The sequence below is a fragment of the Acanthopagrus latus genome, chromosome 6 (assembly GCF_904848185.1).
Source record: "Acanthopagrus latus isolate v.2019 chromosome 6, fAcaLat1.1, whole genome shotgun sequence".
Taxonomy (NCBI): domain Eukaryota; kingdom Metazoa; phylum Chordata; class Actinopteri; order Spariformes; family Sparidae; genus Acanthopagrus; species Acanthopagrus latus.
In genome coordinates, this window is record NC_051044.1 from 17,735,362 (window position 1) to 17,849,991 (window position 114,630).

The 114,630-nt window shown below is 42.0% G+C and overlaps 1 protein-coding gene across 6 annotated transcripts; it reads left to right on the forward strand.

Annotated features, from left to right (window-relative positions):
- The first annotated feature begins 30,625 nt into the window (after positions 1-30,625).
- Positions 30,626-99,481, forward strand: col7a1 (collagen, type VII, alpha 1). Of its 6 annotated transcripts, none has more exons than XM_037101596.1 (120): positions 30,626-31,054; positions 31,823-32,377; positions 40,167-40,239; positions 40,332-40,512; positions 40,619-40,775; positions 40,874-40,967; positions 41,627-41,785; positions 41,894-42,051; positions 43,179-43,308; positions 43,430-43,549; positions 45,503-45,658; positions 46,348-46,467; positions 46,577-46,726; positions 50,263-50,379; positions 50,626-50,772; positions 50,905-51,030; positions 51,123-51,269; positions 51,794-51,916; positions 52,297-52,563; positions 53,091-53,234; positions 53,341-53,472; positions 53,663-53,809; positions 54,099-54,236; positions 54,335-54,484; positions 54,568-54,704; positions 55,490-55,616; positions 55,767-55,910; positions 56,088-56,257; positions 56,528-56,560; positions 56,712-56,738; positions 56,835-56,879; positions 57,004-57,123; positions 57,207-57,278; positions 57,368-57,403; positions 57,502-57,555; positions 57,649-57,723; positions 57,897-58,010; positions 60,171-60,197; positions 60,296-60,349; positions 60,512-60,583; positions 60,660-60,719; positions 61,416-61,451; positions 61,534-61,578; positions 62,394-62,429; positions 62,539-62,583; positions 62,718-62,753; positions 62,895-62,930; positions 63,058-63,090; positions 63,175-63,246; positions 63,352-63,411; positions 63,605-63,640; positions 63,727-63,807; positions 65,265-65,300; positions 65,425-65,469; positions 65,556-65,627; positions 65,755-65,799; positions 65,892-65,927; positions 66,430-66,471; positions 66,607-66,687; positions 66,852-66,887; positions 67,000-67,035; positions 67,254-67,334; positions 67,438-67,473; positions 68,227-68,298; positions 68,421-68,465; positions 68,813-68,848; positions 69,185-69,220; positions 69,776-69,880; positions 70,405-70,470; positions 70,892-70,927; positions 71,018-71,053; positions 71,145-71,192; positions 71,305-71,340; positions 73,398-73,523; positions 73,682-73,891; positions 73,987-74,022; positions 74,121-74,165; positions 74,271-74,387; positions 74,494-74,565; positions 75,806-75,850; positions 76,706-76,741; positions 77,823-77,858; positions 78,535-78,579; positions 78,690-78,722; positions 78,811-78,873; positions 78,998-79,033; positions 80,036-80,116; positions 80,215-80,283; positions 83,585-83,620; positions 83,832-83,891; positions 83,989-84,033; positions 84,121-84,156; positions 85,547-85,582; positions 85,666-85,725; positions 85,806-85,931; positions 86,017-86,088; positions 87,715-87,750; positions 87,841-87,900; positions 88,014-88,058; positions 88,226-88,261; positions 88,397-88,432; positions 88,727-88,783; positions 88,905-88,976; positions 90,660-90,731; positions 90,856-90,891; positions 90,992-91,072; positions 92,212-92,265; positions 92,529-92,582; positions 92,692-92,754; positions 92,831-92,893; positions 92,989-93,105; positions 93,816-93,893; positions 94,350-94,403; positions 94,543-94,591; positions 94,803-94,811; positions 96,154-96,237; positions 96,542-96,667; positions 98,198-98,374; positions 98,741-98,923; positions 99,380-99,481. In XM_037101596.1, the coding sequence occupies exons 3-120, from the start codon at positions 40,176-40,178 to the stop codon at positions 99,406-99,408; spliced, it is 9,264 nt and encodes a 3,087-aa protein (XP_036957491.1). In that variant the 5' UTR covers positions 30,626-31,054; positions 31,823-32,377; positions 40,167-40,175; the 3' UTR covers positions 99,409-99,481. The 6 variants fall into 6 exon arrangements, with proteins under 6 accessions (XP_036957491.1, XP_036957489.1, XP_036957488.1 ...); XM_037101594.1 differs by lacking the exon at positions 31,823-32,377 and having other exon boundaries at positions 30,626-30,880; positions 30,980-31,054; XM_037101593.1 differs by lacking the exon at positions 31,823-32,377.
- Positions 99,482-114,630: the final 15,149 nt, after the last annotated feature.

Here is a 114,630-nt window from a genome sequence, read left to right on the forward strand (position 1 = left end):
CAGAGGTGTTGATTGAGAATTATCCTCTAACGAGGAGTTCAACTTGGGAATTGTCGTCAGTGTTAAGTCAGCAAAATTGTACCTCATCTGACACGTCTCTTTGAAAGAAGGCTTCATTCCCTGAGTAAGTCCATATTTTCTTGTTTGTCCATTTAAATACCACGAACAAAGAGTCAAAGGCCCTTTTCCACAGCCTTTTCAAGATGGGAACATTGTGCTGTTATTCTGGGGAGCATGCAGTGGAGGAGGCTGCCACTTTTGGACTTTTGCAGCTCAGGGACCCCTAGTCTTCTCGTAAATGTGCCACCTACCTCAACGGATTACCAACTTAAGCAAGATTTATTCAGGTTTAAACAATGTTGGAAACAAATCAGGTGATAAATTAATACAAATTAATTAAAAAGTCACCTGAAGTGTGAGTAATGTTAGCTCATCATTACAAGTGATCGTTTGTTAGCTTGGATAGCTTGCTGCATATAAGTATTTGTATAAATGTTCAGTGTTAATGAAACTGAAAACAACTTTCTTTGGGCAGAAACAGTGAATGTCTGCCTGTTGGGGAGACGATGAGGTCCAGGAGCTAACCCTCTACGCTCCAGGCAGAGGACAAAACCAACAAGAACAGGGACTGTAGGTGTTCGTTTCCACGTTATGCACTGATCGATGTGTATCTAAAATCTCACACTAGACGCAGACGGTGTGGTGTAATCTTTTGTTTGAAGGATGCTGGCGCGCTATCCAAAATAGCACGCCGTTGTTTACTGCAGTCCAATAAAACAATGGTGGCATATATTAGGCTCCTTGTCGCGGCGCCATTGCATGAACTGTTAAATGTGCTAAAAAGGTCATCAATGGTGCCGCTGAGTGTTGACTGTGCTGCCACATTTCCTCCATTAGGCAAATGAGAGACCACGCTCTCATCACAAGTGTAGACGCACATCACCTGCACTGGGAGCAGTCTGACCCGCTGCCTTTGATTAGATAATGTCGTTACCACACTGGTATTTGGAACGCCCTTCTATTAGACCAGAGGAGTGAACACTGGTGCTTCTTTGTGTACAGCTGTTTTTCTCCACATGCACTCTCCTATTAGGGTTGATGTGATCACATTAGCTCCCCCCTCCCCCGACTCTTCAGCCACTTCCTGCCCCCCGTAGCCCAGCAGGCAGCAGCGAGGTGGTGATCCTCCACTCCTGACTCCGGGCTGACACATAGCTTTCGTGTCACATCATCAGACTCGGCTCGCTCTTTCTCACGTTCTCTGTGCGCCACTATTTCTGTCTCTCAGTTTCTTTATCTTTCTCGGTCTCTTTGCTCTAACCTCAGGGGGACTCAAGCTCACCCACAACAAGCCAAGAGCTGCCCCACAGAACGTCACAGAACCCCCAGAATAACTCTCAAATGAGCTGCTTATAGTGGATTCTGACAGCTAAATTATGGGTGAAGTGCATGTCCCTTGTCTTTAGGCTGCTGGGGGTGGAATGGGGACGTTACCTTCTCAAAGTTTAAGGTCTTTTTAGGTCTGAGAAAATATGGTTTTGTCAAATATAGTTGAGATATAGTTGGCTTGAACTTATTAATTCTGCAGAATGGCTCAAGAATTTGCACAAATTATCTTTCACATTACCTATCCGTTTATACAGTATGCACAAGTCTTCTAACGGAGGATGTGGTTGTTCAAATTAAAACCAGGACTGTCTTATGCCTGGACAGATCCTTTCATTTGCTGGAGTGCTTTATGTCGGCCTGTACCCTCCTCAGCGTTATTCATGTGCCCATCAGTCTTTCATTCACTCTGTATATTTCAGTGACAGAGTGCACCGAGGACTTTGTCAGGTGAAACATCTGGTTTGGGGTGACGCTCTTTGGTCTTTAACGGCCTCTGCGAGAGGCCACATCAATGGCAGGGATGATAAATCTGAACAATGAGAGAGCCAGTAAAGCAGCCAGCAGGGGTTCGACGGTGCAGGAAGTGTGGCTCCTCTTGCCCCCTGAACCCTGAGGTGATGCCCTGCAGTCTGCTCCCCGTGCTCAGATATCAGACACCCATGTGCTATACAGTACAGATACCCTGCCAGAGATCTGAGGATTTAAACGGGTGATTTTTAAGTGTTAGGTTTTGGATAGATTGGGTTGATATGAACTATTTTCTTGACTAAAGGCTTTTTTTTCATATTTGAATTACAAAAAATCCTACAATTACTACATTGATGGTAAGCCAGCCCTACTGTATTCTCCAGTCACCTTAAACACCACCAGGCTATCCATCAAGGCATTGTCACCGGTCTTTATGATAATTAGAGTTACTTAGGGGAAAAAACCCTATCCGCACTCTTGCAAAGAGCTGGATGAAAAGACTGATATACTCTTACATTCTAGATAAATATGCGGCTGGATAGAGCCAGCAGACCATTTGCTTAGCTTAGCTTAGCATAAAGACTGCAAACAGGGGAAAACAGCTAGCCTAGCATGGTTGAAATGTGACAAGATTTGCCATTCATTACCTCTAAGGGCTCTAACACACAAGGCGTATTGGTCTGGGGCCGTTATTGAGCGCCTGTGGCTGTAGTTTTTGCATTGCGTTATTTCCTCAAACTCAGCTACAAAACGTTCTAGCTAGTTTGCCATTAGACTGTCATCCTGCCGCGGTGTGTTCAAGTGCAGCTCGTTGGCCGTGAGATTATGAAAGCCGCGGCATCTCTGGTGCCAGCTTTATGTGTCTGGACCCTAAAGCTCACCATCTGCCATGTCATATATTGTTTGTTTAATCTGTTGAAATAACAACATAGCAAGATATAAAGCTAAACATCTGCCGGCTCCAGCTTCATAGCTCATGGGCGCGAATGAGAGTGGTATCGATTATTCTCGAGTATTTTGGTCAGAAAGTCAAATGAATTTGGTCATTCCCTGAGAAAAGTTACTTCCATGTTAGCGCATGAATCTTAAAGTGGAAAAGAAATATTACTTATCATCTGGGCTATTATACTTTGTCCTCAGTGCCTGTCAGTAAACAACACAGGCTTGTTAACGCCATAGAGAGAATTTGTTTTACAACAGTCTGGCTCTGTAGTAGCTGACAGTTGTACACATGGAACTTCTCTCAATTAGTGCAGAGCAGATGTCACGGTAGTTGGGTGAAGATCAATAGGGTCAGTTGTGTGACAGACTGGTCCTTAGTGCGACCGCGCATTTTTACAACACTGGACCGCTGGGACAAGAGAAGGAAGTGTGGCACTATTAAGAGCAGAAGAACAGAGGGACCCTCGCAAAGACAAAAGGGTCCAGTAGAGCTAAGTTAAGGCGCCTGCAGCCTGTGACCTCCTGCGCCCTGAGAGCTGCCCTCTCAGAGGGGCTCACTGTCCGCTGCTCTGGAGGAAATGAGATGCTGCAGCCAAACAAACCGGTGATCTCAGTCTATATATGGAGATGGCTGCAGAAGCACTGAGTTTAAACAGAGTAGTTAAAATCTGCTAGTCCTCCCCATGGGCAGACGTTTACAGCAACTTGTCCAAACAATAGCAAAGGGGAGGTGGATGTGGAGAGGAAAGGTTTCACTTTATGTATCCAGTGCCATATTTGGAGGAAAGTGACAGCTGTGGCTTATCATGCCACTCAATGGTAGCGTATAACTGGGCACCATTAGCATGTCCCTGGGAGATTTTGAAGCACATATTTTATATATATACATAGAGAATCCACAAGAGTACAAGCACCATTTTAAAAAGCTGTTGTGTTCAGCTGCTCTAAGTGTATAAGAACATCACTAAACACTTGGCCTTGTGCTGCAGGAAGAAAATCCTCCTTGATTCCAGGTATTATTGAGTGGTTAACTCTGCTGCCTCTGGAACCACTTGTGTGCTCGCACTGGCCCAAAATTAAATTTGGCCTGAACTCAATCTTCTGCTTGTCCGCATCTATTCTTCAAGATGAATGGGCTGCCGCGCCAAGGAAGGAACACATTCCACATATTTGTTTTTACTGCAAACCTCTCTGTAAAACTTACTTTGGTACAAGCATCAGGGAAACACGAGGTTTTTTTGAAAATGGTGCTCCATTTTTGAAGGAATCCGATTTCAATTTGTCCAGCTGCGACGTTCCACTAGACTCCAATTTTGTTGAGTGAATCACAGCTGGACTACACCAATGTCAAACTCCCACTACCCATCTCTTATTTCAGGTTTTTCATGTTGTCCCACACCTGATGGTGTGTGGCTTCGGAGCTGGGCAGTAATCAACCCTTCGCATGCCCTGTCCAATCAGGATAATTGGCACCAGACTGCGAACTACAAAGGAAGGGCTGAGCTTTGTGTTGAGGTTTTTTCTTTCTTGTGTTTATTAGTGGCTATCCCGCTCAAAGAGAATGTACAAGAATCCATTAAATCGATTCTCTGCTTTCCCACAACTGTTACTTCTGTAGCAGTGTTTCTATCTTTGTACAGGGTCAGACATTTTAGAAGTTGATGAAGGCAAAAGAGGGAAGTTACCATAAACTGAGTTGAAACTGATTCAATATTAGTTTTGCTTCAAAGAATGTAAAGGTAATTTAAATATCAAAGTGTCAGCAGCATGCAAATCTGGCCTGAAATTGACCCACAAAGGCATTAAAGACATTAAACATCCGACACTTTATGCTGCTACATGCTTTGTCTTCCACCACATTTCCTTTATTTCGCACCATGCAGTGCACGTTTTTGATATCAATCAAGCGAGCCACTTTAAAAGCATCCTATAATAAAATGTGTCAACGTTTGGGTATATATATATATGTGTATTTGCACAGAGTTAAGTGAAAAGATCGGTTCCATTCCTATATTTATATATATTATATATTATATCTATGATAGCCTTGGCCCTTTATTCCATCAGTGGTGAGCTTTATATGTGCCGGTAGATGTTTCAGTAAGCTCGCAGCTGATGGCTGCCCGACTTTAGCTTCATGTTCAGTGTACAAATATATAAAAGTCTGCCATGCTGCACCACCATGTTTCTACAATATGGCAGTACGGGCAAACCAAACACTGGCCCAAGAGAGGTCATTTTGCACATTTTACGCTTTTAGCAGCCATCGCTGGGTGAGATGAGGGTGTTCAGTTGGTTGCAGTCTGCAGCCCCACCAACAGATCCCAGTAAATCCTACACTGTGGACATTTAAGAAAGCAAATGAGCTTATTCCTCAAAATGTCTTACCTGTCATGTTTAATGTTTGCTTCGGTGATATGAAATAAAATATAACATGAAATTCAGATGTGTCATTTTTCAGTCCAGAGTTTTTTTCTAAAGCCAGCATGGCGAGCAGTTAATTATAGCTGTTAATAGGAGTGCCGCACGGGGCTGTGCAGCAGCTGTCCCTCCCAATGGCACCCAGGTGTGAAAAGCTTTTGAATGTGGTGTGGAACTGGGCCACTCTCCCTGGAGCCAGGCCCACAAAATCACAACCATATGCACTTTCAGATTCGCACGGGGATGACGGGCCCTCGACGAGATAAGGGGTGATAGCAAGTTGGGAGTACGAGATAGAAAATATGGGGAATGAAAACAGGAAGTGCAGTATAAACAGAGCAGGAGACATCTGCTTCTGCTGCTCGGCTTTTGCTTAAAATCACTCCGCTGAACTGAATTGTTTTGCTTACATTTGCATTGCTATTTCAAGCAGATGTATGTTATTTACAGAGGGCCCCCTTATCTTATACAAATGCATCGGCGTCCTCCATATTGTCCTCGATAAAGAACAATGAAATGTGTGTTTTATCATGACAAAACAAATGCAGCACGAAATGTTTATCAAAAAATGATTTACGCAGAGCAGCCTGTAAGATAATAGCTCTCATCTAGCTGTGACCACTGAGCACTTTGGGGATTCTGGCTCGTGGGGAGGGATCCTAAGCTGCTCAGCTGCTCTCCTCTCTCCCAGCGTTTAATCACCAGACCACGCCAAAGAAAACCTCCCAGTCTGAACTCAGAGCAAAGCATCTGGTCAACCGCAGAGGACATTCGCATGTTCAAATATAGACGAGAGCAGAGGCACAAAATGACCCGGAGAGCACATTCTTTCCCAGCAGAAAGTTGCGGCACACACCCTGAAGCCTCATCCGAAAAATCAACATGTTGTTTGGCAGCGTGGCGGCCCTGCGAATAAAATATGATGGAAGGGAAGCCTCTCTCCCACTAACCCCTGTTTGGGGCTCCTCGACTACATGCTTAGGGCTTTGTGAACACACTCGCCCTCTCCCACAAGTTGGAGGAGCCTTTCCTTTCAGCAGATGCAACCTCTCTCCTGCGGTTCGCTCCTGCCCTCAGTGGGTTTAAGTGTGTGTGTGTGAGCATGGCTGCACGGGGTTGCGCTATAATTAAAGTGTGAGTGCAGGTTTGGCTCGGTGGGAAAGCGAGATCCAACAGGAGTGTTGTTGTGAGTGATTTGGGCATGGAGGGTGTATTGTGCACCCACATCTGCCTCAGTGCTCCTATACCTACGGCTCATTTAGAACACCTGGAGGGTAAGATGATGCCTGGCCCACCAGCACGACGGGACAAAAGATGTGAAGTCAGCCGAACCGGCACACAGCAGCAGAGAAGAGGACCGAAGTGACAGGAGAAGATCCCCACTGACATGTGGATTAGCGATAGAGAAATACAACACCAATAGGAAAAGGTGGGAAATCTACAGCCGCAACGTAACAACCCCAAACTGAGGGTTCACTGAACTCCTCACAGCAAGTGTCTCATCATAGGGTAGCGTAAGTAAATAGGCGCAGCTAGCAGGCCTGTCAAGCTTTCGAACAGTGCAAAGGTGAAGTTAAGATGGTGGCATTTTACTTGCAGGTCACGTGTTGCTTAAATGGCCAGAATTCATAGGTAGCTCCAAAAATATACATAGGGTGCAGTGTAACCGCCAGCTGCTGCTCACTATACCCTCTGCTGTAGTTATTTGGCTGTGGCTCGCTGCCGTTAGCTGATTGTGGAGCTAATGGCCCGGGGACTGCAACCATGGGGGATCTCTATGTGGAAAATGGGACTCAGCTCAACCCGACTCAGCAGCCTCCCAGTGAACACATCCAATTTCCATCCTCTGAGGCCTGACAGAGGTCTGTCTGAAGACGAGAGATGCAAAGTGTAGAGCCGAAACATTATCATGTCTTACGTAGATCTCTTTACATCATGTCAACGCTGTGTTCTCTTCAGCCATAATGTTATTTTATAATATAGCTCAACTACATCCTGCTTACATCCTGGATTAAAAAAAAATATCAATTCCTTGTCACCAAGGAAATTAACCATCATGATGAGAAATGATAATGAAATTCTACTATGGTCTGAAATAAAAAAAACAAACAAACTGTAATTCAAATAGTGGAAATCACCTATAGATTATGCAGACGATATACACTGGATTTCAGTTTGTCAAAAAGAAATAATCACCAAAACTGAACTGTGTAAGAAACCTCCCACATTGTAAAACACTGACTTACTGCAATCAGATAAAAGTTTAGAAGTTTTTCAGCAGAGATAGCTGCACTGTAAACATGATCCTTTGGACGAATGTTCCCCCGTACTTTCCTCCCCAGAGCGCCTGTGACAGCAGAAATTATTGCCGACTTCTTGTACCCGTTTGTGCTCCACTTGATCCATTAGGCCACTTTAAGATGACATGAGGTAAACAATGGTCTCCTGAGAGGTAACAGTGTGGCCCCCGGGGACCCTGCCTGCAGTGTGGGGGGTCCTGCCCCTGGCACACTTCCCTTGACCTCAGGGTTATCACCATGGTAATCCCGGCTACGGCACCCATGAGGAATGACGGCGGCTACTGGGTGATACCTGGACACACTGAAGCAGCTGTACTGGTGTGGTGAGGAGTCATTTGCTGCAAAACATTATGTGTCATTCTCACATCAGGGTGTCGGTAATCGTGTCTCATCCTCACCATAAAAGCAGACGATAACTACTATAACTTCATAATTACAGAATTGTTTTTAAGCAATCAAATGTTCTCCTTTATTTCCAAACACATTGTAATCCCTAAAGGTTTATTTCAATGCTCTGTATACGTCTTCCACATGTGCATAATCCCCACATGTGTGTCTCCACATGCAGCGTTGAGCAGAGAGACTGTTTGGGTTGAGTCCAGGGTCAGTTGGTTTCTCCTGACAGTTTTATATACCCAGTAGATGACTGGCTGCTTGCGCTTGCGACGCTCAGATGTTTACTTCCCCTGGCTGAGGGTTTAAAAGCGTGCTGTGATGGTGTGTCGCATGCCGTATTTATGTTTGGGCCCCGGCTGTTACAGTCTGATCGGGCACTCTGCGTGGACCCTCACTGTGCCGCTGAGGCTCGGGGTAACTCCTCCGCCCAGGCGGGCTCCCGTGTGTTGACATTTGAAAAAATCAAATAGCACTCAGCAGTGAAACATGAGCGCTGCACGAGGAGGAGAAGAGGGCAGCAGGTTGGTGAGGAGGGTGAAAGAAGGAGAGAGAGAGAGAGAGAAAATATGTAGTCGTAAAAAAAAAAGAAAAAGTAAGAAAAATAATGAAGGAAATACCCCACACCCTGCAAGATGAGGGAGATGAGTTTCAAAGCTGCTCTCTCCCTCCCTCCCTCTCTCTCCCTCCCTCCTTTTCTGTGTGCTGGCCGGAGCAGCTGAGGCTGCTTTCAGCCGGGCTTTGGCTCGAATCAACTGTCAGAGAAAATCTGTTTCTAATATGAGCGTTTCCTGTGAACGCAGGAAACGGCCCTCCACACAAAGCCCAGCTTGTGAGGAGTCACCGTGGAGCTACTGCACTCCTCTCGCTCCTTTTTCCGCTCTGCAGCCTGCAGTACCACTCGAACCCAAAAGAACAGGAGTGAACTCTGAAGAGATGGGTAATGGAAAGTTATGCTTTGAATCCCGCACTGGGAAAATCTGAAGTTGTGTGTGTTTGAGACGTCCAAATGATTTCCATCTTCTTGGCTTTTCATTTTTCTTTTATCTCCAGCCACAATCAGCTGTGAAAACTTAAAGAGTTCTATAGCCCTCTCATTCTTTACATACTGCAAACCAATGTAAATGAACTCAAGACCAAAGGCCTAGGGGCCTGGGATCTAGAAAACTCTTTGTCCTTCTGGACGGCTGACATCCAGCCTCCAGGAGCACGCTTGAAGTGTTAACTTATTTGGAGAATCACAGCCCTGATCACCAATTAATTCATCACAAATCTGTCCATTGAACATACTTTACTCCCCACACGGTCATGACATGGTGCTGTCTTGTGGTCCACCTCTTATAGAAAGAAGCCTCATTCTTATCTACTGCATAAAGGTCATAGATGTACACATACACACATAAAAAATATTTGTTTTTGCTATTTGATGCCGGCTACCTTATGCTTGCTTTTTGATCCTATGTTGACTTGTGCTTATCTATATTGTATATCACAGGACTTTTCCTTGCTTGTAACACACTATGAGGTGAGATTCCTGTTATAAGCCTCCAGGAGTTTTCTGAATCTCACCCACAAAATCTGCTTCTTTTTTTCAGGCCAAGTGTTTCTGCTTTGTTTTATTGTGCAAATGAAGAATTACAAAAAAATAAAGAAGAGGCAAAACCGTCACAGGTCCACAGCCTAGAGAGAACTGGGCAGAGGCGTCTGTGGATATTCATATCAAAGGTAATATGCCAGACAAGTCAGAAAACGTCACTGTGAAGCGATGTTCAGATGGATGTAATTGTAGCCTCCTGTCACGCCGTAATGGGATTAAGTTTCTTTGTTTTGTTTTATTTCCATTCTTTTTATTACCGTGGATGTGTTGTGACTCTCTTTTCTTTTTCTTGGTATTTCCTCCTCCATTTGCATGATATAACGTTCAAAGGAACCGATGTGGGAACAGAGCTACATCAATTTAAGCTCTCTGGTGGCCAAGTAACATTAATCAGTATTTTATTTGGATGTTTACTTTTCAATCTCCTCCAAATTATCTGGGCCTAAAGTTTTTATTACATGCCACCAGAGACTCACTGCTTTTCTTTTTTTCCTTCTCTTCTCTTTTCTAAACGGCCCAGATCTCCCAGATGTTTTCACTGTGTGCTTTAATGTGTTATGTCAAAGCTAATAAAAAGTCGCTCACAAAAAAAAAAAAAATGAATGTAAAAACAGGCCCACTTGAAGGATGTGAATATATGGAGGGATTACAGTATTTTGTCTTCTCAGTTTCCGCACATGTTGACAAGGATTATCATCCCAATGTGACATCAAAACTCCTCTTTAAAAACGCTGATCCAAAAATCCCTGCACCAGAGTATCCTGACTATCCTGAATCCTACTTTTCATCTCAAAACCAGCAGCGTAACATAATATTTCCCAGGGGACGCGCCGTCATCGCACCCACCGCATACCACAACAGGGCTTCAAGGCCTCCGGCTCAACCCGGAGGATGTGACCGGAATCAAAGAGGCTTTCCCTGGTTTTTAAATCAGCAGCTCCAGTACTGACTTACTTACTTACTTGTCCAGACACTTGCACTTGAAACCTGCTTTACTAGCTGGGATTGGCCTTCAGAAGTCAAGGTCGGATGACCTGAGTGTTTTTACAGATAAAGTAGGACTCCCCCGCGAGCTACTGCAACTAATGTAAAGACTGCTGTTCAGAATTAAATCCAAATAGATGATTATAATTTTTGGACAGTTTAGTTGTAATGTTTACAGTTTTGTAGAGACTTAATGTGTGTTTTAATTCATATTGGCATCAGTTCACTATAGAGAAAATAGTGTTAAATTGAAAGGGGCTCTGTGGAACTTCTGTTTCCAGAAGTCCAGCAGCATTAAACAAATTGTCCTCCGGCTTGTCACATCATTTTAAAATCTGCTCAAGTATGGCCAATATAAAAGTGATTGATACATGTTAATCGCTGCATCTGAATGTCGCTTTTCAGCCTTCAAGCACATGACAAGATACGCCACACGAGGCCACAGCTGGACAGTGTCGCTGTCATTGCGCTGCTTGACAGCTGCATCTACTGAGGCCCCATCCTGTTCCAGATTCGACACAATGCAACAGGGAAGGAAGGATCTCTGCCTGAGAGACACATATCATCACCAGAGCAGTCCTGCCTAACAAGGAGCACTCCTCATTAATGACCCTTTTCTCTCACGTTTGGCTTTACGACTTACAGCACTTTGCCGAGTAGTTAACCCCGAGGTCAGGCCCCCTGAGGGCCAGCATGACCCGGCTCCGTCCAGCCACATATTCGTTTCGGTTCAGAGTGTTTGGTTGCTGTTCGCACGGATCACTTGTATCCTCTCGGTCACTGAAACTATGTCCCAACAGTCTCTGAGGTGATTTAAAGTACTCCAGGTTTAGGAAAGGTTATACAATACTCTGCTTTGACTAACAGTGTATGTCTGAAAAAATTTCAATTACTCTGTTATGATTCTTAGAATTTCACGTAATCCTTCTCTCTCATCAAAAAACATCCAGAATCTGCAAATGTTTTTCATTTCAAAGTTTAACTGCTGCACACAAGATGTGTCCTGAAGGCTTCCCGTTCCTACATCACATGTGCTCCACATGTGTAAGCTGCATAATGGACCGTGATTGACTTCCACACTAATGGTGATGTCACAACATCATGCTCGAACATACGTGTTTAGCTCAGATTCAAAGTGAGTATACAGAAACTTCATCTGCAGTGTGAATGTGACAACAGGCTTCTTACTTTCCATCATCCTGCACACTACAGTAGCATCCATGTGAAGTAACAACAAGCAAAATCGATTTTAAGTAGAAGAGTCCTTTAAATAGTAGTCCGATTTACGTGTTAAGGAGCTTTGCACAGATATGATTCAGTCTTCCTTATTACATGTGAGTAATGAGGGAGCGCAAGCTGACGAATTCTCTTTGACGCTAGGTGAGCAGTAAGTGACCCTGTGAGTCTGGGCACAGGATCAGATACAGACAGTGAACATGAACACAGTGTGTGTCTTCCATTTAGTGCCGCGGGTCCATCCATCCAAATATCTGGTGGTGGTGGTGGTATTGACTAGATGAAGAGACTGGTTGAGATCTGGATGGATGTGGAGGAAGTGGGGGCTTGGGGATCTGGAGGTAAATGAGATGGAGGAGGGTTTAGTTACAATTGCTGCTGAAACGGCAGCTGACAACATCAGACCGGGGAAGGCGATATGATTGGCTTAAGAAGACCATAGTATTTAATTTCAATGGCTCCTTTTATTTCCCAAATTGTATACATTAAAGTGTTTTTACAGGTCTTGGGGAGTACTGCTGCATATGTGAAAAAGTGGTATGAAGCCTTATGCGGCTCCAGAGGAAGCTGGATGTAACCCGATAAATTGCCCCCAGTGATGTCACTCAGTGGCCAAGGTCCAGAGTGGGTGATGTAAACACCAGGTTTTCAAAAGGACTCCACTGGTCAAACGTTGCTGCTGTCCTCCTATATCACTGTTGGACTCATTATGAGCATCTAAGAACAAATGATCAAAATGGTTACAACCAGAGATAACACCTTCTTTATTCCACACATTTCTCCTTCTCTTCAAAACCTCGCGCCTTCATTACCCACAATGCAACTGAGCCACCGAGTGACATCCCTGTAGGCACTTTATCAGGTTACATGCAGTTTCCTCCGGAGCCGCAAAAGGATCTTTCTTACTTGTTCACATATGCAGTAGAACTCCTCAATACCTGTAAACACACTTAAATGCGAAAAAAAAGTGAAGTTGCCCTTTAAACTTAAAGAGTTTGGACTGACTTTAGAGGGGGAAAAAAAAGGAGGACAAGCGTGATGTTGAATGAGTTTGGGATGAATGATTTTAAGACAGGTCACACTGCCCGGGTGTAAACTGAGAGTGCTGTTGGAGTGTAATGGTCCTGTGAAGAACTGCTGCTTTTTCCTCTCGGATCATTAAGCTCGTGGACGTCAGCCAGGCCAGACCTTGAGCTGGGCGAGCAATCGCTGTGTGGAATAACTTTACATAGAGAAGTCAGAGTGAGAGTGTGCCTCTGGACATGCTCTATCAGCCGGTGTACGGCCTCGTTTACATCAGTCTGATATCACATTCGTCCATACTCCCATAAAACATGCTGCGCACGGACGGATTTCACAAACACTTTCCTGCATGGAAAAATAAGAGCCACTGGGACCTCTCACTCAGTCCTTTTTTTCCAGTGGATTCGTGCGTATACACGTGTGCATGTGTGTGTGTTTTAGGGGATCCTCATGACCATCCCTATTCATACGTGTCATGCCTCCATCTGGATCCTGCTCTCTGACCACATGTCAGGTAAGTCAGTGCCGAGTAACAGAATACAGGCACAGATGATGAGCTTTTACAACGAGCTAACCTGTCATTTATCTGATGCTCCACGCCAGGTCAACGCAGTGAAACCGCGGGGTCATGCAAACACAGGCTTCCTGTTGAAGCTCATAGAGGAATAAACAGACTGTCACGCGTATTAAGTTGCATGTGACACGCGGAGATCCTTGACATTTCCAAAAAAAATAGAGGAACAAAACCCACCTGACATCGCACCTTTCAGTCCTACTCCGCATGAGACGCAATGACGTCTGCTGATGTGAGAAGTGTTTTGATTGATAACTAATGGAAACCAGGTGAGTCTCAGTCAGGCACTCTGGTCCCGACACAAGGTCACCAGAGGTTGCAGAGAGGGGTCAGTCTACCTCAGGGGGCTGACGGGGGGGCAGAACAGGCTGAAACTGCAGGGGTCGGTTTTCAATTAAGTCACAGCTCAAAGTGTCACAAGGATATATGAACAGCCCGCTGGCTTTCCCTTAAGATGAGGCTCCCAATCCATCTTTCCCTTTAGAGCTCAAAGGAATCAAAGAAAGCTGATGTCTTTATCGAACATGACCATCACTCTTCCATCTTTGCCCGTTCCCTTATCTGTCACGCTTTATCACCGTGAGACGTGTGTGCACTCCCTGTGTGTCTTCGTCTCTGATCACAAACAGGATCTTTGCTTTGCCTCCGAAGTCTCTCATAAAAGCAGAATGCCAGTATTCAGCCTCAGTCAATAAAGAAAGTAATGCAGTGTGTGAAGAATGTGTTGTTTCTCTGGTTTGCATTATTGCTCTTTGTTAACCCCAGGAAATGAACCCTCCCCCTAAATATCTGTGCTACGTCAAATGTGCTTTTTTTGTTCCGTCTTTATCCGCCTTTGCATGTACCAACGACGGAGAAGGAGCACTGAGTGATCATGAAATACGGGATAGAAAGAGCAAAAACGTCGGGAGAAATCTATCTCACTGATGGATGACTCCATCTTGGGAACTCAAACATGTGAACCAGATGGTGGACAGGAAGGGAAACAGGGCTCTGCTGATGAATAGGATGACAGTGAGTTTCACATTTACACCAGAACGCTCCTTTTTATTCCATTAGTTGATGAATCGTTGCAAGGTTTTTGAGTGTTTTTGATTTGTTATGAGCAAGTGATAACTGTTTGAATAGTAAAGCGATCTTATGAGTACAACTTTTAGTTTGAAACATTCAAAATCAACAGAATGTGAAGAAATCACGCTGTTGACATCATCTCATCAAGACATCTATGTATTGTGTTTAGCATCAGAGGAGCCAGAATCCTGGTATGAGTCTGTGTAAATCAGAGATGTGGACTACAGTCAGTGTGACTTGGAATCGAGTCGACTCAAGTCACTGTTTTGCTGATTTGCAACTTGGCTTGACAGAAAAGAGATGACTTCGACTTGAAAGTTACTGCGACTTATGAGCTGACTTGAGACAACATTACTCAAATGACTTGTCTGTTCGTGTCATGTTTTCAGGATAGTTTTGTCTGGCTGTCCGTATTTGACTCTTTAAAATGAAGGGGTGGGATTGATTAAGAAAAAAACATTTACAAAGAAAGCATTTACAAAGTGTTTTGTTTGATTATAATTATTTCACTGAATCTCAATAAACTAAATTCTACGTATTACCTCTTGAAAGGTTAATTCAATTGGCCAATAATTTCATTTTTTGCCACACACTAATACTCAATCTCCTCTCTTCAAAATGGCCAGACACTGACACTTACTGAACATAAGACTGCAGTTTCTTTGGTAGGGAAAAAGTGACTTGACATGGAACTTGACTTAACCAAGAAAAAATAGTACTTGGGACTTACTTAAGACTGTAACTACTAATTGACTTGAGTCACGTGTCTGCTGTAAATCACCTTGGTTGGGGTCCAATGTTTGGTTCCGCTTTGGCTGTGTTCAGGGGGGGTGGGCCCAACTGCTGAGCCCAGTTCTGTTTCCCGCTTGTCCAGCTCACTCACTGCCAGCATTCACCAACAATCCAACGGTGCTCCGACCTCCCAGTCAGGTTGGAGTCAGGAAAGGACCCCTGGCTGCGTTGCCAACAGAGCTTAGAATCTGACAGCAGCTACAGTTACCATTAGTTAGCAGTTACTCTTATGCTACGCTGCCCCTTATTTGTTTGCAGCATGAATTCAACAGGTTGTCAGTTCTCACATATCACATCTTTAATATCACAGACATTACTGTTAACTTTCCTAATGCTTTGGCCATTTCAGAGGCTCCCCTGCGTCACAACATTCCTCTGCAAGGGGCAAAATAATGCTGCAGAAAGACTCAGAATATTCAATTAAATCAGTTGAACAATTAGCTGAAGAAACCCTATGACAATCAGTCGACATCCAGTCTCTTTCATGGAGGACATGCTCTGATGTGCATGCTCCATCTCAGAGGTCACTCACTGGTCACTAGACTAACCAGTGTCACTTCGGTGTAGTTTCATACATATCATTATTGGTTATCATAGTGTTTGAATTTGCAAGGTAAATAGAGTGGTCTCAGGGTCTAAACTCGCAGTGCTTACTGACACAGAAAGTAGAGTGTGGACACCACTGCTGACAAGTACCGAGCGACGGGAAGAAATACAGAACGAGAGTGTTTACACTGTTGTTTTATTGAAGGTAATAGTCAAGACCCTAAGAAACAATCTGAAAACCAAAAAAATACTTTAATCCTGGTTTGATGAAGAGTTATTTTTAAATGCCGTGGGCTTTTGGCACCAGAGCGAAACAGATATTGCAGAGTGGGAGAGTCCGGCTCCAGAGCAGCAGAGCTAAACGTGACATTGATTAATCAGCGGTAAACAGATAGGGTCTTCATTATCCAGTCTCTAAGGACTAAATGATGGCCTGAGATTTGGAGGCGTAGGAGGGCAGACAAGAGAGAGACTCATTCTCAGGGTATTTCTATGACTGACTCTTTCTTGGTTCTTTCTGTTAACCCTGACTAATCTTTCAGGGCAGTGTGACTTAGCAGTGGAGCCTTAAGACCGCAGCGGTAACTCCAAAATGATTAGAGACGATTAATACCTTGCTATTGCGTGTTGGGGCAGTTTAAAAAAATACTCTTATTGTCTGCATAGCATCATGACTGACTCGTCCTTCTGCGTAATTCAAATAAATGGTTCCGGGTGTATCCCAGCATGGAAATATCAGTGTGATGTTCCCAGATGTTGTGTTAAGCCCAGGAGAGAGAAAGTTCATGAGAGAACCTGGGGGCACAAGAGGAAGTTTAGTTTCCAGCTGAAGAGACTTTGACACCCAAAATAGAAAAGACACGTCTTAATAACAACTGCAAAGTAATTTATGGTTTCACATCTAATCCCCGTTTAACTTAACTGTTGCATGAACACTGCAAGGTATAACGTATATTTCTTACCATAAAAATGCATGGATACTGAATTCATGCAGATTTTACAAAATGAGTGGTGAACTCTGTCCTGACTTCTGCCCTCTCAAAAACAGACTCTGTTCCAGGGCCTGCGGTAGAGTCTGGAGTGGGGGGATGTGGAGGATGTGGGGTGAGGGGGGTCGGACGGTGAAGACTGTACACGCTGCAGAGAAATTAGACAGGCTGTCAGCTGAGTGTGCAGCAGGGCTTTGGCGGCTCGCCCTCCTCTGGGAGTCCAGGATGGAGGAGTGTGCGAGCCGTGCACAAGGGGTTGAGACACGGTTTCCTGTGTGTATTTCCTGTGTGTTTAATGTGGAGCTCAGGGCCAGGGCCTGTTTCCTGTGTGTGATGGGTGCCAGGCCCGAGACCCCGACACAAAGACAACACAAGGGCCCACCAATGTCAGTAGCAGGCCAGGCAGCCGGTATACACATCAGGCTTCTCAGACTTCTGTACACAGACTCAGATCTTCAAAGTTTACGAAGTGTATCTCTTTGGAGACAGAGCTCTCTTTTCTCATTCTGTCTTCCTGTTTTTATTATTAACTCTGACAGGCAGAGACCCCAAGACCTGTGCCCGGAGGGCTCCATACAGCGAGGTGTGCCACTTGACATGAATACTGTGATGGAATTAGAAGTATGACGCAAAAAGCTGAAAGATTCATGTTTCTCATTCTCAACAAATACCATCAAAACCAATAATGAGCCCGTCCTTCTCTTGATACTTTCTGACTTCCTGTTTGTGACACTCAGCACCAGGACAGGGTTAAAAAAAAGTTTTGGTTTGGGGGGCATGTTAAAGCTGCTACTGTACAAGAAACTTTGATATTTTGCTGATTTTGGAGGTTTGCTGTAGACAAAAGTTGGACTGTTTCCAAGGACAAAACCACAAAATATAATGTTAAGAATAAAATGACCTCAAGAAAAATCTCCTTCTGCTTCTTTTAAACTGGTTTAATCACTCCTCACTGTAACTTTGCCTGGGAAAACACCAGTTCTCTCGGTCTGTCTAATCTTTACTCTTCTTTCAGCCCCATTCTACCCTCCGCCAAACTCATAAGTGAAAATATTGTTTGATTGAGTGCTAAACTGTGCTCACCAGCTAGTGGTCGAATTTGCCTGTGAGCTGTTTGGTGCCAGCGGGTCATATTCTGTGGACTTTTAGAGCTCTGTCACCGAAAACAGCTGCCTGCTGTGGGCACTCTCAATGCTGATGAAAGCGATGTGAGTGGACCAAAACAGGAGGGTTGGACGGGTTAACACTGAGCTGAAAGATTCTTAAAAGTTCCTTAGAGGAGATGAGAACTGAAGACTCTGGTGGGTTCATCACTACAGGCAACTTCTTTCCCAACGAATAGGTCATGTGATCCACTGTTGCTGTATAAATATTGATTATAGCTGCTTTATAGTGTTTCAGCTTGTTTAAAATGTGTGTTTGTACATGTGCCGGCGTGTGTGTGAATGGGTCAGGCCAGGAGCTCTGACAAAGTGACAAAACCTCACTCAAGAAAACGGAGCATGTTTGCTCAGTAAGAGAAACCTAAAACACACAAGCCACACAAACAAAGACCCTGGACATATGGGAGGATGGAAAGAAGAGAGGACAGAGAAACCAGAGAGACAGAGGCAGAGAGAGAGGGAGGGAGGGAGGGAGGTGGGGATGAAGTGAACATGACAGAAGCTGTTAATTCACCTCAGACAAGCTCAGACACATACGGTGAAACTGTGACGCATTAAATCACTCCTTCCTGGAATCCTCAACTTTATGTGTCTGAGTGTGTGTTAAGGGTGATCTGCACATCTGCACATCCATCTGTGACGTATTACTGTTGTGACTGTGTAATTACCGATTTGTTGATTGCCCAACAACAAAGCCTCGGGATGGATTCATAATGCAAAACGCAAACACACATGAACAGTGACACAACAGGTGATACACAAACACACAGTGCAATGCAAACTCAGGCAGGCAGTCATTTATGGGTGTATACGGTGGTCAGCCAAGAGCCGGGGTTATGTGAGTCTATCAGACACACACTGATAGGTTAGCCGGACCGCCCCCAGAGGGAAGGCCTCTGAGGGAAAGAGGCTGCCAGTCCTCTGTCATCGCATGTCGGTGCAGTGCAGTCTGGCATAAACTCAGGCAGAACTGAGACACTTCAGCTGTACTGTAAAATATGAGTAGAAAAGTAAGAGGCAGTTGTTTAAACACGAAGGCAGAGTCGGCCAGGGAACGAAGGCCAGCTGAACTCAACACAAGCTCTGCAAATATACACCATCATGTTTATTTTTCCTCCTAAAGTTTTCCCTTGCACATTTCACTTCACCTGCATCATTGCAAACTTATATAATATTATATCATGTCTCATTATTACACCATGAGAAACAATTTAAAAGCCAATCACTGATAGTGGGAGATTTTCGGATATTTTTAATCAGTGGTTTCCAATCAGAGGCGCTTGAGAAATGGAACTAATCACTTGGTGAGAAAAGAAAACAATAACACACGAACCAGATGAAAAGTTGGTGTGAGGCTGAACTTTATTGACTGTGACAAAAGGCTGATTGTACAGAACACACTGCCAAATAACATGAGTCAGTTGTTACATGATGTCACAATGTGATGAAATTAAGACTGCACTGAAAACCATTTGGCAAGTGATGAGAAAAGTCGAAAAGGGAAGAAAACCATTTGATAAATTCATTAAACTTCCAGCTTCTACAACACCAAATGACAGTAGTGACAAATGTAAAACTGTCTGATACAAAGACATCAAGCCAAAGCAAGGCAATGTCAGGATCTCTTTGGTTTGTATTAAAAAAACTTTCAACCCAATCATCAGAATAAATGTTGGTATGTTTCTGCAAAACCAAAGATATGTTGAAACGTCTCTGTGGTCACAACACTGTGTTTGTGCTCTGGTTAGGTGTAGGCACAACAAAAACTTGGTTAGGGTTAGAAAAAAACATCATCATTTGGCTTAAAATGCCTGTTTCTGTCAACACAATCATGCATGGAGATGGCCATTGTTCCTGTCAAAACTACTCTATTTTGTTGCAACAAAAACGGCTGAAAAATGTCCAGAGGGGTCCTAAAAACATCTAGTAGTGTCATGTCAGCAAATATTAAAACGATGTAGTCCAGCATCAAAAATATGTGGTGGTGTCGCACTTACAAATGTTGAAACACCAAGTCTGCAAAGCCACGTAATAAACATGTAATTTTAATCTAATATGTGTGTAAATATCAATAAGGTGCGTACCCTGTGACACATCAAAGTGGTGTCATCTGATAAGGGCGTACATCAGACACAAATGGTTGGAAATCAGTGTTTTAAATGACAATCAGTACCTTACAATGTTATAATTACGCTTCTCAAATTTGAAACAAAAAAGACCCAGAAATGATGTGGATATTAAAAGGCATACATACTAACCCTCAGGACCCCCCGTCACATCTATGAATCACCAACCTGAGCAGGTATCTAAGCCTCAGACATAAACCTCATCACAGACCTCTCACCACAGCTATAAGTCCCCCGTCACTCAGCTCTCAACTCTTTTATGGACGTTTGTCCAGCCTGCAGTTCACCGGGGGGGAGGAAAGCTGCCATTCACTGAAATGTCTATTGCACCAGTGTGTGTGTGTGTGTGTGTGTGTGTGTGTGTGTGTGTGTGTGTGTGTGTGTGTGTGTGTGTCCAACATCGCTGAAAGGATAGTAGTTGGACGTCTATGTGATTAAGTACGAACAAAAAAAGACCAGGCTGGAGTCTATTCAAAAGGCTCTTGAGGATAGAAAAGACTGCTCACCCATTACGAGGAGACCCGAAAGCCTTTTTCCTTTTTTCCTCTTGCATCGTTGTGTTCTATTTACTACAGAAGTCATTTATCAAAAGAATGAAAGAAGTGTGTGTGTGTGTGTGTGTGTGTGTGTGTGTGTGTGTGTGTGTGTGTGTGTGTGTGTGTATTATTAATCCGTGTAAGAAAAATGAATTTCTATTCATCGCTCTCACAACATGTATGACTGATAAAAGCGCAGCGGTGCCTCAGTTACCAGCTGCATACTGTAAACATGCAGCATAATGAGGCATCAAGAACTCATTAAAAGCCAGACTCAAACTACACTGGGATGGGCAGGGACGTATTGCCCATTATTGCTTCACTTTTTGCAGTGTCACGAAACGGCAGGTCTGAACACGAAGGTGGCAAATCTGGTCAGAGGCCAGGAGGGCGGCAAAACAAATGACACTGAAAACTTTGCATACGTTTAACAGTAGAAAAACGTCACACATTTACAATAACACACATATACTTCATTTAGATGCTTAATTATTAGAGCTGCATCTAAATTCTGTGAACACTGTTACAGCAACGGCACACTTTGACCAGAGTCAAAGTGTGCCGTCGGTGTAATAATGAAACAACAACACACTCATCCTCAGCTGATTGGGCTCAGTACTGAGTCTGTTGGTCTTAAACAAAAGGTCAGGGTGTCTCAGCTTTACTGACGCCTTGTTGTACAATAAAAGGCTTGTCATTCTGCTTCAAATCCTCTGAGCACTTTGGCATTTCCAGTCTGACTTTTTCCTCTGGACACTCTGCTCGGCTACTTATTGTTACTTGACTTGTTATTATGTCATATAATACTGTTCAAGATGAAATGAGCTGCTGCAAAAGCTTGATTCTGTGCATTCAGATGGCTTGGAGGACTATTCTTTACTTTTGAATGCTTATAAGCTTAAAAAAAAGCCATGTTTTCCACACCTATGGTTCAACTGGACTTACAGGGCATTAAGAGACAGAGACGCCTCTGAGCAAAACTTGAAGGGTAACAAAACCTATAGACAGTTTTAAAACAAATGATCAAATCAACAGAGCAGATCTTGAGATAACATCATTTTTATTCCACTGCATTCTTCCTCCTTTTCTAAACCTGGTGCTTACATTACCCACAATGCAACATGAGTGACATTACTTGGGGCAATTTATCAGACTTTATACAGTTTAATCTGGAGGCTTTAAACTACCTTTTACACATGTGCAGTAGTGCTCCCCAAGACTGTTAAATACACTTTCATATGTACAATTAGTGGAGTAATGAATACAAATATAAGAAATCAGCAGTCATTAGTGAAAGAAACTTGAAGCTTAGCAGCATCATCTGTGTAGATTTAAATAGGAGCAAGTTCCTGTTTCAGTGTCAAGATGGAATCAACAGGCATGTTGCTTCCCTGAAATATTTAGAGCCCATCAGGGAGCACTGTTGTGGTTCAACAATATTGCAGGGTCACTTACACTTTTCTGGACTGGAAAACAAAAATCAAAGCATATTTGGGGAGTAAAGGGGAGTTACAACATTAATCTCCCCTGTCAAGCAACACCGCAGGAACTTGGACCATCATTTAACTATTCTGTTTTTGGGGGTCAAAACCTTTTAACTAATTCATTTGGCATCTGAATTAATATGTTCTGTCCAAGTAAAAACATCCATACACCAAGTGATTCCAGACTTTTGAACAGTTGTGTATATGTGACCATTTTTCATTTGTGCCAACAAATTGTTTGGTACAAGACTTATGGGAAAAAGAAACTCATGGTTTGGCCTCAAAGGCACTCAAAGTCTCTGGGTGAATCTCTGCTGCTCTCTGTGGGCAATGTAGTTCAATGACACCTTTAAAAAGAGCTCGCTAGAGCTTCTCACATTCAAGCACAGTTCAGTTTGATATCAAGTCTTCAGAATATTCCCCAAACCAGTCGATTTAAGGCTCTTTTCAGGGATGCTCAAGCACACATATATTTTATCTCAGCACACCTCAAGTGTAAAAAATAATTAGCCTATTATCAATTCCCTGTATTATATTCTTTGCCCTGAAAGACACAGAATATCTTTCTATTGTGGCACTAGTTTCTCTCCTCTTCTGCGCTATTTTCCAGGTTCAGGTGAACATAAGGTTTGATATTAACATGTACATTTCTTCTAATCCACTACTCGAACATGTAAATACTGTTCTTTTTACTCCATTGACTGCTTTAATAACTTGTTACTTTACAACTGCCCAGTTAGGATGATGGTATGATTTCCACTTGTATCATTCCATAAAGACAAATACAACATCCTCATAATGTCCTGAAGTACACAGTTTTTTGGTCACACTGCCCGCGTGGAAATGAAACATACTGTTGTTGTCCTGTGGTTCCCCCTAGTGGTGGTGCAGTAGATTTCACAACAGGCTAAACCGAGGCAAGAATGTGGTATAAAAACAGCATTGTAAAAAAAAAAAGACTCTGACTTCATCAGCTTCTATTAGCTTTCCATCATATATCTTACATGCTATTGCTCACATTTACAACATAACTTAACCTGACCTGCAAATAAGTGTTGTCTATTCTGTGTCCTGTTGTAACACTCTTATCTATGATTATAAATAACAAGATGCCTTCAGATTGTATATGATTATGTAAAGCACACATTGCATGTACTTACTTTCTATTTAAAACTATATATGTAGCCTGCACATGTATGCTGCGCTGCCTCTCTTATACTCACACTTTTTGCTTCATGCATTAATGTAAAATACCTCCATGCTCTGTCCTCTGCCTCGCCTTCATTTATCTTGTTATCAGTTCTGGTAATAAAAGTTAAATGATTGCAAGTGGACACTGGGGAGGTGAGTTTATATTAACCAGCCCTGCCTGCAGGAATTTCTGATGCTAATCTACTACACTACACTGTAATAACGCAAATTAATTTGTACCTCTACCCTGAAACACTAGAGGACCTCAGAGACTTGTTGTGTTTGCCCTTTGGCTTTAACCCAGTTACACTGAAATGAGACAGATGGGTTTGTTAGAAAGCCCCAAAATGTCTGTTTGAGACACAACAGAAGGAGGATTTTCTTAGTCATCTGTCTGAAACATCAAAGAAGGGACTATACAGTCGGCACACACACCCACTTAAACTAGACCTCAGCATTGCCAACCTGTGACTGTGTCTACGTTAATTTCCTTTCATGTGTCAAAAATTGATTTACGGAGCACTAGTGAGAGTTCAGACAGGAAGAGCACACTCTCTCTCTCTCTCATGCTCAGTACTTTCTCTTCACTCCTCCCACACGTGCTCACTCATAATTGCCTGTCATTATCTGGAGCTGTCAACTGATATCAGCTGCTCACATCAGCCGGGCACATCTATCCATTAGCACATCGACAAACCTTCAATGTTAACCTATCATCTCGTTGATGTCCTTTTAAATACGAGGCTCTCTCTGCCTTTAGTTCATTTATGCTGCTGTTTTGTGTGCGCCCTCCATCTCCCTGTCACTGTCCAGTCTTTATAGATTTTCCAGCGTCGCTGTTTCATCAGCCATATCTGTCTCAGAGGAGTCGTCAGCTGCCTCCACCATCGTTTGGACTCCATTGGGGGGAATTCTTCTTGCTGCTGAAAATTTGATTCTAGGTGATGATGAGCTAGTGGGCCATACTCATTTGATACCACAGCAGACTTTGGTTGTCGTAAATCAAACCCCCAAAAAGCAAACATTCACAGTTAAACAACTCCTTCATTTTAGTACAGGCTTGAAACAGTGAAGCCGCGTCTCTGAATGCACACAGGATGTCTACCGGACAGCTACACAATTAAAATTGCACACACTTAAAGATGGGGAGGAAACGTCCCTCCTGTATTGTGTTCATTGCCAGAGAAGAGAGCTATGGTAGTTACAACTCAGAGACTAATGTGACTTGGGAACATGAAGAGATGAAGCGCTGCAGCAGTTATAACTAAAACAAAGCCCTTTAAAGTCTGCAAGCATGTACTATACACTGACAATGTTACAGAAGTCAGACGTCAGATGTCTGTTTTCCTGGAGTCAAGCAGGATCCCTGTGAATGGTTCTGAGGTTCAGTATGTGTCCCTCTCCCGTTTAGGTCGGCCTATCATAGCAGAAATGTTTCAAGCGGGTCCAAGCGTTGGAAAAGATTCCTGACGAAAAGAAGAAGGTTTGACCTAGATTGATGTTTTCCTTCAGGCTGCATTTAAACCTGTCTAATGGGTGGATCCTCTTCTTGTAGATGCTGAAGAGATTAAAGTTTGGCAGAACAAAGACTAAAATTCTGGTCTCTCTTCCTCGCAGACAAAAGAAGAATGCCATGTATCATCATCTGTCATTGATTTGGGCCTTACAAGGATGACCGCTATAACTTCCCCCGCAGGAGACTCTCTCTGCCAGTCAGAGGACTTTTACAGCTGAGATAAGGAACTGACCCAATACCCCAACAGTGTGGGAGAGTCTGTTTCTGCCAAGCAACAAACCAATGAGTGACAAGTGTAAACAAGGGGAAGTCTGAATAAACTCTGTTGCAACCTCTCTCATGTGAGACCTAAAGTGACAGTTCATCCCACAATCAGACATGCATATTTTACCTCTTAACTGTCGACTTATGTATCTTTTAATAATCATCTATTATTGTTTAGGTGTGAGTTGGTGACCCTAACCCTAACCCACAGAGTGCAACACCACTGTTGTAAATACAAATCCCAGGTCTGCAAAAATTTGGCAGATGTAATGTAGGTGCTAACTACAAACAATCTCTTTACATCATAACAGTGTTATATGTTGAAAACTTGTATGTTGAAGTAAACATGTATGTAACGTTGCGATCCAACCTTCTCACTGAAGTTACATAGTGCAGAAACATGTAATGTGGGGGCAGCGTGGCTGAGATAGAGACACCATTGACCACATGACATGACACTGTACCATCAAAATTATTTTGTAGGTAAAAAAGTTACATAATGTTGCTTTAAAAAGAAGCAATATTGTGTCTTAGTTACAGTTTGAATTTTTTTGAGGCCCCAAAATAATTGTTTGAGATAAAACGGTGTGAGGATTTTCTTAGTCATCCACCCGAAAATCAAAAAAGAGATTATACAGTCGGTGGACACACCCCTCACAAGCTAAACCTCAACATTTCCAACCTGTGTCTATTCATTTCGATTTCCAGTCATGTTTCCTTTTCAAGTGTCAAACATTAGTTAACTGCTTTTTTGCTCGTGTTTCCCACATTTCCCACAACTTCTGAACACCACAATAAGTTTGTTTCTGTTTGTTCATGAAACTCTGGTTGAAACAAGCTGCAAGAGGTTGAATAAAACCTCATGCTCTGTGTCGAATGCATACATTGACAGCAGCTCATAAGGAGTAGGTGCTTCACACTGATCAGTTTGTTACATGATCAGTTCATCTTTCATCTGAATGACAGAGCCTCTCAAAGAGGGAATGAAGTGTAAGTGCAGACACAAACACGCCAAAAACTCTTGTGAGAAGGGCAGCACAGCACTCACAATACTCGCTGTCACTCATTGTCAGTCACTGTGGTATTTGCAAGTCAGCACTGACATTAAAGCCACTGAACCCTGTTGTCATAGAGAGTTATGGGATGGGTTTAAAGGTAAAGAGGTATTTTATTTTAAATAGCTAAAAAGCTTCAGTAAAAAAAAGGTCTGCATCCTATCCTGAATCCTAAATGTTCGTCTATTTGGAAAAGAGAAATATAACTACTCCCATGAGTTAGATGAGAAGATCGATAGCGCTCACAAATCTTTCTGCTCAGCATGAAGCAGCTAGCTCAGCTCAGCGTAAAACCAGAACTGGGGAAACAGCGAGCCTGGATCCTGTCAGGTGGTCTTAGAAAACCCAAACAGCACTTTCACATAATTATGAGAGAAAACTTTCATGTGACACACACTGTAATTGTGACTCTGAACAGTTTATCATTTAAACACCAACATGGACGACCCAGAGTACACAACATTTGCAAGTAATGTTGTTAGAATTTTTTACCACCTACATTGGAGACACACAGATAAAGAGATTCCAGAGAAAAGTGGTGCCAAACCCACTGTGCTATTTATGTTTTGCTTTTCTTTTATCAAATATGTAAATTAGACTTTTACATGTGTTCAAGGTTTTCTGGCCTTTAAACTTTTGAAATCATGTCAGATCTTCCGGCCAAGAACAACAATGCCCACCAGTGCAATTACCGAGGAAATGAACAACAGAGCCAAACTGGTGAATCATCAAAGACAGTGCCATTGTCTGCACCAGTTTGTTCAGACATGTTACCACTCTGTTATTAGAAACCCAGTCTTAACATCAGCTGCAGCGTTCTGTCTGACTCGCTCAATGTTTCCGCTGCAGGTCAGTGGGAACTCACAAACAGAGTTGTGAAAGTCAGTTGTTACGGTAAGTAAGCCAATCAACATTTCATTATGTACCAAGACAATCAGAATCTTGAATGCCATGTAGCAATAAAAAAGCTTTGAAAGCACAATGTGTTCTACACAAAATTGAGACTGTTGTGAATTTGGTTGAGTTATAGTCATTTGATTACTTGTGAAATGTTTGCAGATGACCATAAAATCCTTGTATACCTTGTGCAAGAATAGTTTTCTTATAGGACACAGTGTTACTGCACAAGTTTTATTGGTGTTACTGAAATTGAACTCTTGCATCGATTTGTGCTCCTCGAGCTGGCATGCCAAGACGTTCTTACAGAGAATTTTGCAAAGCCAATTAGGCGTGTGTGGGACTGTGAGGTTAAGCATGGAAAGGCAAGTTGGTATGATAACACAACAGGATTTGATTTGAACCTGTGTGTACACAGGCCATACGCCAGGGATGTTCATTAACTTTACAGCGCCCCACCTGTGTGTGAATCTGCATTCAGATCCCGATGTGAAGTTCTATTTATTTTTTTTAATCCTAAATGAATAGAATTATTATCTCGTTTTAACATGAAACTTTTCTTTTATTACAGATGGATAAAAAGATAAACATAAAAAGGTGGAGCCCTTTTAACCTATTTAGGTCACATCCTCAGACACGTTGTGCACCTATTGGACATTATATTCCAGAAAATGAATTTTGGGGGCTGATTTCACTGATTTCTGGACACACATAAATATAATTTTGTTCATATTTTATGACAACAGTGTTTTTCTGGTTTTCCTTCTGATGTCCTCCAGCTGCTCTGCCTTAGCCCACTGTTGCTCACAGAGCTTTGATGAACAGATGATGAACCGACAGCTTTACTTGTTGCGGAAATAACTGCTTACAGTGGCTAACCGTACCGGGCTTCAAGTGAACAAGGCCAACATTGGGACTGAACACAAACGCTGAGTCACTGAGCCAGTTTGATGACAGCGAAGTCAGTACAGGGGTGGTTTACCGGTGGTGGTTTAGCTGCTGTTGAACTGTTAACGCTTGCTTATGTAGTCATCCAGACCAGCCCCAAGGCATATATGGATATGGATACATATGGATACATATTTTGAGCATCGCAACCCTACCAAATTACCTTTTTGCCTAATTTGAGCCATCTGGACCAAAACAATTTTCAAAAGTCTAGAAGATCTATAGGGGTAATTTTTTTTTTTATCCCTCATCAAGTTAGCCAGATTTTCACCGTACTGTAATTTCTGTTGCTAAGTCTGTAAAATTGTAGTTAATTGTACTTAATCATCAGTCTCCGAAACCCAGGTAACTGTGCCATTTGTCACCTGGACAGTTGGTATTTGGAGAGAAAGCTGCAGGCTATTGAGGAACAAGAGAGTTGAGCTGTTCATCCACCACTCTCCTGTACAACCGTACCTGAGAGAATGAAGTGAGAGCTGTGAATTCCTGCCTCGTGGTGAGGTAAGCCATCCCTCCTTCAGGTCCCTGAAGGGGTCAGAACCTATTTGTTTTTCAGGGTAAACACACTTTCTGAGGTTTGGTTCTGTCTTAAACAACATGAACAGAAGCGGATTTGTCTCATGTCACCACGCTGCACTCAGACAAAACAACAAAATCCACTCACACAATGGTATATTCATAAAGCTGAAAGGGAAAATGACTCACTACAGGACATAAACACCACACTCTTCTGTAATCTCTCCTGTCACCCACGCCGTCACACATCTTTAAATCCAGTTAAATCAGTTAAACATATAGAGCTATCGGTGGCGGAGAACGGGGAGATCAGTGTCAATCACATAAGAAAGGACAGAAGACAGACACCACATGTCATCATTCAGTCCTTTTGCATTCCTCTCTCCATCTGGAAATAAAAACAGATCTCTGTAACAGCAAGTTAAATGTGGTAAGTTCATCTTACAACACCTTCTCTCAATTAATGTCCGATTTCATTTTCAGAAGGAAAAATTAAGCAATAATCAACAAATAAACACACTCATCATATTACCTTTTCATTTCAAAAGAAAGGCTTGTCTAAAGGAAGGACTTTTATTTTGAAATTAAAGATACTGTCAAAGAGATTATTGCAGGAAACCCGTCACCCCCAGTGATAATGAGGCTGCACCAAAGATACAGAGTAACTTATAACTGCATTACTGGGTCTGGGTGAAATTATGATTTATTGCCCTTTAAGCATCCAGCTCCAACCAACTGCCTCATAAAAGACAAGTTCACTCCTGTTGATTGACAGCACCTTGCGAGAAGTTCATTTTTGCATATAACAACAAGCTACACTTCCAACTACTTCACTCCTCTTAAAAAAAAATAAATAAATAAAAAAAAAATCTTGTTTGTTACTGCCTGCCCCTCTAGTCTGACATGAGAAGTTATAGCGTTGGCAGACAATTACAAATATTGCTCACAGTTGGCCAAAGACTTTGCTGGAGATGTTATGATAACTTTTCACTGACATCTTCTCCTGGCCACACATCTATGTAATGAAGTGTAACTGAGATTTTTTTCAATGTTTCATCCACTATTTCTAAGTGCGTTTGAATGCAAAACCCTGTTCTACATCCACCTCGTCAAATCCTTGTAGCATCAGGGAAATGATCACTTTAACTACAGCAGCTGGCTACTGAACAAATCCATCAAAACAGCTGGGGGTATAGGGTAAGTGTCTTGCTCAAAGGCACATCAGTGGTACAGCCCTGTCCAGAGGTCTCCGGCAGGTCTTGGAATCCAAATAAGATTGTGTTCCATTGCAAGCTCACCTTCCCAACCTTAAGGCTGTTTATTGCTAAGGCCTGGTTATGATAATGACAGAAGGACAGACGCCACAAGACAGTATGCGAAGGAGATTCCTGCATGGTGGGAAATTGTGTGCAAAGGACAAATTGAAGCAGTTCAAACCCCAAGCCATCTTGTCTCTATTGTCCCTAACCAACACAGACTTAAAAAAGCGTTGTCAGGAGAACACATTGAGTGGTGGAATGTGTTTTTATTAGTGCAGCATGGTTACAGTTTCAGCCCCGTTTGGCGGGTTCGAAAGATCCAGAGCCGCACACAACACATCTGCCTCGCACAGATTTCTGTAGACCTCAGACTGCCGGCCTGCATGTTTACACCAGCCTCCGCCTCCACTCTTTTTTAAAAAGTACAAAAAGAAGAGGCTGAACTTCGATTCAGTTGCTTAGAAGCAATGAATGGAAAAAAAATACACCATCTATCTGGACAGCGGGCGTGTTTTAAAGGAATTTCTATCCCAAAAATGGGCAGATGACGCATGCATGAAGCGCTCACACATAGAACATGAAAATATCATTAAAGGGTAGGAATTTGCATTGACTTTAAATTGTCTGATTTACAAAAGTCTCGTGCCAATAACTTCATGAGAAAGTTGTGACACAGAAACTTCACCTCTAACGATAAATGAGCCTGAATGAGCTCCATAAACACTCTATCCGTAGCTCCATCAAAACATAACTACTTGAACAAAACAACCTTGGAACACACACAACGGGACCTCACACACAACAAAGCCCACAAAGACTGATAAGTCTGGTGAAATGCAATAATTCACACAATATAAAGTACAACGCACTGAAGACTGGAACACCACAGTCTGCTGCTCTGTACATTCAGGCGCTGTCTGATGAGTAGCAGTGGTTCACCTGAATGCATTGTATACAATAAGGATAATCGCTGTGATGGTACCATTATTGTGTGTAGAGTAAGGTTGTTGCTATGGTAACAGTAAACGGCACACTAATTAGAGGGAACAGTGGGAGGCTCTTCTGTAAAGAATGGCAAGGGGTTTAATTTGTGTTGATGTGAATTATACAGGCTGGGCTTGGAGAGGATGGCAGGGTGGAAGAATTTGGCAGGAAGACCGACTCAAGGAGTGTCTGTTGACTGACTCTATTCCACTATAGGTTGGTGGACGATAGTTGATGTTACCATGTCTGCTGAGACACAAGGCCTTCTGACCAAATCAACATTATCCTCAGTAATTTCTGACTTGTCCCCTTTAGTAAGTGATCAGAAAGCTAGCTGATGGTACAATGAAAGCTCTGAAGCTCTGCTGTGGTTCAGTCCGTCTACGACAGGTATGTCACAATTTTGACAAATATGTAAAACTGTTTAGGAGAATTGAGTTAATTGATCCAAAACTGAAATAAAAACAAATTCTCTCAAACAGTTTTGAGCTAAATTTCAGTGTAGTGCAGGTTAGCAGTTGGCCGCACACAGCGTCTCAGCGTTAGCTAGCTAAGCTAGCGTGACATGATGCAACAAAGGGTGCTAGCTGGCTCACTTGTCTTGGTTAAATGTAGTTGGCCTGCCATTAAAGTTTGTTTGTAAGTTGGCCCAATGACAAGAAAGTTTAAATATCTAAATTTATATTCACTGGAGCCCGACAATATTGGTTTGTTCATTTAGTTTCTGCTATTGACATTAGCTTGTTTGCAGGTTCAGTCAGATCATCAGGCTAGCATAGCAAACATAAATTATATGTCTGTCAGTCCTGCACCACAATTGCTTGTAGGATAGTTTAAGTGCTGCAAAGCCTTTATGGACAATTTCTCCTAAAAACAGCAAAGCACTAAATGAAAAAAATAAGCATGAAATTATGGAAAGATAGTAACTTACTTCCACTGTTGAGCTGAGCTGGCAGCACTTATTGTAGAGTAATGTTGGGGGTGTATCACAGCAAAATGCATTAAATCTAATGCACATATGGTAGACAATACAATTGTAGCTTGCATAAAACCGATTTAGATCTGAACTTGAAACACAAAAAGAACGAATACATGTGTGTTAAAAAATGCACATAACCCTTTTTTTTTTTATTGTAAACCTGAATGTTCTTGCTTCAGATGTGTGCAGTTCACGTGGGACAACATAAAAAAGGGAAGCCTGCGTGATCAGGTGTGACCCCGGGTGCCCTGTCTTATCTGGTAAAGTAGCGGAATTATTAGGCTAATGTTTCAGCTCCACATGGTTACACGGGTACCCTGCAGGCAGGAGCATGGGAGGGACGAGAAGCGACGAGAATGAGGTTGGAAGGAGGAGGAAAAAAAAAAAGGGAGAGCTCAGGCAGGGCTCCCCTTCAGGCATCCGAACAAGTCTGGACTGTTCTGCTGCTGCTTGTGCTCAGCCTGACACTGAACCAAGCAGCCTCGGGAGCCACAAACTTCTGACAGGGTCCTGCAGGGATGCACCGACAGGAGTTCACTTGTTGAGCTGCGGCTGCGGGTGATCGTGGAAGTTTCGCGATTTTGAAAGCTGTGACACTGGACTTCGGTGACATCGGGGGGAGTTCTGCTGTGGGTCCGGACGCTTCACGGAGAGCCAGGGCTTCTGGATATGCCACAGGTGGAAAGGTGGGGAGCAGCAGCCTGTGGCCGGGTGCACGGAGCAGAGATCCCCCGGTAAGAAGAGGCAAAGCCGGGGAGAAAGGGTACTGTGGTGGGTCCTTGCGATGAAGGTGCATTCAGGGGCATGCTGGGGCTGCACAGCTGTGCACAGTTTGCAAGCTTGTGCAATATCATACAGTATCAGCACTGAATTACTCTTCAGGTTCATGCTAGTATGCTTTAACTCCTCTCCTCCAGATACTGTATAGATCACTTATCTGAACTGTAGCCAGTGCACCACCCCTCTGCCTAATTCTTTCCCTGCAGCAAAACCTTGACTTTGAACAAGACCAAGCAGGGCATTCAACCCCTCATCTTCACCCTCTCTGAAATGTAGTGGTGATCAAAAAGATAAGGTTTGCAGCATCAGGATCATGCAGGTGATTTATTTGTGTGATTAGATTAAAAATAACACAATATTTCAGTGCATATTTAAATTTAAATCATGTACAACTCTGACAAACACTGTGATTATATGTATTGTTCCATTAGAAACAGTCTGCCTGCATTAGTTTTTATGACAGGGGCTAAGTGGAGCTCACTGCTGCGTTGACCTCAGCTGAACTCATTTAGTGAAAGGGCACTGCTACAGTCCATGATTCTGCTCAGAGGAAGAGCTTCTCACTCCTCCGCTTCCTCCTCTGCCTTTGTATCTTGATCGGTTTCGATGATCTGTTCCACTCAGGAGGGCATCCGTGTCTTTGCTGTGGTTTGGCTCACGCGGCAGCAAATAATCCCTCATTAAACATGGACTTTGAATAATGCCTGGACCGATTAGACTCTTCCTCTCTGCCTCATCTTCGCCCACTCATGCTTTCATTCCCTGCATTGTTTGCAGTCTACTTGGCTACATTGTTGGCTCGCCAAACTGGTACTGGATTGCTGTGGACTCATCCCAAGTGTGTCATCTGGGACTGGTGCTGGTTACTGTTTGTGTTTGATGTATGTTGGTTAGGAAACCCTGTCTGTTGTTCTAAGTTGAGGTTTAGGACAGGAACATTTCATTCTAGGACTGGTACTTTAAACGTTTTTATGAACAAAGGGGCATTTTTGCAAAATGCCTACTTTTGTTCATTGTGAATATGTATGTGTTTTGATAATTAACAGCTTTAATGGCTCTTGACTGTGTTTATGTTGGATTAACCTAGCTATTAACCAGAAGTATCGACCCTTTGTGTCCACTCATTCATGTCTTTTAATAAGAAGGCCGATCCATTGATGAATGCAGTCATTTCCCCGATGTAGTCCATCTGGCTTTTGTTACTAGCAATTCGAAGCTTGTGAAATACCAAGGGAGGATAATATCAGTGATTCTTTTGAGACTTGTTCCAACAAGGGGTCACACAAGATTTTTCAAAAGCTGCGGTTTTTAGTGATTCTGTTTAGTTTGGATGTAGAAACAGACTGATATGGTAATCCATTAATGGTGGAAGTGAGAGATGCTGTACTTGACCTGAGGCTAGATGTCAAAGGTGATCCGTCTCCCCACAGCCTCAGAGGAGGGCTCTCCTGTTCTTGCTACCAGCTGCTTGTGACTACCAAGGACACAAAATCCTGGTGTGCAAGCAAATTTGCAGGAGACTTTGGTAATTTACTGTGACACCCCGCCCTCGTGTGACCCCTCCATCCCCTTGTCCACTCGTGTCACTCTCTGTCCCTGGACTGATGTTGTGCTGAGGGGGCTTACACAATCCTGTACTCTGTCACATTGCAGTGGCCGGTGGCCTGCCGCCCCCCCTGGGAGAATGGCATCTTTACTAAACCACAACCCTGTGATCCTGCCTGAGCTGAGCTTTCAGAGAGCGCAGCCCAGCCTCTGTACAGCTCCCACCAGCAGCTCTTGGACGATCCCTAATCTCCTTTTCTTTCTTGTCCATGAAAAGTCCTTTTCTTCATCTGTCAGTGCTGTGGCACACAGGTTGTTTTTTTAACACATAATCCTCACTTAATTCCTTTTGAGCATGGCTCTTTGCAGCACTTTGCTACTGTGTCATTGACCTTTTAGCCCATATGTTTTGTTTAATTCCCAGGTGGCCTTAAGTGGGTGTGGCCAAACCCATAAGTTACTTCATCCTTTTAAAATTCCAGGTGTTGAGGCCACCCGAGGAATGTACTTAATAAAGACTTGATGAGTATCTTTCATGTAGCCTGTTATAAGGAAAGGAGTTTATCAGAGGAAGTGGGCTACTCCCACAGCTGGCATGTGATCCATCCAGTGAGTTATTTCAATAATTATTTGAAAATATATACCAGCAGGGCTGTATGTACACACAGATCAGGATAGGACCTGAAAATAGAGCAGGGTGTGCTGTGGGAGTGGCAGGAAGAGGAGGAAAGAACAAGAAACCTGTTTTTTTTTTTTTTTGTTTGGTGCCGTTTCTTTTAGTCGTCAGCTGGTGTTTTTAATGGCCCTCGAAACATTAATGCCTTTCAATTATGATCTGTTAACTTAGCCAACATGTAGCTGCTCAGAATAGGCTGTGCATATGGACTGTGGTCTCAACACCTGGCTTACAGAATGAGACCAGAAATAAACATTATTCCATTAAATTTCATTCGGGAAATAGAGAAATAACATGAAAGAGGGGGGAAGCTGATGTTGCTTGTCAGGAGCTAATTGTACATAATTTCACTTTATAGGTGTAAAACTCTTAAAATAAGAGCTTTGAGTCTTGAAAAGGGAAAGGGGCAATAGACTTTGAACATATTAAGCTTTGCATGTGCTGCATGTTTGTGACAAACCCTCTGAAACTGGTGGGTTTTGTGGGCTCTCCATCTTACAGAGGGAACAAACATTTATGGGTAATTATGAGCTTCTGGCTTTAGGCAGTGTCTGAGAGTTTTCTTTCTTGAACCAATTAAAAAAGGATAAGGCCAACGGCTTCATGTGTCTAATCAGTATTGCTGCTCTTTGTGTACGTTATACTCCTAAAACATATGAAAGAACTCAGTAATTATTACTATTAATCAACTTTGAGTAATATAATTAGGGTTGGACAATCTGATGATTTTGCATCCACAGTCTACTTTTCAGGAAATCGTAGAGACTGCGGTATTTAAAGTTTAACAATTAGATTATAACGGTCTAAACTTGAGAATAAATTCAGGAAGATGCCAATTTTTACATATTTACATACCTTTTATTTACTCTTACCACTGTTTCCAGACTTTGTATAACCTCACCGACCAGCAGATCATCGTTAAAAATTAATAAGATGATGGAGTCAACTAGGTGGTTATGCTAATTGGATGAATTGCTTAATGTGGCTCATCAATGAGTGATGTATTGTAAATAACAGTTGTGAGTTAGAGCCATAGCAACATGGCAGATGATGAGTTTTGTGTCAAATAAAAACATACGATTCGTTATACAAAGTGTAATGATGCGAACGAGAAAAATGTATAAGCTAATTCAAGTCTATTTATAGTCTACAGGGCAACACAGTATTTAGTGTTAGAATAGAATGTTGTTTCTTTAGTCAGAAGAGCTAAGTGTTACGTTTAGTTTAGCTTGGCTCTGTCCAAAGCTAACAGAACCTCTAAAGCTCACATGTCTTGTCTTGTTCTTATAATCCATACAAACATCAGAGTGTAAAATGACAAGTTGTGGATTATGTGCCAAAAGGATTCTTGGCTGGGAGCAGTCACACTGTAGTTTCTGTCCGAAATCAACAAATGGGAAGTATAGAGAGCTTTAATTACTGAACTTTAGTGCTGCTGCTAGGCAGATTATGTTACCATAACACAGAATCTGTCAGAAACTGAACTGTTTCTGTTTGTTTCCAGTTTTTATGCAAAGCTAAGATAACAGATTGGTGGCTGTTGCCTTAATTTTACTAGACACATATCAGAGTGGTGCCAATGCTCTCATCCAACTCTTGCAAAGAAGGAGAGCGAGTGTCTCCAAACATGTCAACAAGACATCCTGATTATTTTGAGGATGGCTATTAATTGTTGACGATGCATTAGCAATTGTAATTGACATTATATGTGCACTACATTTTGTAAACTGGGAACCACAATAAAGTGGATGCCCTCTAGTGTAGTGTTCTGTCTGCTGTGGATGTTATCAAGCCTGTCAGCATGTATCAACTACATCTGTCTTTCATGTGGTCCAGTTCTGATAGTCAGTCTGGTTTGGGTTAGTGTTCCACCAAAATTCCTTGCAATGAAAAGGTCCAAAATCCAGATGATGCTGATGTTCTGTGCATTCTTACACAGGCTGAGAAAATCACTTCTGTCTGCTGTTGTCCCCACTGCTCTCCCGTATACATTTGATTCAATCAGCTTAACTGGTTTCTCATGGGTTTTTGCCCGCTGACAATGTTTACTTTAGCTATCATTGCTCTCCAGAGTAGATCAGAGGTTTCTGTTCCCTGGCTCAACATCTGCCAGCTATTTGCAGTAGCCACCGTGTCGTGCATCACCTCTGTAACAAAGGTGCATGTGAATAGATGTTGTCAGGAAGAGATGGGTTTCTTTCACCAGATGTAGGCTGTCACTGGAGTTTGAAGCTGAAAGTGATGGTTTTGTTTATAACTTGAGAGCAGTAGCCAGTGATATGTAAAGGTGACACAGGCTAAAAATCGATCTATACTTATGAAGTCCTGCATTCTCTGTCCCAAAGATTTGCAGTATGTTTCAAAATGTTACAAACTGTATCATCCATTAGGTCCTGGTAGATGCATTCCAGACACATAATAACCAAAGAGAGACACAAATTGTGAGTTAGAGTTGATTACGGTAAAGAAATGTTTTATGGGGCATCCTGCGTATGATCGTCTTCCCTATTGAAAAGAGACATATCTGAATGAACGTGACCTTAATTTATCCGCTTTAATGAGGACAGAGAGCATTGTGTCATGGTTTGTGTCTCTGTATATATTTTTTTATGTCTCTTAGAGTACTGTATATCTGTTTTCTCTAAATTGTCATGATAATAATAATAGGATGGACGGTTGTAGTCATGAAGAAATAGAAAAAGTTGCAAGAATTAGTTGATAAATGAATTGGAAGAAAATGGTCAATCGGAAGAAAATGAATCGCTAACTATTTTGAAAATCGAGTGATCATCAGTCCTTTGCCAAGCAGATGTTGCTGCTTTTCTTTGAAATTTATGTTTACATGAAGAGTCTTCAGGAGTCTGTTACTAGAGGCTAATTGTAGACTTGACTGAAAGCATTTTTCACTGTTACTATTTTACATTTGATAGACTAAATAATTAATCAATTCATTGTGAAAGTAATCAGCAGATTATAAACACAAACAGAGTCTTGGAATGTTATGAAGTTATTTTCTAAGCAGTTTGTATGTGTGTGACTGTAGATTTAGTGCCTTCAAAAATTGTGACCCATGTTACCAGTTTAGTCTGAAATGAAAATACATCTTTTCGCGTTTTCAATTCAGAAACTGTCATTTTAGAAATGTAACAGTTACACTAATGGAATGTTATCTTCCAACACACGCAGCCCTTCATATTGTAGATGTCACGTCAGTCATGGATGAAATTGCATCTGGCTCCTTTTCAGCATCAGTTTAAGACATGTCAGGACTGCTATTTGCAGATTATAGTATCTGGTAATTTCAGTTTTGTCAGATCATAGTGGAGGTCATTATATTCTTCTCGCTCCATTCACCTATTCTACAGTTATTTCCTGGTTTTGCCACAGCTTGCAGTAATGTCACAGAGAAAGGCTTCAATCTTTGGTTTAACACCTGGACCACAGTTATTGAGAGCTAATGTTAGACATTTCACTAATTTAAAGTGCAAAAGATTATACTTAAGTGTTCAGTGAAAGACTGAAGTGTAAACTGAAGTCTTAAGTATAAACCACAAGGAAGCTGTATTTGATTTTCATTGTAATTCCCCTTAATTCTAGTCCAAACAGGATGTTCTGATGGGACATGTGGGGAAAGACATTTTTAACTTACTAAGTTCAGAACTGCTTTGCGCATAAATCTTGAGATGTTACAAATTCAGGGGTTTTTTTTCAGAGGGCAGCCCAATCACAACATAGCTACATCAGAGCTACTGTCAGATGTTGTGTTGTTTGTGGATGTCTGAAATCCTGCTCACTACTCATATAGGTAATTGTTGTAAAGTAAAGAGAGCCAGAGAGCACAAAAGGATTCATCCAGGATAGACATTGTGGACTTGTTTTAAATCCACAATGATCATATAACCTTGTTAGGTTATTTTATAGTTTTTTTTTTTTTTTATAAACTGAATTTCAGGGTTGCAGGTCAGTGGAAATGGCTTGTTGCACAGACATCTGGCAATATGTTAGTACTGATACATAGTTTTCATGATACAAGTTCATATTTAATCTATATTTTAATTTAAGATTATCAGCCATGGTAATATTAAATGACCCATATTAGGCTAATTAGATTCATACTTTTATTTTTGGTGTCGACTAGAATAGGTTTTAAAGCTTTGATACTGTCCATTGCTACAGAACCTCTATCCACCCTCTGTTGAATGCTCCATTTTAGTGCCTGTCTCTTTAAGGCCCCTTGCTCAAAAGCCCAGTCTGCTCTGATTGGTCAGCTATTACAGGCCTGAGCATGCATCGATTTCCACTGATGATGATGTTTTTGCAACCACGGCCACGCTGACTTTAATTCTGACGGTGGTGACTGTATGATTGTGACATCAGAAACTCTCAGAAGTCCTGACAGTTTATTTAAAAGCACAATATCTGAATGGGCTTTGTACATTGAATCACTGATAAAGCAAATTGATACATTTACAGTATTTATAGGTCACCTAAATCTGCTTGTCAATCAAAAAAGATATGGAAATCTAACTTTCTAGAATATGGGACCTTTAAGGTGTCTTCATTACATTATAACTTTTAATTTTCAAATCACATCTCATTTTGGGAAATGGGACTAGAGTAAGATGTGCGTGAGGGGATAACACTGTCAGTGTTATCTGTCCGTATCTGACAGCATAGTTGATTACAAACTTTTAAGATTAAATGGTGTGGCAGAGAATCTTGGAAATATCAACAGGGTAGGCACGACAGCAATATATGACACTGAAGAACAGACTGATGTAGTGGGTCGTGCCATGCAGTGGCCCGTACATGGCAGCACCAGCATATCAGTATAGCACTGGCAGTAGCAATCTGTCTTGTTGTAGTGTGTACACCTGTGTAGATGGCACTTATATTCATATTCCTGCTTTGCACTTGCACTATGGGCTCTGTCAGTCATTCTGAAAATTGTAACATGCATGCAGTACTTAGACCTTAGGCAGTCTGGTAAAATGAAAGAGACTTCACCTGATAGTCAGACAGACAGAAGAAGAAAATGTGTTCAAAGGCTCGAGGCTGGCAGGCAGGATATCAGAGATTCTAGGTGGGTCGGAACAGGTACAGGCAGGAACAATGGCTACAAGTCTAAGACAATCTGACAAATAACAGGGCTGTAGTACCATCAACATATGCTGAGGAACAAATGACTAATGGGACACAGCTGAACAGGAAAGTGACAAGATCAGGCACAAACAGGAAATTCGATGGGTATGAATAGAAAGTAGCTAAAGGACGGCAGCAAGTTCCCTGACAGGATGGTTACAACTCAGAGACTAATATGACCAGGGGACATGAGGAAATGAGGAGGAGCCGGAGTAGTTAGAACAAAAACAAGGCAATTTAAACTCTGCTTGCATGTATACTGAACATGTTTTTAAGTACCAGTAAATGCAAATATTCTTCTATTAATTGGACATTTTAAAGCACTCCAAACCAAATTTTCAGATGTCATGAAAAGTTGTATTTGTCCTCTGTGTGCCCAGGTTGTGAAGATGTGGAGCTGGGTTTTTACTGTGGCTGTCCTCCTGTCCTCCATGAAACAGGCTGAAGCTCAGGGTATAAGTAACTCACAGTTCTCCTCATGTGTCAGTTTGTATACAGAGAGTTTTTATGCGCTCACTTGTGTTCTCCATCACTTGTATTTGCAGGCAGGTGTAACAATGTGCAAGCAGCAGATATTGTTTTTCTGGTCGACGGGTCCTCCAGTATTGGCCGAGCTAACTTCCTGCAGGTGAAGGGCTTCATGGCTGGAATCATCAAGCCGTTTGCCAGCTCTGTCAGCGAATCAGGGATACGGTTTGGTGCCATACAGTACAGTGACACTTCCAGGTGACTGACAGGAGTAATATTTACCTCATTACCTGTGCAGGCAATAACAAAGGTTATTTAACTGCAGGTGCGGAATTATGTATTAATGCTCATTCTCTCCTTCCAGAGTTGAATTTACATTTCCTACCTACCTGAATGGCACTGAGCTGGTCAACGCAGTACAGAATCTCAACTATAAGGGTGGAAACACACGCACTGGTGCTGGTCTCAAGTTTGTCGCCGATAACTTCTTCAACCCTTCATCTAGTCGGGATGTCCCAAAGGTCTGAGGAGCAACTTTTCCGTTATATTTTATCATCATAAAACTGCATAATTAAGACAGAACTTCTTGTTTTTCTAATTCATCCTCCTTAACTGTCAGATCACCATCCTAATCACAGACGGGAAGTCACAGGACAGTGTGCAGGACCCAGCACAGAAGCTGCGCAGTCAAGGAGTGCATATTTTTGCAGTTGGTAGGAGTCTCACCCGGCATTTGTTTTTCTGTTACTCAGAATGGTTTGATGTTATCAGGGCTGTACTGAACAGTTTAAAGCTTTGAAGTCTCATTCACTAACACTGACATTTAAATGTAGCGCAGCTTTTTTTGGCATGTCTGTTTATCTTGTTTAAACCTTTTGATCTAACGAAATGTTCTGCTTCAGAACATATTTGTTGGCATTTAGAGTTTCAAACAAACATTTTTACTGTGGTAAAAACGTTTTGCTCCGGCATGACACACATTAAGGGAGGCACACACCTGTATTAATGGGGGCGGTCTAGCAGCGACCTAATAGCATCATTGTGATTATTACCATAACCATACCATAATATTTAACCAAAACACTATTATTGCACATGATAAGACAAAGAGAAAGAAATCTTGTTTGGTTCAGTAATATTCATTAAAGAAAGCTAATTTGAAAAGAAAGTCTAACTCATTTAATCCGATTAATTGCTTTCTCCAAATTGATAATGTTGGTGGCAGATTTTTGGGGGGTTAATAAAATATGATGTCAGCCATCTTAATTTAAAAACCTTGATAAAAGCTTTGAATATAAAACAGTAAGATTATGGGCACAGTCCAAGTTTTTTTTTGACATGATTATGAGCTTAAATCTTTTCTGTTTGTCAGGTGTAAAGAGTGCAGACAGAAATGAATTGGCTCAGATATCCTCACAGCCCAGCAGCGACTTCACCTCCTTCGTTGGGGACTTCAAACTGTTGAACACACTTCTTCCTCTTGTGAGCCCCCGAGTGTGTTCAAAGGCAGGAGGAGTTTATGCGAGTGATGGTATGTGGGAGTATCTTCAGTGTACTGAAATACACACAGATATTATAACTTCTCAGACTGCAAAACCTGCATTTAATTTCATCCATGTTCCCCCCATTCCCTCCTCAGAGGCATTCTCTGGTCCGACCAACATTCAGTTCACGGGCCAGACGTCTGATTCGCTCAGGTTTCGCTGGAGTCAAGCAGGGGGCCCTGTGAGTGGTTACGTGGTCCAATATGTGCCACTCTCCGGCCTGGGTCAGCCTATCACAGCAGAACTGCGTCAGGTGAGTCCAGGTGTTGGAGAATGTTTCTGATGAGTAACCTGTTACATTACAAAATTCTGACTTTAAAAAACTTGAAGGCCACTAGAACATGGGTATTCTTGAGAACAAGGTTTTGAAAACGATCTCCATCCAGGCGAATTTTTTAGCCACTGTTTCTAGAAAAAAAAAACAAAAAAAAACATACAAACACACCTGAAACACATATCACATGAGCATTCACATGTAATGGGTATGCATTTGCTAGTTTAAACAGGAAGCAGATTGTATATTGTGGTTGGTTGCTTATTTTAAGTCATTTCAGTGTGATATTTTTACTTTTGCTTTATCTTCACTTACTTAGTTCACCTCTTAGTTTATACCTGGTACCTTGGCTGGTACATAGGTAACTGGTAATTTTTCCAGGAAAACAGAACAAAAATGATGAGACAGGGAAGCATGACTGCTCTTCACAGGATCCTCCTGGATAATGATATTTTTATTTAAACATCAGCAGCTAATGTAATTATGTAATTATGGTGTGAACGTAGGTGTCTGCACCATCATTTCTAAAAATCTCTAGATTCTGAATATCTTCACCCAGGAAGGAGACATGGAATCGTCTGGCCTACAAGTCATCATGTTTCATGAAACATGATCCTCATGATTAATGGTCGGCAAGCAATTAATGGCTAAATAAAGAACAGAGAAATATAGTTATAGTTTTAAAGTACCAGACTGTATACTTAAAAATCTAACAAAATAACTGGTTTCTTGATTTGGAAAACTAATGTGTTATGTCACGTGTTACAAAAGTAATCTGAGTACTCTAATAAACACATTACCCCAGCACTGTTTCTGACACGTGAAGGTGAGCACTGGCGTAACCTGGGTTGAAGTAGCAAATCGAGTTTAAGGAGCCAAAGTCAATGGTGCGTAGCAAGAGAAACATGTGCCCACAGGCTGTGTATAAACCTGTCTAATGAGTGAATCTTCTTCATGTAGATGCTGTAGAGATTAAAGTTTGGCAGAGCAAAGTCTAAAATTCCCTTCTCTGTACCTAAGAGACATGGTGAAGTTGAAAGAATGCATTCACTTTGCAAAAACTTGTCTTCGGCTTTACAAAGATGACCTCTGTGACTTCCCTCCAGGAAACTGTTTCTGCAAGTCAGAGGACCTTTACAGCACGAGAGTTGAGATCAGGAACTGACTACCTGGTGACTGTCATTGCCCAATACCCCAACAGTGTGGGAGACTCTGTTTCTGCCAAGCAACGGACCAGTGAGTGAAAAAGTGATGGACGCTGATGTCAGCTGAGAGAAATCTGCCAAAATGTCAGGCAGCCTCTCTCACATAAGACATTTGTCAGCAGTGTTTACAATGCTGTGTTCTCCTCATACAGGGTCATTGCCAGGGGTCTCCAGTCTACGTTTGATCCAGGCAGGCTTCTTCTCTCTCTCTGTGGGCTGGGATCAGCCTTCCTCTCCTGTCCAGGGTTACAAAATCACTTACGGACCCCGAGGTCAGGCATACACACTGACCTTTGTTTATATTTCCTTTTTGTCTCTGTCTGACTTTGTCTTTCTCCCTGTCTGACTTTCAGTTTATACCCGACCCCTCCTCTTTTAAACATTTATTTAAAGCAGCAACATTTCAGAATTTTAGTTTTAGACATATTAATAGCCTGTGAAGAAATACCAATTAAGTCAAGGACATTTTTGTACTGTGTTGCTCACATGTGTATTGAAGCCAGTATGCTAACCAGCTAGGCCCAGACATGAAAGCAGTCCAAAGCTACTGTGCTAGCAGTATAAACAACACTCCCCTGGTACTTTGACTTGCTGCAAGGCTAACTGAGCTATTAGATGAACAGTGGCTGCAAACGATGTAGTGGGATGGATGGATGTAGCAGTTTCTCTGGCGAGATGCTGCCCCTATTTGTTTGGAGTATGAATTAGATGAGAGGCCAATTTTACGTATTGCACCTTTTAATCCTCATTTAATCAGGAGGTCTCATTTAGATTATGATCCCGTTTTTTACAGGAATACAATTAGCAAGCAAAAAACAACAAGAAGTAATTCATCGAATCATTGACAAGAATCTTCACATAATAAAGCTTTAAAATCTCAAAGGGGAATGTCAGCATCTAATATGCAGTCTAAATAACTTGTGGAAATAAATGCTTACTTGGTATATGAGGGATGACTAAGGTTAGGAAATTACTGGATTCTGTACTGTAGCTGCTAGATTTAAATGACATTATTGGTGTGGTACTTCGGAAGCTACAACTGGGAACAGAATTGAGCAGGAAATGTATCATTTATGACAATGTGCAATGCACTCGCAGCAGGACAATTGAGTATATTTTCATAGACATGAATGTTCACTGCACAATAGTTTTACAGAACTCTCATCTGTTTAATGTACGCAAGAAGCCCTGTTTGTTTTTTTCTAAGCCAGATGTTGAAAATGAGTCTGAATGAAAATTCTGCTGTCAAGACAAATCCCAAAGTATTTGTGTGACTCAGCCTGAGTAATATGGGTGCAATTTAGGTCTAAGGGCAGGATAGTCCGTGACTAGTGGAGGAAGAGAGTGCCATGTACTTGGTCTTTGTTGTCAGCTGCGACTGAATAATCTAATTACCAAAACTAATCTTGGCAGGTTGAAGAATTACAGAGAAATAAGGGAGTAAAAGAAGCTACAGTTGTCAAAAAACAGTTAACTTGTCTGGGGTAGCAAGCTGGATACATGCCGAGTATGTACAGCTGTCAAGGCTCAGTGTTAGGAACTGAGCTTCTCTAGCACCTTACCTCCCTCAGGCACTGGCTGTCAGTAAGGACTTTTATTGCTCAATCATTACCTAAATATCAAATACATTTTATCATCACCAGTCTTGAAATTTAACAGACATTGAGAACCTTTACTTATGTCATGGATCTGCAGTAATTCTGTACTTGCATTTATAGAGACAGGGTGTGGCATGGATCATAACAGTGTCAAGATGTCTGGGTGCTTATAACATGATTCAGGAGAGTGGCCCCTGAGGGCTGATACAAACAGTTTCTCCCTCCAAACATGTGGCAGGAGTGCCAGTCTCACATGGAGCTCCTCTTCTCACTAGTTAGGCTGGCATGTATTTGTGAAATGAGGTCAGCGTGTATCCTATAATGAGAGGTGTGATGTTTCTACCTGTTCTTGCTGCTGCCGGTTCTGGCAAGTGTGCATGCCAGCCTATACAGGATGTACACACAACACCGACATTTTGCACCGACTCCAAACAATATTTCTCTTCAACGGGCTTGCTGCCATATTTAAGCTGCGTACTCTGAGGTGAGAATGAGGTCAACTTAATGAAGCGAGAACACATATTTGTATAGCTTGTAGTCAGCTAATTCGTCTGATAATGATGGTGCAGTAGTGCAATAATTTGACTCCTATTCCGTTTCCTGTCTGTTCTGTGTTTGAATGAGCAGGTCAGCCAGCTGCTCAGCTGTTGGAACAGTCTCTGTCCGCCGACTCCACGTCCGTCAGCCTGGAGTCTCTTCAGCCCGACACAGAGTATGTCATCAGCCTCTACCCCCTGTTCCCCCGAAACTCTGCGTCCCCATCCATCCTCAACGCAAGAACATGTGAGTCCACCCTGTGGCCATTTAATAATGATGTACTTTTATGTTGTATTAAATGTTAGATACATTTTATGAACAGTAATACAGAACAATTATACTATCTCTTTAAAGGTTTTCATAATACCAAAAATGTATACTAAACAAATAGGGTACAATTTTTCTTTATTATTATTATTATTTTTTTTTATTAAAGAGTAACTCCACCAGTTATACATATAAAAATGTGTTTACCAGTTGTGGGAATTACTACTGCAAATGTGAAAAAAGGAGTATGGGTTGGGGAGCTGCATGTAATCTGATAGAATACCTTTAGTCATGTCACTCAAGGGAGAAGAATGAGTGGAATTAACAAAGGTAAATCTCTGGTTATGCTGTATTGATTATTATTTCAAAATTTAGGTTAACAGTGTTAAGCTCAGTGGACTCAAAACCTGGCGCCTACATTTCTCACAATCCTTAGCAATGTAGCCACTGAGTGACATCACTGGAGGCAGTTTGTCAGCTTACATGCAGCTTCCTCTGGAGACACAAAAGGCTTTATACTACTTTTTTCCCATATGAAATAGTAGTGCCCAAGACCTGTGAACACACCTTATAGTGTAGGCACCTATTGAATGTATAACTTTGCGCGATCGTAGCAGTTTAAACATATGGTGTTTGTGTGTCTGTGTTCATATTTTTGCATGTGTCAGTGCGCCTTGAGGCGGTGCAGCAGTTAGCAGTGGAGACGGTGTCAGAGGGCAGCGTGCGTGTGCGGTGGAGAGGCGTCAGCGGTGCTCGGGCCTACCGTCTGGTGTGGGGACCATTTACAGGTCAGGGCAAAGCCAACATCAAACAGCATCTTGCATACCTACCAGTGAGGTTATTTTGCAAAGGAATTTGCATACACATAAATATTTTTTGTTTTTTCTGTTCTCAAAGGTCGAAACGTTGAGACTGTGGAGGTTGCCGGTGACAGCGAGTTTCACACTTTGTCCAGCCTGCTGTCCGACACCGAGTACATCGTCACTATCATCCCGCTGTATGAGGGCAACACTGAGGGCCCTGTAGCAACAGCCAGGTTCAAAATAGGTAGGTGTGGTTACACAGTTCATCGGAATATCACTGTGTCACTCTGTGGATGCTTTTCTCACAGTTATACACACAGGCACCACAACATTGTTTGCCACAATACACTTAATTACATTCTGTTTTTGTGTCCCTTGTCTCACAAATTTTTAATTGTGGTACACACTAGCTTTATGAATAAGTTGTTGCCTTCGTGGACAGGAAGCAGCGACAGAGAAGACAGCCAATAATCCGGCCCCTTGTTTGTCTCTGTTCTGTAAACCTACACATGTTACTGTTTAGTTCTGTTTGAGGAACATTTCTCGCACACCTACACACTCATTATACACACACACCATCTGTCTCTCGTGAGAAATGCCCATATGGTGTCGCTTCAGTCGGACCACTGTTATTTGAATGAAGGCTGAGTCACTGCAACGAGCAGAGAGCTGGCACAGAGAACTGGAGAACTGAAAACCGCTGTGTGGCCTCTTTCTGCTATCAAAGAAAAGATATATTTAGAGTCGTCTACGTCCTGTACACCACAGTACCTTAAACTTCAACTCAGCTTGTTTGTTCCTGTTTAAAGTGGTAGAGAAACAACTGTTTGTTGTGTCTGTGGTTGTCATGAGTTGACTGTTCCCTCTCATCGACTGTTTGGGGCTTTTAGTGAGAACAACATCGAATGAAGACATCATATTAATTTACAGATATGTGTATAATATTCATCGATACCATTAAGCTGAGTAAGATGTAGGAAGCCAGAAAGTTATGAACAATGTATCAAAGACTGCATGACATGTAATGTTACATTGTATGTATGTTACGTTTTTTTAAATCGATTTTGGTTCATCTTCTTCCTCATTGCCGACCACTATAATAGCTTTGCATGGCATTAAATCATGCAATATAATGCAATCTGGTGTAAATGTTCAGTTAGTCTGTGTATAGTCTGACTGTCAGGCGTAACAGGGGCACCAGTTGGTGTTTAAAACTCACTGGTTTTTAGACTTGTGTGCTCTGCATTGACACTTTCTTGTGAGTTTATGTTCACCACCATTGAGACCTGTGGGCATAGACAGTAGTATAATGTAGAGAAAGTGTTTATACATGAGACTGACCTGTGAGCTAAATTTTTGCCACAGAGGGAGATTTTCCTGGTGGCCTGGCACACTGATTGGCCTGGAGTGTCAGGCCTGTTGTAGTACTCGAGATTGATGTCCGTTTGGCAAGTGTGCACCCAACTTGACCCTCAAAGTGCAACCTCCTTAAACGACACATGAGATAACAGACGCCACTTTAAAATGTATCGAAAAATTCTATTCCTAGCCTATTGAGGTCTACAAACTCATCCTGCAACCTCCACATGGGTGCTCTCATAGTTGTGTGACATCAGACAGACAACTGCTCCACACTTCCAGTGTTGAACTATTGTACTTTTACTAGTAGGAGGGTGGAAGTTTATGTGTTCTGAGTTGTCTGGAACGCAGCATTAATGTTTGTATTTAACAAAGGGAAATCCCCACAAAAAATCCCTACGCAATACCTGGTGATTATTTTATTAAGACATTTTTCAAGGTACACCTACACATACACACACACACACACATATATATATATGCACATGTGCTCATTTGTATGTGCATGTGATTGATTTCAACATTCACTCAGTTTATGGTTTGTGCATTGACAAGCAAGAAAAAAAAAGTGGAATATGACAGCAGCTGGACTTGCTTAAGTTTCTTTCACCTCTCATCCAAGAGGCTTCCTCAGTTCTGACTGACTGGTATTTCGTGTCAAATCAGAAAGTCTATAACTGTGATATATTTAGCTGTCAGTGGTGGAATATTGGTTCATCCTTGAAACAGTGGCTTTTGCATCACTTCACAAAATGCTCCTGAACCCTTCAAATAAGAACACCAGCTGCTGCAGCTTATGGAAGAGAATGTGTGAATAAACTGCATATGGCTGTTGAATCGTCTCTCTTGAAGGGTTTCAAAATACTGCATATTGATGGTATAAGTTGTTAGTTATATATGTATATATTTAGTATTTGCATGTGTCTCTCACTGCGTCTCACAGCCTCTTTCTCTTTATTATTGTTGTCTGTGAGCTTCTGTAAAGCCATCTACATCTCATCATAAAAATTCTCAGCGTTAAACAGTGATTTACCTTGATCCGTGTCTCAAACTATGCCGTTTTGGCTCCATGAATTTGAGGGAATTGGCCCTTGAAAGTCCTTGAAGCTTTTGAACTGGCTGTTTAAGAGGGTGTGGGAATGGTGTTGATCTCTCTTGTATTGTACCAGGGCCTCTGAGATACACACACTCTCAGGTGCTTAAACCTCAATTGTCATTTTTGCTTCTCGACACACCTCATACTCTCTGTACTGCGCGCTACATAATGGCCCTCAGAGCACTTATTTACTCAGTAGCATTTTCTGAGTGTTAAATGAAATTTAAATGCTACTATAGAAGATGTTTTCTGTGTTCAGTCTGTGTATGAATACGGTGATTAAGTTAAGTGTGGACTATGTAGGCTGAAGCTAAAGAAGTTGGAAAAACTCCAACATTGACTTATCATTTAGTCTATGAAATATAAAAGATATAAAAAATTCACATCTTTTACCAGATCTCAAAGTGACAATTTAAGATAGCTAATTAATAACCACCACTCCAAAACCCAAAGACTCTTCATTAAGTGACAACATAAGGCACCAAATCCTTGAATTTAAGAAGCTGGAACCAGCAAATGTTCCAGCTATGTGTCTTGAAAAATTACTGAAACTATTAATCGATTATCAAAATAGTTGGTTGTCATTTTTCTTTTAGTCCACTAATTGATTGATTGAAATAAATCTGTTCCATGGATGCACCGTTATTCAGTCTTATTTGAGAGTACATACTCACATTTCAGCCATATTAGTTGCAATCAAAGTATCAGCGATTTGTATCCAAAGGATAGTTTAATGTTTTTCAAGTCTATCCTAATTCAGTATTTATTTGTATGTATTGAAAGTTATTGAGTTAATGGTCATTGCAGTCATTTCTTTGATTATTTGTTGCTGCTGATTTTGTCACGGGTGTTTCTGTATCTACAGACTGGTTTTTCTTGTTTCAGCAGGTTGAATTGGTCATTTAATGTCAGTATCTTTCAAAGTCATGAGCTTCTTTCTGTTATCATACCTCTTCCAGGGAGCGCAAAGAGGTAATTCTATGCTAAAAGACTTAAACTTTGAAATATACACATTTGGTTTGACTAATTAAGCCTCATATCAGGCTCAGCTGAACTTTTTGCCAAGTTTATTTAATATAGCACTTTGCATTTGACAGGTGTAGGCTTAATGTGCTTAAATAGAATAGGAGCTGTGGATTTTGTGTCCATCACCGTTCACAGCAACCGGTAAACCATTCACTGTGAAAATTGGCACTCCAGTTTTGTTTTCATGACAAACTTGAAGAAATGTGAACCAACCCGCCATTATTTTTCATTGATAGATTGATGGGCATAGAGCTTAACCTATAACAAATGACATGTTTTGTAATGCGTGTTTCCCTCAGAGCGTCAGGAGCAGCAGGTCCTCAGAGCAGCTACCACAGGCCCCTCCTCTATTCGCCTCACCTGGAGAATCATTCAGTCCTCTCGAGGATACCGCCTGCAGTGGAGTGAGGGGGAAGGTCAGATTTGAATGTCACATGCATGCTCAAAAATTCACTTATCAGTTTTGTTCTCTTTTTGTCTGCAATTTTAAACATTCTGCAGTTTTTAGGAAGAAGATGGACAAGTTCATATTATGCCATCATAATTATTACACATAATTTACCTGACATGTTGCCTCCTCTTTCAAGTTGTAGGAAGTAAATACTTAAACTGAGGGTAAAGTACATATAGTAGGTACAGATACACTGATCTTGGGTCTCCAGGTGGCCGTGTCCAGAGCCTGTCCTTTCCCAGAAGCACTAGCAGCCACGAGCTTACTGGCCTTCAGCCCAACACAGAATACATCATCACCCTGTTCACCCTGTACGACGGTCGTGAGGAGGCTACACCTGTCTCCACAGCATCCAGAGGTCAGTAAGGGGACACTGAGTTGATATATGGCTCATAAAAGTGCTTGGGTTAAAATCCAATTTCTGAATATGTATGTAGAAATATATGCTTGACAGTTTCTTTGTGCTTTGACACATTTTTCATGAGTGCAGAGGAACAGCCAGTGGGGAGTGTATCCAACCTGAGAGTGGTGGAGTCTCTGGGCAGCACTGTCAGACTCGGCTGGACGGGTGTAGCCGGGGCTACGCAGTACCGCATCATAATCCTGAACACAGAAGGTACACTTATGCATTTCATTTGTTACTATAGTGCCCAATTATTAATGAAAACTTATGAAAACAGTGCGTCTGTGTGTTTTATGTCATGTCAGCGGGAACAGAGGAAATCCGGAGTATCCCTGGCAACCAGACGACCCTTGACCTCAGAGACCTGACAGTGGGAGTGTCTTATGTTGTCACTGTCACAGCACTGGTGGGGACAAATGAAGGAGACCCAGTTACTGTCTCCATCAAACCAGGTGGGCAGAGCAGTGACTATGTATTCCATCATCATGTCTTCATCATGATAATGAAACCAGAAATCCCCATCTTATTTCTAATATAATTAATTTTTGACTCCTGCTTGTGTTTAAGTGTTTCCATGTTCAATCTGTTGGGTCTTTTTTATCTTGTGATTCAGAGTTTCTCCTTTGTCATCTGTCATATCAGCACCACTGGATCTTTTTAAACACTGAAGATTCTCACAGGCACAAATTATTGTGAATTTTAAATTCCTGTGAATTTTAAATTCTTGTGAATTTTAGGGAAGACATCAAGGCTTTGACAGTTGTTGAAAATAGACATAAATAGACGAGAGTAGAAATCAAAATGCTATAGATATATTTTTATTTAACATTAGGAAATAGTTCTTCTGTCTTCTTCTATGTTTCTAAATTGTCTTCTGTCTTCACTGTAACAACACTCTGTTCACATATTTAACCCTCCGTCTCTTTTTGATTCTTGTTGCTCTTCAAGTGAAATATAGATTTATACATTATTTCAGAGCAAGGTGCTGGCAGAGTGACTAACCTCCGAGTGACAAACGCAAACAGTCGGAGGATTCGAATTGCATGGACGGGTGTGAGTGGAGCAACAGGGTACAGGGTGACCTGGAGACAAGGCAGCAGTAAGGGTTATGTTTTTGAGTTTTCCTTTCGTATCACGCATTAATGCATTCATCTCTGACATGCAGTAATTGGGCCTCAAGGGGGCAGATAATATATCTTGTTTGATTCCTGCTGTTTTGTTAATGGAATGTGTATGAGTATAGTATGTCTTACTGCAGTTGTTTTTGAAATCATACAATGACATGTGCAAAATAAACCAAATATGAATATGAAAAAAAAACATAAAATTGAAGACAGATTAAGATCATACCTCATGGTCATTTAAAAAACGGTGGCACCAGACTTTGAAGTTTCGTATCCTCACTCCTCTCTGTGTTTTGGCTTGTAGTCAGTTTTTTTATGTGCATGACTTAACATTTTCTCATGTTCTGCTTCGCAGGTGCGGAACAGTCCCGTCTTCTCGGAGCCGAGGCCACAGCCTATACCATAGACAGCCTGCGACCAGATGAGGCGCTGGTAATTGGTGTTGCAGCTGTGGTTGATCAGCGTGTTGGAGAGGTGGTCACGCTGTCTTCTCGTACAAATCCCCACGGTGGATCAGTGTCTGGCCTTCGCATCGTTGACGTCACATCTCAGAGGATACGCATTACGTGGTCGCCGTCCACCAGGGCAACTGGCTATAAGATCACTTGGCGTCGTGATGATGGTAAGCAGTGATTAGAATCAAAGTTATTGTAGTCAATTTAAGTGAAAATGAAAATTAAGTGTGATAAAACATTTAAAGTTCACTGAAATAAAACTAAACTAAGAGAAAAAATGTTCTAACAAAAATAGCAAAAGTAGAATGAATAAAAGTAGGAAATGTCTTTAGTTTTGATCTTTGTCAGTCTGCACAGCAAGCTTGAGTCATGGTCCGTATATTTATTGAGACTGTGAGTTTGTATTGTAATATGTATTTTGAACTTTTTATGTCTTATTCCTGAAAGAATTCTCACTATATTTTAATCAAAACTTATACTGAAACCAATAACAGCCCATCAACAATAAAACTAAACTGAAACAAGCAAATCCAATCTGGAACAATGTACTAAATCGACTCTGATTAGAATTAACACTCATTATTTTACGTACATAAGATATATCCAGACGTGGTGCCTTCTATCTTTTTGTATCTACAGTTTAAAAAAGAAACTGATGTCTATGACTTTTCATTCATTATTTTTCTTGGTGCAGGAGTTGAATCAACTCGTAACGTGCCTGCTGAAGTCTCTTCCTTCACCATTGATGGACTGCAGTCAGATTCAGCTTACACTCTGTTAGTTTCCTCACTGACTGGCTCTCGAGAGGGAAGTCCTGCCACCCTGGTAATCAGAACAGGTAACAAACTGAATTTGTCAAATACACATTGTCATCATTGTACAAACTGTCTATAGGGAGAAACCTGGCTGTGTGTGACATGATTGTTTCCTATCTTGACCTTCAGAGTCAGATAGAACTGTGATTGGGACTGTGACGTCACTGCAAGTCCAGGAGACCCGTGGAGAGGTTGTCCGAGTCACCTGGGTTGGTGTGCAGGGAGCAACGGCTTATCGTGTGTCTTGGAGGAGAACAGATGGTAGATTTTCGGTCCATTTGTACTTTCACTCACCGCACATAATCAAAGTTTCTTTAAAAGTACTAAGTTGCCTTTAAATATGCATTCATATTTAAGTTAGACTTTAATTAGAAATACTTGTTTTTTTCTTTGATGGATGTTGTATGGCAGCCGGTCTGTTAATCATTGTTGCTACTCTGTGCTGCTGTAGGCGGTGAGGAAAGGAGTCAGGTGGTCGGGGGAGATGTGACAGCAGTGGATTTAGACCAGTTGGACCCTGGAGCCCAGTACGAGGTGCAGGTCATGGCTTTAGTTCAGAACAGAGAGGGAACCCCCGTGTCTGTCAGAGTCACTACACGTGAGTCTAGTCTTGTTTAAATAAACCTCCAAAGTGAGATTTGCTTGTGTAAATTCTCAATAAAATGTTGTTCTCATATGCTAAGTGGAGTGAAATATAAGAAACCACATTGTAGATCTCAGTTATATCATGTCTCATGTCACATGCCATTATTTGGTCACTATTTAAAAGTAACTGAAACGTTGATGTGTAAGTTACCGTCTATGTTGTGTGCAATAATTTAATTTTGCACTGTATACAAAATATCATATTTTGACAAATGTATTGGATGAAATGTCTCTGTATACAGCTGGGGTCTTCACCCCAGCTCCGACAGTACTTGCCACAACTTTACAAGTGGCGGAGATTACCCAGAGTTCTGTGCGGCTTGGCTGGAATCCACTACCAGGTGCCACAGGATATATTCTGCGCTGGAGAGACGAGACAGGTGAAGCATAATATTGTACATGATTTAATTTATATTTCTTTGAGACTTTTCTATGCCTGCTCTATAGTCCAACCATTTTCCCTTTTCACATTTCTCAGATGTTGGTCGAGGCTTGTCTGTCACGCTCCCTGCTGCCTCCAGCTCTTACCAGGTGACTGGACTGCGTTTGGGCCGTCGATATCGCTTCACCGTGCAGCCCACCTTCACAAGTGGAGTTGGGAGAGAGAGCTCTGTAGATGAACGCACTGGTAACACACGAACACCTGCTTTTTCATATAGTTGCAACACCTTATGATATGTGACTTATTCCCTCCTGCTTACATGTTTACAGTGTGTGTGGGCGGGCGTCTGGATGTGGTGTTTTTGGTGCCGGCATCTACCGATCGAGTTAACCTCGCAAGACCTCTGCGTGAACTCCTTACAAGTGCAGCGGGGTCGCTCAATACTATCGGACCCCGAGACTCACAGGTAAATGCTCGGGAAGAATATGTTTCAGACACTGACTGGGTTATGTTTGGGAAAAGTGGGACTAAAAACACTAAGGAGCAAGCAGATGACAGAACAAAAGGCATCTGTTATTAAATGATGCTGTAATCCATATAAATCCAAAGTGAAAGCAATAAAACTGACAAAGACAGACTGGGGCAAATCCAAAAAAAGGAACAAAGACAAATACAAAAACAACGAGACATACAAACCTTGTTTTGAGAACTTTGGGAACACAAGGGCTGAAAACAGGAGAAGCAACACAGAAATACCGGGAACACAAAGGATGCAGAACTGACGTGGGGGAGCAGACAAATGAAGGACTGAGGGAAAAATACAGGCCTAAATACACAGGGAGGGGTGCACTCAGATAAAGGACGGCAGAAGAGACAACGAGAGGAAGTGGACAGAGAAACATGAGAGATGAGGATATAAACTGCAAAATAAAACAGGAAATGAATTATAGAATACCCATCAATGAGGCTTCTCAGTCTGAAAGTGGAGACAATGTAAAATTGCTTTAATCCTGCATTCCTTCTATTGGCCAGCAGGGGTACATCCATTGATTTCAGAAAGAAGCTGATTGTATGTAAGCTTATGGGAAAACCCTGCTTCTCACTTGATTTATTATCTCAGTAAACAGTTTCCTGATTGAGTTTATAGTCTTAATGGTTGTTTCAGTTCTTCTTCAGTACCGTTCCATTGTGCATTTACAGGATTTTATCTGTGAACTGCCAATCTTTTTGGTTATTTTCTGCCTGTTTCAGGTGGGAGTTGTCGTGTACGGTTACAGACCCAAAATATGGTTCCTGCTCAACCGCCATGGCCGGTCTGACACACTTCTCCAAGAGATCCAGTCCACTCCCTTTGATGAAAGCCCAGGAAATAACATCGGTCTGTGTTTTTTTTCTCCCTCCTCTCTGATAGATGTCTTTCCTGACGTTTCTATATTAACTGAACTGGGCTTCATCTATGCTGCTGTTCAACAGTATGTGTGTGTGTTCAGCATTTGTGAGCAGTGATATTATCTGTCTCCCTCTGCAGGTGAGGCGGTGACATTCACCACACAATATCTTCTGAGCCCTGCAGCTGGCCGAAGGCCGAGGGTCCCTGGTGCTGTTGTCATCATCGCTGACAAAAAATCAGCTGACAACCTTACACTTGCAGCCAGCAGGCTCAGGGCTACAGGTATGTGGGAGCAGTCATGTGGTAAATTAAATAAATTTCCTGTACCTATTAGATCATTACACTTGGCTGCATTCATAAAATTTGGTTTCAAGCTTTCAGTAAAATAAATGTATACAAACATTTGCAATGGTGCAAGTTCTTCCCTGTTGAAACCAGTCAGTTGTATGTGTTTGCCAGGTGTGACAGTGTTAGCACTGGGTATGGAGCAGGCAGATACTGAGGAGCTGCGTCGTGTGGTGACGGATGGCAGCATTCAGAACATCCTGTATGCCCGTGATGCAGCACAGTTGGACACTCTACATACTGATCTGGCAGACATGCTCTGTGGTCTTGCCAGAATACCAGAGGTATGAAGAAAATCATGTCTGGTTTATGGTCATGATCTTGAATGCTATTGTGTCCTAAGGACCCAACCAAGACAACATATTTTCACTATCCTGTGTCTCCTAATTCAGCTATTTGACAAACAAATATAACATATGGATGTAGATTCTGACAAATTTTCATGATATTTTGTGACCTTTTATTGAAAGAGAAGGGAGTTATATTACTGGAGGATATAAGACAAAACCATCTCTGTCATCTCTTCCTGATGTTTCTGTCCTTGTTTTGTTTAGGATCCAGGTTCAGGTTGTACTATATGCCCACAGGTGAGTCATTCAAGTGTGTTAAATACTCTTAATAGCTTTGATGAACATACTGCAGATTGGGTGACTGACAGACACACCCTTTAAGTTTTTATCTCCTCTTCTCTTGCATTCTCCTCCCTCCTGAATTTCTCTTGTTTTCCATTTCTTTCAGGGCGAGAAGGGTGATCGTGGAGACAGGGTACAGTGCAGAAAGTTGCTGAATTTTTTTTTAACCACTTCTCTGGTGTTTTAAGTTTTCAGCTGTTGTGGTGTCATTTTTTGTTGGACTCCACAGGGTGAGAGAGGCAGAGATGGTGCAGACGGACGTAAGGGAGAGCCTGTGAGTTATTCATTCTGAAGATGTTATTCCTATATACAGAAATGTACTAATGTTCAAAAATGATATTGATTGTGCTTACTATATTATATACTATATTATACTATATTTTTTTGTGTGTGGTCAGGGTCGTGATGGTCTGCCTGGGAGGGAGGGCCCCAGAGGGCCTGAAGGACGTCCGGGTCAGCCAGGCCAAATAATACCTATTGACCCCACAGGGGGCGTGAAGGGAGAAAAAGGAGAGAGAGTAGGTAGATTTAGAGATGTACAAAAAATATAAGAACCTGCCTTATTAGGAATAAAGTTACAGATAGGCTGATCTCTGTTCAGGGTTTTCCTGGCATTGATGGAAGTCCAGGACTGCCAGGACGACCAGGTTCTCCAGGAAATGCAGGGGTCCCGGTGAGTAGAGGGACCACAGACCACTGGACATCTTTATGTTGTTGAATTAACATAAAGGTCATAAAATGATTATGTTTGTGTGTCTGCAGGGTTCACAGGGCCTACCTGGTATCAGAGGAGACCCAGTGAGTATCTGTCATTCTCCTGACCTGCAGAGTTCATAGATGGACCTCTGAAATTGAAGTACAGTGCTTCCTCCCTAAGAGTTTTTCTGTTGTTTTAGGGTGAACCAGGTGTGGCAGGTCCACAAGGGCCAAAGGGAGGTAAAGGTGAAAGGGTGAGTAATCGCCTTTGAAGCCTTTCCCATATATGTATATATACAAATATGTGGCAATGTCTCTGTGTTACTGTGCTTTATTTGATGCTTTAGGGTGAACCGGGCTCATCTGGACCCGGAGGAGGGTTTCCTGGGAGGAAAGGAGAACCAGGCATCCCTGGAATACCAGTAAGAAACAAACTGGACAGCAAAATGTTCTAAATCAACTTTAATAGTGTCATTGCTATCCAGATGAACACGACATGATAACTAGCTGTCTTTCTAGCTGTAGCTGTTTAGATGGTGTGTCGTACTAAGTTTTTCCAATACATTAACTAGTGTTATTGTTTTTTTTTACTTAGGGTACACCAGGTCGACCAGGCAGCGACGGGGCCAAAGGTGCCCCTGGAGTTCCGGGGACACCAGGTCAGGATGGGCGCCCAGGTTTAGCAGGAACACCAGGACCCTCTATCAAGGTTAGCCTCCTCATTAAGTTAGAAATTGCCATAAGTATACTGACATCAGCTCTGTGAGATATTCACTCAGGATTGTATGTTCTTTCAAAGATGCAACAATCAAGATTTTGTGATGTAGTTGTATTTCATTTAAATCTTCCCTGCCATGTGGTGTTAAAAACATTCCAACTTGCTTTGGCAGCTTAAAGGTGTAGTTTGTAGTTTTGGAAAAGAAACTGACACAGAAACACAGAAACACTTACAAACTAGAAATAAAAATGTATTTGATGTATTTCTATATATGATTAAACAAACTGTCCCCAGAGGAGAATAAGTGAATAAGAACACTGTTTAAAGCTAGAAAAGTGGATACCTAGAGGGGTCCTGCAAATACAAACAAAGTAAAATCATATGAAATTGTGTTGTTTGTTCAGTGTATTCAGCAATTGAAATAAATAAATGAAGGTTTTTTTCCTCTGATTAAAACTGCATATTGCAACTTTGAATATTACAGCCATTTATTTCTGAACTGCTCACAGATGTTTACAACAAACGATTGAAAAATAATCTATCTTATTTTTTAAAAAATATGTTAAATCAATAAAATCAAATGTATAAAGAAATCTGATTGGATGTTGTCAGTTTAGCCAAATGATTTTTTTGTCATCTATAGTTCAATCAGGAGAGACTTAGTTTATAATTAATCAATATTTATTGCAAAGTGCACATCAGATGAGAAAAATAAGTCTTTGGCAATTAGGCTCGGTTGTGACTGTCATTAAATTTCACAAGGGAAGGTAAAGCCATGAGTTAGTATAAAAAGGCCCCCCGATGGAGCAGAGATGCTGGTTTTAATGATGGGATGGGATGAAGATGATTGCTAAAGATCTGGATGAAATGAGTTGGCCTCTGGTGGGCTCGGACCGGACACTGGATATGATGAACTGGAGGTGAATGATGGTGGAAGAGGGTTTCAACAAATATTCACTGTAGCAACAGCTGACAACAGCAGAGAGGAAAACATATTTAAAGACTAATGGCATGGACATGATGGTTGGCTGATTTAATTGTGCTAAACACCCATTGTCAGTTGATTAAGAGATAGGGAGTGAGAAAGAGAGAGTTATAAATGAACAGCTAGATCATATGCTGAGCCTCATTTACTGTAAGTCGACATCAGATTATTGCAGTAACCAAGTTTGAAATCCACGTTTCCTCAATGAAGTCTCTTATTCAGACTGCTAAAGTGCTATAAAAGTCTATTTGGTTCAACCACTACACCGAGACAAAACTCTTATTATACAACTCAATCACATGGTGGTAGTATTGAGCCACTAAAATATTTCATTCAGTGGCGGCTCAAACATTTACTGTATATGAGGTTTGTTGTCACATAATATTATTTTTGATGTATGGTTTTAGTCATTCAAGTAAGGGTTTTTTATAGAGATATTATTGATTTTATTTATATTCTTTTCAAACCTGAGACAAGGACTGGAAACTGTATTTTTCATAATGCATCCAAAAAAGCTATTTTCATATTTGTTAGTTGTGTCAGATGCTAATGTTATTTCTAGTACATATCTGTGAAGACAGTGTCTCTGGAAACTAAATGATTGATTCTTCCATCACAACAGATTGCAATTGATCAATAATGAAAAAAGAAGTTGTTGTAATTGGTCTTATTTAGAATGACAAGTACTTATTTCTGTCATTGTATTAAATGCCAAGCAGCAGAGAGGTTGGTTGTTTGTGTATGAATCGACCTTTGTGTATTTGTGTAGATGTTGTTGAGGTTATAATAAGCTCCGTGCACACTCCCCTTTCAAGGTGGGAATCATGTGCTGTTGTTCTGCCTTGCCGTCTTTGGGAAAGTTGCAGAGACAGAATGAGGGGACAGTTTTGATCCCCCTCTGATCCGCCAGTAGAGGTCGTAGATTGAATACCGTCGCGCCTCTTTTGCTTCCACAATGCCGGCATGCTGTATGAAATGACACACTGGAGCGGCTTTGAGCCAGCGCTGCTTGGTTCAGTGTGAGCAAATAAAGGTGGCGTAAAGGCGAGCCTACTTGGCAGAGATATTGCAGAATCTCTGTGTGAAAATGGCCACAGAGTAATCCTCCCTAACAACGGTGTTTACCCTCCTCTCTCCTCTCTCTCTCTCTTTGTTTCTTTCTGCAGGGAGAAAAGGGCAGCCCAGGAGAGAGGGTGAGTCACATCATCACCAGCTTGTCCTCTCACTTCAGAAATGTCCCGAGGAGCACACAAGCATAATGATTCCAGCTCTTATCTCTCTTTGCTGACAGGGACCTCCAGGAGTCGGCAGCGGGGTGGCCGTGAAGGGCGAGAAGGGCTCCCCTGTAAGAGCCGTCAATCACTGCTGAAGTGCTGACACGTTTAGTTTGCATCTGAACTCTGTGCACGTGTGTGTGTGTGTGTGTGTGTGTGTGTGTGTGTTGGTGGGTAGGTTGGGGGGATGTCTGGATGTATTTTGCATTTACTAATTGCATTTTTATTATCAGGGAGCTCTGGGAACTCCAGGGGCCCAGGGTCCTAGAGGGCTGACAGGACCACAGGGTAGCAAAGGAGACAAGGTAGCTGCAGATTGAGTCAGTGCATGAGTGGTTGAGCATGTGAGGTGCTTATCTCAGAGAAATGTTCTTTTTTCAGGGCGAAGGTGCTGATGGGCCACCGGGACCTCCAGGCAGACAAGGAGAGCCTGGAGACAGGGTAGGTTAAACTCATACAACTTGAAGTCTAACTTCAGATGGCTGATGCCATGATGATGAACAATATACATATATAAATATATATATGCCTGTGTGTGTGTGTGCATATACACTGGCTAATTTCAAGGCTACCTTTGAAATCTGGTGATTGCTATCAAATTATAAAGTAAAGAAAACATTGTAAAACAAAAACAAGTAAAATCTGATTTCCACTAAGCAGAGAGAAAATTTTCATTTTCAACCGATGTATGTGTAACAAAACAAATGAAACAGACTTCTAATGTTCACAGCTCAATGATTTGACGATAGGAACAGGAAGAAAAACACACCTTTGACTGCAGAGTAACTTGCAGAATTGCGGTAATTTGCATTATATTTGGTAAATACTACCTAGAATGTCAGTGCGTCCATCGCACTGTATGACAGTATGTCCTTTTGCCTTTTATAGACACATACACAACTAGCCATGGGAAAGATAAGTATGCACCTGTGCGTCATATTTAAAGAGTTATAAGCAAAAGTATGAAGTACTTTAGAAAATAGTTACAGGGTCACGCTGTATACAGTTACAATTATTCAGTTCTTTCGTCGCCCATGGCTAGACTGTCCACCACATTTCAGTGAAACAGGACCAAAACATAACCTCCTTGATGGAGTTCATATATTTATGTTCAAGCATTTTGCTCATGTCTTTCAGGGTCCCCGTGGGCCTCCAGGAGAAATTGGTAGCAAGGTAAGATAAAGTTGAGGAAAATCACTTCTGTTGTGAGGTGTAAATAGAAGAATGACCTCTGTCACTCTCTCTGCTCCGATAGGGTGACCGCGGGCAGCCAGGTGAGCCTGGATCACAGGGAGACAGGGTGAGTTACATGATATGAGAATGAATCAGTCAAGTATGTGCATGTCTATGTCTGTACGTGTGAGTCTTTGTGGTGTCTGTGTGGGTTTTTTATAGTCTAAATGACTGTGGTCCATATTCACAGGTAGGGCACTGGGTTTGATAGTTAAATTTGCCACAGGGAAAATTTAAAAAGAAATGATATGAACAGTCTTGTGGAGCCAGATGTGTGTTTCATCATGCTCACTTTGGTCTAAGTTAAACAGTGTTGGTTAGAAAAGGGTGGAGACACAGCAGGTGGTGTTTTTTCAAGTCGAATGAAAAATTAAACTGCAGACAACATGTTTGTACCTGAGCGGAAAGGCAGCTTTAATCTTTAATGTTGATGCAGAGGTCTTTTTTTTTTTTTTTTTTGATGAGATGGACGTCTGTCTCTTGAAGATGATGTTCATAGTTGTACAGAATAAATCGGAAACATTGGAAAATATCTCTACATTACAGAAATCTTTTTGCACATACAGAAATATTTATTTGCAGATGAGCCAGTGCAAGTTGAGAAGCTGCAACAATCAACAACTGTAATGCACTTTAAATGTTACATAATGTGCTATATATGCACAAAGATCAGTTTAGGAATGGCTGCAACCGTTTTCTATAAGATGTGGGGTATTGTTGACAGCAAGTCAGACAATCAAAGAATAGGCTCTTTACACTGCAGTTATGACTAGAGCTGTACCGAATGTCAATAATTTTAGACTCATTATTAAAAGTGTTTAGATAATGGGAACATTTCAGCAAGAAAACAATCAGTGAATCACGGCATGTGTCTCTTTGCAGGGGGAGAGAGGACCAACTGGTGAATCTGGGGAGAGAGTGAGTTCAGCACCGTTGGTTTAGCTTTTAATTTAAATTAGTTCAGCTGTTGACATTTCCCTCTTTTAGTGAGATTTCTTGCTGTTATGTAAATTATGTTATCTTGTAGGGGGACCCAGGGAAGCCAGGCCTCGCAGGAACTCCGGGTTTGAGAGTGAGTGACAGACTGCCATGTGTAGTATTGGTTAATGACGACACTGTGCCTTTTTGTCAGGTATTGTGCTGCATGGTTTGACTGTTAGAAATTCAGGGCGAGTCTCACGAATGAGTCTTTGCATTTGTCATCAGGGTTTACCGGGGCCCAGTGGACCACCAGGAGAAAAGGTGAGACTGACTCAATTAGGTGCAATCAGATGAGAAGCAGCGGGTCAATAGGAACGTGATGCCAGCGCAGAATGTTTCATAATCTGATGTAATGAATTTCCGAGCAAAGATGAAAGAACAATTGAATCCATCTGTTCCCAGGGAAACGAAGGTGCGCGAGGGGAGCCCGGCAGAAGTGTAAGTTATCAGATAAGTGAAAACAAATCATGACAAATGATAATTTATCTTTTTATCACTTTGGGTACACACTTGATGCCCATGACAGTCTGTGATGATGAGTGTCTTCACTGTATTAATCATGCAGGCTTCAGGTTTACCAGGGAAGAAAGGGGATCAGGTAAGCAATCAAATTCTGTTCTCGTTTAACTTCTCATCTTAACAGAGTGCCCTCCTTTATTCTGACGGTTTTCCTCTCCCGCAGGGGGAGCGAGGCCTGCCTGGTTCTGAGGGGTCGAAGGGAGATAGAGGAGAGCAGGGACCGAGAGGAGAGAAAGTGAGCAACCAGGGCATGATGACACTAAAATATTCACCTGTTTGTGTGTGAGTTGCACACTGGCTCTGTATAAATGACATTTCTTTTTTCTTGTCATTTTGCCAGGGGTCTTCAGGGTCAGGAGGGTCAGCTGTCCCTGGTCCTAAAGGAGAGCCGGGAGAGAGGGTGAGTTCATTCACACCTCACACCTTATCAGAACAACAAATGTCACAATCATAATTTTTACATCTGCTGTGATACATACCTGACAGCAACATCCATTATTCATGAACAATCCCTTGTGCCTCCTGTCAGTGTAAGTCATGGCCCCAGAGTTGCTCAAACGAAGAAATACATTAAACATGTGCTCTCTCCTCAGGGACTTTCCGGTATCAGTGGAAGGCCAGGTGCCAAAGTAAGAGGCCAGCTCTGCTGTGTTTTAGCCCTTTTGTTTGTTTCTATGTGTTTGGCTGTTAAACTGGTCCTCTTACTGTTCTTTAGGGAGACACAGGTGAACCAGGAGAGAGGGGGGAAAATGGACGGCCAGGAATCCCGGGAAAGCCTGGTCTGGCTGGGAAAGAGGTCAGAGTGGTGTTTGGGATCTGGCTACATTCGAGTCTAATCTATTTTCTCTTTCTTCCATGTTAACCTTTATCATTATCTTGTTGTTGTGGGGTGATGCTTTAGATGATCTTTAGAGCTGAGATAAGGAAGCTGAAAATCGTTGCGCTTTGTTTTCTCTGTTATCTCAAGATCATAAGTTCATTATGTTGTTATCTTGAGCTCTCTTATCTTGAGACAACAAGGTAATCAACCCAGTTTCTCATATTACTAATGCTTTGACAACTGTAGCAACTGATTTAAGATGAAAATATCAGATTAAGGGGTGCCCATTGTTGATCAACATATCAAACTATACTTCCCTCAAAGCCTAACATGAATGAATCCTCCCAGAAAATCGTCATAGTGATCTTGAAGACTAAAATTAGGCCTGTTTAATTGAACCAGACACTTATTTTCAACTTATTCATAATTATCCTGTGATCTCAAGAAAGTCTATGTCAAGGAAATAGACTCAAGGAAGTCTATTTCAAAAGTCTATTTCTGATGATAAATGATCGACCCTTTGTCAGATAATAAGACAAAGTAGCAGGTCTTTTCAAGAGAACAAGCTTCATTATCTTGAGATAACAAAATAATTAACTTGTGGTTTTTGATAATAGCTCTAATATGATATCTGCAAGCACAACTGGTCTCAACCTCGAATGCTTAAAGATCGGTATTGTTTAACTGATTAGTCAATCAACATAAATTAAGTTTCATCTACTCTAACCTATTCAGTGTTTCTTTCTACCAGCTTCTCCAATAAGAGGATTTAGTTGTTATCTTTGTTCTATGTCATTGTAAACAGAATATCTTTGGGCTTAAGACTGTTTGTTGGACAAAACAAGTTCTGTTGTCCAAATTAATGACTATAATTCAGGCATGAAGTGATAAGTATCCCCACAGTAATATCAGCCTTGTGTCTCAGCTCAGTATTAAGCAAATGGCAAACTGCTACTGTCTTTCTTTAAATGGTTCTCAGCTGAGGGCTGAACAATTCGGAAAATATTATCACTCTTGGCCAAGTGCATTGTCTAAATTGTCAAAGATGCTATCTTTTGTTAAAGGTTGTGTGGCACAATATACCATTTATGAATGAACCATTTTAGTTTGCAGGGATGACCCGGCCTACAAATCATATTCTCCAGCTGTGAGGGGAAATGTTTGGTTGGTCCAGACCCCAACAGCATTTTTGGCTCAAAGATCAGACTGCCTTTTCAGTTTCTTCTGTTTCTTCTGTCCTTTCAACATGCCTCTCTTTCTAATGATGTCATTTCAGAGGTAAAAAAATGAACACTTTGTGTGTATGATCTGCAAACCTTTGCTAATTTATTTTCTACATGTCTCTACTCAGCTGTTGTAGAGTCTGAAATGTAATGCCACTGAGGTTTTCCCCCAGGTACAATCATTGAATCATTTATTCTTATGTAATACAGGGACCTAGTGGAGAGAAGGGTGATGAGGGCACACCTGTAAGTATGATCTATTCCTCTTATTCTCACTAACCCCTAAAACATCCATTCTCCTTGTAAAATATGTGTCTGTTTATTGAAACTAATGTGATCATGTCATATGTTTTTTTTTTGTTTTCACCAGGGGGAGTCTGGGCTTCCAGGGAAGCCAGGAGAAAGAGGACTGAGAGTAGGACAAGTGTCTCTTCAACTTTAAACATACAATAAGCTGATGGAAAGTTCAGTTCTCAAATGTTTTTATTACCCCCCTATCAGGGACTGGCTGGTCAACCAGGACGACCAGGAGAGAAAGGAGACATGGGAGACCCAGGAGAGTCTGGACGCAATGTGAGACACACATTTATGAATCATCATACGGACAGTTTATCAATATTCTTCGGTGCTACTCGACTGAGAAGAAGCAGTGCAGAAGGTCAGACTTTCAGCATCTTTATCGATCTGTGTTTGATCACAGGGTAGCCCAGGACCTGCAGGGCTGAGAGGAGAAAAAGGAGAAGTGGTTTGTTGTTTGCTTTATTTTTATAAGGTGCATTTATAACATTGTATCTACTGTTAGTGGGTTCACTTTTTCACTTTATTCTCTCCTTCAAGGGACCTCAAGGGCCTCCAGGACCACCAGGAAAAGTGGTGAGTGTGTTTTTCTTGTTGGCATCCTGGCATAAGCTTTTAACAGTAGGACTCTAAGGGCAAAATGCATCTATGAGGACTCATTTGAAATGCACCATGCTCTATTTTGTGAGAGTTTGCACATTTATTATTGGGCCTAAACAGAAGCTACACTAAATCAGCTCCAACATAAAAGAAAAAAATATATAATTTTTTAACTCTTTTCTTCAGTAAGTCATTAGAATATCAGAAGCATTAACAAAACCACGATCAATGTTACAACTATGAGAATGACCACATACTCTTATGTGAACTACATCTGTGTAGAAATATATAGCTGTCAGTCGAACTTAATAGAAGCCTGTTTGTGGTGTTTGTGAAACGTATGTATGTTGTGTGTGATGGGTTTGATATATTTTGATGAAAGTAAACTAGAGTTAGGAACGTATAAAGAACTTCTACAACCTAGTTCCTCTCACCTTTGAGACTTCATTCAACCTCCTGTGTTTATTCTCTTCAATAGGCTGACATCCAGGGCCAGCTCAAAGGAGATAAAGGAGAGCGGGTATGCAGCTTTGCAGCTTTAGTATTTGTTGCACAGACACGATGGGAGAACTCTTGAAAAAACCACCATCGTCATTATCAGCTGAACGTTAAAAATTAGTGCAGCTAAAACAACCTACATCATTGTGATTCCCAGGGTGAAGATGGCGACCCAGGAGAGCACGGCAGCAAAGGTCAGAAAGGCGAAGCAGGAGGTCCTGGAGCCCCAGGCCTGCGAGTGAGTTTGTCTCATTCTAGCAATTTATAAATGCTTCTGTGAGCATCTGATACGCTACTGTAGTGTATGCATCTGTATTCGCACTGACCTCTTTCCCTGTTGATTTAGTATGCGTGACAGATGATCCTCTGTGACTTCTTGTTCTCTCCCTGCTGTCTCTAAAGGGTTCGGAGGGACAACGGGGGCCAGCAGGCACAAGAGTGAGTTTTCTCTCTGTCACTCAAATCCTTATAAATAGAAAGCTGTAAATATCTGAATCACATCTTTTCAGTAGTATCACTTCTAATATGCTTTTATTTGATATATGTCCAGGGTGACTCAGGAGAGAGAGGAGCGCCTGGAGAGAAGGTTTGAAATCAGTCACAGTGACTGCTCCTCACAATGTCACCTACTGAACTGACCCGTGTAATTTTATTGAAAATAAAAATTGACGGATTTTCTGCTGTCCGGTGGATTCCAGCTATCTGCCATATATTCTGCGGCAAATTCCCAGTGGCATGACATTGGAGGCTGAAGTTTTGTAATGCACGTGAAATCCTCTAACCCTTGAATCTTTCTGTGATCAGGGAGAAAGGGGAGCATCTGGGTTGGATGGACGTCCGGGTGTGGATGGTAAACCAGGTACTTCTGGACCACCTGGACAGAGGGTACTTCTGTTTCTGCCAACTTTTCACAAACTATAAAAAACACTATATTTTGAGCTGAGTGGTGAAAATGTGTAGATGATGGCTAACACTTTTTTGTGTACAGGGAGATCCTGGGAAACAGGGGGATCCTGGGAGAGATGTGAGTGTCCTTGTTAATAAACTACAGTTCCCCTTGATTTGTATTAGTCTTTATTTTGATCATATGATTCAAATTCTGCATTAAACACATTCATAACATATTTTCAGTAAAACGTCTTACTCTGAATATTTATTTCTGTGTATGTGCTGCAGAGGGCACTGTTGGGGTGTTAGAATTCAGCCTTGACTCCTGTGACCAGTTGCATAAGCTGACTGTAGGGAAAGACATTCTCATTCCAGTTTCACAGGAGATCAAAATGTAATATCTAGTGTAAATGTAGTTCAGGAGTCTAAATGCTGTTTTCACAGGCAAACACATGAAGGCTCTATGATCGCTGCTGCTTCTGTGTTTTTTTTTTCCCCATCATCCATTACCCACCTTTTCTCAAACACATCCTCCATTATCATAATTTCGTGAGTCAAATTTAAGGGTAGTTTTTTGATCGTATTGTACTTATCCATTTTATCAAATCTGGGGGCTTGCTTTTTTCCTACTTCTACTTCCCTGCCTCAGTGCTGTGATTGTCAAGATTCTGAATAGTTATTGTTTATGTTGATTGAGAGCAGCTGGAGCTTTTCCCAATATGATATGTTCTGCTTTTAAATATAACCTCCATATTTTTTTTGTATTACTGAATGTACTAACATCCCTACAACACAGTGAAAATAGAACTGATTATAAATCAGTTCTGGATCACCAGGCACTTTTGAGTAGAGTGAGAATAAATCTTTCACTGTGATGTGTTGGATTCAGGGTTTATCAGGACTTAGAGGAGAGCAGGGCCCTCCAGGTCCTGTTGGGCCTCCAGGAACTCCAGGGACACCTGTGAGTAAACACACCCCGGCGCTCATTCTTTTCATTCTGTCTTTATTCATCAGTTTCATTCATTTGTTTGTTTTGTTTGTTTTTGTTCATGTTTACTTTTTATCCTTGCGGATGTATTACAGGGTAAAGCAGGCGAGGATGGCAAGCCTGGGGCTCCTGGCAAAATGGTAGCTGGTTTACTTCAGCATCTTGTATATGACATCCACTCTCACTGACGTAATGTGACACATTGCATGTTCTATAAGTGACTTGGCATGTTTAGATACTGGCAGCCAGAATATGAATCTTTACAGTATTGTTCAGCATCAGTGTGTCTCCTCTCTATCATTCTCTAATCAGTAAAAGCCTTGATGTACTCTTTCATGTGAACAATGTGCAGACATGTATTTGTGGTCTGCTGTGTAATGGCTGTCTTGGCATAATGGCACTGAATTATCTGAGTGCTCCTGCAGCGGACCAGCCATTACTCAGTTTCTTCCTGTGGAGTTCTTAATGCATTTCGTTTGACTTACAGGGAGAGGATGGTGTTCCAGGTGAAGATGGGAGGAAGGTTTGTAGCTGTTTATCAGTTTATACGAGTTGGTATGACAAGTGAGTGTGACAAATACTTGAAATAGTTCTTATTCAACTGATATCCTCTGAATGTAGTTGTGTACAGTGATGTTTTCAAGCAGAGCATCTTTGATAAAATACAAGGTCTTTATTGAATATTATTTTATGGGTTTTATTCTAGACATTCCTCATGTAAACTAACTAAAGACTAAAACAAACAATAATGTAGTTTGGTTGAAGTAGTATCTTTGTATATATTGTGATTTAAGAAAATTGTTTATGAAGATTGTCCCCATTTTGTCGTGAACCTGACTCTTCTGTCTTTAACTTGCAGGGTGACAAAGGAGAAGCGGGAGCAGCTGGAAGAGATGTCAGTTTTGCCGAATCTGGATATATAATATAATATAATATAATATATTATAGTATCATCTCTTTGTGTTTTGTTGTCAGTTTGTCTATAAACTGTGTCATGTCTGACTCAACCTGCCCTGTCTCACCCCTCCTTCCTGTATTGATCCTGCCTTCCTTGACATAACTGAATTACACATCAGTTTTCCTCCTTTCTCCTCATCACTTTCCCCCTCAAGTGTGTATTTATCAAGCGTAGTTTGCTCTGACATTGACATTACCATCACACTCTCGCTGCTGAATCAATAGGCTTCTCAGAAGCAGCAATATACATTCACTCGCCTCTAATGATCAAGCTTAGCCTTTAAAGGGAAGCCACTTCTGAGAGGAATCTAGAGTGGCGCCAAATGTCAGAGCTGTTTTCATGTGCAAATTCATATTAATTATCTCTAGAACATCAGTGGAGGGGTGGCAGTGGCCACCTGCTTTGATTTTGTAGTTTACTCTCTCTTTTTGCAGCAGGAAGTTACCCTGGCTAGAGAGACTCTCAGTTGTGTAATCTCATGTGTTTTTCCAGGGCCGTGATGGGCTGAAAGGAGACCGGGGCCCTACTGGGCCTGTAGGACCCACTGGCCTTCAGGGGCCTCCTGGACCAGCTGGCCCAGTTGGTCCTCCTGGACAGGTACAACCGGCGTTGTCAAAAGTACTCGGAAGACATACTTGAGTGAAAATAAAAATATTGTGTTAAGATATAAGCGTGAAAGTCGCCATTAGGTATAGTAATTGAGGAAAAGTCTTTAAGTACAAGCATCTTCAAATTGCACTGAGTACCTACATTTTTACACTGGCTGTGACTAATATAGAGCTGGAACAATTACTATCATTGAATAATCTGCTGATTTGTTTCATTTAATGTATATTATGTCAAAAACAGAAAAATGCTCCTCCTTTCCCTGAGCTCAAAATGAATCAATCTTTAAATTGCTACTTTTAGTCCAAAACCCAAAGACTCATTTAAGAAGCTGGAACTCAGTATATGTTTGACATTCGTGCTTGACAAATGACTAAAATGATGAACTGATTATCATTTTAGTTGTTTTTCAATAGACTTCTTAACTGATTAATTGTTGCAGCCTTAAACTGATGTAGACATATTTGATAAACATCATGAATATTGTGGATGACTGTATCCTGTCCCTGTCTCAGGTTGTGTATGTAAAAGGAGCTCCAGCGGCATCAATCCCAGGCCCACAGGGGCCTCCAGGAACCCCGGTGAGTGTGCATGACTTTGCAGATTTCTGACATTGCTGTTAATTACATTATTTAAATGCATATTACAGTCTTACACACACTGTACTGCTTCTCCTGCAGTGTTGTGTGCTAGGAATAACACCAACCTCCAGGGGCTACATTGCATTTACAGAAAAGAAGTCATTATACACACCAAACAATTCCTCCGCGTGTAATTATGTTCTCATGTAACTATATTCTGTTTGCTTACCATCATAGAAAAGTTATTTAACAGACATCAATGTGTTTAGCTTTTGTGCGGTCGTGTTATCCTCAACAGCATCACTCCTCTCATGTAGCAGCACAGACGTGTGTTTTATCTTCATCTCTCTGTAGGCTGCTGCAGCCTCGCCACAGACTTATCTGTTGATGTTTTTATCAATGTCCTTGCTCTGTCCCTCAGGGTGTACCTGGGACCCCGGGAGCTGCTGGAGCCAGAGTAAGTCATGGTAGTCTTTATTGATCTCTGTTTGCTCTAGATTAGTAACACTCACTCCACTTTGTGACCTTCTAACTTTCTTTGTTCCAGGGCGAGAGAGGTCCCGCTGGCCCTAGAGGTGAAGCTGTAAGTTAAATTTCCATCTCTATTTTAGTGAAAGTGTCACACAAATGAGGTTTCATTTGTTTTGTGTTGACACTTTGGTATCTTTTGGCAGGGTGACCCTGGAGAGGACGGAGCGCCGGGCAAACCTGGGACAGCAGTGGTAAGACATAGCACATGGCCCATCATGACACAGCTGTGGCTTGTGGAAGCATTTATTGATGATATTGTTCATCTCTGTTGATGTGATGATGTTTGTGTATTTCTTTCATCAGGATGTCCAGAAGGCATTGGCAAACCTTGGCATTCAGGTACGAGGACTTATGACTTGCAATTTAATAATTCTGTCAAATATTTGTTCCCTTAAAGCGGACAATTTTTTAAACTTTTCCCCCCTCTTATTTGCCGGTGGTATTACTGTGCCAGGTCATGAGCCTTGTCTACCACTAATTGCCTGGCTACTGTCCACAGCAAAAGACAGCCTTAAGAATCCCAATTCAACCTAAAAAACAGGATCTCAGTTCTGTTCAAAGCAGAATAAAGATTATAGGTTATATTCATAATTGGGCAGGTGAGTGCCTCTCCATTCACTTATTCCTCACCTCGGTGTCTAGCACTCTCCATCTTCACCTTCTTTACTTCCTCTCTTATTCCCGTTTTTCCACTGTTACCGAGGAACCAAGCAACCAAGGAAAACACAGCTTTTTCCCATTTTTGTTATGCCTTGGCAGACACCCTTCCTTTGTGCTGTAATTCGACCTGCGTATGTAACTGCCATCACACTGTGAAATCAGTATTTACTGAATGATATGTTATAGCAAAAAAGTGTCTATTGACAGTTTAAAGGGTAGGAAAAATGTTCTAATTTCAGTATTTTATAGCCGCATTTCCATCCATAGTACCGGGAACTTATAGTCCCAGGAGCTGCCTGTCAAAGAACTAAAAGGTTCCTTCAGCCTGTTGGTGTCTACGTTTCCACCATGGTCGAAAGACCTGTGAAGATTAGGAAAATACGATGAGTGAAAAATTCATGACTGATTTTATATGTCATTCTTGCACATGATTATATAACAACGATGATGGTCCATCTGTCACGTTTTCTTCTGGAACTCAATGTTACTATATCAAAGCAAACTGAACCAAAAGCCAAGTGATTTGTGACTGCAGTTTTTTTTTTTTTTTTTTTTTCAATTTAAATGAAACGCTGCCAGTATTCGACCAATCAGAAATGCTGTGTGCCCCTAAAGTTCCTGTATTTTTGGAGATTACTGCACTCCGAGCCAGGACTTTTGGAGGGATAAAAGATGTCCCTGTAGATCTGTCCCAGATCATACAGTGGAAATGTGGATTATGTCATTTAAGGAGCTATTTTAAAATGCAGTAGACACACGTTAACTTTGGATTTGTTTATGATGAAGTTGTAGCTTGATCTTTCCTTGTTAATATGTAAATGTTTGCTGGCTTATTTCTGATAGGCTAACTATCCCACTCATATTTGTCAGTGAAGCATATTTCTAAAAAGACTTAAATGGTCCTCTAGTCAAGAAGACATGTTTAACAGTCATGTCTAAATTTGATAATACTCTGCAAACTGTAAATCCCCATAGGAGCAGTAAGACTGTTTAATCAGTACAAAATACAAATATCAAAACAGCCTGAATCTTACTCATGTATCTGCTCTGGGTATATGGATGAACATTTTAGCATAATTGTCTTGCTAATAGAAACAATTCCTGGAACTTGTGCAAACTGTTATATTTGTCCCTTTGTTCTCACAAATGTCATCATGCCATTCACAGCTTCCTGATGTATTTATAACTCATGTTCAGCTGTTGTTTCATGTGTCAAACAGCTCAATCAGTTTGAACATAAAGACGTTTTCAATCCAGTAAATAATGGATACACACGAGCTGCCACGGTCAAATATGGGATTTTCTTGTGGTTTATGGCCCTCATAGAAATAGAACTGCGCAGTTTAAACCCACAGCAGCATGTGGGGGTTGGTCTCATGGATGTAGACCAGAGAGTGACGTAGGACTGTGACTGAATTGTCACTTCTAAGAATAAGAATAGCTCAGACAGTGTGGAGGAGTTTACTACCCCTTAGTATTCTTGTAGATGACAGACTACTGTATCTCAGACTCCCATTGAAAAATAAACCTTTATACTTGAGAGTTTGTATGTGAATGCATTTTGAAATGACCGTCCTTGCATTTTTTTGAACTCACAAGCCTCACTGATGACGGGCAACTTTCCAGCTGCTGAGATCAAATCTGTGTGGTTGTTTGAAGCATTTCACAGACAGAAACCTGTGGCTAAAAGTTACGAAGCTCTTGCCAACTATTTCTCTTTTGTGCCCTCCACACAGGTGTCTGATCTGAAGGTGGTTGTGGACAGGAAGGACGTACCAGTAATCACTACGGTGCAGCAGGCAGAGAAAGGTGCAAAAGGAGACAGAGGTGAATCTGGAGCAAGAGGACCGCCAGGTTTGGATGTAAGTACGACAAAGGGCATCTTGGAGGAGTAGAAATTTTAAAAAACCTGATGAAAACTCCAGGAAGATCATAGACTGTACATGTATGTCTTTATTAAAATGTCTGATAAAATCATGATTCAAAATGCTTAAAAATGATATTAATCTCTTTCCACCAGGGTGCTCGTGGTGTTCCAGGAGAGAGAGGAGCAAAAGGGGACCAAGGGGATCGAGGACCCATAGGAGCACCCGGGCCTCCTGGTAGAGCCATTGGAGAGCGAGGGCCCGAGGGACCCCCAGGGCCTGCTGGAGAGCCAGGCAAGCCAGGAATACCAGGGGTTCCCGGGCGAGCTGGGGAGCTAGGAGAGGTTGGCAGACCAGGAGAGAAGGTGAAGAGGAGAGTTTGGTAAACTCATCATTCAAACTTTTCGCAGCATGATTCTGCGAATGTCATATGTGTCTATTTTTTTTTTTTTTTTTTTAGGGGGCGCATGGAGAGAAAGGTGACAAAGGCGAATCTGTAAGTGCTCGTGGTATACTGCCATTGTTTATTTCTGTCCTTGTATTAAGTTTGTGAGATTTTGTAATGTATAAAGTGAGAGTTTCTTCTGTTTTTAGGGTAAAACTGGGCTGACAGGGCCAGCAGGCCCACCAGGTCAAAAGGTAAACTACTCTTTGTTATTGATGCAGTTAAACCAAGAAGATTCAACATTACCTAGATACAGAGAATCAAGTCCATAAGGATTTGTTTGGGTCTATGTACCATAGGGAGCATCTGCTGATGCAGTTCTGGCTGGTACACCTGGAGTCCGAGGGCCTCCAGGAGTTACAGGACCGAAGGGAGAGCCGGGTGCTCCAGGACCAATGGGGCCTAAAGGAGATCGGGTTAGATTTCAGAATAAAACAATCACAGATCTTAATAACGCATGTCAAATCATGCACTTTCATGTGTTTCTATGTGCAAATTAGCTCCTTTTAATGTGTCTTACAGGGTTTTGCGGGATCTCGTGGTGATAAAGGAGAAAGAGGAGAGTCTGGAGAAAGAGGACGTGATGGCTCGCAGGTGAGTTTGTTCTTAGGTGTAATCGACAGACAAGTGACAAATTTAAGGAAAAACCTGAACCTTTTAATTCAGTCAAACCTATTCCAACATCAAACTCGATAGCACTGTGTCACTCTACATTTAAAACAATCGATAATTGTTTACCATAGTTTAAGCTCACAAGATCTAGGATCCTCATCAAATTGTAGTTCACTAATAGATGGAAGCCTTCTAAATACACCCAACTGTTTTCATCAAGAAATGAATGTTGAAGAAAGTGAGAAGAAAAAATCCTAAATTCATTCCTTTGTCCAGATCTGCAACAAAAGTTAACAGGGTATATTCTGGCCCAACTAATCCTCCATCCAAGTTTCATGGAAATCTGTATTGTAGCTTTTGTATCCTGATCAGTGGTTCACTGCCCCCATGCATAGAGGGTGAATGTTTTAATAAGCATGAAAATGATGTGAATCATACACCGTGGCCTTTGCTGTCACCAGATTTCACCCATTTGATCACCTATGGGATGTTTTGGACAGATATTAGACTGCGCCATCCACCACCATCATCAGATGCCAAATGAGGCAATATCTTTAGGAAGAAGAGGAATCGTTATATGTCACATATCATACTCATAATCATACTCACTTCATTGCTGCATTTATCCCATCGATAAGGAGCAGTAGGCAGCTATTGTACTTCACCTGGGGACCAACTCCAGCTCTAGAATTAACTCACATTTTTAACCTAATATGCAAGTTTGATGGTGGGGTAAGCCAGAACACCTCGAGGAAACCTGGTCAAACTCCACACGGAAGGCCAGGCCACAGCTGGTAGCCAAACACAGGCCCTCTGAGCCACCATGCCGGGTCACGTTGCAGAATGGATTAGGATCTGTTGGCAGCAAGGATTGTTTTTGACCTGAAAATATATAATGGTGGTTCTGCAGGGGATCATGGTTATGTAATCCCATACCAAATACTGAAAATTGCAGTCGTCACATACAGGAGCGAGTGCTGATTTGCATCTTAGCTGGAGCTCTCATGAAAGAAAAATACTCTTGTGGAAAAACAGCGCACAAGTCCTATTGTGAATTTAGTAAGACACTTTGTCACTTTTCTATCGATTAAGTACTCTAATAATAACTCCTAGACTAGTAAGAAAATCAGGTTTTGATTATACTGTTGTAATCAATGTATTTACTTTATTGGTATTCCATTTATTTCCATTATAAGATGTGATCTGTGGTTTGTCATCTTAGGGAATACCAGGAGAACCAGGAAAACCTGGTCAGGATGGGAAACCGGTAGGTGACAAGTACTGATATTAGCTGAGTTATCCAGAATGTTTTTTTTTTTGTTTGTTTGTTTTTCTATTTCAGCAGTTATAGTAAAACCTTCTGTGACTAAACTTTTGAGTAACTATTTGGTCAATATTTCTTACAAAACACATGGTGAGTGTGTTTCTCCTTATGAGAGAAAAAGATAGTAACATCATATGTAGTCAGTGTTTCATAATATTCTTGCTCATTGTGTATTTGTCTTTATAAATGTGTTATGTAAATATGGGTGTATTAATGAATGTGAAAGACTTACAGCACCTGCTAATCTTTTTTAAAAATGTAAAACCAGCAGGATTCCATTTAACATCAGAGGACACATTAAGGTTTCATCTTTTTTATTTGTGTTACTGATTACTAAAAGCTCCAATGCACTGATGGTCAAATGATGTTCTCCATTACTGCGGGCTGAAGAATAAATGTAAAGACAAGAGCGATACAAAGCACTTCCTCACACTTTGTGTTTTCCTTCCCTCCATGTCTGAGCAGGGCCCAACAGGGCCCGCTGGTAATCGAGGCCAACCAGTGAGTAACCAGTAACCCAGCAAAGGGACCTTCCCTTAGGCTTCCCTCAGAGAAAATCACTGGGTTGGCTGCAAGCTGATGGAGCTCACTTTCCCCCTCTTGGGCCGAGGCTTCATAGATCTTAGACAGTAACCTTTTGCAGCTGTGTGGCTAACTCCTCACTCTCTGACCCCAGCCCCGCTGATATGTCCCTGATCCCTGTCCATTTCCTTGTTTCTGTCGTTTGTTTCCCCTCTTCCACCCACCTGTCCCCCAACCTCCTGTCATCTACTTTCCTCTGTCTTTCATCCTCTCCAGGGCCTGCCTGGGTTCCCAGGAGTTCTAGGCAGACCGGTAGGTTCTCTGCTAATGGCTGGCATGCTTGAGCACTGGAGGAGGAAGGGCTGGGAGAACTGGTGTCTGTGGTATCAGATACAAGTGGGAAAAGGGGGACCAAAGCTGTATTGAGCTTGAGCTGATACAGCATGTAGCTTTCAAGATGTATCCACATTTAACAACAGCATACTGGACCAATTAATCATTCGGATGCACACACCTACATGTACCTCTCAGGCAAATTCCCCCACTTCAAATTGAGTTAATTTGTATTGGAAACATCCTTCTGGGAGCTGGAGTCTAGGATAAGAGTCAGACCTTGATTGACTCATCATAAAATATTAATCAAGACCGCCTGTCCCCAAAGAACCCATGTCAGACTTAAGAGTTGAGTTTTTGAAGTTGAATTTGTAAGCATGTAAATCACCACAGATTTGTTGGAGGAGATGAAAGGAAATCAGCTGACAGCTCTCGCCAGATCCAAGGCACAATAGTGATTGGGCGGGGGGTGGGGGTGCTATATTGGGTGTTCTCCAGAAAGTACTGTGATGTCAATTCGCTTGAGTCTGCTTATCGTGCATGCAGCTGTGCCTGCTGTCTGTTGTGTGCTTATCCCTCCTGCAGCACTGATTTTTCAGAGCTTAGCATGTGAGTGTCTCTTTGTTGACAGTGTTGATCCTCTGTGTTTGTATTGTCCTACCTGTTGTCATGAGTCAGTCGGATGTTTGAGTGATTGTAAATGTACGTCTCTTGCAGGGACACTCAAGTACCTCAGTGATACACCTTTGTCTTAGTCACGTCAAATCTATGTTGTTCAATATCAGCACATAAAATTTATAGATTTTTTTGAAATGTATAGATTTTTTATGTGCAAAGTTTTCTAAACATATTTGTGCATAAATGTGTTTTCGTATGTCTTTTGTTATAACTGTGAGGTTGGAAGTTGTATTACATGACACAAAAATAGTGTCAATCTAAGTCTCAGCAAGGATGTGAATAAGCTTCAGCTAAATGTTCCTGTGAAATATTTCCCATGTGCAGTTGTAGTCAGTGTGTTACGATGTGAGTGTGCTTTATTTGACTTGTATTTTGCTCCTAGGGAAACCCAGGAGAGCCAGGCGTTAGGGGCCCAACTGTAAGTGTCAAAATAATGACTGTATATAAAGATGGACAGCATGTCTCCACTCGTCCCATCAAACAAAAATTAAACAGAAATATCCTAGATACTTCTATAAGACGCAGCCACCTTCTGCTGGTAACGTCATGTCTGGCAGCGTTACTGAAATGATTCCTTTGGTGATAAAAACCCCTTAGATAATTAGATGTTTTCTTACCAGTAACACAAGTCTCGCTCAAGAAGAAGTCTTCCTCTAAAATCTTAAGACAGGTGAGTTGTTGCAGGAAGACGAGGGTGGAAACGTGGGTCATAGTTGGAGAGAGGAGTTTGGATTTGACAGAAGGAATTTATTGCCAAAGACTTTGCTGAGTATTTAACATATTTTGACGATCTAGATTAAGCTACAGCTGTTAAAACGTAAGTCGTTTGTGAGCGAGACTGTTTCTATTAACAAAAGAGGTGCTTAAGATAACAAACCACTTTAAATGTACGTAATGTTGACAGCATTGCCACGGGTTAATGACCTGTACTGCAGTCAGCCACTAGGGGGCAATCGAGATGTTCTGGCTTCATCTTTGGGGAGCTGTCCTGTTGCTCATCTTCATATACGTACATTCACTGATCATATGATGAAGCATGAATACAGACTCTCTGTTAGTAGCAGTTTAACATGTTGGTGATGTGATTCAATTAGGGTCCCATGGGTGGCAATGGTCCCCCAGGTCCAGCAGGTGTGAAGGTGAGTATACTACATCTCAGTGTGCTGCTACCTGTTCTGACGTGTATACTGAAACTTCTCAAGTTTGTCCCTTTTCGAACAAAGTCATAAAACAGTTGTTTGTTCCTCAGGGTAATCAAGGCGAGCCAGGTGTTGGTGTCAAGGTAAAACAGCTTGCCGCATTGCACAGTCACATAACAATCTAGCGACGATTTATAGCGAGTATGTGAGTGAATTTTTTCCTCTCTGCAGGGGCCTCCTGGTGCCCAGGGGAGCACAGGTCTACCGGGACCAGCAGGCCCTCCAGGAGCTGTAGTAAGTGTTCCCATAAATCACAGTTTCTCTCCAGGGGGAAAAAACAGCTTTCATGTTTTCTCCTTCATTGTGTGTGTATCACATTGTGCCCCCTCATACCACGGTATTTATTTCTGCCCCTCAGGGTCCACAGGGCCCCCCAGGACTGCCAGGGCAGGTGGTGAGTATGCAGTCTTGATCTGGCTGCTGCTGTTGCTTCACTGCACATTTAGGAGGTATAAAATGAAAGAAATGTTTTGAACCCGAGGCGTTTGAGTTATAACTAGAAATGGGAAGCTAATTTAAAAAAAAAATTGAAAATGCAGGTCAAGGAACATGTGATTTGTTGCACCTTCAGCTGAAAAACAAGTAATCTCCTCAGCATGTACACAATACTGATATTTGTATTAACAAATGACACCATGACCAATCTCTCTACAACTATCATTTTCTGTTTTGCTCAACTGTTGGTTGTGTAATGATATCTCACTATTAGAAAATAGACATATTGAATTGAATAATAAGTGAAGATGTTATTATTGAAGTTAAGCTTTGCTGATTTTCAACCAGCTAATCATTACAGTGTTATTACACCATGCAAATGATGAATGCTAAGCCTCTGCATTTTGTACATCTACCTCCACAGACATTAAGAGTATACCACCCCTACATTGTAGGTTTTATTTCACAGTCTTTATAGGGCAGATGTGAGAGGACCCGAAACTCAGGTCAAACTATCCAAGTGAGCAGTCTTGATTAAAGATTAGAATTGGGATCCTGTTATGGCATTGTCTCCATTTCTTGTCTAAAATGTTTTCAGAAACATATATTACTGTAACATACTGTCGGCTGTTATGTGAGAATGTTTGGGACCAGGTTGTCACCCAACAAGTCAAAAGCAAACCATGCTCAACACTTAATGGGTTCGTGCAGTGCATTCTGGTTGTCTTAGCTTTCTCACATTTAAGCAAAGGGTAGAACCATATTACCTTTTCTGTGTTTTAACATCAATATCAGAAGCACCCATTTCTAGAATATGTGTCTTTCTACAGCATAGACAGGCAAATTATATGGAAAGGTCATCTTTCCTGTTGTGAGAAACCTCTTTAATATGACATATTATGGGGAAGCAAACTTAAATACATGTTACATGTTGTGTATTGAAGTATTTGCTACTCCTCAGGGTGAAGCAGGTAAACCAGGAGTCCCTGGAAGAGATGGGGTGCCCGGCAAAGATGGAATACCTGGATTACCAGGGAAGCAGGTGTGTGTGTGTGTGTGTGTGTGTGTAGCATGAAGTGTGTACCATGCTGTTTTTATCAGGTCCTCCTTTGTGTCATCATGGTGTAATTTGTTCCTCAGGGCATTGCTGGACCACCAGGCCAGTCCGGTTTAAAGGGGGAGCAGGGAGACAGCGGCCCTCCAGGGAAGGTGAGATTATGCCGTGTATCTACTGAGCTGCCTCTGGCTACAACCACAGTCAATGAAATTGGTTTTGTGGTCACTTTTATTGGATGTGATCCAAGAAATAGAATGATTTGCTGCCTGAAGTAAAAAAAGAAAAAAAAAACATTTCTGTAGTGCTATTATTAGCTTCCTACTGCAAGAGTTTTCATCCGGTGCACAACATCACTAGGTGGTCTTATTCTGAGGCTTCCTTCAGGGGCCACAGTCAGGCTACTGATGTTTGTACACCTGGGGCTGCCTGGAACCAAACTGGTCCTCCAGATACATTTTCCTCTGCTATTTGTACACTTGTTATTGTTGCCCTGGAGTCACACTGTTAGTTACTTTTATATTCCTCTTCTAGCTGCTCCTATACACTGCTGCATCAGTTTGATCTCCGGACAACAACAGAATAGAGACATCCTGTCTGACTATAGATGATGGGATACACAACCTGTGGTTGAAACCAGTTAAGGCTTCAACCAATCAGAACAACAGTAGAACGAGTGCTTCAAGTAGGCTTAGAGCAAGTTGAGAAAATCAAATTCTCATCGAAATGATTATTGTGATATTAAAAACGAGTATTAAATGTCCTTGTCATTTGGTGAGTAATTTGAGCTGGGATTAGTCAGTAACACAAGAACGTCATCTTCCCTTGAGAGCTGTCTCTGTGGGATTACTCTCTTATATGACTGTTATTGATTGACATTCAAAGCAAATTCTCCTGCAATTTCTGACCCAGTGAGATGAGTTTTCACATGACTGAAACATATTTAGTGACTCCTTCTTGTGTTAATCTGATGCAGTATAGGCCTCCCTTTTTTTTTTCTCACATAATTTGATCTAAATGTTTTGAATACCTGGTGGAGGCCTGTAGTGCCTATCGTTTTTAAGATAACCAGCTGTGAAAGTGATTTGCAGCCAAATCCTTGCGCACAGTTACGGATACTTTTATGGATACAAGAGTTCTATAAAGGCACTCCACCAGGCCGTCTGATCCGTATTGTCTTATGTCAGTTCATATATCACATAGCTATAGGTTAATTGTAAACGACATCCCTGGCTGGAATCTCATTTTGTATTTCATCTTTAAAAGGATGGTTCACTCCAAATTCAGTAAGGAACTATTTCCTTTTACTGAGTCACTGTGCAAAAGGAAGGAGCGCATCTACTCATGGATCAGTGGCTAGATAAGTAAACTTGGACACCATTTTCATCCCACACTGTTAACAAGCACATCCCTCTTCTCCATGAGTAGATGCATGCATCCTTCTGCAACGCAATAAGGTTGAAGGGTGGAAAGTGCCTGAAAGAAAATAGTCTCCACATGAAACTGCTCACAACAATGATTTGTGGAAAGGGACGTTGCTGATGTGTTTTTCGAGTGTTTTTATTTTTTTTATTTGCCAACATCTGCAAAACTTGGCAAGCAAAACAATCTGATCAATAAACAGCACCACAGGTAAGAGGAAAAATATGTATTTTAGATTTTGCAGTGAACTGTCCCATGCTTGTCAATCATGCACAATAAACATAAGTTAGGAACTGGCAAAGCAACATTTTTTTTTATTTGTTCTGTGATTTGTCAGAGCTACTTGGCCTTCATATGGAAACTACCTTAGCACTGACACTGATAATATTATTGCCTGCCAGTTGTCTGTATTTGAGTGACTGCAGACATCTGCTAATAGCAATTGGCTCGGCTTGACAGCATCTGAGCCAATTCTGCCCATGAGGATCTCAATTAAGCCACATTTCAGCTTGCTGCGACTGAATATGACTGAGAAGGTCACACATTCATAACTTTGTCCCTGTGCATAGAGTCAGAATCATTTGATGTCCTTACACTGCAGCCAACCAACACCAATGAGACTAACTTTAAACTTTTATCATACCGCTACCAAGCTGTTAGCAACCTGACCTTATCTTGTAAAATGGTGTACGGTGTACTCTTCATTTGCTGGTCCAACAGATTCCCCCTTGTCTCGGCCAGGAGTGATCAAACTTTTTAGCCTGGAGCGCAGCGCCTTGTCATGCAGAACAGCAGGGCTGCTGCCAGATATCGTAATGACATGTAGTAGCACACACATTTACTAGCTGTGAACTTTCGAAGCATTTTGATGGGAATTCAGCATGCTGCTCATACACATATGGGACAGCTGTTTCTCAGAGATGAAATGTCCATCTGGCAGTATGTGGAAAGGCTTGAGCTTCACATTTAGCTCCCAGAGTGCATGTTTACTCTGTCAAGGGAAGGGTGTCATCATCCACAACAACAAAAACAACAACCCACTTTGTCTGTGTTATCAGCCTTACTTTGTCATCGTGTTTCTTGCATGTTGTTGTTTCTCTAACGTGTTCTCCTCTTGGCAGGGTTTTCTTTTAAAATGTCATCATATTCCTTTGTATGATGCCTCTATGGGAGTTTTATCAAATGTATGTTCGAAGGTAACTGTACATGCTACACTTAAGAAGCTCTTTTAGGAATACTACTTTTTCTTGTCCTGAGTTCATGTCATGTTGCAACTTTTATCAGAGTGAGGGGCCATGAGATGTAGCAAAGGTCTCACAGCATACGGTATGTGTCCTAACCACCAGGCCACCAGACCCCACGTCCTGTTTTATCTGTTAAAAACAGTTTAAACAGTGTCATGGCCGGGAGCTGGTATGAGGGGTTTGGGGCTAAAATAGACAAATATTGAGACACTCAGTATTCGTGGCCACTCCTGCTGTTTGTGATGTTGACATGAATCATGACGAGTGTCTAGAACAGCTCCCTCACTGCTGGCAGCCTCAGGTTCAGGACCTGGGACAGAGCCACAGTGACACTGTCAGTGAGTTCACTTGCTTGATAAATAACCAGGCAACACTTGTCCATCTGCTCAGTGGCTCCGCCATTTGTTCTCTCTCTCACACACACACACACACACACAAACACACACACACACACACACACACACACACAGACAAAGACAAAGTGAATTTTGCGGCTTCACAGTTACAACTAGCGGACTCTTATTATTAGTAGTAGTAGTATTACAGTTATTTGGGGGTATTATTAACACAAAACTTCTTGTGTGCTCTTGTCGTGCATTTGTTGGCTGTCCTTGCCGAAGACATTAAGGCTCTTAATCTTTAAGAGCTGGGATGGCTAATGGTTCAGCTAATATGATACCTGTGTAGCAAGGCTTTTAAGCGCACTTTTACGTCTTTTCATGAACAAGAACCCACACTGTGCTGCACAGTTAATTACTATTATTTTCTCAATTTTTCTGCACTCTTACAGGCGGTGGCTGGTCCTCCTGGAGTCAAAGGAGAGAGGGTGAGTCACACTTCTCGGTGTGGAAGTAGTGACATTAACCATTTATTCACATTTAATCTACAACACTGACTGTTTCATACAAGTATCCAAAGTGGATGCAGAGGAAACCCAGTTAATAATAAAGCCTCCGCAGAAAATGAGAGATTGGATAATGATAGAGTAGAGCAGCTGAATGGAGCTGAACTAACTTTCCTGGCTGTGATTGATGCAGGGTCCTCCAGGCCAGACCCTGCCAGGCCTGGCTGGAGAGAGAGGTCTAACTGGAGAAAAGGTGAGTCAGACCAAACCATTAGCACTGAAGGCTCACTCTCAGTCCACGTAGAAAATGTGCTTTGTATTAAAGTGGTATGCTGCCTGCTGTCTCTCAGGGTAACAGGGGAGACAAAGGTGCTGCTGGCGCCAAAGGAGAGAGGGTGAGTACCATCACGCTGCAGTGCAACACCTGTACATCATGTGAACATAGCAACATGCTGACAACATATCATCTGTCGTCATACTAGGGAGAGGCTGGTGAATCAGGAGAGCCTGGAGAAGATGTGAGTAATCAGCATCCACCCTTTGTGTCATTGATTTGGATATAAAATTATCATGTTTTATAGTCCTAAATGTAGTCTTTCATCATAAATACCACTATTACAATACCATTAATATTGTGTAATTAAGCTAAAATCTCATCAGGATTTAATGGTTGAGGCGAACAAAGATAGGAACACACATTAAGTGTGTGCATGGAGTTCAGCGCTCTGATTAAATCCTTTTATACTTGTCTTTGCACTTATCAGAGCGCAGAGTCAGAATTAGAATCGGAAACTACTTTATTAGTCCCGCAAACGGAGACATTTGTTTTGTTCATCACAGCAGCCAAAGCACAGTTCAATATAACAATAAACAATAACTAGACAATTCCCCGCCGGGAAATCGCGAGAGTGGGCTGTGCGCTTTTGCTTGGAGTAGACACATATTCAATAGACTTTCTTTAATTCTTTGTATGTCTAGGGTGGTGGGATTTAACCCCCAAAATATGTAAGGATCAAAAAATATATTTACATCTATCATGAATGAAACCAGTGCTGCTAACACTGTAATGGAGTGTAGTTTTTTATGAAGCAACATTTGACGAGGACATGCCATTTTTGTGCAATAATGACAATATTTAACCAAAATATGACCAAAATAAAGAATAATAATCAGTTCTTGAATCCGTTATGGGCTCTATTATGTATCCATTATTGAGGCAACATGTTTTTATTTAAGTAGCTAGATTCTGTATTGTTCTTGACAGTTTAATTAAGCGCTCTTGATAATTATTATTTTGTGATCTCCCGATGCTGCTACAGCCCAAAAAATTCAGGTTGACATTGAGCGTGTGTCTGCTTGGAAGGCACCAAATGTTTTGCTCATCCTACTTAGATTTACGTAATGGTGATATGACATTTCTGTTGTACAGATATCACAAAAATGTGAGGCAAATATTGAATAAAACAACAAATGTATCCAGCATTTAGACTTTTTTACTACACATTTTAAACTGGGACTCTTTCTGTCAAACCTGGCTACAGGCTACTATTTAATCTCACCTTAATCAACCTCCTATCTATCACAGTGTGATTAAAGTCTCTACGCCTTCTATCTAAAAGCTTCGACTGTAATCTCCTCTGATGCTTCAGGTTTTGATTATTTGTCGTCCGTGAGCTTAACGAGGCATGTTAGCTGTACTGAGAGCCAAGCCACTGACAGTAAGCAACCAATACTGATGAGAAGCATCTTCACCAGCATAATGATGAACTAAATACATTTGTAACACCTTTTGAATGACCTGCACACTTTATTATTGTATCAGTGTTATTTCCAATATGTATCATGATTATTGTTATCCACAATCAGTAATTCTTATTTTCACACCCATTAATGTGTTTTTCCATGCAGGGGGCAGCAGGATCTCCTGGTCCAAAAGGTGATAAGGTGAGTTTTTGTCATGTGTTTCATTTATTTGCCTGAAATTAAACCTAATGGATGCAGCAGTTATGACACAATGTGTGTTGCAGGGAGAGAAGGGAATCGGACTGTCAGGTCCTCCTGGTCGGGTCGGGCCTCCAGGTTTAAAGGTGAGCATGCAGGGTTTGTGTCCTTTTGAATCAGTTAGTGCGGTTCATCAAGTCAGAATCTAACTGCGACTTGACTTCAGGGAGATCCCGGTCTTCCTGGTTCACCTGGTCCTCCAGGGCCACTGGGGAAGTCAGGCGATCCTGGGCCTCCTGGTGTGAGAGGAGAAACCGGACAAAATGGACCTCCTGGACCACAAGGGGAGAGGGTCAGTGGAGCCACTGTTTACACAATGCTTTCAGTCTTTATCCATGCAGTATGTTTTTTATCAACTGCTGAGGTCTTATTTTCAGGGTCCTCCAGGCTTTGCAGGCCGTCCAGGAAATGTTGGACCCCCAGGCCCTGCTGGACCTCCTGGGCTGGCAGTGAGTTTAGTTTTTATTACATTAATATGTGCTTTCAGCTAAAAGTTGCCATAACTTGGCTTGATTTCGACCGTGCTCCATAACACCTGCTTATAGATATACATGGGTGTGAAAATTAAAGGAAAATAGTGTCTTAGACAGGCGTTGCCATGGCATTGAATCTAAAACTCATTGAAACTAGATGGAAGAATATCCTGCCAAAAGATATTCCATCAATTGCTGTTTTGATTACAGTGGTAGAAATTGCTGTCGAACAGATTGGTCCATAAATGTATTCATTAGGGTTGAGATCTGGGGCCTGCAAAGGCCATTTCGCGTGACTCATCAACCCATTCATATAGCCCAGCACATTTCCAAATGCATCAAACACGACAGCTTGGTCAGAGGGTTATGGTTGCAAAAATGTGAGGACCCGAATGCAGACACAGTGGGACGCAGATAAAAACACAATAAGCAGTCTTTATTCACAAAGCCAGTATCCAAATTTCAAACAACAGGCAAAAAAAAGCAGGCAACAGAGAACCCAAGGAAAAACACAAATTACAAAACCAAGAACCATCCAGAAAATTGTGGTGGACAAATACTGGAACAAAGGACACATGCAAGAAGCAAATGAAGCAGACGAACCAACATCACCAGGAAAATAGAAAATGCAGTAATGACACCAGGATTAAAACAGACAAACTGACAAAGAGTAGGAAAAACTGCACAGGAATACACAGGAACTAATTAACAAATGAAACTCAGGTGATCAGGAATAAAATTGGGAAAAGGACAAAGTGAGGAAGTGAAAAGCAAAATATGACAGATGAGGAGATAACTGATATAATAAAACAGGAAATAACAAAACAAAAAAACCCGAATGATGAAACAAAGGAAATAATATTAAGTTTTGCACAGGCTTTGCAGTAGAGTTAGGAATAAAAACTACATCTGGTTAGACTTTCAAAATAAAGCTTGCTGATTAATCACATATCATGACCTATAATGACTTTTTGACTGTTACAAATGTTGTTGAAAGGCTGTGGTTTGGTTAGGGTTTAGGCAACAAAACTACTTGATCAGGTTCAGGAAAACATGCCACTACATTATTTATGTAAGCTTGCTCACTTACACAACGTATTTTTAAAAACAATTCAGTGTTAACACCTTGTCACACATGAGAGATGAACCCAACTCTCCTGTGGGAGTCTTACAGATGATCCACCCCACCCAACTCACTCTTTGTGGGACTATGCGCTTATAGGGATTTACCAGGGTAACTATATCTTCAAACTTGCTGCTGTGTTTGACACACTGGGAGAGAACAGGCTGCCTGGAGGGGGAGAGATGTTTCATCGTAGCTTAAAGGTGATCACCCATGACCCCTCCTTCTAAGGGCACAAGTGGACCCAAACCACTGCAGCAAATGTTGCATAAGAGAGCCACCGTTATGTTTCTTTACTCCTTCATACCAGTTTTTCCTTTAATCGGTCACTCTTTTTCTGGTTGTGATATGCAATTGATAATGTTTTTAATCTGGTCCCTAAAGTAAAGCTTTTCAAATATTAGGTCTGAGAAAAAAAAGAGAGAAAGCCAAATGGACTAATGGACTGACAGATGTGATTCTCAATACTTGTTTTCCAGGGCTCACCTGGTACCAATGGGGTCAAAGGAGACAAGGTGACTGTTCAAGCAGACACACATTTCCACCTACCTACTTAAATGTTAATATACTCTTGTGAAGGGTATTCATATTTCTTCTGTTGCCAGGGGGAAGTTGGCGTCGGAGTCCCCGGTCCAAGAGGAGAGAGAGGAGATTCGGGGCCCAGAGTAAGACATGAGTTATATCATTATATCACTGAGGAGATGTGATCCGATATGAATTTGCCTCAGGATAAGAGAAACTAACACTGGTGTACCTTTCCCTGTCTGTCATGTCTTAGGGAGAGGAGGGTCGTCCTGGCTTGGATGGGGAGAGAGGATCAACGGTAATGTTTTTCCCATCAGCATACATGATTATTTATATTGGAAACATAACCTAGCTTTTAGATTATAAGATAATTATTTAATAGGGTTTGTGATGCCCATCATTTTAAATCGAGATCAACCTGTGCACACTGTGGAGTCATACAGTGTGTGTTTGTGTGTCCATCAGGGTCCCCCAGGTATCCGAGGTATTCGGGGAGAGAAGGTGAACGCCAGTCCTTTTCTCATTTTCACGTGTCATTATATGAGCTGAGTCCCCTGAGCTATCTGCTCATGTAAGGGGGTGAATCAAATTGACACGCCTGAATGAAATGTTTTGCTCTCAATCTTTTCTTGTCAGGGAGACATTGGGCTTCAAGGTGACAAAGGAGAGAAGGTGTGTGCATTTTAATATCTAATAAGCCCCACTGCTACCTCTCTGTTGTATTTGTTCATATTTGTAAACTGCAGTAACACAGAAATAGAGAATATTTGTGTCAGCGGTGGCTGTTTTGAAAGAGCTCTTTCATGAGGTTTACTCTGTAGAGAGCAAAGGAATATATGAATACACACAATGTTAATGAGCTGTGGTACTATTGAGTGGGAAAATGTAACAGGATGAAAACCTTGTGTCTTGATGTTTTGGCTTTGGATTGAAGCCAGATGTTTACAGCTGCACTGTCACTTGCAGGGGGACACTGTGCTGGTGGGAGGACCTGCTGGAGAAAAGGGCAACAAAGGAGAAACAGTCAGTGAACACCTGGATGGGTCAAAATGCTAAATCTATAGAAACATATCTACTTTGATACTGTTTCTTACATTGTATATTTGGTTTTGCATGTTGTGGATTAAGTGTTGTTCCATTTTAGGGTGACAGGGGACCCAAAGGTGTGCAGGGAGAAAAAGGGGTGAAGGGTCAAGAAGGGCCACCAGGAGAGCAGGTAAATTATCTTTTTACTCTTGTCAGAACTTATGAGACAGTTTTGAGCTGCTGCCATTGACTGTATAAAGTAGTGAAAGAGACAGTGCTGAAGTGCCTTAAACCTGCATTCTTCTTAATGACCAGCAAGGAGCTGGTTACAGAAATAAGTCAACTGTTTATGATGATGATCTATTATGATGCGATGATTTATTATTTCAGCAAATAATGACGGTATGGTTTCCCTCACCAGTTTAAAGTCCTCTTTAATGCAGTCATGATGTTTATTCTATTAATTATGGGCCCATTTCAATTAAAATAGATGATAAAGCAGGGTATGCTCTAAAAGCATGGAAACATGGTCACTGACAAGTTGCTACCCCTCCTGTCTGAAGGAATTCTTGAGGAATAGTCAATTCTACACAGGAGATACTGATGGATATATAACACTGAAGCATTTATTGAAGCTTGATTGAGGAGAACAGACAAGTGTATCCACTGGGCAGTGCTTGACCAGTTCTGAAAACCACTTCCTGTGCTAACCAACTAGGCTCACCTAAGTAACCCTAAGTCACGTTGTGTGATCCTCAGGTCTCATGCAACCAGTCAAATTTAGGAGTAACAGAGGTAAACTGGCTTTGAAAGCCTGCATTTTATCTTTAACCTAAAGAAGGAAACTTCCATCTCACACGGGTTCTTATTCAGATCTAGTTGATCTCTATTCTTTTGGCCTAATATGGTCACTTGTGCCTAAAAATAACACAGGATGCGATAGCTGTAAGGCTTCAAAGCTATACCAATGGGTGAGGATAGGTTTCTGAGGAATTTACTAAGAAAATATGTACATGTATATAAATGACATGACTTCCATTTTCCTCCTTACCCTGATGGAAGCCCCGAGGCTGAAACGAAGCCTGTTGTTTGACGTGGCCAAAATAAATTGCTGAAACTGAGATTTGTCAACTCTGTTTTGAAGAGGAGTGTGTGTGTTACTCTAATCCCTTCTGATATTCAGCAGTTGACACATATGACTTTGGTTTCGCACCACTATTTTAAACACACTGGGAAGGCACATCCTCTCAAAGATTAACTAAATAATCCACTTAAGATTTGGTGGAGTCAGAGAACAGTGAAGTTTGCCCACCTGTCAGTCCCAAAATTCCAAGTTGAGTTTTTCTCATTACTCGTTTTATCCAACCGGAGAAATCCACAGGATTTGTTTCACTTGAGAAGCCCTGTTTGGAGACTATGTTTGTCTTGCCTGTTTTGGGTTGTAGAAACTGTAGAAACATGACATTGCAATATGGCATACAAATAAAAGGCACTCAATCACTCACTCACTCACACTCATCAAAACATCAGTATGAATGTTATATTTTATTTCTGCCTAAAGATTCCCTTAAATCCCCCTAAATCCTACGCACTGGACCTTTTAATTTACTCATTGTTCTTAGGTAGTTTGGCCTTTAACAGTATTTACACTAAATTATGGTTGGCTGACATATTCTCACTGACCTTATGGATTTGATTGCCAAACAGGCTGAGGCCATCGATTGGTTACTGAACAGTCAAATAAGATCAGAGATATGAATCACTTAATGATGACATAGAAACCATATTCTGCTGGTGTGCAAGAACCGAAACCAGAGATAGGATGTCTCTTTATTGATATTACAAATGATCATATGCATGTATTTGACATCAGGGTCTCAGGGGAGAGCCGGGAGAACGAGGGTCCACCGGATTCCCAGGTGCTCGTGGCCCCGGTGGACAGAAGGCAAGTGATGCTGAGCATGGATGATGATTGTGATTATATCAGTTGCAGGATCAATAGCAAAGCCAATCACTGCAGGTAATAATTGTACGGCTCTGATTACTGTAATTCTGCCTTTGCTCCGCAGGGAGAAGCTGGCCAACCTGGAGTGCCTGGCGAATCGGTCTGTGATTTGTCCTTCACATCAAAATACACTTTTTCTTTGAGGGGTTTTCTCTCCTTGTTGGACACAATGAAGGATGATTTCTGTTTTGTTCTTCCAGGGTTTACCAGGAAAAGATGGACTGCTTGGGCGCAAAGGGGACAAGGGAGAGATTGGCATCATAGGAATGAGAGGAATCAAGGTATTTTCATTGTGTGTGTGTGTGTGTGTGTGTGTGTGTGTGTGTGTGTTCAGGGCTTCAAACAGTGTTTATTCATTCTGTGTGGTTTCAACCTCGAAGCGTCTTTTAGGAGTCGATGATGACATTCACTGGATAATAGTATAAAATTAACATGATTGCAGAGGATGAATGTGAATTGTTGTCAGATCTATCTGCACTGAATATTTTTCTTCACCCTAACATTATGATGATTAATACCTGGAAATGGGTGTTTTGCTCCGCTGGATTGATTTAATATCCTTTTTTCTTCATTTCATTCATTCATTTGAATTCTGTTTGAATCACTGAACCAATCAAAGATGGAAGCAACCACTCAGACGTTTGGAGGGAGCCGGGCTTTGTATTGCCACCATAATGACCTTTATTTATTTAGGTTATCATTGAGATAATAAGATTGAGTGAAGAGAGACACACAACAAAGACAGCCAATCAAGTTAAACTATATTGCCGAAAGTATTATACTGATGCTTTGGCGTTGTAGTTTGGGTCGGCCCTCAGTGGCATCAGTATTTGACAAGTTGGGAATTCTGAAAAGTAGGGAGAATGACTTGTCAGTACTTGCGGAGCAAAATTGTTTTTACACTGTTTTTATATACAAATTAAACAAAAATGCTATAATGTGTAACTAGTGATTTTCAAGGTGCTTGGTGAGCAAATTAGTTTCCTCCTCTTGTCAGTATCCAGTTTTTCCAGTCAGATAACCAACTGCTGGCAGTAGCACCATGTTTACCGTTGTTGATAATTCCTCCGTGCTATCAGAGGCCATGCACATGGATTCAGAATGGCCGGACCAAACAACATCAGCCCCTCCAGCTGCGCTGCCACTTATCTTGCTTTTACTTGTCATTTTTGTCTGAACACCTGTTATCAGGAAAAGTATAGCATCCAGTTCTGCGTCATGTCCTGTACACCGTGTGTGTGTGTGTGTGTGTGTGTGTGTGTGTGTGCAGTAAGTACTCATGCACAGTGATTGAGCCTGAGTGGCAGGTGAGAGGACTGTCTGTGTAAGGATGGGCTTTCTGCCTGTCTGGTTTGGAGGTTTTGGTTTCCTTTGTGCCTCTTCTTGTGCCTTTGTCAGTGAGGAAGTTATGTGTTTCCAGGGTGACCGCGGATCCAAGGGAACTTGTGGAAGCGATGGACCCAAAGGAGACAAGGTGGGTTTGGGACAGACTAATAAAATGTAATTTTGTAGGAGGAAGAGGAGAAAAAAGAAGCATGAATGAAGACATTGTGTGGACACGATTTAATACATAGTGGGATTTTAACACTGTGGGAGTTTTTTTTCTGTACAAATCGTGAACGTTAACATTTGAAAGATAATAGACACTGTGCACTTTTTCTGCGTTAGACATGTATGAGTAATGTTCTTTGTGGAAAGAACATGAACATGATGTGAATCTCAAGTGTTTGTGCTCAGGGGGATGCAGGTATTCATGGACGATCCGGCCTACCAGGAAGAAAAGGTGAACAGGTATGACTCATATCTGTGGTAGAAGAACAGGCATCATGACGCTGATTCTTTTCATCTGTAAGCTTCTTTAAGATCTGGCATCTACAGGCATGCTCTCTGTGTTTTCCAGGGAGAAATCGGACCCTCTGGAGCCCCAGGGACCCCCGGAAAAGAGGGATTAGTCGGCCCCAAGGTGTGTGCTGTACAACTTCGTGTCCAAACCTTTGTGTCCAAATGCAAAGTGTGACCACTTTTCTTTTTCGGTGTAGGGAGACCGTGGTTTCGATGGCCTCGCAGGACCTAAAGGGGCACAGGGAGAGAAAGGTGAAAGGGTAAGTTTGTGACTTCAATTTCTGCAGGAACATCACTTATTCTCACAGCTGGCTGAGTTACATAACTAATTGTCTCTGTGCTTATATGCATATAGGGTCCACCAGGGGTACCTGGTCCTCCCGGTCCCAGAGGAAATGATGGGAACCCAGGCATCACTGGCCCTCAGGGACCAGCAGGTGCTAAAGGCCCAGAGGGGCTCCAAGGACAGAAGGTTAGAGAGGGCATTTTATTGTTGGTGATGTATCAAATACAAGTACAGTATAATAGGAGCAAGAGGCAAGAACAGACAAAAGTGACGGTTACGTCACCGAGTGAGTGTGCAAAATAGCATCGGTCAGGTGTCTGAGTGGCAACAAAGACAGAACTTTAGCTTTTTGACAGTTTTGACATTAAAAGCATGATGTAAGAGGGGTGTAAAAAGAATACAGTGTTTTTTTTTGTATCCCTCCTCCTTTCTTCTTCACCTGACTGGTAGCCTTGTTTGATTGTTTCTTGATGATTGAGCGTTTGATGGGTCGTGAATCTGACTGGCTTGTCTGCTGCATCATCAAGTAAATAAAGGGAGGCGGTGACAGCAGAGCAGAGCAGCGTCTGTCTCTCTGATGGGTGCACCTTTTATTCAATCTGAGACGCTCTCTTGAGTCAACCCAGCTGCATTATTTTCCTGAACAAATATTTTGCTTGTAGTGACTTGATACACAATATATAAAAGGAATTCTGTATAAGAAAACAAAAGAAAGAAAACTCTTTTCTTCTTTCCTTGTTTTCGTCGGAACTCTGCCGGCAAATACCACCTGTCCAGGGACTATGTGTACAGAGGCAGTGGGACGTGCTGTCGTGTGTTTGTCTTTTACTTGTTGTACAGTTTTATACATCTGTCTGCTGCAGACGTGTTGTAATGTTGTTTTTCCTGTGCATCAGGGAGAGAGAGGTCCAATTGGTCCCGCCACAGTAGGTCCGCGCGGTATCCCAGGGATCCCAGGGGAGCGAGGAGAGCCGGTAAATGTCATACTTACTCTGCTGGTTGTTCTCTTGACAGCCCACTTGGATAAGAGACTTCAGCCCCGTTTCCACTGAGCTGCTTTCAGTGAAGTAGCATTTGAACCCATTAATGCATTGTATCTTTAGCTAAATGCCAGATCTGCTGGCTACTTTTTGAAATAAAGTATGTCACATTTCACGGTGCCATTTTTCAGGAGACTGAATTCTTTTTTATTTAGCTTAGCTTTCTTAGCTTTAATATTATTACTTGTTGGTCAGGGATCCCATTAAGGACACAACATGGTCAGAACGAGAAACCAAACACATCATATTCTTTTTTATTGAAGCTGGTTAAACCTTTGACATTGACCTTGCATTTAGTCCATGTGCTGCACCTGCTCTCAGTCTAATGAATTAATGTGCTGCAAGCCTCTCTGTGGGTCATGTGTGTCCTAATACCTCTCCATGTTGCAGGGAGAGTTGGGCCCAGATGGAGCCAAGGGAGACAGAGGAGAGCCAGGCATGACGGTCAGTGCTCGAGCCTTACCGTGGGGCTCAATCTGAAGATGCTGACACCTGACAGCACATGCACGCACTTACGCAGTTGATATAAGGGTTGTGTTTGTAAGTTTGCTTTGCTCTGCTCCCCTCTTCATTTCAAATTCAGGAGGATGAAGTCAGATCGTACGTTCGCTCTGAAATGAGTCAGCACTGTGGTGAGTCTTTCATGCATCTTGCATTTCTAATTTATTAGAGTTGTCCCCAAGCCGAACTTTGGACGGCAATCACAGCACATGAGTCACAGCCTGAGCTAAACTCTGTGAGAGTGTGATAGGAAAGAAGCTGCACCAATGCCATGACTTGAAACTGACCTTTATTATTCGCTTCTCTTTCTGCTTCCTTCCTGTCCATCTGTGTGATCCTCAGCGTGTGGAGGTGAGTGAGCCATTCAGCCGCAGCACAAGAGAGGAGGGTGGACAGAAGGGCTGTGAAGTAGCATGAGTCACAGTGGTGTACTATACCTCATATGCTGCTGTTGTAAGATGAGTCAGCCTGATATACATTATTAATAGACTTCAATGCATTCACCCTCATTTAGCATTTTTGCAGATTTTGAATGAGTGAAATGCATAATTAATTAACTTCATGCAGACAGTCATCCAGTATTATTATCCATTATTAGGTATTATTATTAAGTCATGAAAACAAAGAGAGCTTGTTTACTTATTTTTCGGTATAAAAGAATCAGGCAATGAAGATCTTTCTCCTGATTAAATTTTGTTTCCCTAAAACTACATAGGGATCCTTTTAAACTTATTATAACTATATACTTACCATTTTATTAATTATGACATGACTAAACAAGAGATATAGAGCATATTTTTGCTGGTTATAAGCAAAATTAAACAATATTGCAAATGGAAAGAGTTGTCGAAAAGCAAATCCCTATCTCACTTTTACTCAAATGCTACTTTCTATTCGATGTATGCGATGTATTGTGTTATATGTTGAATGTTATGAGATTACTGTAGAAATAAGACACGTATACTTGCAAAGATTTTGAGTTATGGCAGAGAAAAGATGAAATTAGATATTTAAAAGTAAACAAATTGTTTTATTTAGAACATTTACGACAAACTCACGCACCTTTCTCAAAGTTTTCACTGAGCTGTTTTTATCTGAGCTCTTAATCAATGCAAAACTTCATCAGTGTTGTGTTGCAGCACCATGAGATAAGTGATGGTGATGCAGTGTTACTGAGAATGAGGCCAAAACAAACATTTTACTCATGTTTAATTTATGTATTATTATCTAAGAGACTCTTGTGTGTGTTTCATAATGTTCAAAGTCAGTAACAGTGAGTCTTCAGTTGAATCAGCACTGATCTGATTTGGACTCAAGTCAACAAGTGTTTGACTCGAGTGCGACACAAGTCCATATAGCAACGGCTTGAGTCCTTAAAGGATTACAGTCGTTTGCTGGAAGATTGCCCCATGTTGAGCAGTCTCTCAGAAACTTTGTAAATCCTTTTAGCTGGTGTGTATGTTGGAATGGTGGAATGATTTTTGTGGTGCTCAGGGGTTGTTGGCTCAGTTGTCTGAATGTTTTACTACGAGAATGTTCTGTCCTTCCTTTTGTTTTTCATCATGTTACCTCTCTGGTCCCCCCTTTTCTCTCCCTCCTGTGTAACACTTACCTGGTCCCTCTCGCTCCATAAATCCTGGTCCTCTCTGCTCCCTCGGTGTTCGCTCCTCTTTGTCCTATCTGGCTCTCTCAGGATCAGGCCCAGACACTCGGTCCCTGCCCCCGGTCAGGGCTCGGCCCACACCAGAGCAACAACTGGCCCTGATGGGTGAGGAGGGTGAGTGCGTCCATCCACCGCTTTGCCTGTGGGCCTCCATCTGTTCATGCGTCTGCGTGTCCGTCCCTAACAAACAGGTTTAACGTGGTGGTGCTACCTCTGGAGACCTCTGAACGGCGGGTGGTTTTCTAATCAAGAAAACAGAGGACTCCATTAGTGTTTATGTTGTGTATCTTTGAGCACATCCAGACAAGTACAAATGTTCATGTAGAGGCTGTATTTAACTGACTGTTCTGAGCCTACCCTCTGTCGAAGCTTGGAGGTCTGTGACCTTATGACCTGTGTGGCGTTGCTTTTTTCTCAGGCCGCGAGTTGCGTGTGGTGGTGAACACGAACGACCCCGACTACGAGCACATCTACTCCATTGAGTCCTATGATGACCCCGGGGATGAGCTGCTCTACTTCCCTCCCTCTGCCAACCAGAGTGATGGTACTGTGTCCAAAGCTAGCAGTGAAGTACTTCTTTTTGACACACCATCTAACCCAGCCTGGTCTCATGAAACACTTGTGAAATGAGCACATTATCTTAAAAACCTGTGTACGTTTCCTTCTTGAAAGTGAAAGAAATACTCCAAACATCCTCAGGCCGGGTGATGCTCGAGCACAAGTAGTTTTTACCGCATGTTGTGTGACTGGAACGGAAATGAAAAGTGTTTCTATCAGTTTCAAACTGCCACAGCTGAAAGGGGGAGTGAAAAAGCTGAATATCATTAATGATTAAATGCAGTACACATTTTTACATGACAGTCAGTCCTTGAAGGCATCTAAGTCATTTCAAATTTCATTAAACTGCCCAAAAATTTGCCTCACGACTCACTCTGTCCTCAGACGCTCAGTTTGGGTTAGGAAAAACTCCTTCACAGACCTCCCCTTTAACCTTGGGAAAAAAATGACAGAAATAATTTAGTGTAACAAATGGAAATAAGAGATCTAGAGAAAGGGGGGGACTGTTTTATCAAAGTTACAGATATAGTTGGACAGTGGTTTCAAAGTGATGCAATCAAAACAAAGTGTGAGCACTGAAAACCAGGAACAGACAAAAATTATGATCAAAAACTAAAAAAATAAATAAAAGTGATAGCAATAGCAGTAGTCTTAACCTTTGAAGGTTACAAATGCTTTGTTTTATCTTCGTATTCTGTCTTAATTTATACTTACTATTAGTAGTAGTATTAGTATTAGTGCTAATAGTATTAAAGTTATGACTCGTTACCATTGCTCTTTCAGACATACTGAAATAGAGGACCTTCTGTGTAACTTGCAACCTAACAAAGTTGGTGTGCTGTTTTTCAGGCAACATTTCCAAACCACCTTTAAAAAAATGTGTCAACCTGGGTGCTGCTCCCACATTTCAGTCCATTATGATTTACATCTGTTATATTATATTTATTATATTATTAGGGCGTTATTCCATTAAGTCAGGGTTTGCCTGAAGTGTGTGTGTTGTTATTATGAACAAAAACCATAATGGACAAAATATGAGAAGATGAACCAAGTAGTCAAATGCTGGGAATCCCCTTTAATTAAATTATTGTAGTCACCTAACGATGACCCCGACTCATTTAAATGCTACAAACTTATCATGTGACAAACAGACGATGGCGTTTCGAATCTGTGCTCATGTCCCGTAAATCTGGTTATTCAATCGGCACATAATCCAATTTGTGCTGTGAGGAGCGTGTATCATATTATGTATGCGTTCCACTTTGTGCTCATTTCATGACACTATGAGACAGTGTTGACTTTGCTCATTTCCTCACACAGCCTGCTTCAAGCACATACCATCTGAGTCCGTGACCTTTCATGTAGATACACGATCTTTACACCCCATCATCATATTAATCTACTTTTCCTTTCTATGTATTCCGGATGTCGTAATGTTTTCTTTGCTGTGTGTTTGATTGTGTGTGCCCCCGTGCGTTTATGTGTGTGTGTTCTGTGTTTTTGTGTGTGTCGGCAGGTGAGGCTGTCAAAGATGAAACTGACAAAACGGTCAAAGTTGAACCAAACAAATCAGCCAGTGCTGGCGTTAGGAAAACAAAAGCAGCAGTTGCTGGTCAGAAAGCATTCAAAGTTACACCTGTGAAAGCAGTCCAGTCCAGATCAGTCAGGTCCAAGAGGAGAGTCACGGGGGAAGGTAATCCAGCTCATGGTTTTTGGGATCAGGGCGAACTCTGCCTGCCTCGTGTCTGGTACCTTTCTGCATGTCTGAGGCTGCTTTGGCTGCTTTACTTTTGATCAACGGCATATATCAAGTGAAAGAAAAACACATTAACAAAGAATAAGATATCAGTGCTAACAAGTCACTTTCGATCTAAACCAGAAACACATTAAACTATCAAAATAAAATGGTTTGTTTGAAGTTTTGAGCTCAGTGCTCATAATGCTTGTTGCTGTTCTGCCTCAGCTCCTTTTTGACTGGTGTGTACTGTACATCATGTGTGTCTTCTCTGTGTGTATGCATGCATACTCTTCACACGTGTGTATGTGTGTGTGTGTGCAGCTCCAGCTGACCAGTGCCTGCTGCCCATGGAGGAGGGGAGCTGTGGCCGATACAGTCTGCGCTGGTACTTTAACAGTCAGGTTCAGGCCTGCAGGCCGTTCGTCTACAGTGGCTGTGAAGGGAACGACAACCGCTTTGTTGAGCTGGAGGACTGTGAGGAGGCCTGCTTAGGGGGGGCCACAGGTACACACACACACGCACGCACGCACACACTTAGTTCAATGTATGTGAGCTACAGCTGCCATGAAATCAGATTTTTACCTCAAGATTGTCGTGGCCAAATGATTCATGATAATAATATTATCTTGGTAGCTATAGATTTTAACAGATTTTGTTAAATTTTAACAACAATGCTTAAATCAAAATCTTCGTTTCCTGGATGTTTTGTCACTTTTTGGGCAAATGACTATAACTCAAAAGTTTCTGTAACCATAAATGTAAAAATGCGACCAAAAAGGACAATTACACAAAATTACTAGTGTAAAGGTGACCAGATGAACTGATAAACAAAAGGTCTGCGAGGTCTAACATCAGTGGACATTATCATTATTAACACAATGTCCATATTTCAGTTTTGAATGCAACAGTTAGTGGCAGTATCGGTGTTGACATCCCTAATGCGTACTATCTGTCGTGCAGGTCCTCGTCCCCCGCAGACAGCGCGATGATTGTGGCCCACCCCTCGTTGGCCACAGGAATGTTAGCCTTTATGTTGCTTTTATAAATCATTATTTTGTCAGATGTCATTGTCAAGATTTTTTGTTTATTTATTGTTTCTGTCAACCTAACCAAACTTCACCCCATGGTTGAGAGGGGATGCCTCCTTGCTTTATGTTCTCCGTACCAGGCAAAAGACAAGACAAAACAGTGCTTATCAGGCTAAACAATACTTTCTTTTTGTGTCGAGCCAAACAGACATTTTTAATGTTTGCCCACTGAATAAGAGTAACTTTGCTTTTTTTTTTTTTATCAGACTTCAACCTTTTTTTCTCAGTTTGACTTTACCACAGTATTAATGCATTTTAGTACATCCATCCATTTCGAGTTGCACACCGATAATAAGACTTAATGTCTGCATGCAGAAGGGGGCGGACAAATTACCTGACTCACCTTATAGTCTAATGTAATAATCCTCAATCCTCAATTATTGGAACAAATATACATTTGCATATTTAAATCCAAAGATGCACTGTTCTACTTAAGAGGCATGTCTGATTAAAAAAATAGCGCCTTGCTGCAACTCCACAGCAGGAAACAAAGTATTTGATTCTTGACTTGCTTGTGGAAGCATTTGTGAAGTGCAGAATAATTATATTTTGTAATAATTAAACATTTGTGAGAGTCGTTGATCTGACTGATTACGTTATGGAGGAAAGTGGTGTACATGTGGAGAGAGCTGTCCCTTCTTAATTGTGTTTTCTTTTGTGTGTGTTATGTCCAAATACCTCTTATAGCTGACTCATACTGCTACTTGGTATCAAACTGTGTGCTGTACAACACTGAACTCGAAGCTTAAATACATTTTTTTAAAAATAACTGGAGTTTTTTTAATGGACACCACAATCTATAAACTTTATGAACTTTACCAAACTGATATTTACTGCAAGGATTCTGCACGAAACAATGTTTTTATTGGTGCTCACCCTCTGATTGTACTGACTGTACTGGTTAGTAAACAAGAAAGGATGGTAGCGATCTGATCTCTGGAAGTGATTCTCCTTTTGTACACAAACATTTAAAAGTTTTCTGACTGTAATTTTGGAGACACTTGGAAAAGTGATGCTATTCAATTTTTTTGTTTGGTGGAATCAGTTTGGTTAGTAAAATAGAAGTAAAGAACAACACGCTACAATATGATTGTTGAAATCATTCAAAGCTGATCCAGAAATCAGAAGTGAATCAATTCAAATTGCTAAATGTATGTACAGGTTTCCACAAAGCATGACCTTTATCCAACACAAGGGATTGATAACATGATGAACAGGAAGAATGTGAATCTAGACCAAAAAGAGTTCGTTTCACAACTGGCTTCAGTCCTTAACAACAAGGTTTTTATTTCATCACTCATTGTTTTTTCCACCACAGTGCTCCTTTCTAGTTGAAATCAACTCCTGTCTGAAAGTTTTTATTTTCGTGGTCTATTTAGTTTTTATGAAAAAAGCAGATTTCTTCCCGCGAGATGTCCACAGATCCATATCCAAGCAACCTGTCACCTGATACTGTCTGTGGACTTTAACCTGCCTGAAACAACTTCTCTACATCATGACTATGCAAGCACAATTATATTGGGTTCTAATTATAATGGATATAGTTTTATCATTTGTATTAAATATGAAGAATCAAGCACATTATTCTGTTTTGTATATATTGTTTTATATTGTTTTGGGGAAAGTTGTGTTTCCGACCACAACTGCATGTTTACCTGCCGGAGAAACGGTGCTATTTTTAAAGGTATTTTTGTACTTTTCATTGAAGATGGAAGCTTTTGATTTCACTGTATGTGGTGCAACATTTTAATAATCATTTTTAATAAACCAAATGTTTAAGTGAAAACAACCTTGGTGTATTTTCTGATTTTGGCATTTAGTCATCTGCGGCTTTCAACTTTTGGATGCAAACAGTGTGTGAGGCAGTTAAAAACACGTGTACATGTTAAACCCCTTCAATCGTCAGCTTGACGACTGAATTCAAATGAGAAGGTCTCAGTGATCTGTGTCTGTGTGCATTCAAGAAATTCACGTCATCATTTTTCAGCGTGGGTGGGGGGGGGTAATGGAGATAAGAAATCATTGTGTGTGTGTGTGTGTGTGTGTGTGTGTGTGTGTGTGTGTGTGTGTGTGTGACTGTGATCAAGATGTTCTAATTTCATCAGCAGATTTTATTAATGAGAGGATTTTCTGCTTGTTGGCTACGACTCATCCTCCCTTGGTTTTTCCATGCTCTCTGCCCTTGGTTGATTTCCCCTGGTGGAAGACACACTGACTCCGTGTTCGCCTCATCACACCTCAACCAACGCACAGCTTTGTCGTCACCTCGCCCTTCCGTTACCTGACTTAATTTCCAAAGTTACCTCTGTTGGCACCTTATCGTGCTGTGGGCTTTCCTATGTTTGCCTCGAAGCTGTGCAGGACTTGCTTTTCACAGCAAAAAAAAGTAGATGGGAAAACTCACAAATAGAGCAGTTTTTTCAGTTTATTGTAAAGTGGTCATTGTTGGGGAAAAAATATGATTCTCCCTGGACATTATGTCTCCAAACAATAGGAGGTCATACTTGTCTTGTTACAGACATTAGAGTCTGAATAGGGATAGTGACGATTGATCTACGAGCAATCTATTCATAGTCCCTGCAACCTAGATACTCAGGGTTACTGTAGATATGTCTACAGATGTCTGACGAACCAAGCCAAGACTAAGCTTATTGTTTGCATATACCTGGTAAGGAGGCCTTCGAACTATCTATGTTTACAGACTAAGTGTCTCTGACCTATTTTACCTCTTAGGCCTCTGGCAAGAGGGAAGAGACTCTGCATCAACCCCCCTTGCTATGTTGTTAAATAGATAACCATCTATGGAAGCACTGCCTCCTGAAGCTGTAAGATATCATTTGGACATTGGGGAAGACTGAGGAGAATTATCATGGCAACACGCTGCAGACAGACGTGCTGTCATCTTCTCTCCTCCAAGATCTTGTTTCTTAAACTATCTCAACTTAAGCCATCGGTGTCTCTGAGTCTTCTTCATCTCTCCCGAACGGTCAAGTGAGGCGAAATTCCACAACAGCCATGTTCTTCAGACGTTAGTGGACTACGAAAATTCGAAGAGTATGAGGAGGATTGCCATGGGGATTAGTAGTTTACTGACAACATTTTCATTTCGGGGGGGAACAGTCCATCTAAATGTGGACTGTGTTTTGGGATTAAACATATTTAAACACTTTTAAATTTTAAAGCAGCAGCTTCCTGTGATACCACAGCGTAGAGCTACCTGCGCTGAGCCTGAAGGACTGCAGCTTCTTCATCCGGTCTGACATACATGAGCTGCTGTCATGTCCCAATCAGCTCACAAACCAAAGACGGGCGACATTTTGGGGAGCACTGCCTCACTGAGTCACTGATCTCCGACATTACATGCAAATACAAACCTACATGTATGAATTTATGCTTCTCACTCTGCTCTGCTCCCTGCCTCTCCCCCAATCTGCTCCAATCCTCATGTCATGTTTGCCTGTGTGTGTGTGTGTGTGTGTTTGCGTGCCTGTATGTGTGTGTGTGTGTTTCATCATGATTCGTGTGTGAGAGATACATTTCACATATCCTAAAAATAGCAGCCGTCACTGATTTCAGCAGCCGTAACCAGCCGGCTTTACACAAGGCTCCAAAGCCTTTAGAGCTGTCTCGCAAGTCTTCGAAAGGACGTGTGAGGATACTAGTGTGTGTGTGTGTGTGTGTGTGTGTGTGTGTGTGTGTGTCTATTAAACAAGAGGCACTTTGAGAACCTTAACTAGTTTGATATTCACTCTGCTAACTCTGGGACTCCTTTGGGCTTCTCCCTCCAAACACACACACTCACAGATTTCGTGACTCAAGGTTGTCCTTCACAGATCTGTGCTAACGTGCGTGTGAGTGGTGGATACAACTGAATTGTAATTTAATATCAACTACGCCTCACTGCATTTATGTGCTCAGCAGTATTGATGCTTCTGCAATTCCCAGCCTCACAGCGGCACGGCTGGTACAGAAGTTGAGCTCGGAGTGAAACATGATTGAGACGATGAGCCGCTGCATACAAAATAGAAAGCGTGTCAAAGGGGCTGAATGTTTTTTTTTAAAATATGGCAAAATGGCTGTTATTCTCCACCATGAAAGAGGACATGCTGCCATTCAGATGAGGCACAATGTGGCTTAAGTCCCTCCTTACTCTACACGTGACCCTTCAAGGGTATTTCACAGCCTCCATGATCCTCCCGCTCGAGTGTGGTGGGGTCTGGTGGAGGACAGTCCAGCAAATGCTGTGCGCACAGTGGAGGCTCCCTCTGTCTGCATGAGGCGGGACTGCTCCTCAGATGTGGAGTATGCAGAAACACGCTTAGGAGTAGTTCATTTTTCCTCTTCGGTGACCTTGACTGTTTAAAAGCCCCAGGGTCTCGGCTTGGCAGGGAGCTCGATCGGTAGAACCTCGCCAAGAGAGAGGAGCAGGCCAAAGTCTCTCTCTCTCTCTCTCTCTCTGTCTCTGTCTCTCTCTCTCTTTCTCTCTTGCTCTTTTTTTTCTGCCACCCACCTCCCTCCACAAGTACAAAGGCTGTTGCTATAGCAATGAAACATGCTAGAAATGTGCTCAAGCTCACTTTTAGCCTCTCAGCCGTATTAGCATACGATCCGTATCACTTCCATCATCGTTTCTATCCGGCTTGCCCCGCACGTATCGCTCATTAAGCAGAGACATAGAAAGTGTTTGTGTGTGTCGCAAGTCTTCGAAAGGACGTGTGAGGATACTAGTGTGTGTGTGTGTGTGTGTGTGTGTGTGTGTGTGGGGGGGGGGGGGGGGGGTGTCCTGGTGAGGCGCATGAACACACGTTGCGAGGAGGAACATGAATTGCATGCACTGTGGGATTACTGTAAAGCTTGTGAATGCTGTTTGCAGCAGATTCCCCCCGTGGTGCTTTGACCCCGAGGTCTCTCAGTTATCTCCCGGAGTTTGTGAGTGTGGACTTAGGCGGCCTCAGGACCTCCTTCTGTCCTGTAAGTCTTTCACTTGAGCTCTCACAGTGGTGCCAGCCTCAGCATCTGTTCAGCCTATTGATCTGAGCGTTCTGGTTAACCTCTCAAGGCTCCTGGCAAACTAGTAATACACACCCAGCCAATCCCCGTTCATCTCATATGTTACCCGCTTTAAATCCTAAAGCACTGAGAAATTCAGCACCTAAAGAGACCTTTTCGAATACAAAACAAGGTTATCATCTTTTTAACTTTTCCACTGAACAGCTCGTTGGCGAGGCCAGTCGGCACCTCCTCCTCCTCCTCCCTCCATCTCTGCTTCTTCATCGCTCCATCCTCCCCTCCTGTCCATCTCCTCCAAACACCGACGGAGAGCGGCGAAGGTGTTGTTTACTTGGTTTAATTCTTCCTCCAGCAGATGAGTCGGTTATTAGCATATCGTCATTATTTCGGTGATGAGCGAGGGCCACCTGAGTGTCACAATGCCTCAGCATTATTAAAAGGCCCTCGTGGGATATCTCAAGCGCCTAAGACCAAATTAGCATATGCCATTTCTCATCTCTCCCTGCTGTCATTCAGCAGCCCCATGCTCTATTTCAATTTAAGCTCGAACTACTGACGGCCTGAGGATTTTTTTTTAGCTTCTCAGCTCTCCCCATCCGTTGCTCTCTCCCTCCCATCTTTCGCCACTCTCCTTCAATCTCTCTCCCCTCCAGCGATCCACTTCCCTCTCTTAACTGTAAGCAAATCTGTGATCTGTAATTTTGCAGCTGACTAGGAAGCGGAGAGTGGTGGAAATTGTTGGTTATTGCAAGGGAGGGTGGGGGTGCGATGGCTGCAAGATAGGATCCTGTGAGGAACTTCCTGCTGGTTCAAACTGGTGCAACACCTCCACCTGTTCCTGACAGTGTGGCGCCGCAAGGTTGGAATGTGGACCCGAGGTGGCTGGGGTTCGTCCCGGCTGCTTGTTAACAGTGACGATAAGATTTCATGTGACTGTCAGTCAGAGGCACTGAGGCTATGTCAAGAAATGTACTATTCCTATTAGGTGATTATACAGTACAGTATCCTTGAGGAGTGCTAATGGGATAACTAATCTTCCTTGAAATAACACATACAGTCATCAGACCTTCATTAAATCAGGCCGTTATGCTACATTAGCACAAGAGCCAGTATTAATGGCCACGCTGTTTACCTGTAAGAGGGGTGTAGCCAGTCACTTGGAGTCTGATCACACTTGAGTTGCTACTAATACTCTTGTAAATGTTGTTTTTACTAGTTTTGACTTTCCTCTATTTTTTTTTTTATCTTAAAATCTTGGTATACTTTGTTGGCTGTTCTGTTCTGACCTTATTTTATTTTTCCTTCATTTTAAAGCATTGTGGTCAACACGTGTTGTTATAAATGCGCGATAAAAATATATTTGCCTTGACTTTGCTGGCCAGTCAGCTGATGATTAAGTATGAATGAAGCCAGCCGGCATTCAGCTAATGCAAGGACAGGTGACTGTACACTAGGAACAAAGACAGGAAGTAGAAAGTTGCAACAACACAGGATATAACAGCAAAGTTAAACGGGAACTCCATAAACCATAAATCCAAACTGTGGCAGCGGAAACTGTATCTTTTGCCAGATGGCAGTGTGTGGCTGGGGTGGGTGTTGTCTTTTAGGATCCTTTAAGGCTCTGTGTAGACATCTTAACTTCAAGTCATTGCACATGTAAAGCCAACAACATTCCCATCAGCCTCAGCTGCTGTTCGAGTTTAATGCTAATTAGCAGATTAGCGTGCATTTAAAACGTGATGTTGCCGGCACGACTAGCCGAAATCGACTTGATAAAGCAGTAAACCCTGAGCAGTGTGATGTTTCAGTACAATCGCCAGAATACATTTTTGTAAATGTGCGTTTCTGCAGATCACAGACATGCTGAAACTAAACATTTCTTCTTGGTCTTTTATGTTGTGACAGCGTTGTCCTCTGGGTCTGGTTTTGGCACAGAAACACACTAAACAGTGATGTCAACACTGTAAAGATAGATGCTAAACATCAGCATGTAAGACTCACAGAGCCGCTAACACTGGTCTCTGTTACTCTGTGTGACATTTATGATACCCACAACTCAACAAACCGTAACCTCCTCAGTTTGTTTGTGCTACCACCAGCGTCACCATGCTTCCTCTCAGACAGGGTTAAGGTTCGGAGCGCAGTCTGTTGACCTCTGACCCCACTTAGCCTGTAGTCTGAGCTGCCAGACGTCCTTGTCGGCGAGAACAGGCTGCCGCTCCCAGCTCACATTTCAGTTTTGATCGTGGATCAGTGAAAGTTTATCCTCAGCTTTTGACTCACTTCTTTACCCATTTTGGGCAAACAGCTTTGAAACCCTATAACTTTCCTTTTAACTGTACATTCCCTTAATGTATTTGCTGCGGACCCTTGGGATCATTACCTCAATGACTTTTCGGCTCTCCGCTCCCTAACTGAACTCATGTGACCACGACGGCTTCGCTAAGTGATTGGCCACTAATTAATTAAAACCTATGGTCCCCTTTGACTGAATTTAGCCAAGTTGCAACAGCTTAATTTGAAAACACAGAGAGAAAGGAATGGGACTGATGCAGAGAGGCTGTCACTCAGTGGAGATAGGAGCAGACGGGCGAGGTGAGACAGATTATTTCCTCCTAGTGTCTGTAGATGGATGTATGGAGGCTGTCTGTGAGGATGTATCAGCTTGGATTACTGGGCTCCAGGGCTCCTTCCCTCTCATTCAGCAAATTATCTCTGGCAGGCTTCGCGTAATATCTTCACTCTGAATCAAATGGCACCATAGGGCTCCTGTGTATATATATATATATATATATATATATATATATATATATATATATATACACACACACACACACATATATATATGTAGATACGAGTTTGTAGAAGTAGTTGTAGGCACATTTGACCAAGAGCCATTATCAGACTTGTGCATGCAGGTGGGATACAGGAGAGTCCCGCTGTTGCTGCGCCGGAGAAGTGAAGTGTGGCTGAGTGCGGATGGGAGGGGAGGTGACAGGCCGTACGTGTGGACGGGGAACAGGAGGGGCCGCGGATGTCAGACGCCGCCGAGGGAGAGCAGACCGCAGAGGCACGGGTCAGGGGAGGAATGGGGGCCCGAGAGTGGAGGCAGGAGGGTTTGAAGTGACAGGTCAGTGCGCGTCTCATCTTCCATCCATCACACAGTCCCTTTGTGGTTCACTCAAAGCAGAAATGCCGTCACTGAGTCTGACTGCAGGGAGCGCAGGTGAATGCGTAGTCATGCAGACACCTGTGCCCAGTTGTGCATGGAAGACAAAAATATCATCCAATCGAATCGAAAAGACAAGAAGATGAGGGCGTCTCGCAGTGCCAATTCTCACCGAAGCATGTATATGTAAAATAAGTATCTGTGATGGCGACGCTGTATGTAATTCAGAGTGAAAACGCATTTTCCCCAACCCCCGGCCATTAGGGACACTAGATAGTCCAGAATTGTTCTGAAGCCCTATTGTGTGCAGAGATAAAACTAATTTCACAGCCCATTAGACTTATTTGAAAAGCAGCAGCCAGGAGACTCACAGCAGGGCTCGCCGCAAAGGGAAAATTATAGTTTACAGTTGCCACCAAATACCGGCTAAAGGCGAATGGCCAGCCATGACGGGTCACACAGTCACGGTGACACAGTGAATATTGGACCCACTGTGCGGGGCCAGGGCTACTTCCTGGGTACGCTAATGAGAGGGTAACATCAAGCTGTCATTCTACCCCCTCCTGAGGCAGCAGCTTACACAAATACACTTCAGAGGTGGCATTTAGTGAAGCGCCTCTCCCTGCCCTCCTCCCTGATCTCACTGTTGGCGAAAGGTAAATTTCTCCTCATTCATAATGCAGGATTGTAACTGTCTCCTGGAACAGATCTTTGCCGTTCTCTCCTCTCTCGCCCGCTTTATCTCTCTCTCTCTCTCCATTGCCTGTCTTTGTCGCTCCACCTCACCCATAATCCTCTCTGTCTGTCCCGTGCCCCTGGCTCAGCGTTTGCCTCCCTCAAACCTCAGCTCAAGGTCACTTTGTTGAGCCACAGTGGTTTCACACACAATCTTTCTTCTGTTTCTTTCTTTTTTTTTTTTTTTACAATGCATCTCTCCTTTCATTAACCTCCTCCTCTTCCTCATTCCAGCTCATGCGAACAGTTATCGGGTCACAACGGTTCGGCGGTTCATTCTCTCTCCTCTTGTATCAGCATTGTGTCAAACTCCTCTGCTTTTTTAAACGCCGCCACTCGTTTGCACCAAAGCGCGTCAGCCTGCTCTCCAGTGTCAGCGTGAACCCCCGTTGTTCGTGTTGCTCTTATTGCCTCCTCTCAGGTCCGTCTGATCAATCTCGCCTCTTAGTTCGAGTGCCTTTCATTTGAGCAGGAAGTGTAGCTGAGTCAGTGGGTGACATGGTGAGGCATCGTGACATTTTAATTTGCACTGTCTCGGTTTTACGGCACACTCCAGCTGGCCATCTTCCTGCCTATGACTGTAATAAGGTCAGCTCTAACTGTCTGTGTCCACAGCGTGTGTTTCCGTCGCATTCAAGGGCACACCTGACCACGTCTGAATATAAATCAGCGCTTAGACCTATCCCAGTTATATTCTCACTATAATTAATACCCGTTGACTTACTTATTTAGGCTTCTGTACTCCGGAGGGAACATAGGCCGATGATGACAGCCCTCTGTCTTTTCTGGCCTGAGCCTTTTGATCTAGTTGCTGTACCTCAGTCTCAACTCCGGGGCTGCTTCTCCCGTCGCTTCTGTGTCTCTTTCCTTGTGGGTTACATGTCAGCGCCTGGTTGGTGATTGATTTGAAGTGCTGTGGATTCTTGCTTGGCTGGTGTTGGCAATGGTGTCGGCGATGGAGTCTATGATCTATTGGTGCATTGTTCTTGCTGTTGACCCTCATTACTTGTGTTGCGGATGTGTTGATCTTGAGCCTCAGCGTAGCAGCAGCTCTTTTCTAGTTTATGTGATTTGTTGTACATATGATGAGCGTGTGTAAGACGTGCCACATCACCTTTTAGCTTCTCAGCCAAAATGTTGGCAACATGTGTAAACCATGGAGATGTTGAAACTTTGCAACGCCACTTGGTCAGGGTGAAGAAAAGATCACGTTTTTCAGATACTTAAAATACTTGTTTGGTCGCAACAAACATGGCTTGAAATTGCAACAAGTCTAGTCTTGGACTAACAGCCATCTCTCCTATAACTGCACGACAATCCGCGACACCTCCTGATGTGACAGTCAGGTCGCAAACCTGTAATGTGACACATTTTGTAGAAATATCAATGTACACAGCCTGTCACATGTACAAATGTGAACATATTAGTGGTCTGTAGAAACATTATCTGACAAAATTTTATACTGGTGACTGGGCTGGCTGTATCTGCTTACCTGGCTCATGGTCCAGACGACTCAGAGGAGGACCGGCAACAAGTTCAGATCCTCTCCTTTTGTGTCAGTTGTTTGATTTATGCCGCTGAGCTTCCTTGTGGCTCAAATAATTTTTTTTCTCGCTACATCCTCCACTTGCTGTGCCAAATCATAGATGTTATTCTTTTCTTCCGTTCTGACATTTTTCTTCACGCCGTGGTTTGCCGCCTCATGTTCTTTCTGTGTTACAGCTTCATTTTTCACTCTAGTTTGACCTCTATTCAGTACCTGCTTTCACTCACACTCTTTGTGTGTGTCTTATTTCTCCTCACCACCTCCCTTTACATGGTTTCAGATCTTTCCAAATTTCCTCCAGTCAGCTTGGGGTTTCTTTTGCTGTGTACTTTCAATGTGCCTATATCTTGAAAAATGAAATTCGGGTCCTCCTGCTCCTATTATCATCATCTCATGATTCTTCCTGTTTCGTTTCACTGTGTCATATCTACTATTAGAATCACATTCTTTTCTTTCTCGGTCTGGGGAGCGTGAAGTACTGTTGAAGTTGTCCTTGGTTCTAGTGTCATTTGTAAGGTTGGACCATTGTACTATTGAAAGTATTTTTTTTCTTTCTGTTTCCTTTTTTTCTCTTTCTTTTCTTATCTCTTTTTTTAGTGCAGTACATACGTGGACTCTAATGGTACTTCTGTATGAACCCTGCTCCGTCTGCATGCAGTCTTCTGCTCCTCAACCTGCTCTGAATGGAGACATCTGTTTTCACACAGACCATGACGGATATTCTGTCTCCTCATCTCCTCAGCTATTACCGCTGTCTTTTTCTCCTATATTCAAGGTCCTGGTGTTCAGTGTTGAAAAGTTGCTAGTTTCTAAACCATCTCATTGCCGTTTTCTGTCGACAGGATTGTCTTTTGACAGGAAACTGACAAGACGTTTAAAGGGGTTATGGATTTATTTGGTTTTCATCATAGCTTATGTGGCATGTATGTGTTCGGTGGTGGGGTTGTTAACCCAAAGCAGAACTCTTCACCATTTCTGGTTTCTGTCCTGTTTTAAGGCTAGACAGCCTGTTCATGTTGTGATTCCTCAAATTCAGTTTTCACACCTTGCAAAAAAAAAAAAGAAGAAGTGTTTGTTACCCTTACTGGCAGCTTCAACGTCTTTTGTAGTTCTTTGTGTTTTGGATGGCAAACAGGATAAGATAACACTGAGGAAACAGGCCACAAAAGTAGACTAATCTCATTATATTAGAATTACACCAAAATCACAGAGAGCGTGTCTCTTTTCACAAAGGTATCTCAGTTTCTAATGTGCATTGAAAAATGCATGACATCTTAAAAAAAAAAAAAAACAGCACTCTTTTCTATTTGATGACTTGGTTGATAACATGAAGTTTTGAATGAATTGCAAGCATCCATGCTTTTTTTCTGATAAATGGCATCTCCATCAGATAAATGGCAAATGGCATTGTAATAAAGCAGGATTGAACACATGAGAAATCTCCAAAAGCTGAAGATGCCGTATTGCAGATATCTGGTTGTACACACCATCGACGTCAACTGATGACATATGGAGGTCTTGAAGGGTTCGGTTACTACCCTTTTTTCTGAGGGGCAAGAACTCATGGAGGGGTAACATGTAACATAAGTCTTACTAACTGGAATCTCATCGGCAGCTCAATTTCAGCCAGGTTTATGATGTGATGCCACAATTAGCAATATTATTACACCTGTGTGGGCACTTGAAACCAGTATTACAGTATATTTGCCAGATCTAGTGTACATTTCAGTGAGTTTGTGTGTTGTGGCTTCTGTGTGACCGGGCCGTCTCTCTGTCTGTAGACTAGTCAGTGGGGCTGAAACCAGGCTGGGCCCCCGGCCTTGACACGTGTCCAGGTTTGCCAGAGGTTCTGCTGAGGTCTTTGATGCTCTGCCAGACAGACTGAGACTCTGACGCCCTCAGTGCCGGGCATGCTGTCAGACAGGACACACGGACGTACTTAATAACCTACAACACAGAGGCTACAGCAGTGCCAGACCAACGATATTATCACTCCAATAAATGTTTCATTTCAGTATGGATGTGGAAACGTGACCACAGATGGTTTACATTCACGACCTTGTAAAGGAAATTTAGCCACAAGGGGGAAATAAAACAATCTGATGCTTTATTTATAATCCCTGTTACAGGGAGGACAAAGTACTGTACATTACAGTCCTTACAGAGGAAAAACATCCTTGAATGTTGTAGAGATTTTTTACTTTACATGCAATAGACAACGTGAGATGTTTCCAGCTACAACGAGGCGTGACAGAGAACCTCTCACTTGCCCCGCCACATCAGAGAAAAGGGTCACATCTTTATATCACTTCAAAAAATGAAAGAGCAGGGGTTTCATCTGAGCCTCAACATTTGGCACTGACTTTTAAAAACCATATGCCCCTTGTCTCGAAGTGGCTGAATATCCGATGCAAGAGAAGGTGTCTCGGCTACACCAAAGCGGTGAATGTGCAGCATTTATCATAAGAGATGCACAGATTCTTGCTGTGATAGATGTGGGACCCGCTGTTCTTCGCTGTCCGGCCTCAGCACATAAATGTTTACCGTCTGCATATTTTGTATTTATATGCGTGTTCTCATGCACATATCTGTCTTGGAGCCTTTTCTGTCGGCACTTTGCGTGTTTTCATTTGCCTTCTACGATAATGTGTGTGTATGTTTAGATGCTTTTCAGTATTTTTCCTTGGCTGAGTGACGCAGGCATATGGTATGTGGGTGTTTGGCAGATGCTCCTAATCACTGGCTAGCTTTGCATTTGTATGTGACTGTTTTCACAAGAGACTCAGATCAGTAGCAAGGGCAAGTCTCTGTGTTTTTGTGTTTGTCGTAATAAAGATGCGGCTGCGTGCCCACGGGGTGGGGTGGGGGGACGGGTGGGGGTCGGGGGGGGCTCAGTGTCCTGTAAAATGTATGGCACAGTGACAGGGAGAAGGTGGGCTATGGAGCAGCGATGGTGATGGAGGGGGTGGGGTGTGAAGCGGGTTGGTGGGAGGGCGAAAAATGTGCTGAGAAACTGGCTGAGATCATGAGGTAATCTGTGAAGGATCACATAAATGTTCAGTGTCTTTTCCTCCAAAGAGATACTTTGTTACCTTGAAATAGAGCAAGGCTATTGAGCGGCTAGCTGTTTCCTTCTGCTTCCTGTCCTTCTGCTAAGCTAAGCTAAGCTAACTGGCTGCATGCTTTATTTAGAGCAAACAGATTTTCAAGCCATGCTTGTGGTGACACAAAATTTATATTCTTGACAGACAGTTGGGCCATTTCCATCTGACAAAACTGGCTGTTCTTAACAAGCCTTCGGAGGATTTCAAGCCGTGCTGGTGGCAACCAAAACTTTATGTTTTCTTTTAAGCCAAACCAAGTTAACCTGACATGGGAAGGAGTTGCTAGACAATGTTTGGATAAGGGCAGGCACAGGAAGGTTGGATTGGATAACCAACTGTCTATCACAGGCTAAATTCAACCAATTGGATCTACAGTGGGACAGCTCTACCAGCTGTACCTGTTACTAAACTCGAAGAAGAGGAAGAGAAGAAGGATCTTTTCCATCAAGAGAAGCCTTCAGTGTGGTTCTTTTCTCTTATTTTGATGGAGAAGTTGTCAAGTTCTGGTAAAACTGCGGCTACGTCAGCATCTATGCTATCCTCTTCGGGGCCGCCATCATGTCTGTATTTACTCAGTGGATGCTGATTGGTCCGATCACTCTTTTACCAGCCTCAACCACCAAATTACATACCTGTGATCTCATAAATTCAGTGGCCTCACAAGCTAAAAACCAAGTATTTGTCTTGCCTGAGCCTAACCAAAGCGTAGACACGGCACTGTGACAAGAAACAAGGGGGAAATCGAACGTAAGGTGATGAAAGTTGCCACATCGTGAAGAATCCTGCTACACAAACATATATTCTACTAACTGAGGCTGAATAAGCACATTTCCCAAGATGTCAAACTGCTTTGTTCAACATGACCCACACTGCAGACAACACTGGAAGAAATATTACTCAGGATCAGGATGGAAAATAAATACGTAGGGTGGTGGATGGACATGCAGGACGGTCTACACTGATTTAATTTAGTTTTAGAGGCATGAAATGTTTTCTTGTTCAAGGTTGAACAGCAAATTATTCCACCATCTGTTCAGAAGCGCAAGGGTCGAACATGGACATTTCAGATGCAGGTGTAACAGGTTCTCTGAGCCATTTACCAATTCAAAGTACGTTTTATATTCAGATTTTCTACTACACACATTCGGGGAAAGCAAATATATTAAGCGTTAACAGGAGATTTTAGCACACATTCCACCGGCTGACATCAGCTTCCCCAGCTCTCCTCAGAGACCACAGGTGTTCACACCTTCCATCCAAATCTCCCTCTGCACAGTTTATCTCACACAGTTATTTACACCCCTCGCTAAAACATCAGTCTGTGAATCAGCTGTGAGAATTGCAGTGACAGGGGCCTTATATTTATAGTGCGTCCAAGGTCACAAATTTAACAGTCGTTGACCTTGATCTGCGCACACAGCTCATGGTGACAGAGTGCTCATTGCACAGCAGGTGGAAGGGTGCACCTCTGGAGGAGACGATAATCCCAGGTAAATTATGGCGTCAAGCCTCATGAATCTGCTCTTTAACCGGCTCATCCTCCACCGGCGATGCAGTCT

What these genes read in the sequence shown, in the direction of transcription:
- col7a1 (XM_037101593.1), top strand. Translation starts at nt 31,010, where the DNA reads ATGAAAGCTCTGAAGCTCTGCTGTGGTTCAGTCCGTCTACGACAG. An exon ending in ATGGGGAGAGAGGATCAACG is followed by an intron (nt 88,059 to 88,225) that starts GTAATGTTTTTC and finishes TGTGTCCATCAG; the next exon opens with GGTCCCCCAGGTATCCGAGG. An exon ending in AGGGCAACAAAGGAGAAACA is followed by an intron (nt 88,784 to 88,904) that starts GTCAGTGAACAC and finishes GTTCCATTTTAG; the next exon opens with GGTGACAGGGGACCCAAAGG.